Below are 144,179 nucleotides of genomic sequence, written 5' to 3'. Positions count from 1 at the left end.
TACATTATTACGTATTAGTATATAACGTTATACGTTATTATGTAATAGCATATAACGTTATACGTTATTACGTATTAGTATATAACGTTACACGTTAGTACGTATTAGTATATAATGTTTTACGTCATTACGTAATAGCATATAACGTTATACGTTATTACGTATTAGTATATAACGTTATCTGTTATTACGTATTAGTATATAACGTTATACGTCATTACGTAATAGTATATAACGTTATCTGTTATTACGTATTAGTATATAACGTTATACGTCATTACGTAATAGTATATATCGTTATACGTTAGTACGTATTAGTATATAAAGTTTTACGTCATTACGTAATAGCATATAACGTTATATGTTATTACGTATTAGTATATAACGTTATACGTCATTACGTAATAGTATATATCGTTATAAGTTAGTACGTATTAGTATATAAAGTTTTACGTCATTACGTAATAGCATATATCGTTATACGTTAGTACGTATTAGTATGTAACGTTATACGTCATTACGTAATAGTGTATAACGTTATACGACATTACGTAATAGTATATGTCGTTATACGTTAGTACGTATTAGTATATAAAGTTTAACGTCATTACGTAATAGCATATAACGTTATACGTCATTACGTAATAGTATATAACGTTATACGACATTACGTAATAGTATATATCGTTATACGTTAGTACGTATTAGTATATAAAGTTATACGTCATTACGTAATAGTATATATCGTTATACGTTAGTACGTATTAGTATATAAAGTTTTACGTCATTACGTAATAGCATATAACGTTATACGTTATTACGTATTAGTATATAACGTTATACGTTATTACGTATTAGTATATAACGTTATACGTCATTACGTGATAGTATATAACGTTATACGTTATTACGTAATAGTATATAACGTTACACGTTATTACGTAATAGCATATAACGTTATACGTCATTACGTAATAGTATATATCGTTATACATTAGTACGTAATAGTATATAACGTTATACGTCACTACGTAATAGCATATAACGTTATACGTTATTACGTATTAGTATATAACGTTATCTGTTATTACGTATTAGTATATAACGTTATACGTCATTACGTAATAGTATATATCGTTATACGTTAGTACGTATTAGTATATAAAGTTTTACGTCATTACGTAATAGCATATAACGTTATATGTTATTACGTATTAGTATATAACGTTATACGTCATTACGTAATAGTATATATCGTTATACGTTAGTACGTATTAGTATATAAAGTTTTACGTCATTACGTAATAGCATATATCGTTATACGTTAGTACGTATTAGTATGTAACGTTATACGTCATTACGTAATAGTGTATAACGTTATACGACATTACGTAATAGTATATGTCGTTATACGTTAGTACGTATTAGTATATAAAGTTTAACGTCATTACGTAATAGCATATAACGTTATACGTTAGTACGTATTAGTATATAAAGTTTTACGTCATTACGTAATAGCATATAACGTTATACGTTATTACGTATTAGTATATAACGTTATACGTTATTACGTATTAGTGTATAACGTTATACGTCATTACGTAATAGTATATAACGTTATACGTTATTACGTAATAGTATATAACGTTATACGTTATTACGTAATAGCATATAACGTTATACGTCATTACGTATTAGTATATAACGTTATCTGTTATTACGTATTAGTATATAACGTTATACGTCATTACGTAATAGCATATAACGTTATACATTATTACGTATTAGTATATAACGTTATACGTTATTATGTAATAGCATATAACGTTATACGTTATTACGTATTAGTATATAACGTTACACATTAGTACGTATTAGTATATAATGTTTTACGTCATTACGTAATAGCATATAACGTTATACGTTATTACGTATTAGTATATAACGTTATCTGTTATTACGTATTAGTATATAACGTTATACGTCATTACGTAATAGTATATAACGTTATCTGTTATTACGTATTAGTATATAACGTTATACGTCATTACGTAATAGTATATATCGTTATACGTTAGTACGTATTAGTATATAAAGTTTTACGTCATTACGTAATAGCATATAACGTTATATGTTATTACATATTAGTATATAACGTTATACGTCATTACGTAATAGTATATATCATTATACGTTAGTACGTATTAGTATATAAAGTTTTACGTTATTACGTATTAGTATATAACGTTATCTGTTATTACGTATTAGTATATAATGTTATACGTCATTACGTAATAGTATATATCGTTATACGTTAGTACGTATTAGTATATAAAGTTTTACGTCAGTACGTAATAGCATATAACGTTATACAGGGTGCGCCGTTAGAATTCGGACAGAATTCAATTTGTAGTTCCCACCATATTAGAATTCAGATGTTTGTGCTGATTGACTCTGAAGTTAGTTAAATATGTCAATAAGTCTTCTATAACCTCAAAATGACAGAACTCGTTAAGCAAAACCCGGAATACGATAGAAGAGCGGCGATTATAGAAAGTCTTCGCGCCGGGAGAACGCCGGTCGAAATTATAAAATTCGGAGGAACGACCGTTGGCTGGCCCACAATCTCGAAGATGTTCCTGTTGTGGGCAAAACCAAATTTCCAGCAAGTGTTCACGTTTTGAGCGTTGTCTCAAGTGAGGGCGACGTCATGCCTCCGCACTTCTTCCAAAAAGGCGAAAGAATCACAAAGGAGGTTTATTTGGAGGTCCTGAAGACAGTAATAAAGCCGTGGATGGAAATTACGGCTTCTGGAAGGCCGTATTTATTTCAACAAGATGGCGCACCTGCTCACACAAGTCATCTTGTTCAAAATTGGCTCTCTGACAATGTGGACATGTTTTGGTCGAAAGATTTCTGGCCTCCTAACAGTCCCGACCTAAACCCATTGGACTATTACGTGTGGGGCGTTATCGAGAGACAAACTAATAAATGCAGGCACCCCAACGTCAACTCCCTACGAGCTGCTATCGAGTCAGAATTCGCGACAATTAAACGCGACCAGTTGAAGTCAGCGTGCTCGCGCTTTAGAGCAAGAATAGAGCAGGTCATAGAGGCAGAGGGTGGTTACATAGAATAAAAGTTCTCAGCAAGGACCCTTTAAATGAGATATAACAACATTTTCATGTGTTTTTGTGTATTGACTTAAATAAACAACTTTCTGCACAAAACTTCTTTTGTCCGGATTCTAACGGCGCACCCTGTATGTTATTACGTATTAGTATATAACGTTATACGTCATTACGTAATAGTATATATCGTTATACGTTAGTACGTATTAGTATATAAAGTTTTACGTCATTACGTAATAGCATATATCGTTATACGTTAGTACGTATTAGTATGTAACGTTATACGTCATTACGTAATAGTGTATAACGTTATACGACATTACGTAATAGTATATGTCGTTATACGTTAGTACGTATTAGTATATAAAGTTTAACGTCATTACGTAATAGCATATAACGTTATACGTTAGTACGTATTAGTATATAAAGTTTTACGTCATTACGTAATAGCATATAACGTTATACGTTATTACGTATTAGTATAAAACGTTATACGTTATTACGTATTAGTGTATAACGTTATACGTCATTACGTAATAGTATATAACGTTATACGTTATTACGTAATAGTATATAACGTTACACGTTATTACGTAATAGCATATAACGTTATACGTCATTACGTATTAGTATATAACGTTATCTGTTATTACGTATTAGTATATAACGTTATACGTCATTACGTAATAGCATATAACGTTATACATTATTACGTATTAGTATATAACGTTATACGTTATTATGTAATAGCATATAACGTTATACGTTATTACGTATTAGTATATAACGTTACACGTTAGTACGTATTAGTATATAATGTTTTACGTCATTACGTAATAGCATATAACGTTATACGTTATTACGTATTAGTATATAACGTTATCTGTTATTACGTATTAGTATATAACGTTATACGTCATTACGTAATAGTATATATCGTTATACGTTAGTACGTATTAGTATATAAAGTTTCACGTCATTACCTAATAGCAAATAACGTTATACGTCATTACGTAATAGCATATAACGTTATACGTTATTACGTATTAGTATACAACGTTATATGTTATTACGTATTAGTATATAACTTTATACGTCATTACGTAATAGTATATATCGTTATACGTTAGTACGTATTAGTATATAAAGTTTTACGTCATTACGTAATAGCATATAACGTTATACGTTATTACGTATTAGTATATAACGTTATACGTTATTACGTATTAGTATATAACGTTATACGTCATTACGTAATAGTATATAACGTTATACGTTATTACGTAATAGTATATAACGTTACACGTTATTACGTAATAGCATATAACGTTATACGTCATTACGTAATAGTATATATCGTTATACGTTAGTACGTATTAGTATATAAAGTTTTACGTCATTACGTAATAGCATGTAACGTTATACGTTATTACGTATTAGTATATAACGTTATACGTTATTACGTATTAGTATATAACGTTATACGTCATTACGTAATAGTATATAACGTTATACGTTATTACGTAATAGTATATAACGTTACACGTTATTACGTAATAGCATATAACGTTATACGTCATTACGTAATAGTATATATCGTTATACATTAGTACGCATTAGTATATAAAGTTTTACGTCATTACGTAATAGCATATAACGTTATACGTTATTACGTATTAGTATATAACGGTATACGACTTTACGTAATAGTATATAACGTTATACGTCATTACGTACTAGTATATATCGTTATACGTTAGTACGTATTAGTATATAAAGTTTTACGTCATTACGTAATAGCATATAACGTTATACGTTATTACGTATTAGTATATAACGGTATACGACTTTACGTAATAGTATATATCGTTATACGTTAATACGTATTAGTATGTAACGTTATACGTCATTACGTAATAGTGTATAACGTTATACGACATTACGTAATAGTATATGTCGTTATACGTTAGTACGTATTAGTATATAAAGTTTAACGTCATTACGTAATAGCATATAACGTTATACGTTAGTACGTATTAGTATATAAAGTTTTACGTCATTACGTAATAGCATATAACGTTATACGTTATTACGTATTAGTATATAACGTTATACGTTATTACGTATTAGTGTATAACGTTATACGTCATTACGTAATAGTATATAACGTTATACGTTATTACGTAATAGTATATAACGTTACACGTTATTACGTAATAGCATATAACGTTATACGTCATTACGTAATAGTATATATCGTTATACGTTAGTACGTATTAGTATATAATGTTTTACGTCATTACGTAATAGCATATAACGTTATACGTCATTACGTAATAGTATATATCGTTATTCGTTAGTACGTATTAGTATATAATGTTTTACGTCATTACGTAATAGCATATAACGTTATACATTATTACGTATTAGTATATAACGTTATACGTTATTATGTAATAGCATATAACGTTATCTGTTATTACGTATTAGTATATAACGTTATACGTCATTACGTAGTAGTATATAACTTTATATGTCATTACGTAATAGCATATAACGTTATACGTCATTACGTACTAGTATATATCGTTATACGTTAGTACGTATTAGTATATAAAGTTTTACGTCATTACGTAATAGCATATAACGTTATACGTTATTACGTATTAGTATATAACGGTATACGACTTTACGTAATAGTATATATCGTTATACGTTAGTACGTATTAGTATGTAACGTTATACGTCATTACGTAATAGTATATAACGTTATACGACATTACGTAATAGTATATGTCGTTATACGTTAGTACGTATTAGCATATAAAGTTTTGCGTCATTACGTAATAGCATATAACGTTATACGTTATTACGTATTAGTGTATAACGTTATATGTTATTACGTGTTAGTATATATCGTTATACGTTAGTACGTATTAGTATATGAAGTTTTACGTCATTACGTATTAGTATATAACGTTATCTGTTATTACGTATTAGTATATAACGTTATACGTCATTACGTAATAGCATATAACGTTATACGTCATTACGTAATAGTATATAACGTTATACGACATTACGTAATAGTATATATCGTTATACGTTAGTACGTATTATTATATAAAGTTTTACGTCATTACGTAATAGCATATATCGTTATACGTTAGTACGTATTAGTATATAACGTTATACGTTATTACGTATTAGTATATAACGTTTTACGTCATTACGTATTAGTATATAACGTTATACGTCATTACGTAATAGTATATAACGTTATACGATATTACGTAATAGCATATAACGTTATACGTCATTACGTAATAGTATACATCGTTATTCGTTAGTACGTATTAGCATATAAAGTTTTGCGTCATTACGTAATAGCATATAACGTTATACGTTATTACGTATTAGTGTATAACGTTATATGTTATTACGTGTTAGTATATATCGTTATACGTTAGTACGTATTAGTATATAAAGTTTTACGTCATTACGTAATAGCATATAACGTTATACGTTATTACGTATTAGTATATAACGTTATACGTTATTACGTATTAGTATATAACGTTATACGTTATTACGTATTAGTATATAACGTTATACGTCATTACGTAATAGTATGTAACGTTAGACGTTATTACGTAATAGTATATAACGTTACACGTTATTATGTAATAGCATGTAACGTTATACGTCATTACGTAATAGTATATAACGTTATACGTTATTACGTATTAGTATATAACGTTTTACGTCATTACGTATTAGTATATAACGTTATACGTCATTACGTAATAGTATATAACGTTATACGATATTACGTAATAGCATATAACGTTATACGTCATTACGTAATAGTATACATCGTTATTCGTTAGTACGTATTAGTATATAATGTTTTACGTCATTACGTAATAGCATATAACGTTATACATTATTACGTATTAGTATATAACGTTATACGTTATTATGTAATAGCATATAACGTTATACGTTATTACGTATTAGTTTATAACGTTACACGTTAGTACGTATTAGTATATAATGTTTTACGTCATTACGTAATAGCATATAACGTTATACGTTATTACGTATTAGTATATAACGTTATCTGTTATTACGTATTAGTATATAACGTTATACGTCATTACGTAATAGTATATATCGTTATACGTTAGTACGTATTAGTATATAACGTTACACGTCATTACCTAATAGCATATAACGTTATACGTCATTACGTAATAGTATATAACGTTATACGTCATTACGTAATAGTATATATCGTTATACGTTAGTACGTATTAGTATATAAAGTTTTACGTCATTACGTAATAGCATATAACGTTATACGTTAGTACGTATTAGTATATAAAGTTTTACGTCATTACGTAATAGCATATAACGTTATACGTTATTACGTATTAGTATATAACGTTATACGTTATTACGTATTAGTATATAACGTTATACGTCATTACGTAATAGTATATAACGTTATACGTTATTACGTAATAGTATATAACGTTACACGTTATTACGTAATAGCATATAACGTTATACGTCATTACGTAATAGTATATATCGTTATACATTAGTACGTAATAGTATATAACGTTATACGTCACTACGTAATAGCATATAACGTTATACGTTATTACGTATTAGTATATAACGTTATCTGTTATTACGTATTAGTATATAACGTTATACGTCATTACGTAATAGTATATATCGTTATACGTTAGTACGTATTAGTATATAAAGTTTTACGTCATTACGTAATAGCATATAACGTTATATGTTATTACGTATTAGTATATAACGTTATACGTCATTACGTAATAGTATATATCGTTATACGTTAGTACGTATTATTATATAAAGTTTTACGTCATTACGTAATAGCATATATCGTTATACGTTATTACGTATTAGTATATAACGTTATCTGTTATTACGTATTAGTATATAACGTTATACGTCATTACGTAATAGTATATAACGTTATCTGTTATTACGTATTAGTATATAACGTTATACGTCATTACGTAATAGTATATATCGTTATACGTTAGTACGTATTAGTATATAAAGTTTTACGTCATTACGTAATAGCATATAACGTTATATGTTATTACATATTAGTATATAACGTTATACGTCATTACGTAATAGTATATATCATTATACGTTAGTACGTATTAGTATATAAAGTTTTACGTTATTACGTATTAGTATATAACGTTATCTGTTATTACGTATTAGTATATAACGTTATACGTCATTACGTAATAGTATATATCGTTATACGTTAGTACGTATTAGTATATAAAGTTTTACGTCATTACGTAATAGCATATAACGTTATACGTTATTACGTATTAGTATATAACGTTATACGTTATTACGTATTAGTATATAACGTTATACGTCATTACGTATTAGTATGTAACGTTATACGTCATTACGTAATAGTATATAACGTTATACGACATTACGTAATAGTATATATCGTTATACGTTAGTACGTATTAGTATATAACGTTATACGTCATTACGTAATAGTATATAACGTTATACGACATTACGTAATAGTATATATCGTTATACGTTAGTACGTATTAGTATATAACGTTATACGTCATTACGTAATAGTATATAACGTTATACGACATTACGTAATAGTATATATCGTTATACGTTAGTACGTATTAGTATATAAAGTTATACGTCATTACGTCATAGTATATATCGTTATACGTTAGTACGTATTAGTATATAAAGTTTTACGTCATTACGTAATAGCATATAACGTTATACGTTATTACGTATTAGTATATAACGTTATACGTTATTACGTATTAGTATATAACGTTATACGTCATTACGTAATAGTATATAACGTTATACGTTATTACGTAATAGTATATAACGTTACACGTTATTACGTAATAGCATATAACGTTATACGTCATTACGTAATAGTATATAACGTTATACGACATTACGTAATAGTATATATCGTTATACGTTAGTACGTATTAGTATATAAAGTTATACGTCATTACGTAATAGTATATATCGTTATACGTTAGTACGTATTAGTATATAAAGTTTTACGTCATTACGTAATAGCATATAACGTTATACGTTATTACGTATTAGTATATAACGTTATACGTTATTACGTATTAGTATATAACGTTATACGTCATTACGTGATAGTATATAACGTTATACGTTATTACGTAATAGTATATAACGTTACACGTTATTACGTAATAGCATATAACGTTATACGTCATTACGTAATAGTATATATCGTTATACATTAGTACGTAATAGTATATAACGTTATACGTCACTACGTAATAGCATATAACGTTATACGTTATTACGTATTAGTATATAACGTTATCTGTTATTACGTATTAGTATATAACGTTATACGTCATTACGTAATAGTATATATCGTTATACGTTAGTACGTATTAGTATGTAACGTTATACGTCATTACGTAATAGTGTATAACGTTATACGACATTACGTAATAGTATATGTCGTTATACGTTAGTACGTATTAGTATATAAAGTTTAACGTCATTACGTAATAGCATATAACGTTATACGTTAGTACGTATTAGTATATAAAGTTTTACGTCATTACGTAATAGCATATAACGTTATATGTTATTACGTATTAGTATATAACGTTATACGTCATTACGTAATAGTATATATCGTTATACGTTAGTACGTATTAGTATATGAAGTTTTACGTCATTACGTAATAGCATATATCGTTATACGTTAGTACGTATTAGTATGTAACGTTATACGTCATTACGTAATAGTGTATAACGTTATACGACATTACGTAATAGTATATGTCGTTATACGTTAGTACGTATTAGTATATAAAGTTTAACGTCATTACGTAATAGCATATAACGTTATACGTTAGTACGTATTAGTATATAAAGTTTTACGTCATTACGTAATAGCATATAACGTTATACGTTATTACGTATTAGTATATAACGTTATACGTTATTACGTATTAGTGTATAACGTTATACGTCATTACGTAATAGTATATAACGTTATACGTTATTACGTAATAGTATATAACGTTACACGTTATTACGTAATAGCATATAACGTTATACGTCATTACGTATTAGTATATAACGTTATCTGTTATTACGTATTAGTATATAACGTTATACGTCATTACGTAATAGCATATAACGTTATACGTCATTACGTAATAGTATATAACGTTATACGACATTACGTAATAGTATATATCGTTATACGTTAGTACGTATTATTATATAAAGTTTTACGTCATTACGTAATAGCATATATCGTTATACGTTAGTACGTATTAGTATGTAACGTTATACGTCATTACGTAATAGTGTATAACGTTATACGACATTACGTAATAGTATATGTCGTTATACGTTAGTACGTATTAGTATATAAAGTTTAACGTCATTACGTAATAGCATATAACGTTATACGTTAGTACGTATTAGTATATAAAGTTTTACGTCATTACGTAATAGCATATAACGTTATACGTTATTACGTATTAGTATATAACGTTATACGTTATTACGTATTAGTGTATAACGTTATACGTCATTACATAATAGTATATAACGTTATACGTTATTACGTAATAGTATATAACGTTACACGTTATTACGTAATAGCATATAACGTTATACGTCATTACGTAATAGTATATATCGTTATACATTAGTACGTAATAGTATATAACGTTATACGTCACTACGTAATAGCATATAACGTTATACGTTATTACGTATTAGTATATAACGTTATCTGTTATTACGTATTAGTATATAACGTTATACGTCATTACGTAATAGTATATATCGTTATACGTTAGTACGTATTAGTATATAAAGTTTTACGTCATTACGTAATAGCATATAACGTTATATGTTATTACGTATTAGTATATAACGTTATACGTCATTACGTAATAGTATATATCGTTATACGTTAGTACGTATTAGTATATAAAGTTTTACGTCATTACGTAATAGCATATATCGTTATACGTTAGTACGTATTAGTATGTAACGTTATACGTCATTACGTAATAGTGTATAACGTTATACGACATTACGTAATAGTATATGTCGTTATACGTTAGTACGTATTAGTATATAAAGTTTAACGTCATTACGTAATAGCATATAACGTTATACGTTAGTACTTATTAGTATATAAAGTTTTACGTCATTACGTAATAGCATATAACGTTATACGTTATTACGTATTAGTATATAACGTTATACGTTATTACGTATTAGTGTATAACGTTATACGTCATTACGTAATAGTATATAACGTTATACGTTATTACGTAATAGTATATAACGTTACACGTTATTACGTAATAGCATATAACGTTATACGTCATTACGTATTAGTATATAACGTTATCTGTTATTACGTATTAGTATATAACGTTATACGTCATTACGTAATAGCATATAACGTTATACATTATTACGTATTAGTATATAACGTTATACGTTATTATGTAATAGCATATAACGTTATACGTTATTACGTATTAGTATATAACGTTACACGTTAGTACGTATTAGTATATAATGTTTTACGTCATTACGTAATAGCATATAACGATATACGTTATTACGTATTAGTATATAACGTTATGCGTTATTACGTAATAGTATATAACGTTATACGTCATTACGTAATAGTATATAACGTTATACGACATTACGTAATAGTATATATCGTTATACGTTAGTACGTATTAGTATATAAAGTTATACGTCATTACGTAATAGTATATATCGTTATACGTTAGTACGTATTAGTATATAAAGTTTTACGTCATTACGTAATAGCATATAACGTTATACGTTATTACGTATTAGTATATAACGTTATACGTTATTACGTATTAGTATATAACGTTATACGTCATTACGTAATAGTATATAACGTTATACGTTATTACGTAATAGTATATAACGTTACACGTTATTACGTAATAGCATATAACGTTATACGTCATTACGTAATAGTATATATCGTTATACATTAGTACGTAATAGTATATAACGTTATACGTCACTACGTAATAGCATATAACGTTATACGTTATTACGTATTAGTATATAACGTTATCTGTTATTACGTATTAGTATATAACGTTATACGTCATTACGTAATAGTATATATCGTTATACGTTAGTACGTATTAGTATATAAAGTTTTACGTCATTACGTAATAGCATATAACGTTATACGTTATTACGTATTAGTATATAACGTTATACGTCACTACGTAATAGCATATAACGTTATACGTTATTACGTATTAGTATATAACGTTATCTGTTATTACGTATTAGTATATAACGTTATCTGTTATTACGTATTAGTATATAACGTTATACGTCATTACGTAATAGCATATAACGTTATACATTATTACGTATTAGTATATAACGTTATACGTTATTATGTAATAGCATATAACGTTATACGTTATTACGTATTAGTATATAACGTTACACGTTAGTACGTATTAGTATATAATGTTATACGTCATTACGTAATAGCATATAACGTTATACGTTATTACGTATTAGTATATAACGTTATCTGTTATTACGTATTAGTATATAACGTTATACGTCATTACGTAATAGTATATAACGTTATCTGTTATTACGTATTAGTATATAACGTTATACGTCATTACGTAATAGTATATATCGTTATACGTTAGTACGTATTAGTATATAAAGTTTTACGTCATTACGTAATAGCATATAACGTTATATGTTATTACGTATTAGTATATAACGTTATACGTCATTACGTAATAGTATATATCGTTATAAGTTAGTACGTATTAGTATATAAAGTTTTACGTCATTACGTAATAGCATATATCGTTATACGTTAGTACGTATTAGTATGTAACGTTATACGTCATTACGTAATAGTGTATAACGTTATACGACATTACGTAATAGTATATGTCGTTATACGTTAGTACGTATTAGTATATAAAGTTTAACGTCATTACGTAATAGCATATAACGTTATACGTCATTACGTAATAGTATATAACGTTATACGACATTACGTAATAGTATATATCGTTATACGTTAGTACGTATTAGTATATAAAGTTATACGTCATTACGTAATAGTATATATCGTTATACGTTAGTACGTATTAGTATATAAAGTTTTACGTCATTACGTAATAGCATATAACGTTATACGTTATTACGTATTAGTATATAACGTTATACGTTATTACGTATTAGTATATAACGTTATACGTCATTACGTGATAGTATATAACGTTATACGTTATTACGTAATAGTATATAACGTTACACGTTATTACGTAATAGCATATAACGTTATACGTCATTACGTAATAGTATATATCGTTATACATTAGTACGTAATAGTATATAACGTTATACGTCACTACGTAATAGCATATAACGTTATACGTTATTACGTATTAGTATATAACGTTATCTGTTATTACGTATTAGTATATAACGTTATACGTCATTACGTAATAGTATATATCGTTATACGTTAGTACGTATTAGTATATAAAGTTTTACGTCATTACGTAATAGCATATAACGTTATATGCTATTACGTATTAGTATATAACGTTATACGTCATTACGTAATAGTATATATCGTTATACGTTAGTACGTATTAGTATATAAAGTTTTACGTCATTACGTAATAGCATATATCGTTATACGTTAGTACGTATTAGTATGTAACGTTATACGTCATTACGTAATAGTGTATAACGTTATACGACATTACGTAATAGTATATGTCGTTATACGTTAGTACGTATTAGTATATAAAGTTTAACGTCATTACGTAATAGCATATAACGTTATACGTTAGTACGTATTAGTATATAAAGTTTTACGTCATTACGTAATAGCATATAACGTTATACGTTATTACGTATTAGTATATAACGTTATACGTTATTACGTATTAGTGTATAACGTTATACGTCATTACGTAATAGTATATAACGTTATACGTTATTACGTAATAGTATATAACGTTACACGTTATTACGTAATAGCATATAACGTTATACGTCATTACGTATTAGTATATAACGTTATCTGTTATTACGTATTAGTATATAACGTTATACGTCATTACGTAATAGCATATAACGTTATACATTATTACGTATTAGTATATAACGTTATACGTTATTATGTAATAGCATATAACGTTATACGTTATTACGTATTAGTATATAACGTTACACATTAGTACGTATTAGTATATAATGTTTTACGTCATTACGTAATAGCATATAACGTTATACGTTATTACGTATTAGTATATAACGTTATCTGTTATTACGTATTAGTATATAACGTTATACGTCATTACGTAATAGTATATAACGTTATCTGTTATTACGTATTAGTATATAACGTTATACGTCATTACGTAATAGTATATATCGTTATACGTTAGTACGTATTAGTATATAAAGTTTTACGTCATTACGTAATAGCATATAACGTTATATGTTATTACATATTAGTATATAACGTTATACGTCATTACGTAATAGTATATATCATTATACGTTAGTACGTATTAGTATATAAAGTTTTACGTTATTACGTATTAGTATATAACGTTATCTGTTATTACGTATTAGTATATAACGTTATACGTCATTACGTAATAGTATATATCGTTATACGTTAGTACGTATTAGTATATAAAGTTTTACGTCAGTACGTAATAGCATATAACGTTATATGTTATTACGTATTAGTATATAACGTTATACGTCATTACGTAATAGTATATATCGTTATACGTTAGTACGTATTAGTATATAAAGTTTTACGTCATTACGTAATAGCATATATCGTTATACGTTAGTACGTATTAGTATGTAACGTTATACGTCATTACGTAATAGTGTATAACGTTATACGACATTACGTAATAGTATATGTCGTTATACGTTAGTACGTATTAGTATATAAAGTTTAACGTCATTACGTAATAGCATATAACGTTATACGTTAGTACGTATTAGTATATAAAGTTTTACGTCATTACGTAATAGCATATAACGTTATACGTTATTACGTATTAGTATAAAACGTTATACGTTATTACGTATTAGTGTATAACGTTATACGTCATTACGTAATAGTATATAACGTTATACGTTATTACGTAATAGTATATAACGTTACACGTTATTACGTAATAGCATATAACGTTATACGTCATTACGTATTAGTATATAACGTTATCTGTTATTACGTATTAGTATATAACGTTATACGTCATTACGTAATAGCATATAACGTTATACATTATTACGTATTAGTATATAACGTTATACGTTATTATGTAATAGCATATAACGTTATACGTTATTACGTATTAGTATATAACGTTACACGTTAGTACGTATTAGTATATAATGTTTTACGTCATTACGTAATAGCATATAACGTTATACGTTATTACGTATTAGTATATAACGTTATCTGTTATTACGTATTAGTATATAACGTTATACGTCATTACGTAATAGTATATATCGTTATACGTTAGTACGTATTAGTATATAAAGTTTCACGTCATTACCTAATAGCAAATAACGTTATACGTCATTACGTAATAGCATATAACGTTATACGTTATTACGTATTAGTATACAACGTTATATGTTATTACGTATTAGTATATAACGTTATACGTCATTACGTAATAGTATATATCGTTATACGTTAGTACGTATTAGTATATAAAGTTTTACGTCATTACGTAATAGCATATAACGTTATACGTTATTACGTATTAGTATATAACGTTATACGTTATTACGTATTAGTATATAACGTTATACGTCATTACGTAATAGTATATAACGTTATACGTTATTACGTAATAGTATATAACGTTACACGTTATTACGTAATAGCATATAACGTTATACGTCATTACGTAATAGTATATATCGTTATACGTTAGTACGTATTAGTATATAAAGTTTTACGTCATTACGTAATAGCATGTAACGTTATACGTTATTACGTATTAGTATATAACGTTATACGTTATTACGTATTAGTATATAACGTTATACGTCATTACGTAATAGTATATAACGTTATACGTTATTACGTAATAGTATATAACGTTACACGTTATTACGTAATAGCATATAACGTTATACGTCATTACGTAATAGTATATATCGTTATACATTAGTACGCATTAGTATATAAAGTTTTACGTCATTACGTAATAGCATATAACGTTATACGTTATTACGTATTAGTATATAACGGTATACGACTTTACGTAATAGTATATAACGTTATACGTCATTACGTACTAGTATATATCGTTATACGTTAGTACGTATTAGTATATAAAGTTTTACGTCATTACGTAATAGCATATAACGTTATACGTTATTACGTATTAGTATATAACGGTATACGACTTTACGTAATAGTATATATCGTTATACGTTAATACGTATTAGTATGTAACGTTATACGTCATTACGTAATAGTGTATAACGTTATACGACATTACGTAATAGTATATGTCGTTATACGTTAGTACGTATTAGTATATAAAGTTTAACGTCATTACGTAATAGCATATAACGTTATACGTTAGTACGTATTAGTATATAAAGTTTTACGTCATTACGTAATAGCATATAACGTTATACGTTATTACGTATTAGTATATAACGTTATACGTTATTACGTATTAGTGTATAACGTTATACGTCATTACGTAATAGTATATAACGTTATACGTTATTACGTAATAGTATATAACGTTACACGTTATTACGTAATAGCATATAACGTTATACGTCATTACGTAATAGTATATATCGTTATACGTTAGTACGTATTAGTATATAATGTTTTACGTCATTACGTAATAGCATATAACGTTATACGTCATTACGTAATAGTATATATCGTTATTCGTTAGTACGTATTAGTATATAATGTTTTACGTCATTACGTAATAGCATATAACGTTATACATTATTACGTATTAGTATATAACGTTATACGTTATTATGTAATAGCATATAACGTTATCTGTTATTACGTATTAGTATATAACGTTATACGTCATTACGTAGTAGTATATAACTTTATATGTCATTACGTAATAGCATATAACGTTATACGTCATTACGTACTAGTATATATCGTTATACGTTAGTACGTATTAGTATATAAAGTTTTACGTCATTACGTAATAGCATATAACGTTATACGTTATTACGTATTAGTATATAACGGTATACGACTTTACGTAATAGTATATATCGTTATACGTTAGTACGTATTAGTATGTAACGTTATACGTCATTACGTAATAGTATATAACGTTATACGACATTACGTAATAGTATATGTCGTTATACGTTAGTACGTATTAGCATATAAAGTTTTGCGTCATTACGTAATAGCATATAACGTTATACGTTATTACGTATTAGTGTATAACGTTATATGTTATTACGTGTTAGTATATATCGTTATACGTTAGTACGTATTAGTATATGAAGTTTTACGTCATTACGTAATAGCATATAACGTTATACGTTATTACGTATTAGTATATAACGTTATACGTTATTACGTATTAGTATATAACGTTATACGTTATTACGTATTAGTATATAACGTTATACGTCATTACGTAATAGTATGTAACGTTAGACGTTATTACGTAATAGTATATAACGTTACACGTTATTATGTAATAGCATGTAACGTTATACGTCATTACGTAATAGTATATAACGTTATACGTTATTACGTATTAGTATATAACGTTTTACGTCATTACGTATTAGTATATAACGTTATACGTCATTACGTAATAGTATATAACGTTATACGATATTACGTAATAGCATATAACGTTATACGTCATTACGTAATAGTATACATCGTTATTCGTTAGTACGTATTAGCATATAAAGTTTTGCGTCATTACGTAATAGCATATAACGTTATACGTTATTACGTATTAGTGTATAACGTTATATGTTATTACGTGTTAGTATATATCGTTATACGTTAGTACGTATTAGTATATAAAGTTTTACGTCATTACGTAATAGCATATAACGTTATACGTTATTACGTATTAGTATATAACGTTATACGTTATTACGTATTAGTATATAACGTTATACGTTATTACGTATTAGTATATAACGTTATACGTCATTACGTAATAGTATGTAACGTTAGACGTTATTACGTAATAGTATATAACGTTACACGTTATTATGTAATAGCATGTAACGTTATACGTCATTACGTAATAGTATATAACGTTATACGTTATTACGTATTAGTATATAACGTTTTACGTCATTACGTATTAGTATATAACGTTATACGTCATTACGTAATAGTATATAACGTTATACGATATTACGTAATAGCATATAACGTTATACGTCATTACGTAATAGTATACATCGTTATTCGTTAGTACGTATTAGTATATAATGTTTTACGTCATTACGTAATAGCATATAACGTTATACATTATTACGTATTAGTATATAACGTTATACGTTATTATGTAATAGCATATAACGTTATACGTTATTACGTATTAGTTTATAACGTTACACGTTAGTACGTATTAGTATATAATGTTTTACGTCATTACGTAATAGCATATAACGTTATACGTTATTACGTATTAGTATATAACGTTATCTGTTATTACGTATTAGTATATAACGTTATACGTCATTACGTAATAGTATATATCGTTATACGTTAGTACGTATTAGTATATAAAGTTCCACGTCATTACCTAATAGCATATAACGTTATACGTCATTACGTAATAGTATATAACGTTATACGTCATTACGTAATAGTATATATCGTTATACGTTAGTACGTATTAGTATATAAAGTTTTACGTCATTACGTAATAGCATATAACGTTATACGTTAGTACGTATTAGTATATAAAGTTTTACGTCATTACGTAATAGCATATAACGTTATACGTTATTACGTATTAGTATATAACGTTATACGTTATTACGTATTAGTATATAACGTTATACGTCATTACGTAATAGTATATAACGTTATACGTTATTACGTAATAGTATATAACGTTACACGTTATTACGTAATAGCATATAACGTTATACGTCATTACGTAATAGTATATATCGTTATACATTAGTACGTAATAGTATATAACGTTATACGTCACTACGTAATAGCATATAACGTTATACGTTATTACGTATTAGTATATAACGTTATCTGTTATTACGTATTAGTATATAACGTTATACGTCATTACGTAATAGTATATATCGTTATACGTTAGTACGTATTAGTATATAAAGTTTTACGTCATTACGTAATAGCATATAACGTTATATGTTATTACGTATTAGTATATAACGTTATACGTCATTACGTAATAGTATATATCGTTATACGTTAGTACGTATTATTATATAAAGTTTTACGTCATTACGTAATAGCATATATCGTTATACGTTAGTACGTATTAGTATGTAACGTTATACGTCATTACGTAATAGTGTATAACGTTATACGACATTACGTAATAGTATATGTCGTTATACGTTAGTACGTATTAGTATATAAAGTTTAACGTCATTACGTAATAGCATATAACGTTATACGTTAGTACGTATTAGTATATAAAGTTTTACGTCATTACGTAATAGCATATAACGTTATACGTTATTACGTATTAGTATATAACGTTATACGTTATTACGTATTAGTGTATAACGTTATACGTCATTACATAATAGTATATAACGTTATACGTTATTACGTAATAGTATATAACGTTACACGTTATTACGTAATAGCATATAACGTTATACGTCATTACGTAATAGTATATATCGTTATACATTAGTACGTAATAGTATATAACGTTATACGTCACTACGTAATAGCATATAACGTTATACGTTATTACGTATTAGTATATAACGTTATCTGTTATTACGTATTAGTATATAACGTTATACGTCATTACGTAATAGTATATATCGTTATACGTTAGTACGTATTAGTATATAAAGTTTTACGTCATTACGTAATAGCATATAACGTTATATGTTATTACGTATTAGTATATAACGTTATACGTCATTACGTAATAGTATATATCGTTATACGTTAGTACGTATTAGTATATAAAGTTTTACGTCATTACGTAATAGCATATATCGTTATACGTTAGTACGTATTAGTATGTAACGTTATACGTCATTACGTAATAGTGTATAACGTTATACGACATTACGTAATAGTATATGTCGTTATACGTTAGTACGTATTAGTATATAAAGTTTAACGTCATTACGTAATAGCATATAACGTTATACGTTAGTACGTATTAGTATATAAAGTTTTACGTCATTACGTAATAGCATATAACGTTATACGTTATTAGGTATTAGTATATAACGTTATACGTTATTACGTATTAGTGTATAACGTTATACGTCATTACGTAATAGTATATAACGTTATACGTTATTACGTAATAGTATATAACGTTACACGTTATTACGTAATAGCATATAACGTTATACGTCATTACGTATTAGTATATAACGTTATCTGTTATTACGTATTAGTATATAACGTTATACGTCATTACGTAATAGCATATAACGTTATACATTATTACGTATTAGTATATAACGTTATACGTTATTATGTAATAGCATATAACGTTATACGTTATTACGTATTAGTATATAACGTTACACGTTAGTACGTATTAGTATATAATGTTTTACGTCATTACGTAATAGCATATAACGTTATACGTTATTACGTATTAGTATATATCGTTATACGTTAGTACGTATTAGTATATAACGTTATACGTCATTACGTAATAGTATATAACGTTATACGACATTACGTAATAGTATATATCGTTATACGTTAGTACGTATTAGTATATAAAGTTATACGTCATTACGTAATAGTATATATCGTTATACGTTAGTACGTATTAGTATATAAAGTTTTACGTCATTACGTAATAGCATATAACGTTATACGTTATTACGTATTAGTATATAACGTTATACGTTATTACGTATTAGTATATAACGTTATACGTCATTACGTAATAGTATATAACGTTATACGTTATTACGTAATAGTATATAACGTTACACGTTATTACGTAATAGCATATAATGTTATACGTCATTACGTAATAGTATATATCGTTATACATTAGTACGTAATAGTATATAACGTTATACGTCACTACGTAATAGCATATAACGTTATACGTTATTACGTATTAGTATATAACGTTATCTGTTATTACGTATTAGTATATAACGTTATACGTCATTACGTAATAGTATATATCGTTATACGTTAGTACGTATTAGTATATAAAGTTTTACGTCATTACGTAATAGCATATAACGTTATATGTTATTACGTATTAGTATATAACGTTATACGTCATTACGTAATAGTATATATCGTTATACGTTAGTACGTATTAGTATATAAAGTTTTACGTCATTACGTAATAGCATATATCGTTATACGTTAGTACGTATTAGTATGTAACGTTATACGTCATTACGTAATAGTGTATAACGTTATACGACATTACGTAATAGTATATGTCGTTATACGTTAGTACGTATTAGTATATAAAGTTTAACGTCATTACGTAATAGCATATAACGTTATACGTTAGTACGTATTAGTATATAAAGTTTTACGTCATTACGTAATAGCATATAACGTTATACGTTATTACGTATTAGTATATAACGTTATACGTTATTACGTATTAGTGTATAACGTTATGCGTCATTACGTAATAGTATATAACGTTATACGTTATTACGTAATAGTATATAACGTTACACGTTATTACGTAATAGCATATAACGTTATACGTCATTACGTATTAGTATATAACGTTATCTGTTATTACGTATTAGTATATAACGTTATACGTCATTACGTAATAGCATATAACGTTATACATTATTACGTATTAGTATATAACGTTATACGTTATTATGTAATAGCATATAACGTTATACGTTATTACGTATTAGTTTATAACGTTACACGTTAGTACGTATTAGTATATAATGTTTTACGTCATTACGTAATAGCATATATCGTTATACGTTAGTACGTATTAGTATGTAACGTTATACGTCATTACGTAATAGTGTATAACGTTATACGACATTACGTAATAGTATATATCGTTATACGTTAGTACGTATTATTATATAAAGTTTTACGTCATTACGTAATAGCATATATCGTTATACGTTAGTACGTATTAGTATGTAACGTTATACGTCATTACGTAATAGTGTATAACGTTATACGACATTACGTAATAGTATATGTCGTTATACGTTAGTACGTATTAGTATATAAAGTTTAACGTCATTACGTAATAGCATATAACGTTATACGTTAGTACGTATTAGTATATAAAGTTTTACGTCATTACGTAATAGCATATAACGTTATACGTTATTACGTATTAGTATATAACGTTATACGTTATTACGTATTAGTGTATAACGTTATACGTCATTACATAATAGTATATAACGTTATACGTTATTACGTAATAGTATATAACGTTACACGTTATTACGTAATAGCATATAACGTTATACGTCATTACGTAATAGTATATATCGTTATACATTAGTACGTAATAGTATATAACGTTATACGTCACTACGTAATAGCATATAACGTTATACGTTATTACGTATTAGTATATAACGTTATCTGTTATTACGTATTAGTATATAACGTTATACGTCATTACGTAATAGTATATATCGTTATACGTTAGTACGTATTAGTATATAAAGTTTTACGTCATTACGTAATAGCATATAACGTTATATGTTATTACGTATTAGTATATAACGTTATACGTCATTACGTAATAGTATATATCGTTATACGTTAGTACGTATTAGTATATAAAGTTTTACGTCATTACGTAATAGCATATATCGTTATACGTTAGTACGTATTAGTATGTAACGTTATACGTCATTACGTAATAGTGTATAACGTTATACGACATTACGTAATAGTATATGTCGTTATACGTTAGTACGTATTAGTATATAAAGTTTAACGTCATTACGTAATAGCATATAACGTTATACGTTAGTACGTATTAGTATATAAAGTTTTACGTCATTACGTAATAGCATATAACGTTATACGTTATTACGTATTAGTATATAACGTTATACGTTATTACGTATTAGTGTATAACGTTATACGTCATTACGTAATAGTATATAACGTTATACGTTATTACGTAATAGTATATAACGTTACACGTTATTACGTAATAGCATATAACCTTATACGTCATTACGTATTAGTATATAACGTTATCTGTTATTACGTATTAGTATATAACGTTATACGTCATTACGTAATAGCATATAACGTTATACATTATTACGTATTAGTATATAACGTTATACGTTATTATGTAATAGCATATAACGTTATACGTTATTACGTATTAGTATATAACGTTACACGTTAGTACGTATTAGTATATAATGTTTTACGTCATTACGTAATAGCATATAACGTTATACGTTATTACGTATTAGTATATATCGTTATACGTTAGTACGTATTAGTATATAACGTTATACGTCATTACGTAATAGTATATAACGTTATACGACATTACGTAATAGTATATATCGTTATACGTTAGTACGTATTAGTATATAAAGTTATACGTCATTACGTAATAGTATATATCGTTATACGTTAGTACGTATTAGTATATAAAGTTTTACGTCATTACGTAATAGCATATAACGTTATATGTTATTACGTATTAGTATATAACGTTATACGTTATTACGTATTAGTATATAACGTTATACGTCATTACGTAATAGTATATAACGTTATACGTTATTACGTAATAGTATATAACGTTACACGTTATTACGTAATAGCATATAACGTTATACGTCATTACGTAATAGTATATATCGTTATACATTAGTACGTAATAGTATATAACGTTATACGTCACTACGTAATAGCATATAACGTTATACGTTATTACGTATTAGTATATAACGTTATCTGTTATTACGTATTAGTATATAACGTTATACGTCATTACGTAATAGTATATATCGTTATACGTTAGTACGTATTAGTATATAAAGTTTTACGTCATTACGTAATAGCATATAACGTTATATGCTATTACGTATTAGTATATAACGTTATACGTCATTACGTAATAGTATATATCGTTATACGTTAGTACGTATTAGTATATAAAGTTTTACGTCATTACGTAATAGCATATATCGTTATACGTTAGTACGTATTAGTATGTAACGTTATACGTCATTACGTAATAGTGTATAACGTTATACGACATTACGTAATAGTATATGTCGTTATACGTTAGTACGTATTAGTATATAAAGTTTAACGTCATTACGTAATAGCATATAACGTTATACGTTAGTACGTATTAGTATATAAAGTTTTACGTCATTACGTAATAGCATATAACGTTATACGTTATTACGTATTAGTATATAACGTTATACGTTATTACGTAATAGTGTATAACGTTATACGTCATTACGTAATAGTATATAACGTTATACGTTATTACGTAATAGTATATAACGTTACACGTTATTACGTAATAGCATATAACGTTATACGTCATTACGTATTAGTATATAACGTTATCTGTTATTACGTATTAGTATATAACGTTATATGCTATTACGTAATAGCATATAACGTTATACATTATTACGTATTAGTATATAACGTTATACGTTATTATGTAATAGCATATAACGTTATACGTTATTACGTATTAGTATATAACGTTACACGTTAGTACGTATTAGTATATAATGTTTTACGTCATTACGTAATAGCATATAACGTTATACGTTATTACGTATTAGTATATAACGTTATCTGTTATTACGTATTAGTATATAACGTTATACGTCATTACGTAATAGTATATAACGTTATCTGTTATTACGTATTAGTATATAACGTTATACGTCATTACGTAATAGTATATATCGTTATACGTTAGTACGTATTAGTATATAAAGTTTTACGTCATTACGTAATAGCATATAACGTTATATGTTATTACATATTAGTATATAACGTTATACGTCATTACGTAATAGTATATATCATTATACGTTAGTACGTATTAGTATATAAAGTTTTACGTTATTACGTATTAGTATATAACGTTATCTGTTATTACGTATTAGTATATAACGTTATACGTCATTACGTAATAGTATATATCGTTATACGTTAGTACGTATTAGTATATAAAGTTTTACGTCAGTACGTAATAGCATATAACGTTATATGTTATTACGTATTAGTATATAACGTTATACGTCATTACGTAATAGTATATATCGTTATACGTTAGTACGTATTAGTATATAAAGTTTTACGTCATTACGTAATAGCATATATCGTTATACGTTAGTACGTATTAGTATGTAACGTTATACGTCATTACGTAATAGTGTATAACGTTATACGACATTACGTAATAGTATATGTCGTTATACGTTAGTACGTATTAGTATATAAAGTTTAACGTCATTACGTAATAGCATATAACGTTATACGTTAGTACGTATTAGTATATAAAGTTTTACGTCATTACGTAATAGCATATAACGTTATACGTTATTACGTATTAGTATAAAACGTTATACGTTATTACGTATTAGTGTATAACGTTATACGTCATTACGTAATAGTATATAACGTTATACGTTATTACGTAATAGTATATAACGTTACACGTTATTACGTAATAGCATATAACGTTATACGTCATTACGTATTAGTATATAACGTTATCTGTTATTACGTATTAGTATATAACGTTATACGTCATTACGTAATAGCATATAACGTTATACATTATTACGTATTAGTATATAACGTTATACGTTATTATGTAATAGCATATAACGTTATACGTTATTACGTATTAGGATATAACGTTACACGTTAGTACGTATTAGTATATAATGTTTTACGTCATTACGTAATAGCATATAACGTTATACGTTATTACGTATTAGTATATAACGTTATCTGTTATTACGTATTAGTATATAACGTTATACGTCATTACGTAATAGTATATATCGTTATACGTTAGTACGTATTAGTATATAAAGTTTCACGTCATTACCTAATAGCAAATAACGTTATACGTCATTACGTAATAGCATATAACGTTATACGTTATTACGTATTAGTATATAACGTTATATGTTATTACGTATTAGTATATAACGTTATACGTCATTACGTAATAGTATATATCGTTATACGTTAGTACGTATTAGTATATAAAGTTTTACGTCATTACGTAATAGCATATAACGTTATACGTTATTACGTATTAGTATATAACGTTATACGTTATTACGTATTAGTATATAACGTTATACGTCATTACGTAATAGTATATAACGTTATGCGTTATTACGTAATAGTATATAACGTTACACGTTATTACGTAATAGCATATAACGTTATACGTCATTACGTAATAGTATATATCGTTATACATTAGTACGTATTAGTATATAATGTTTTACGTCACTACGTAATAGCATATAACGTTATACGTTATTACGTATTAGTATATAACGTTATCTGTTATTACGTATTAGTATATAACGTTATACGTCATTACGTAATAGTATATATCGTTATACGTTAGTACGTATTAGTATATAAAGTTTTACGTCATTACGTAATAGCATATAACGTTATACGTTATGACGTATTAGTATATAACGGTATACGACTTTACGTAATAGTATATAACGTTATACGTCATTATGTAATAGTATATAACGTTTTACGTCATTACGTAATAGCATATAACGTTATACGTCATTACGTACTTGTATATATCGTTATACGTTAGTACGTATTAGTATATAAAGTTTTACGTCATTACGTAATAGCATATAACGTTATACGTTATTACGTATTAGTATATAACGGTATACGACTTTACGTAATAGTATATATCGTTATACGTTAATACGTATTAGTATGTAACGTTATACGTCATTACGTAATAGTGTATAACGTTATACGACATTACGTAATAGTATATGTCGTTATACGTTAGTACGTATTAGTATATAAAGTTTAACGTCATTACGTAATAGCATATAACGTTATACGTTAGTACGTATTAGTATATAAAGTTTTACGTCATTACGTAATAGCATATAACGTTATACGTTATTACGTATTAGTATATAACGTTATACGTTATTACGTATTAGTGTATAACGTTATACGTCATTACGTAATAGTATATAACGTTATACGTTATTACGTAATAGTATATAACGTTACACGTTATTACGTAATAGCATATAACGTTATACGTCATTACGTAATAGTATATATCGTTATACGTTAGTACGTATTAGTATATAATGTTTTACGTCATTACGTAATAGCATATAACGTTATACGTCATTACGTAATAGTATATATCGTTATTCGTTAGTACGTATTAGTATATAATGTTTTACGTCATTACGTAATAGCATATAACGTTATACATTATTACGTATTAGTATATAACGTTATACGTTATTATGTAATAGCATATAACGTTATCTGTTATTACGTATTAGTATATAACGTTATACGTCATTACGTAATAGTATATAACTTTATATGTCATTACGTAATAGCATATAACGTTATACGTCATTACGTACTAGTATATATCGTTATACGTTAGTACGTATTAGTATATAAAGTTTTACGTCATTACGTAATAGCATATAACGTTATACGTTATTACGTATTAGTATATAACGGTATACGACTTTACGTAATAGTATATATCGTTATACGTTAGTACGTATTAGTATGTAACGTTATACGTCATTACGTAATAGTATATAACGTTATACGACATTACGTAATAGTATATGTCGTTATACGTTAGTACGTATTAGCATATAAAGTTTTGCGTCATTACGTAATAGCATATAACGTTATACGTTATTACGTATTAGTGTATAACGTTATATGTTATTACGTGTTAGTATATATCGTTATACGTTAGTACGTATTAGTATATAAAGTTTTACGTCATTACGTAATAGCATATAACGTTATACGTTATTACGTATTAGTATATAACGTTATACGTTATTACGTATTAGTATATAACGTTATACGTTATTACGTATTAGTATATAACGTTATACGTCATTACGTAATAGTATGTAACGTTAGACGTTATTACGTAATAGTATATAACGTTACACGTTATTATGTAATAGCATGTAACGTTATACGTCATTACGTAATAGTATATAACGTTATACGTTATTACGTATTAGTATATAACGTTTTACGTCATTACGTATTAGTATATAACGTTATACGTCATTACGTAATAGTATATAACGTTATACGATATTACGTAATAGCATATAACGTTATACGTCATTACGTAATAGTATACATCGTTATTCGTTAGTACGTATTAGCATATAAAGTTTTGCGTCATTACGTAATAGCATATAACGTTATACGTTATTACGTATTAGTGTATAACGTTATATGTTATTACGTGTTAGTATATATCGTTATACGTTAGTACGTATTAGTATATAAAGTTTTACGTCATTACGTAATAGCATATAACGTTATACGTTATTACGTATTAGTATATAACGTTATACGTTATTACGTATTAGTATATAACGTTATACGTTATTACGTATTAGTATATAACGTTATACGTCATTACGTAATAGTATGTAACGTTAGACGTTATTACGTAATAGTATATAACGTTACACGTTATTATGTAATAGCATGTAACGTTATACGTCATTACGTAATAGTATATAACGTTATACGTTATTACGTATTAGTATATAACGTTTTACGTCATTACGTATTAGTATATAACGTTATACGTCATTACGTAATAGTATATAACGTTATACGATATTACGTAATAGCATATAACGTTATACGTCATTACGTAATAGTATACATCGTTATTCGTTAGTACGTATTAGTATATAATGTTTTACGTCATTACGTAATAGCATATAACGTTATACATTATTACGTATTAGTATATAACGTTATACGTTATTATGTAATAGCATATAACGTTATACGTTATTACGTATTAGTTTATAACGTTACACGTTAGTACGTATTAGTATATAATGTTTTACGTCATTACGTAATAGCATATAACGTTATACGTTATTACGTATTAGTATATAACGTTATCTGTTATTACGTATTAGTATATAACGTTATACGTCATTACGTAATAGTATATATCGTTATACGTTAGTACGTATTAGTATATAAAGTTCCACGTCATTACCTAATAGCATATAACGTTATACGTCATTACGTAATTGTATATAACGTTATACGTTATTACGTATTAGTATATAACGTTTTACGTCATTACGTATTAGTATATAACGTTATACGTCATTACGTAATAGTATATAACGTTATACGTTATTACGTAATAGCATATAACGTTATACGCCATTACGTAATAGTATATATCGTTATTCGTTAGTACGTATTAGTATGTAATGTTTTACGTCATTACGTAATAGCATATAACGTTATACGTTATTACGTATTAGTATATAACGTTATATGTTATTACGTATTAGTATATAACGTTATACGTCATTACGTAATAGTATATATCGTTATACGTTAGTACGTATTAGTATATAAAGTTTTACGTCATTACGTAATAGCATATAACGTTATACGTTATTACGTATTAGTATATAACGTTATACGTTATTACGTATTAGTATATAACGTTATACGTCATTACGTAATAGTATATATCGTTATACGTTAGTACGTATTAGTATATAAAGTTCCACGTCATTACCTAATAGCATATAACGTTATACGTCATTACGTAATAGTATATAACGTTATACGTTATTACGTATTAGTATATAACGTTTTACGTCATTACGTATTAGTATATAACGTTATACGTTATTACGTATTAGTATATAACGTTATACGTTATTACGTATTAGTATATAACGTTATACGTCATTACGTAATAGTATGTAACGTTAGACGTTATTACGTAATAGTATATAACGTTACACGTTATTATGTAATAGCATGTAACGTTATACGTCATTACGTCATAGTATATAACGTTATACGTTATTACGTATTAGTATATAACGTTTTACGTCATTACGTATTAGTATATAACGTTATACGTCATTACGTAATAGTATATAACGGTATACGATATTACGTAATAGCATATAACGTTATACGTCATTACGTAATAGTATATATCGTTATTCGTTAGTACGTATTAGTATATAATGTTTTACGTCATTACGTAATAGCATATAACGTTATACATTATTACGTATTAGTATATAACGTTATACGTTATTATGTAATAGCATATAACGTTATACGTTATTACGTATTAGTATATAACGTTACACGTTAGTACGTATTAGTATATAATGTTTTACGTCATTACGTAATAGCATATAACGTTATACGTTATTACGTATTAGTATATAACGTTATCTGTTATTACGTATTAGTATATAACGTTATACGTCATTACGTAATAGTATATATCGTTATACGTTAGTACGTATTAGTATATAAAGTTCCACGTCATTACCTAATAGCATATAACGTTATACGTCATTACGTAATAGTATATAACGTTATACGTTATTACGTATTAGTATATAACGTTTTACGTCATTACGTATTAGTATATAACGTTATACGTCATTACGTAATAGTATATAACGTTATACGTTATTACGTAATAGCATATAACGTTATACGTCATTACGTAATAGTATATATCGTTATTCGTTAGTACGTATTAGTATGTAATGTTTTACGTCATTACGTAATATAATATAACGTTATACGTTATTACGTATTAGTATATAACGTTATATGTTATTACGTATTAGTATATAACGTTATACGTCATTACGTAATAATATATATCGTTATACGTTAGTACGTATTAGTATATAAAGTTTTACGTCATTACGTAATAGCATATAACGTTATACGTTATTACGTATTAGTATATAACGTTATACGTTATTACGTATTAGTATATAACGTTATACGTCATTACGTCATAGTATATAACGTTGTAAGTTATTACGTAATAGTATATAACGTTACACGTTATTACGTAATAGCATATAACGTTATACGTCATTACGTAATAGTATATATCGTTATACGTTAGTACGTATTAGTATATAATGTTTTACGTCATTACGTAATAGCATATAACGTTATACGTTATTACGTATTAGTATATAAAGTTATCTGTTATTACGTATTAGTATATAACGTTATACGTCATTACGTAATAGTATATATCGTTATTCGTTAGTACGTATTAGTATATAATGTTTTACGTCATTACGTAATAGTATATAACGTTATACGTTATTACGTAATAGTATATAACGTTACACGTTATTACGTAATAGCATATAACGTTATACGTCATTACGTAATAGTATATATCGTTATACATTAGTACGTATTAGTATATAATGTTTTACGTCATTACGTAATAGCATATAACGTTATACGTCATTACGTAATAGAATATAACTTTATACGTTATTACGTAGTAGTATATAACGTTTTACGTCATTAAGTATTAGTATATAACGTTATACGTCATTACGTAATAGCATATAACGTTATACGTCATTACGTAATAGTATATATCGTTATACGTCATTACGTAATACTATAGAACGTTATACGTCATTACGTAATAGTATATAACGTTATACGTCATTATGTAATAGTATATAACGTTATACGTTATTACGTATTAGTATATAACGTTTTACGTCATTACGTATTAGTATATAACGTTATACGTTATTACGTATTAGTATATAACGTTATATGTTATTACGTATTAGTATATAACGTTATACGTCATTACGTAATAGTATATATCGTTATACGCTAGTACGTATTAGTATATAAAGTTTTACGTCATTACGTAATAGCATATAACGTTATACGTCATTACGTAATAGTATATATCGTTATACGTTATTACGTATTAGTATATAACGTTATACGTCATTACGTAATAGTATGTAACGTTAGACGTTATTACGTAATAGTATATAACGTTACACGTTATTATGTAATAGCATATAACGTTATACGTCATTACGTAATAGTATATAACGTTATACTTTATTATGTATTAGTATATAACGTTTTACGTCATTACGTATTAGTATATAACGTTATACGTCATTACGTAATAGTATATAACGTTATACGTTATTACGTAATAGCATATAACGTTATACGTCATTACGTAATAGTATATATCGTTATTCGTTAGTACGTATTAGTATATAATGTTTTACGTCATTACGTAATAGCATATAACGTTATACGTTATTACGTAATAGTATATATCGTTATACGTTAGTACGTATTAGTATATATCGTTATACGTTAGTACGTATTAGTATATAAAGTTTTACGTCATTACGTAATAGCATATAACGTTATACGTCATTCCGTATTAGTATATAACGTTATACGTTATTATGTAACAGCATATAACGTTATACGTCATTACGTAATAGTATATAACGTAATACGTTATTACGTATTAGTATATAACGTTATACGTCATTACGTAATAGTATATAACTTTATACGTTATTTCGTAGTAGTATATAACGTTTTACGTCATTACGTATTAGTATATAACGTTATACGTCAATACGTAATAGCATATAACGTTATACGTCATTACGTAATAGTATATATCGTTATACGTCATTACGTAATACTATAGAACGTTATACGTCTATACGTAATAGTATATAACGTTATACGTCATTATGTAATAGTATATAACGTTATACGTTATTACGTAATAGTATATATCGTTATACGTAGGTACGTATTAGTATATAAAGTTTTACGTCATTACGTAATAGCATATAACGATATACGTTATTACGTATTAGTATATAACGTTATACGTTATTACGTATTAGTATATAACGTTATACGTCATTACGTAATAGTATATAACGTTATACGTTATTACGTAATAGTATATAACGTTACACGTTATTACGTAATGGCATATAACGTTATACGTCATTACGTAATAGTATATAAAGTTATACGTTATTACGTATTAGTATATAACGTTTTACGTCATTACGTATTAGTATATAACGTTATACGTCATTACGTAATAGTATATAACGTTATACGTTATTACGTAATAGCATATAACGTTATACGTCATTACGTAATAGTATATATCGTTATACGTTAGTACGTATTAGTATATAAAGTTTTACGTCATTACGTAATAGCATATAACGTTATACGTTATTACGTATTAGTATATAACGTTATACGTTATTACGTATTAGTATATAACGTTATACGTCATTACGTATTAGTATGTAACGTTATACGTCATTACGTAATAGTATATAACGTTATACGACATTACGTAATAGTATATATCGTTATACGTTAGTACGTATTAGTATATAACGTTACACGTCATTACGTAATAGTATATAACGGTATACGACTTTACGTAATAGTATATATCGTTATACGTTAGTACGTATTAGTATGTAACGTTATACGTCATTACGTAATAGTATATAACGTTATACGACATTACGTAATAGTATATGTCGTTATACGTTAGTACGTATTAGTATATAAAGTTTTACGTCATTACGTAATAGCATATAACGTTATACGTTATTACGTATTAGTATATAACGTTATATGTTATTACGTATTAGTATGTAACGTTATACGTCATTACGTAATAGTATATAACGTTATACGTCATTACGTAATAGTATATAACGTAATACGTTATTACGTATTAGTATATAACGTTATACGTTATTACGTAATAGTATATAACGTTACACGTTATTACGTAATAGCACATAACGTTATACGTCATTACGTAATAGTATATATCGTTATACATTAGTACGTATTAGTATATAATGTTTTACGTCATTACGTAATAGCATATAACGTTATACGTCATTACGTAATAGTATATAACTTTATACGTTATTACGTAGTAGTATATAACGTTTTACGTCATTAAGTATTAGTATATAACGTTATACGTCATTACGTAATAGCATATAACGTTATACGTCATTACGTAATAGTATATATCGTTATACGCCATTACGTAATACTATAGAACGTTATACGTCATTACGTAATAGTATATAACGTTATACGTCATTATGTAATAGTATATAACGTTATACGTTATTACGTATTAGTATATAACGTTTTACGTCATTACGTATTAGTATATAACGTTATACGTTATTATGTATTAGTATATAACGTTATATGTTATTACGTATTAGTATATAACGTTATACGTCATTACGTAATAGTATATATCGTTATACGCTAGTACGTATTAGTATATAAAGTTTTACGTCATTACGTAATAGCATATAACGTTATACGTCATTACGTAATAGTATATATGGTTATACGTTATTACGTATTAGTATATAACGTTATACGTCATTACGTAATAGTATGTAACGTTAGACGTTATTACGTAATAGTATATAACGTTACACGTTATTATGTAATAGCATATAACGTTATACGTCATTACGTAATAGTATATAACGTTATACTTTATTATGTATTAGTATATAACGTTTTACGTCATTACGTATTAGTATATAACGTTATACGTCATTACGTAATAGTATATAACGTTATACGTTATTACGTAATAGCATATAACGTTATACGTCATTACGTAATAGTATATATCGTTATTCGTTAGTACGTATTAGTATATAATGTTTTACGTCATTACGTAATAGCATATAACGTTATACGTTATTACGTAATAGTATATAACTTTATACGTTATTACGTAGTAGTATATAACGTTTTACGTCATTAAGTATTAGTATATAACGTTATACGTCATTACGTAATAGCATATAACGTTATACGTCATTACGTAATAGTATATATCGTTATACGTCATTACGTAATACTATAGAACGTTATACGTCATTACGTAATAGTATATAACGTTATACGTCATTATGTAATAGTATATAACGTTATACGTTATTACGTATTAGTATATAACGTTTTACGTCATTACGTATTAGTATATAACGTTATACGTTATTACGTATTAGTATATAACGTTATACGTCATTACGTAATAGTATATAACTTTATACGTTATTTCGTAGTAGTATATAACGTTTTACGTCATTACGTATTAGTATATAACGTTATACGTCAATACGTAATAGCATATAACGTTATACGTCATTACGTAATAGTATATATCGTTATACGTCATTACGTAATACTATAGAACGTTATACGTCTATACGTAATAGTATATAACGTTATACGTCATTATGTAATAGTATATAACGTTATACGTTATTACGTAATAGTATATATCGTTATACGTAGGTACGTATTAGTATATAAAGTTTTACGTCATTACGTAATAGCATATAACGATATACGTTATTACGTATTAGTATATAACGTTATACGTTATTACGTATTAGTATATAACGTTATACGTCATTACGTAATAGTATATAACGTTATACGTTATTACGTAATAGTATATAACGTTACACGTTATTACGTAAGGGCATATAACGTTATACGTCATTACGTAATAGTATATAAAGTTATACGTTATTACGTATTAGTATATAACGTTTTACGTCATTACGTATTAGTATATAACGTTATACGTCATTACGTAATAGTATATAACGTTATACGTTATTACGTAATAGCATATAACGTTATACGTCATTACGTAATAGTATATATCGTTATACGTTAGTACGTATTAGTATATAAAGTTTTACGTCATTACGTAATAGCATATAACGATATACGTTATTACGTATTAGTATATAACGTTATACGTTATTACGTATTAGTATATAACGTTATACGTCATTACGTAATAGCATATAACGTTATACGTTATTACGTATTAGTATATAACGTTATACGTTATTACGTATTAGTATATAACGTTATACGTCATTACGTATTAGTATGTAACGTTATACGTCATTACGTAATAGTATATAACGTTATACGACATTACGTAATAGTATATATCGTTATACGTTAGTACGTATTAGTATATAACGTTACACGTCATTACGTAATAGTATATAACGGTATACGACTTTACGTAATAGTATATATCGTTATACGTTAGTACGTATTAGTATGTAACGTTATACGTCATTACGTAATAGTATATAACGTTATACGACATTACGTAATAGTATATGTCGTTATACGTTAGTACGTATTAGTATATAAAGTTTTACGTCATTACGTAATAGCATATAACGTTATACGTTATTACGTATTAGTATATAACGTTATATGTTATTACGTATTAGTATGTAACGTTATACGTCATTACGTAATAGTATATAACGTTATACGTCATTACGTAATAGTATATAACGTAATACGTTATTACGTATTAGTATATAACGTTATACGTTATTACGTAATAGTATATAACGTTACACGTTATTACGTAATAGCACATAACGTTATACGTCATTACGTAATAGTATATATCGTTATACATTAGTACGTATTAGTATATAATGTTTTACGTCATTACGTAATAGCATATAACGTTATACGTCATTACGTAATAGTATATAACTTTATACGTTATTACGTAGTAGTATATAACGTTTTACGTCATTAAGTATTAGTATATAACGTTATACGTCATTACGTAATAGCATATAACGTTATACGTCATTACGTAATAGTATATATCGTTATACGCCATTACGTAATACTATAGAACGTTATACGTCATTACGTAATAGTATATAACGTTATACGTCATTATGTAATAGTATATAACGTTATACGTTATTACGTATTAGTATATAACGTTTTACGTCATTACGTATTAGTATATAACGTTATACGTTATTATGTATTAGTATATAACGTTATATGTTATTACGTATTAGTATATAACGTTATACGTCATTACGTAATAGTATATATCGTTATACGCTAGTACGTATTAGTATATAAAGTTTTACGTCATTACGTAATAGCATATAACGTTATACGTCATTACGTAATAGTATATATGGTTATACGTTATTACGTATTAGTATATAACGTTATACGTCATTACGTAATAGTATGTAACGTTAGACGTTATTACGTAATAGTATATAACGTTACACGTTATTATGTAATAGCATATAACGTTATACGTCATTACGTAATAGTATATAACGTTATACTTTATTATGTATTAGTATATAACGTTTTACGTCATTACGTATTAGTATATAACGTTATACGTCATTACGTAATAGTATATAACGTTATACGTTATTACGTAATAGCATATAACGTTATACGTCATTACGTAATAGTATATATCGTTATTCGTTAGTACGTATTAGTATATAATGTTTTACGTCATTACGTAATAGCATATAACGTTATACGTTATTACGTAATAGTATATAACTTTATACGTTATTACGTAGTAGTATATAACGTTTTACGTCATTAAGTATTAGTATATAACGTTATACGTCATTACGTAATAGCATATAACGTTATACGTCATTACGTAATAGTATATATCGTTATACGTCATTACGTAATACTATAGAACGTTATACGTCATTACGTAATAGTATATAACGTTATACGTCATTATGTAATAGTATATAACGTTATACGTTATTACGTATTAGTATATAACGTTTTACGTCATTACGTATTAGTATATAACGTTATACGTTATTACGTATTAGTATATAACGTTATACGTCATTACGTAATAGTATATAACTTTATACGTTATTTCGTAGTAGTATATAACGTTTTACGTCATTACGTATTAGTATATAACGTTATACGTCAATACGTAATAGCATATAACGTTATACGTCATTACGTAATAGTATATATCGTTATACGTCATTACGTAATACTATAGAACGTTATACGTCTATACGTAATAGTATATAACGTTATACGTCATTATGTAATAGTATATAACGTTATACGTTATTACGTAATAGTATATATCGTTATACGTAGGTACGTATTAGTATATAAAGTTTTACGTCATTACGTAATAGCATATAACGATATACGTTATTACGTATTAGTATATAACGTTATACGTTATTACGTATTAGTATATAACGTTATACGTCATTACGTAATAGTATATAACGTTATACGTTATTACGTAATAGTATATAACGTTACACGTTATTACGTAAGGGCATATAACGTTATACGTCATTACGTAATAGTATATAAAGTTATACGTTATTACGTATTAGTATATAACGTTTTACGTCATTACGTATTAGTATATAACGTTATACGTCATTACGTAATAGTATATAACGTTATACGTTATTACGTAATAGCATATAACGTTATACGTCATTACGTAATAGTATATATCGTTATACGTTAGTACGTATTAGTATATAAAGTTTTACGTCATTACGTAATAGCATATAACGTTATACGTTATTACGTATTAGTATATAACGTTATACGTTATTACGTATTAGTATATAACGTTATACGTCATTACGTATTAGTATGTAACGTTATACGTCATTACGTAATAGTATATAACGTTATACGACATTACGTAATAGTATATGTCGTTATACGTTAGTACGTATTAGTATATAAAGTTTTACGTCATTACGTAATAGCATATAACGTTATACGTTATTACGTATTAGTATATAACGTTATATGTTATTACGTATTAGTATGTAACGTTATACGTCATTACGTAATAGTATATAACGTTATACGTCATTACGTAATAGTATATAACGTAATACGTTATTACGTATTAGTATATAACGTTATACGTTATTACGTAATAGTATATAACGTTACACGTTATTACGTAATAGCATATAACGTTATACGTCATTACGTAATAGTATATAACTTTATACGTTATTACGTAGTAGTATATAACGTTTTACGTCATTAAGTATTAGTATATAACGTTATACGTCATTACGTAATAGCATATAACGTTATACGTCATTACGTAATAGTATATATCGTTATACGTCATTACGTAATAATATAGAACGTTATACGTCATTACGTAATAGTATATAACGTTATACGTCATTATGTAATAGTATATAACGTTATACGTTATTACGTATTAGTATATAACGTTTTACGTCATTACGTATTAGTATATAACGTTATACGTTATTACGTATTAGTATATAACGTTATATGTTATTACGTATTAGTATATAACGTTATACGTCATTACGTAATAGTATATATCGTTATACGCTAGTACGTATTAGTATATAAAGTTTTACGTCATTACGTAATAGCATATAACGTTATACGTCATTACGTAATAGTATATATGGTTATACGTTATTACGTATTAGTATATAACGTTATACGTCATTACGTAATAGTATGTAACGTTAGACGTTATTACGTAATAGTATATAACGTTACACGTTATTATGTAATAGCATATAACGTTATACGTCATTACGTAATAGTATATAACGTTATACTTTATTATGTATTAGTATATAACGTTTTACGTCATTACGTATTAGTATATAACGTTATACGTCATTACGTAATAGTATATAACGTTATACGTTATTACGTAATAGCATATAACGTTATACGTCATTACGTAATAGTATATATCGTTATTCGTTAGTACGTATTAGTATATAATGTTTTACGTCATTACGTAATAGCATATAACGTTATACGTTATTACGTAATAGTATATATCGTTATACGTTAGTACGTATTAGTATATATCGTTATACGTTAGTACGTATTAGTATATAAAGTTTTACGTCATTACGTAATAGCATATAACGTTATACGTAATTCCGTATTAGTATATAACGTTATACGTTATTATGTAACAGCATATAACGTTATACGTCATTACGTAATAGTATATAACGTAATACGTTATTACGTATTAGTATATAACGTTATACGTCATTACGTAATAGTATATAACTTTATACGTTATTTCGTAGTAGTATATATCGTTATACGTCATTACGTAATACTATAGAACGTTATACGTCTATACGTAATAGTATATAACGTTATACGTCATTATGTAATAGTATATAACGTTATACGTTATTACGTAATAGTATATATCGTTATACGTAGGTACGTATTAGTATATAAAGTTTTACGTCATTACGTAATAGCATATAACGATATACGTTATTACGTATTAGTATATAACGTTATACGTTATTACGTATTAGTATATAACGTTATACGTCATTACGTAATAGTATATAACGTTATACGTTATTACGTAATAGTATATAACGTTACACGTTATTACGTAATGGCATATAACGTTATACGTCATTACGTAATAGTATATAAAGTTATACGTTATTACGTATTAGTATATAACGTTTTACGTCATTACGTATTAGTATATAACGTTATACGTCATTACGTAATAGTATATAACGTTATACGTTATTACGTAATAGCATATAACGTTATACGTCATTACGTAATAGTATATATCGTTATACGTTAGTACGTATTAGTATATAAAGTTTTACGTCATTACGTAATAGCATATAACGTTATACGTTATTACGTATTAGCATATAACGTTATACGTCATTACGTAATAGTATATAACGTTATACGTTATTACGTAATACCATATAACGTTATACGTCATTACGTAATAGTATATATCGTTATACGTTAGTACGTACTAGTATATAAAGTTTTACGTCATTACGTAATAGCATATAACGTTATACGTTACTACGTAATAGTTTATAACGTTATACGTTAGTACGTACTAGTATATAACGTCATACGTTATTACGTATTAGTATATAACGTTATCTGTTATTACGTATTAGTATATAACGTTATACGTCATTACGTAATAGTATATATCGTTATACGTCGTTACGTATTAATATATAACGTTATATGTTATTACGTATTAGTATATATCGTTATACGTTAGTACGTATTAGTATATAAACTTTTACGTCATTACGTAATAGCATATAACGTTATACGTTATTACGTATTAGTATATAACGTTATACGTTATTATGTAATAGCATATAACGTTATACGTCATTACGTATTAGTATGTAACGTTATACGTCATTACGTAATAGTATATAACGGTGTACGACTTTACGTAATATTATATATCGTTATACGTTAGTACGTATTAGTATGTAACGTTATACGTCATTACGTAATAGTATATAACGTTATACGACATTACGTAATAGTATATGTCGTTATACGTTAGTACGTATTAGTATATAAAGTTTTACGTCATTACGTAATAGCATATAACCTTATACGTTATTACGTATTAGTATATAACGTTATATGTTATTACGTATTAGTATGTAACGTTATACGTCATTACGTAATAGTATATAACGTTATACGTCATTACGTAATAGTATATATCGTTATACGTTTGTACGTATTAGTATATAAAGTTTTACGTCATTACGTAATAGCATATAACGTTATACGTTACTACGTAATAGTTTATAACGTTATACGTTAGTACGTACTAGTATATAACGTCATACGTTATAAAGTAATACTACATAACGTTATACGTCAATACGTATTAGTATATAACGTTTTACGTCATTACGTATTAGTATATAACGTAATACGTCATTACGTAATAGTATATAACGTTATCTGTTATTACGTATTAGTATATAACGTTATACGTCATTACGTAATAGTATATATCGTTATACGTCATTACGTACTAGTATATAAAGTTTTACGTCATTACGTAATAGCATATAACGTTATACGTTACTACGTAATAGTTTATAACGTTATACGTTAGTACGTACTAGTATATAACGTCATACGTTATTACGTATTAGTATATAACGGTGTACGACTTTACGTAATATTATATATCGTTATACGTTAGTACGTATTAGTATGTAACGTTATACGTCATTACGTAATAGTATATAACGTTATACGACATTACGTAATAGTATATGTCGTTATACGTTATTACGTATTAGTATATAACGTTATACGTTATTATGTAATAGCATATAACGTTATACGTTATTATGTAATAGCATATAACGTTATACGTCATTACGTAATAGTATATAACGTTATACGTTATTACGTATTAGTATATAACGTTATATGTTAGTACGTATTAGTATATATCGTTATACGTTAGTACGTAATAGCATATAACGTTATACGTCATTACGTAATACTATAGAACGTTATACGTCATTACGTAATAGTATATAACGTTATACGTCATTATGTAATAGTATATAACGTTATACGTTATTACGTATTAGTATATAACGTTTTACGTCATTACGTATTAGTATATAACGTTATACGTCATTACGTAATACTATATATCGTTATATGTTATTACGTATTAGCATATAACGTTATACGTCATTACGTAATAGTATATAACGTTATACGTTATTACGTAATACCATATAACGTTATACGTCATTACGTAATAGTATATAACGTTATACGTTATTACGTATTAGTATATAACGTTATATGTTATTACGTATTAGTATATATCGTTATACGTTAGTACGTATTAGTATCTAAAGTTTTACGTCATTACGTAATAGCATATAACGTTATACGTTATTACGTATTAGTATATAACGTTATACGTTATTATGTAATAGCATATAACGTTATACGTCATTACGTATTAGTATGTAACGTTATACGTCATTACGTAATAGTATATAACGGTATACGACTTTACGTAATGGTATATATCGTTATACGTTAGTACGTATTAGTATATATCGTTATACGTTAGTACGTATTAGTATATAACTTTTTACGTCATTACGTATTAGTATATAACGTTATACGTCATTACGTAATACTATATATCGTTATATGTTATTACGTATTAGCATATAACGTTATACGTCATTACGTAATAGTATATAACGTTATACGTTATTACGTAATACCATATAACGTTATACGTCATTACGTAATAGTATATATCGTTATACGTTAGTACGTACTAGTATATAAAGTTTTACGTCATTACGTAATAGCATATAACGTTATACGTTACTACGTAATAGTTTATAACGTTATACGTTAGTACGTACTAGTATATAACGTCATACGTTATTACGTATTAGTATATAACGGTGTACGACTTTACGTAATATTATATATCGTTATACGTTAGTACGTATTAGTATGTAACGTTATACGTCATTACGTAATAGTATATAACGTTATACGACATTACGTAATAGTATATGTCGTTATACGTTAGTACGTATTAGTATATAAAGTTTTACGTCATTACATAATAGCATATAACCTTATACGTTATTACGTATTAGTATATAACGTTATATGTTATTACGTATTAGTATGTAACGTTATACGTCATTACGTAATAGTATATAACGTTATACGTCATTACGTAATAGTATATATCGTTATACGTTAGTACGTATTAGTATATAAAGTTTTACGTCATTACGTAATAGCATATAACGTTATACGTTACTACGTAATAGTTTATAACGTTATACGTTAGTACGTACTAGTATATAACGTCATACGTTATAAAGTAATACTACATAACGTTATACGTCATTACGTATTAGTACATAACGTTTTACGTCATTACGTATTAGTATATAACGTAATACGTCATTACGTAATAGTATATAACGTTATACGTTAGTACGTATTAGTATATAATGTTTTACGTCATTACGTAATAGCATATAACGTTATACGTTATTACGTATTAGTATATAACGTTATCTGTTATTACGTATTAGTATATAACGTTATACGTCATTACGTAATAGTATATATCGTTATACGTCATTACGTAATAGTATATAACGTTATACGTTATTACGTATTAGTATATAACGTTATACGTTATTACGTATTAGTATATGACGTTATACGTCATTACGTAATAGTATATAACGTTATACGTTATTACGTAATAGTATATAACGTTACACGTTATTATGTAATAGCATATAACGTTATACGTCATTACGTAATTATATATAACTTTATACGTTATTACGTATTAGTATATAACGTTTTACGTCATTACGTATTAGTATATAACGTTATACGTCATTACGTAATAGCATATAACGTTATACGTAATTACGTAATAGCATATAACGTTATACGTCATTACGTATTAGTATATATCGTTATACGTTAGTACGTAATAGCATATAACGTTATACGTCATTACGTAATACTATAGTACGTTATACGTCATTACGTAATAGTATATAACGTTATACGTCATTATGTAATAGTATATAACGGTATACGACTTTACGTAATAGTATATATCGTTATACGTTAGTACGTATTAGTATATATCGTTATACGTTAGTACGTATTAGTATATAACGTTTTACGTCATTACGTATTAGTATATAACGTTATATGTCATTACGTATTAGTATATATCGTTATACGTTAGTACGTATTAGTATATAAAGTTTCACGTCATTACGTAATAGCATATAACGTTATACGTTATTACGTATTAGTATATAACGTTATACGTTATTATGTAATAGCATATAACGTTATACGTCATTACGTATTAGTATGTAACGTTATACGTCATTACGTAATAGTATATAACGGTATACGACTTTACGTAATAGTATATATCGTTATACGTTAGTACGTATTAGTATATATCGTTATACGTTAGTACGTATTAGTATATAACGTTATACGTCATTACGTAATAGTATATAACGTTATACGTTATTACGTAATACCATATAACGTTATACGTCATTACGTAATAGTATATAACGTTATACGTTATTACGTATTAGTATATAATGTTATATGTTATTACGTATTAGTATATATCGTTATACGTTAGTACGTATTAGTATATAAAGTTTTACGTCATTACGTAATAGCATATAACGTTATACGTTATTACGTATTAGTATATAACGTTATACGTCATTACGTATTAGTATGTAACGTTATACGTCATTACGTATTAGTATATAACGTTATACGTCATTACGTAATACTATATATCGTTATATGTTATTACGTATTAGCATATAACGTTATACGTCATTACGTAATAGTATATAACGTTATACGTTATTACGTAATACCATATAACGTTATACGTCATTACGTAATAGTATATAACGTTATACGTTATTACGTATTAGTATATAATGTTATATGTTATTACGTATTAGTATATATCGTTATACGTTAGTACGTATTAGTATATAAAGTTTTACGTCATTACGTAATAGCATATAACGTTATACGTTATTACGTATTAGTATATAACGTTATACGTCATTACGTATTAGTATGTAACGTTATACGTCATTACGTATTAGTATATAACGTTATACGTCATTACGTAATACTATATATCGTTATATGTTATTACGTATTAGCATATAACGTTATACGTCATTACGTAATAGTATATATCGTTATACGTTAGTACGTATTAGTATATATCGTTATACGTTAGTACGTATTAGTATATAACGTTATACGTCATTACGTAATAGTATATAACGTTATACGTCATTACGTATTAGTATATAACGTTATACGTCATTACGTAATACTATATATCGTTATATGTTATTACGTATTAGCATATAACGTTATACGTCATTACGTAATAGTATATATCGTTATACGTTAGTACGTACTAGTATATAAAGTTTTACGTCATTACGTAATAGCATATAACGTTATACGTTACTACGTAATAGTTTATAACGTTATACGTTAGTACGTACTAGTATATAACGTCATACGTTATTACGTATTAGTATATAACGGTGTACGACTTTACGTAATATTATATATCGTTATACGTTAGTACGTATTAGTATGTAACGTTATACGTCATTACGTAATAGTATATAACGTTATACGACATTACGTAATAGTATATGTCGTTATACGTTAGTACGTATTAGTATATAAAGTTTTACGTCATTACATAATAGCATATAACCTTATACGTTATTACGTATTAGTATATAACGTTATATGTTATTACGTATTAGTATGTAACGTTATACGTCATTACGTAATAGTATATAACGTTATACGTCATTACGTAATAGTATATATCGTTATACGTTAGTACGTATTAGTATATAAAGTTTTACGTCATTACGTAATAGCATATAACGTTATACGTTACTACGTAATAGTTTATAACGTTATACGTTAGTACGTACTAGTATATAACGTCATACGTTATAAAGTAATACTACATAACGTTATACGTCATTACGTATTAGTACATAACGTTTTACGTCATTACGTATTAGTATATAACGTAATACGTCATTACGTAATAGTATATAACGTTATACGTTAGTACGTATTAGTATATAATGTTTTACGTCATTACGTAATAGCATATAACGTTATACGTTATTACGTATTAGTATATAACGTTATCTGTTATTACGTATTAGTATATAACGTTATACGTCATTACGTAATAGTATATATCGTTATACGTCATTACGTAATAGTATATAACGTTATACGTTATTACGTATTAGTATATAACGTTATACGTTATTACGTATTAGTATATGACGTTATACGTCATTACGTAATAGTATATAACGTTATACGTTATTACGTAATAGTATATAACGTTACACGTTATTATGTAATAGCATATAACGTTATACGTCATTACGTAATTATATATAACTTTATACGTTATTACGTATTAGTATATAACGTTTTACGTCATTACGTATTAGTATATAACGTTATACGTCATTACGTAATAGCATATAACGTTATACGTAATTACGTAATAGCATATAACGTTATACGTCATTACGTAATTATATATAACTTTATACGTTATTACGTATTAGTATATAACGTTTTACGTCATTACGTATTAGTATATAACGTTATACGTCATTACGTAATAGCATATAACGTTATACGTAATTACGTAATAGCATATAACGTTATACGTCATTACGTATTAGTATATATCGTTATACGTTAGTACGTAATAGCATATAACGTTATACGTCATTACGTAATACTATAGTACGTTATACGTCATTACGTAATAGTATATAACGTTATACGTCATTATGTAATAGTATATAACGTTATACGTTATTACGTATTAGTATATAACGTTTTACGTCATTACGTATTAGTATATAACGTTATACGTCATTACGTAATACTATATATCGTTATATGTTATTACGTATTAGCATATAACGTTATACGTCATTACGTAATAGTATATAACGTTATACGTTATTACGTAATACCATATAACGTTATACGTCATTACGTAATAGTATATAACGTTATACGTTATTACGTATTAGTATATAACGTTATATGTCATTACGTATTAGTATATATCGTTATACGTTAGTACGTATTAGTATATAAAGTTTCACGTCATTACGTAATAGCATATAACGTTATACGTTATTACGTAATTATATATAACTTTATACGTTATTACGTATTAGTATATAACGTTTTACGTCATTACGTATTAGTATATAACGTTATACGTCATTACGTAATAGCATATAACGTTATACGTAATTACGTAATAGCATATAACGTTATACGTCATTACGTATTAGTATATATCGTTATACGTTAGTACGTAATAGCATATAACGTTATACGTCATTACGTAATACTATAGTACGTTATACGTCATTACGTAATAGTATATAACGTTATACGTCATTATGTAATAGTATATAACGTTATACGTTATTACGTATTAGTATATAACGTTTTACGTCATTACGTATTAGTATATAACGTTATACGTCATTACGTAATACTATATATCGTTATATGTTATTACGTATTAGCATATAACGTTATACGTCATTACGTAATAGTATATAACGTTATACGTTATTACGTAATACCATATAACGTTATACGTCATTACGTAATAGTATATAACGTTATACGTTATTACGTATTAGTATATAACGTTATATGTCATTACGTATTAGTATATATCGTTATACGTTAGTACGTATTAGTATATAAAGTTTCACGTCATTACGTAATAGCATATAACGTTATACGTTATTACGTATTAGTATATAACGTTATACGTTATTATGTAATAGCATATAACGTTATACGTCATTACGTATTAGTATGTAACGTTATACGTCATTACGTAATAGTATATAACGGTATACGACTTTACGTAATAGTATATATCGTTATACGTTAGTACGTATTAGTATATATCGTTATACGTTAGTACGTATTAGTATATAACGTTTTACGTCATTACGTATTAGTATATAACGTTATACGTCATTACGTAATACTATATATCGTTATATGTTATTACGTATTAGCATATAACGTTATACGTCATTACGTAATAGTATATAACGTTATACGTTATTACGTATTAGTATATAACGTTATATGTCATTACGTATTAGTATATATCGTTATACGTTAGTACGTATTAGTATATAAAGTTTCACGTCATTACGTAATAGCATATAACGTTATACGTTATTACGTATTAGTATATAACGTTATACGTTATTATGTAATAGCATATAACGTTATACGTCATTACGTATTAGTATGTAACGTTATACGTCATTACGTAATAGTATATAACGGTATACGACTTTACGTAATAGTATATATCGTTATACGTTAGTACGTATTAGTATATATCGTTATACGTTAGTACGTATTAGTATATAACGTTATACGTCATTACGTAATAGTATATAACGTTATACGTTATTACGTAATACCATATAACGTTATACGTCATTACGTAATAGTATATAACGTTATACGTTATTACGTATTAGTATATAATGTTATATGTTATTACGTATTAGTATATATCGTTATACGTTAGTACGTATTAGTATATAAAGTTTTACGTCATTACGTAATAGCATATAACGTTATACGTTATTACGTATTAGTATATAACGTTATACGTTATTATGTAATAGCATATAACGTTATACGTCATTACGTAATAGTATATAACGTTATACGTTATTACGTATTAGTATATAACGTTATATGTTAGTACGTATTAGTATATATCGTTATACGTTAGTACGTAATAGCATATAACGTTATACGTCATTACGTAATACTATAGAACGTTATACGTCATTACGTAATAGTATATAACGTTATACGTCATTATGTAATAGTATATAACGTTATACGTTATTACGTATTAGTATATAACGTTTTACGTCATTACGTATTAGTATATAACGTTATACGTCATTACGTAATACTATATATCGTTATATGTTATTACGTATTAGCATATAAGGTTATACGTCATTACGTAATAGTATATAACGTTATACGTTATTACGTAATACCATATAACGTTATACGTCATTACGTAATAGTATATAACGTTATACGTTATTACGTATTAGTATATAACGTTATATGTTATTACGTATTAGTATATATCGTTATACGTTAGTACGTATTAGTATCTAAAGTTTTACGTCATTACGTAATAGCATATAACGTTATACGTTATTACGTATTAGTATATAACGTTATACGTTATTATGTAATAGCATATAACGTTATACGTCATTACGTATTAGTATGTAACGTTATACGTCATTACGTAATAGTATATAACGGTATACGACTTTACGTAATGGTATATATCGTTATACGTTAGTACGTATTAGTATATATCGTTATACGTTAGTACGTATTAGTATATAACGTTTTACGTCATTACGTATTAGTATATAACGTTATACGTCATTACGTAATACTATATATCGTTATATGTTATTACGTATTAGCATATAACGTTATACGTCATTACGTAATAGTATATAACGTTATACGTTATTACGTAATACCATATAACGTTATACGTCATTACGTAATAGTATATATCGTTATACGTTAGTACGTACTAGTATATAAAGTTTTACGTCATTACGTAATAGCATATAACGTTATACGTTATTACGTATTAGTATATAACGTTATACGTCATTACGTATTAGTATATATCGTTATACGTTAGTACGTAATAGCATATAACGTTATACGTCATTACGTAATACTATAGTACGTTATACGTCATTACGTAATAGTATATAACGTTATACGTCATTATGTAATAGTATATAACGTTATACGTTATTACGTATTAGTATATAACGTTTTACGTCATTACGTATTAGTATATAACGTTATACGTCATTACGTAATACTATATATCGTTATATGTTATTACGTATTAGCATATAACGTTATACGTCATTACGTAATAGTATATAACGTTATACGTTATTACGTAATACCATATAACGTTATACGTCATTACGTAATAGTATATAACGTTATACGTTATTACGTATTAGTATATAACGTTATATGTCATTACGTATTAGTATATATCGTTATACGTTAGTACGTATTAGTATATAAAGTTTCACGTCATTACGTAATAGCATATAACGTTATACGTTATTACGTAATTATATATAACTTTATACGTTATTACGTATTAGTATATAACGTTTTACGTCATTACGTATTAGTATATAACGTTATACGTCATTACGTAATAGCATATAACGTTATACGTAATTACGTAATAGCATATAACGTTATACGTCATTACGTATTAGTATATATCGTTATACGTTAGTACGTAATAGCATATAACGTTATACGTCATTACGTAATACTATAGTACGTTATACGTCATTACGTAATAGTATATAACGTTATACGTCATTATGTAATAGTATATAACGTTATACGTTATTACGTATTAGTATATAACGTTTTACGTCATTACGTATTAGTATATAACGTTATACGTCATTACGTAATACTATATATCGTTATATGTTATTACGTATTAGCATATAACGTTATACGTCATTACGTAATAGTATATAACGTTATACGTTATTACGTAATACCATATAACGTTATACGTTATTACGTAATACCATATAACGTTATACGTCATTACGTAATAGTATATAACGTTATACGTTATTACGTATTAGTATATAATGTTATATGTTATTACGTATTAGTATATATCGTTATACGTTAGTACGTATTAGTATATAAAGTTTTACGTCATTACGTAATAGCATATAACGTTATACGTTATTACGTATTAGTATATAACGTTATACGTTATTATGTAATAGCATATAACGTTATACGTCATTACGTAATAGTATATAACGTTATACGTTATTACGTATTAGTATATAACGTTATATGTTAGTACGTATTAGTATATATCGTTATACGTTAGTACGTAATAGCATATAACGTTATACGTCATTACGTAATACTATAGAACGTTATACGTCATTACGTAATAGTATATAACGTTATACGTCATTATGTAATAGTATATAACGTTATACGTTATTACGTATTAGTATATAACGTTTTACGTCATTACGTATTAGTATATAACGTTATACGTCATTACGTAATACTATATATCGTTATATGTTATTACGTATTAGCATATAAGGTTATACGTCATTACGTAATAGTATATAACGTTATACGTTATTACGTAATACCATATAACGTTATACGTCATTACGTAATAGTATATAACGTTATACGTTATTACGTATTAGTATATAACGTTATATGTTATTACGTATTAGTATATATCGTTATACGTTAGTACGTATTAGTATCTAAAGTTTTACGTCATTACGTAATAGCATATAACGTTATACGTTATTACGTATTAGTATATAACGTTATACGTTATTATGTAATAGCATATAACGTTATACGTCATTACGTATTAGTATGTAACGTTATACGTTAGTACGTACTAGTATATAACGTCATACGTTATTACGTATTAGTATATAACGTTATCTGTTATTACGTATTAGTATATAACGTTATACGTCATTACGTAATAGTATATATCGTTATACGTCATTACGTAATAGTATATAACGTTATACGTTATTACGTATTAGTATATAACGTTATACGTTATTACGTATTAGTATATAACGTTATACGTCATTACGTAATAGTATATAACGTTATACGTTATTACGTAATAGTATATAACGTTACACGTTATTATGTAATAGCATATAACGTTATACGTCATTACGTAATAGTATATAACTTTATACGTTATTACGTATTAGTATATAACGTTTTACGTCATTACGTATTAGTATATAACGTTACACGTCATTACGTAATAGTATATAACGTTATACGTCATTACGTAATAGCATATAACGTTATACGTCATTACGTAATAGTATATATCGTTATACGTCATTACGTAATACTATAGAACGTTATACGTCATTACGTAATAGTATATAACGTTATACATCATTATGTAATAGTATATAACGTTATACGTTATTACGTATTAGTATATAACGTTTTACCTCATTACGTATTACTATATAACGTTATACGTCATTACGTAATAGCATATAACGTTATACGTAATTACGTAATAGCATATAACGTTATACGTCATTACGTAATAGTATATATCGTTATACGTTAGTACGTATTAGTATATAAAGTTTTAGGTCATTACGCAATAGCATATAACGTTATACGTTATTACGTATTAGTATATAACGTTATACGTTATTACGTATTAGTATATAACGTTATACGTCATTACGTAATAGTATATAACGTTATACGTCATTATGTATTAGTATATAACGTTATACGTTATTACGTATTAGTATATAACGTTTTACGTCATTACGTATTACTATATAACGTTATACGTCATTACGTAATAGCATATAACGTTATACGTAATTACGTAATAGCATATAACGTTTTACGTCATTACGTAATAGTATATATCGTTATACGTTAGTACGTATTAGTATATAAAGTTTTAGGTCATTACGTAATAGCATATAACGTTATACGTCATTACGTAATAGTATATAACGTTATACGTTATTACGTAATACCATATAACGTTATACGTCATTACGTAATAGTATATAACGTTATACGTTATTACGTATTAGTATATATCGTCATACGTTAGTACGTATTAGTATATAACGTTTTACGTCGTTACGTATTAGTATATAACGTTATACGTCATTACGTAATAGCATATAACGTTATACGTTATTACGTATTAGTATATAACGTTATCTGTTATTACGTATTAGTATATAACGTTATACGTCATTACGTAATAGTATATATCGTTATACGTCATTACGTAATAGTATATAACGTTATACGTTATTACGTATTAGTATATAACGTTATACGTTATTACGTATTAGTATATGACGTTATACGTCATTACGTAATAGTATATAACGTTATACGTTATTACGTAATAGTATATAACGTTACACGTTATTATGTAATAGCATATAACGTTATACGTCATTACGTAATTATATATAACTTTATACGTTATTACGTATTAGTATATAACGTTTTACGTCATTACGTATTAGTATATAACGTTATACGTCATTACGTAATAGCATATAACGTTATACGTAATTACGTAATAGCATATAACGTTATACGTCATTACGTATTAGTATATATCGTTATACGTTATTACGTATTAGTATATAACGTTATATGTCATTACGTATTAGTATATATCGTTATACGTTAGTACGTATTAGTATATAAAGTTTTACGTCATTACGTAATAGCATATAACGTTATACGTCATTACGTAATACTATAGTACGTTATACGTCATTACGTAATAGTATATAACGTTATACGTCATTATGTAATAGTATATAACGTTATACGTTATTACGTATTAGTATATAACGTTTTACGTCATTACGTATTAGTATATAACGTTATACGTCATTACGTAATACTATATATCGTTATATGTTATTACGTATTAGCATATAACGTTATACGTCATTACGTAATAGTATATAACGTTATACGTTATTACGTAATACCATATAACGTTATACGTCATTACGTAATAGTATATAACGTTATACGTTATTACGTATTAGTATATAACGTTATATGTCATTACGTATTAGTATATATCGTTATACGTTAGTACGTATTAGTATATAAAGTTTTACGTCATTACGTAATAGCATATAACGTTATACGTTATTACGTATTAGTATATAACGGTATACGTTATTATGTAATAGCATATAACGTTATACGTCATTACGTATTAGTATGTAACGTTATACGTCATTACGTAATAGTATATAACGGTATACGACTTTACGTAATAGTATATATCGTTATACGTTAGTACGTATTAGTATATATCCTTATACGTTAGTACGTATTAGTATATAACGTTTTACGTCATTACGTAATAGTATATAACGTTATACGTTATTACGTAATAGTATATAACGTTACACGTTATTATGTAATAGCATATAACGTTATACGTCATTACGTAATAGTATATAACTTTATACGTTATTACGTATTAGTATATAACGTTTTACGTCATTACGTATTAGTATATAACGTTACACGTCATTACGTAATAGTATATAACGTTATACGTCATTACGTAATAGCATATAACGTTATACGTCATTACGTAATAGTATATATCGTTATACGTCATTACGTAATACTATAGAACGTTATACGTCATTACGTAATAGTATATAACGTTATACATCATTATGTAATAGTATATAACGTTATACGTTATTACGTATTAGTATATAACGTTTTACCTCATTACGTATTACTATATAACGTTATACGTCATTACGTAATAGCATATAACGTTATACGTAATTACGTAATAGCATATAACGTTATACGTCATTACGTAATAGTATATATCGTTATACGTTAGTACGTATTAGTATATAAAGTTTTAGGTCATTACGCAATAGCATATAACGTTATACGTTATTACGTATTAGTATATAACGTTATACGTTATTACGTATTAGTATATAACGTTATACGTCATTACGTAATAGTATATAACGTTATACGTCATTATGTAATAGTATATAACGTTATACGTTATTACGTATTAGTATATAACGTTTTACGTCATTACGTATTACTATATAACGTTATACGTCATTACGTAATAGCATATAACGTTATACGTAATTACGTAATAGCATATAACGTTTTACGTCATTACGTAATAGTATATATCGTTATACGTTAGTACGTATTAGTATATAAAGTTTTAGGTCATTACGTAATAGCATATAACGTTATACGTCATTACGTAATAGTATATAACGTTATACGTTATTACGTAATACCATATAACGTTATACGTCATTACGTAATAGTATATAACGTTATACGTTATTACGTATTAGTATATATCGTCATACGTTAGTACGTATTAGTATATAACGTTTTACGTCATTACGTATTAGTATATAACGTTATACGTCATTACGTAATAGCATATAACGTTATACGTTATTACGTATTAGTATATAACGTTATCTGTTATTACGTATTAGTATATAACGTTATACGTCATTACGTAATAGTATATATCGTTATACGTCATTACGTAATAGTATATAACGTTATACGTTATTACGTATTAGTATATAACGTTATACGTTATTACGTATTAGTATATGACGTTATACGTCATTACGTAATAGTATATAACGTTATACGTTATTACGTAATAGTATATAACGTTACACGTTATTATGTAATAGCATATAACGTTATACGTCATTACGTAATTATATATAACTTTATACGTTATTACGTATTAGTATATAACGTTTTACGTCATTACGTATTAGTATATAACGTTATACGTCATTACGTAATAGCATATAACGTTATACGTAATTACGTAATAGCATATAACGTTATACGTCATTACGTATTAGTATATATCGTTATACGTTATTACGTATTAGTATATAACGTTATATGTCATTACGTATTAGTATATATCGTTATACGTTAGTACGTATTAGTATATAAAGTTTTACGTCATTACGTAATAGCATATAACGTTATACGTCATTACGTAATACTATAGTACGTTATACGTCATTACGTAATAGTATATAACGTTATACGTCATTATGTAATAGTATATAACGTTATACGTTATTACGTATTAGTATATAACGTTTTACGTCATTACGTATTAGTATATAACGTTATACGTCATTACGTAATACTATATATCGTTATATGTTATTACGTATTAGCATATAACGTTATACGTCATTACGTAATAGTATATAACGTTATACGTTATTACGTAATACCATATAACGTTATACGTCATTACGTAATAGTATATAACGTTATACGTTATTACGTATTAGTATATAACGTTATACGTTATTACGTATTAGTATATAACGTTATATGTTATTACGTATTAGTATATATCGTTATACGTTAGTACGTACTAGTATATAACGTCATACGTTATTACGTATTAGTATATAACGTTATACGTTATTATGTAATAGCATATAACGTTATACGTCATTACGTATTAGTATGTAACGTTATACGTCATTACGTAATAGTATATAACGGTATACGACTTTACGTAATAGTATATATCGTTATACGTTAGTACGTATTAGTATATATCCTTATACGTTAGTACGTATTAGTATATAACGTTTTACGTCATTACGTATTAGTATATAACGTTATACGTCATTACGTAATACTATATATCGTTATATGTTATTACGTATTAGCATATAACGTTATACGTCATTACGTAATAGTATATAACGTTATACGTTATTACGTAATACCATATAACGTTATACGTCATTACGTAATAGTATATATCGTTATACGTTAGTACGTACTAGTATATAAAGTTTTACGTCATTACGTAATAGCATATAACGTTATACGTTACTACGTAATAGTTTATAACGTTATACGTTAGTACGTATTAGTATATAAAGTTTTACGTCATTACGTAATAGCATATAACGTTATACGTTATTACGTATTAGTATATAACGTTATACGTTATTATGTAATAGCATATAACGTTATACGTCATTACGTAATAGTATATAACGTTATACGTTATTACGTATTAGTATATAACGTTATATGTTAGTACGTATTAGTATATATCGTTAGACGTTAGTACGTAATAGCATATAACGTTATACGTTATTACGTATTAGTATATAACGTTATACGTTATTATGTAATAGCATATAACGTTATACGTCATTACGTAATAGTATATAACGTTATACGTTATTACGTATTAGTATATAAAGTTTTACGTCATTACGTAATAGCATATAACGTTATACGTTACTACGTAATACTATATATCGTTATATGTTATTACGTATTAGCATATAACGTTATACGTCATTACGTAATAGTATATAACGTTATACGTTATTACGTAATACCATATAACGTTATACGTCATTACGTAATAGTATATAACGTTATACGTTATTACGTATTAGTATATAACGTTATATGTTATTACGTATTAGTATATATCGTTATACGTTAGTACGTATTAGTATATAAAGTTTTACGTCATTACGTAATAGCATATAACGTTATACGTTATTACGTATTAGTATATAACGTTATACGTTATTATGTAATAGCATATAACGTTATACGTCATTACGTAATAGTATATAACGTTATACGTTATTACGTATTAGTATATAACGTTATATGTTAGTACGTATTAGTATATATCGTTAGACGTTAGTACGTAATAGCATATAACGTTATACGTCATTACGTAATACTATAGAACGTTATACGTCATTACGTAATAGTATATAACGTTATACGTCATTATGTAATAGTATATAACGTTATACGTTATTACGTATTAGTATATAACGTTTTACGTCATTACGTATTAGTATATAACGTTATACGTCATTACGTAATACTATATATCGTTATATGTTATTACGTATTAGCATATAACGTTATACGTCATTACGTAATAGTATATAACGTTATACGTTATTACGTAATACCATATAACGTTATACGTCATTACGTAATAGTATATAACGTTATACGTTATTACGTATTAGTATATAACGTTATATGTTATTACGTATTAGTATATATCGTTATACGTTAGTACGTATTAGTATATAAGGTTTTACGTCATTACGTAATAGCATATAACGTTATACGTTATTACGTAATACTATATATCGTTATATGTTATTACGTATTAGCATATAACGTTATACGTCATTACTTAATAGTATATAACGTTATACGTTATTACGTAATACCATATAACGTTATACGTCATTACGTAATAGTATATATCGTTATACGTTAGTACGTACTAGTATATAAAGTTTTACGTCATTACGTAATAGCATATAACGTTATACGTTACTACGTAATAGTTTATAACGTTATACGTTAGTACGTACTAGTATATAACGTCATACGTTATTACGTATTAGTATATAACGTTATCTGTTATTACGTATTAGTATATAACGTTATACGTCATTACGTAATAGTATATATCGTTATACGTCATTACGTAATACTATAGAACGTTATACGTCATTACGTAATAGTATATAACGTTATACGTTATTACGTAATACCATATAACGTTATACGTCATTACGAAATAGTATATAACGTTATACGTTATTACGTATTAGTATATAACGTTATATGTTATTACGTATTAGTATATATCGTTATACGTTAGTACGTATTAGTATATAAAGTTTTACGTCATTACGTAATAGCATATAACGTTATACGTTATTACGTATTAGTATATAACGTTATACGTTATTATGTAATAGCATATAACGTTATACGTCATTACGTATTAGTATGTAACGTTATACGTCATTACGTAATAGTATATAACGGTATACGACTTTACGTAATGGTATATATCGTTATACGTTAGTACGTATTAGTATATATCGTTATACGTTAGTACGTATTAGTATATAACGTTTTACGTCATTACGTATTAGTATATAACGTTATACGTCATTACGTAATACTATATATCGTTATATGTTATTACGTATTAGCATATAACGTTATACGTCATTACGTAATAGTATATAACGTTATACGTTATTACGTAATACCATATAACGTTATACGTCATTACGTAATAGTATATATCGTTATACGTTAGTACGTACTAGTATATAAAGTTTTCCGTCATTACGTAATAGCATATAACGTTATACGTTACTACGTAATAGTTTATAACGTTATACGTTAGTACGTACTAGTATATAACGTCATACGTTATTACGTATTAGTATATAACGTTATCTGTTATTACGTATTAGTATATAACGTTATACGTCATTACGTAATAGTATATATCGTTATACGTCATTACGTAATAGTATATAACGTTATACGTTATTACGTATTAGTATATAACGTTATACGTTATTACGTATTAGTATATAACGTTATACGTCATTACGTAATAGTATATAACGTTATACGTTATTACGTAATAGTATATAACGTTACACGTTATTATGAAATAGCATATAACGTTATACGTCATTACGTAATAGTATATAACTTTATACGTTATTACGTATTAGTATATAACGTTTTACGTCTTTACGTATTAGTATATAACGTTATACGTCATTACGTAATAGTATATAACGTTATACGTCATTACGTAATAGCATATAACGTTATACGTCATTACGTAATAGTATATATCGTTATACGTCATTACGTAATACTATAGAACGTTATACGTCATTACGTAATAGTATATAACGTTATACATCATTATGTAATAGTATATAACGTTATACGTTATTACGTATTAGTATATAACGTTTTACGTCATTACGTATTACTATATAACGTTATACGTCATTACGTAATAGCATATAACATTATACGTAATTACGTAATAGCATATAACGTTATACGTCATTACGTAATAGTATATATCGTTATACGTTAGTACGTATTAGTATATAAAGTTTTAGGTCATTACGCAATAGCATATAACGTTATACGTTATTACGTATTAGTATATAACGTTATACGTCATTACGTAATAGTATATAACGTTATACGTCATTATGTAATGGTATATAACGTTATACGTTATTACGTATTAGTATATAACGTTTTACGTCATTACGTATTAGTATATAACGTTTTACGTCATTACGTATTACTATATAACGTTATACGTCATTACGTAATAGCATATAACGTTATACGTAATTACGTAATAGCATATAACGTTATACGTCATTACGTAATAGTATATATCGTTATACGTTAGTACGTATTAGTATATAAAGTTTTAGGTCATTACGTAATAGCATATAACGTTATACGTCATTACGTAATAGTATATAACGTTATACGTTATTACGTAATACCATATAACGTTATACGTCATTACGTAATAGTATATAACGTTATACGTTATTACGTATTAGTATATATCGTCATACGTTAGTACGTATTAGTATATAACGTTTTACGTCATTACGTATTAGTATATAACGTTATACGTCATTACGTAATACTATATATCGTTATATGTTATTACGTATTAGCATATAACGTTATACGTCATTACGTAATAGTATATAACGTTATACGTTATTACGTAATACCATATAACGTTATACGTCATTACGTAATAGTATATAACGTTATACGTTATTACGTATTAGTATATAACGTTATACGTCATTACGTAATACTATATATCGTTATATGTTATTACGTATTAGCATATAACGTTATACGTCATTACGTAATAGTATATAACGTTATACGTTATTACGTAATACCATATAACGTTATACGTCATTACGTAATAGTATATATCGTTATACGTTAGTACGTACTAGTATATAAAGTTTTACGTCATTACGTAATAGCATATAACGTTATACGTTACTACGTAATAGTTTATAACGTTATACGTTAGTACGTACTAGTATATAACGTCATACGTTATTACGTATTAGTATATAACGTTATCTGTTATTACGTATTAGTATATAACGTTATACGTCATTACGTAATAGTATATAACGTTATACGTCATTATGTAATAGTATATAACGTTATACGTTATTACGTATTAGTATATAACGTTTTACGTCATTACGTATTACTATATAACGTTATACGTCATTACGTAATAGCATATAACGTTATACGTAATTACGTAATAGCATATAACGTTATACGTCATTACGTAATAGTATATATCGTTATACGTTAGTACGTATTAGTATATAAAGTTTTAGGTCATTACGTAATAGCATATAACGTTATACGTCATTACGTAATAGTATATAACGTTATACGTTATTACGTAATACCATATAACGTTATACGTCATTACGTAATAGTATATAACGTTATACGTTATTACGTATTAGTATATATCGTCATACGTTAGTACGTATTAGTATATAACGTTTTACGTCATTACGTATTAGTATATAACGTTATACGTCATTACGTAATACTATATATCGTTATATGTTATTACGTATTAGCATATAACGTTATACGTCATTACGTAATAGTATATAACGTTATACGTTATTACGTAATACCATATAACGTTATACGTCATTACGTAATAGTATATAACGTTATACGTTATTACGTATTAGTATATAACGTTATACGTCATTACGTAATACTATATATCGTTATATGTTATTACGTATTAGCATATAACGTTATACGTCATTACGTAATAGTATATAACGTTATACGTTATTACGTAATACCATATAACGTTATACGTCATTACGTAATAGTATATATCGTTATACGTTAGTACGTACTAGTATATAAAGTTTTACGTCATTACGTAATAGCATATAACGTTATACGTTACTACGTAATAGTTTATAACGTTATACGTTAGTACGTACTAGTATATAAAGTTTTACGTCATTACGTAATAGCATATAACGTCATACGTTATTACGTATTAGTATATAACGTTATCTGTTATTACGTATTAGTATATAACGTTATACGTCATTACGTAATAGCATATAACGTTATACGTCATTACGTAATAGTATATATCGTTATACGTCATTACGTAATACTATAGAACGTTATACGTCATTACGTAATAGTATATAACGTTATACATCATTATGTAATAGTATATAACGTTATACGTTATTACGTATTAGTATATAACGTTTTACGTCATTACGTTTTACTATATAACGTTATACGTCATTACGTAATAGCATATAACGTTATACGTAATTACGTAATAGCATATAACGTTATACGTCATTACGTAATAGTATATATCGTTATACGTTAGTACGTATTAGTATATAAAGTTTTAGGTCATTACGTAATAGCATATGACGTTATACGTTATTACGTATTAGTATATAACGTTATACGTTATTACGTATTAGTATATAACGTTATACGTCATTACGTAATAGTATATAACGTTATACGTCATTATGTAATAGTATATAACGTTATACGTTATTACGTATTAGTATATAACGTTTTACGTCATTACGTATTACTATATAAAGTTATACGTCATTACGTAATAGCATATAACTTTATACGTAATTACGTAATAGCATATAACGTTATACGTCATTACGTAATAGTATATATCGTTATACGTTATTACGTATTAGTATATAACGTTATACGTCATTACGTAATAGTATGTAACGTTAGACGTTATTACGTAATAGTATATAACGTTATACGTCATTACGTAATAGCATATAACGTTATACGTAATTACGTAATAGCATATAACGTTATACGTAATTACGTAATAGCATATAACGTTATACGTCATTACGTAATAGTATATATCGTTATACGTTAGTACGTATTAGTATATAAAGTTTTAGGTCATTACGTAATAGCATATAACGTTATACGTTATTACGTATTAGTATATAACGTTATACGTTATTACGTATTAGTATATAACGTTATACGTCATTACGTAATAGTATATAACGTTATACGTTATTACGTAATAGTATATAACGTTACACGTTATTATGTAATAGCATATAACGTTATACGTCATTACGTAATAGTATATAACTTTATACGTTATTACGTATTAGTATATAACGTTTTACGTCATTACGTATTAGTATATAACGTAATACGTTATTACGTAATAGTATATATCGTTATACGTCATTACGTAATAGCATATAACGTTATACGTTATTACGTATTAGTATATAACGTTATACGTTATTATGTAATAGCATATAACGTTATACTTCATTACGTATTAGTATGTAACATTATACGTCATTACGTAATAGTATATAACGGTATACGACTTTACGTAATAGTATATATCGTTATACGTTAGTACGTATTAGTATGTAACGTTATACGTCATTACGTAATAGTATATAACATTATACGACATTACGTAATAGTATATATCGTTATACGTTAGTACGTATTAGTATATAACGTTATACGTCATTACGTATTAGTATATAACCTAATACGTCATTACGTAATAGTATATAACGTCATACGTCATTACGTAATAGTATATAACGTTATATGTTATTACGTATTAGCATATAACGTTATACGTCATTACGTATTAGTATATAACGTTATATGTTATTACGTATTAGTATGTAAAGTTATACGTCATTACGTAATAGTATATAACGTTATACGTCATTACGTAATAGTATATATCGTTATACGTTAGTACGTATTAGTATATAAAGTTTTACGTCATTACGTAATAGCATATAACGTTGTACGTTACTACGTAATAGTTTATAACGTTATACGTCATTACGTAATAGTATATATATTGTTATACGTTAGTACGTATTGGTATATAAAGTTTTACGTCATTACGTAATAGCATATAACGTTATACATCATTACGTAATAGTATATATCGTTATACGTTATTACGTATTAGTATATAACTTTATACGTCATTACGTAATAGTATGTAACGTTAGACGTTATTACGTAATAGTATATAACGTTACACGTTATTATGTAATAGCATATAACGTTATACGTCATTACGTAATAGTATATAACGTTATACGTTATTACGTATTAGTATATAACGTTATACGTTATTACGTATTAGTATATGACGTTATACGTCATTACGTAATAGTATATAACGTTATACGTTATTACGTAATAGTATATAACGTTACACGTTATTATGTAATAGCATATAACGTTATACGTCATTACGTAATTATATATAACTTTATACGTTATTACGTATTAGTATATAACGTTTTACGTCATTACGTAATAGTATATAACGTTATACGTCATTACGTAATAGTATATATCGTTATACGTTAGTACGTATTAGTATATAAAGTTTTACGTCATTACGTAATAGCATATAACGTTGTACGTTACTACGTAATAGTTTATAACGTTATACGTCATTACGTAATAGTATATATATTGTTATACGTTAGTACGTATTGGTATATAAAGTTTTACGTCATTACGTAATAGCATATAACGTTATACATCATTACGTAATAGTATATATCGTTATACGTTATTACGTAATACTATAGTACGTTATACGTCATTACGTAATAGTATATAACGTTATACGTCATTATGTAATAGTATATAACGTTATACGTTATTACGTATTAGTATATAACGTTTTACGTCATTACGTATTAGTATATAACGTTATACGTCATTACGTAATACTATATATCGTTATATGTTATTACGTATTAGCATATAACGTTATACGTCATTACGTAATAGTATATAACGTTATACGTTATTACGTAATACCATATAACGTTATACGTCATTACGTAATAGTATATAACGTTATACGTTATTACGTATTAGTATATAACGTTATATGTCATTACGTATTAGTATATATCGTTATACGTTAGTACGTATTAGTATATAAAGTTTTACGTCATTACGTAATAGCATATAACGTTATACGTTATTACGTATTAGTATATAACGTTATACGTTATTATGTAATAGCATATAACGTTATACGTCATTACGTATTAGTATGTAACGTTATACGTCATTACGTAATAGTATATAACGGTATACGACTTTACGTAATAGTATATATCGTTATACGTTAGTACGTATTAGTATATATCCTTATACGTTAGTACGTATTAGTATATAACGTTTTACGTCATTACGTATTAGTATATAACGTTATACGTCATTACGTAATACTATACAGGGTGCGCCGTTAGAATCCGGACAAAAGAAGTTTTGTGCAGAAAGTTGTTTATTTAAGTCAATACACAAAAACACATGAAAATGTTGTTATATCTCATTTAAAGGGTCCTTGCTGAGAACTTTTATTCTATGTAACCACCCTCTGCCTCTATGACCTGCTCTATTCTTGCTCTAAAGCGCGAGCACGCTGACTTCAACTGGTCGCGTTTAATTGTCGCGAATTCTGACTCGATAGCAGCTCGTAGGGAGTTGACGTTGGGGTGCCTGCATTTATTAGTTTGTCTCTCGATAACGCCCCACACGTAATAGTCCAATGGGTTTAGGTCGGGACTGTTAGGAGGCCAGAAATCTTTCGACCAAAACATGTCCACATTGTCAGAGAGCCAATTTTGAACAAGATGACTTGTGTGAGCAGGTGCGCCATCTTGTTGAAATAAATACGGCCTTCCAGAAGCCGTAATTTCCATCCACGGCTTTATTACTGTCTTCAGGACCTCCAAATAAACCTCCTTTGTGATTCTTTCGCCTTTTTGGAAGAAGTGCGGAGGCATGACGTCGCCCTCACTTGAGACAACCTGAACTTTTCTCGCCGGAGAAGGAGAACCCTTCTCGAACCACTCTGAGGCTGCGTATCTCTTAGCAATGTCGTATACCGTCGATCTTGGGTAGCTAAAGAATTTTATAATTTCGACCGGCGTTCTCCCGGCGCGAAGACTTTCTATAATCGCCGCTCTCCTATCGTATTCCGGGTTTTGCTTAACGAGTTCTGTCATTTTGAGGTTATAGAAGACTTATTGACATATTTAACTAACTTCAGAGTCAATCAGCACAAACATCTGAATTCTAATATGGTGGGAACTACAAATTGAATTCTGTCCGAATTCTAACGGCGCACCCTGTATATCGTTATATGTTATTACGTATTAGCATATAACGTTATACGTCATTACGTAATAGTATATAACGTTATACGTTATTACGTAATACCATATAACGTTATACGTCATTACGTAATAGTATATATCGTTATACGTTAGTACGTACTAGTATATAAAGTTTTACGTCATTACGTAATAGCATATAACGTTATACGTTACTACGTAATAGTTTATAACGTTATACGTTAGTACGTATTAGTATATAAAGTTTTACGTCATTACGTAATAGCATATAACGTTATACGTTATTACGTATTAGTATATAACGTTATACGTTATTATGTAATAGCATATAACGTTATACGTCATTACGTAATAGTATATAACGTTATACGTTATTACGTATTAGTATATAACGTTATATGTTAGTACGTATTAGTATATATCGTTAGACGTTAGTACGTAATAGCATATAACGTTATACGTTATTACGTATTAGTATATAACGTTATACGTTATTATGTAATAGCATATAACGTTATACGTCATTACGTAATAGTATATAACGTTATACGTTATTACGTATTAGTATATAAAGTTTTACGTCATTACGTAATAGCATATAACGTTATACGTTACTACGTAATACTATATATCGTTATATGTTATTACGTATTAGCATATAACGTTATACGTCATTACGTAATAGTATATAACGTTATACGTTATTACGTAATACCATATAACGTTATACGTCATTACGTAATAGTATATAACGTTATACGTTATTACGTATTAGTATATAACGTTATATGTTATTACGTATTAGTATATATCGTTATACGTTAGTACGTATTAGTATATAAAGTTTTACGTCATTACGTAATAGCATATAACGTTATACGTTATTACGTATTAGTATATAACGTTATACGTTATTATGTAATAGCATATAACGTTATACGTCATTACGTAATAGTATATAACGTTATACGTTATTACGTATTAGTATATAACGTTATATGTTAGTACGTATTAGTATATATCGTTAGACGTTAGTACGTAATAGCATATAACGTTATACGTCATTACGTAATACTATAGAACGTTATACGTCATTACGTATTAGTATATAACGTTTTACGTCATTACGTATTAGTATATAACGTTATACGTCATTACGTAATACTATATATCGTTATATGTTATTACGTATTAGCATATAACGTTATACGTCATTACGTAATAGTATATAACGTTATACGTTATTACGTAATACCATATAACGTTATACGTCATTACGTAATAGTATATAACGTTATACGTTATTACGTATTAGTATATAACGTTATATGTTATTACGTATTAGTATATATCGTTATACGTTAGTACGTATTAGTATATAAAGTTTTACGTCATTACGTAATAGCATATAACGTTATACGTTATTACGTAATACTATATATCGTTATATGTTATTACGTATTAGCATATAACGTTATACGTCATTACTTAATAGTATATAACGTTATACGTTATTACGTAATACCATATAACGTTATACGTCATTACGTAATAGTATATATCGTTATACGTTAGTACGTACTAGTATATAAAGTTTTACGTCATTACGTAATAGCATATAACGTTATACGTTACTACGTAATAGTTTATAACGTTATACGTTAGTACGTACTAGTATATAACGTCATACGTTATTACGTATTAGTATATAACGTTATCTGTTATTACGTATTAGTATATAACGTTATACGTCATTACGTAATAGTATATATCGTTATACGTCATTACGTAATACTATAGAACGTTATACGTCATTACGTAATAGTATATAACGTTATACGTTATTACGTAATACCATATAACGTTATACGTCATTACGTAATAGTATATAACGTTATACGTTATTACGTATTAGTATATAACGTTATATGTTATTACGTATTAGTATATATCGTTATACGTTAGTACGTATTAGTATATAAAGTTTTACGTCATTACGTAATAGCATATAACGTTATACGTTATTACGTATTAGTATATAACGTTATACGTTATTATGTAATAGCATATAACGTTATACGTCATTACGTATTAGTATGTAACGTTATACGTCATTACGTAATAGTATATAACGGTATACGACTTTACGTAATGGTATATATCGTTATACGTTAGTACGTATTAGTATATATCGTTATACGTTAGTACGTATTAGTATATAACGTTTTACGTCATTACGTATTAGTATATAACGTTATACGTCATTACGTAATACTATATATCGTTATATGTTATTACGTATTAGCATATAACGTTATACGTCATTACGTAATAGTATATAACGTTATACGTTATTACGTAATACCATATAACGTTATACGTCATTACGTAATAGTATATATCGTTATACGTTAGTACGTACTAGTATATAAAGTTTTACGTCATTACGTAATAGCATATAACGTTATACGTTACTACGTAATAGTTTATAACGTTATACGTTAGTACGTACTAGTATATAACGTCATACGTTATTACGTATTAGTATATAACGTTATCTGTTATTACGTATTAGTATATAACGTTATACGTCATTACGTAATAGTATATATCGTTATACGTCATTACGTAATAGTATATAACGTTATACGTTATTACGTATTAGTATATAACGTTATACGTTATTACGTATTAGTATATAACGTTATACGTCATTACGTAATAGTATATAACGTTATACGTTATTACGTAATAGTATATAACGTTACACGTTATTATGAAATAGCATATAACGTTATACGTCATTACGTAATAGTATATAACTTTATACGTTATTACGTATTAGTACATAACGTTTTACGTCTTTACGTATTAGTATATAACGTTATACGTCATTACGTAATAGTATATAACGTTATACGTCATTACGTAATAGCATATAACGTTATACGTTATTACGTAATAGTATATATCGTTATACGTCATTACGTAATACTATAGAACGTTATACGTCATTACGTAATAGTATATAACGTTATACATCATTATGTAATAGTATATAACGTTATACGTTATTACGTATTAGTATATAACGTTTTACGTCATTACGTATTACTATATAACGTTATACGTCATTACGTAATAGCATATAACGTTATACGTAATTACGTAATAGCATATAACGTTATACGTCATTACGTAATAGTATATATCGTTATACGTTAGTACGTATTAGTATATAAAGTTTTAGGTCATTACGCAATAGCATATAACGTTATACGTTATTACGTATTAGTATATAACGTTATACGTTATTACGTATTAGTATATAACGTTATACGTCATTACGTAATAGTATATAACGTTATACGTCATTATGTAATAGTATATAACGTTATACGTCATTACGTAATAGTATATAACGTTATACGTCATTACGTAATAGCATATAACGTTATACGTTATTACGTAATAGTATATATCGTTATACGTCATTACGTAATACTATAGAACGTTATACGTCATTACGTAATAGTATATAACGTTATACATCATTATGTAATAGTATATAACGTTATACGTTATTACGTATTAGTATATAACGTTTTACGTCATTACGTATTACTATATAACGTTATACGTCATTACGTAATAGCATATAACGTTATACGTAATTACGTAATAGCATATAACGTTATACGTCATTACGTAATAGTATATATCGTTATACGTTAGTACGTATTAGTATATAAAGTTTTAGGTCATTACGCAATAGCATATAACGTTATACGTTATTACGTATTAGTATATAACGTTATACGTTATTACGTATTAGTATATAACGTTATACGTCATTACGTAATAGTATATAACGTTATACGTCATTATGTAATAGTATATAACGTTATACGTTATTACGTATTAGTATATAACGTTTTACGTCATTACGTATTACTATATAACGTTATACGTCATTACGTAATAGCATATAACGTTATACGTAATTACGTAATAGCATATAACGTTATACGTCATTACGTAATAGTATATATCGTTATACGTTAGTACGTATTAGTATATAAAGTTTTAGGTCATTACGTAATAGCATATAACGTTATACGTCATTACGTAATAGTATATAACGTTATACGTTATTACGTAATACCATATAACGTTATACGTCATTACGTAATAGTATATAACGTTATACGTTATTACGTATTAGTATATATCGTCATACGTTAGTACGTATTAGTATATAACGTTTTACGTCATTACGTATTAGTATATAACGGTATACGTCATTACGTAATACTATATATCGTTATATGTTATTACGTATTAGCATATAACGTTATACGTCATTACGTAATAGTATATAACGTTATACGTTATTACGTAATACCATATAACGTTATACGTCATTACGTAATAGTATATAACGTTATACGTTATTACGTATTAGTATATAACGTTATACGTCATTACGTAATACTATATATCGTTATATGTTATTACGTATTAGCATATAACGTTATACGTCATTACGTAATAGTATATAACGTTATACGTTATTACGTAATACCATATAACGTTATACGTCATTACGTAATAGTATATATCGTTATACGTTAGTACGTACTAGTATATAAAGTTTTACGTCATTACGTAATAGCATATAACGTTATACGTTACTACGTAATAGTTTATAACGTTATACGTTAGTACGTACTAGTATATAACGTCATACGTTATTACGTATTAGTATATAACGTTATCTGTTATTACGTATTAGTATATAACGTCATACGTCATTACGTAATAGTATATATCGTTATACGTCATTACGTAATAGTATATAACGTTATACGTTATTACGTATTAGTATATAACGTTATACGTTATTACGTATTAGTATATAACGTTATACGTCATTACGTAATAGTATATAACGTTATACGTTATTACGTAATAGTATATAACGTTACACGTTATTATGTAATAGCATATAACGTTATACGTCATTACGTAATAGTATATAACTTTATACGTTATTACGTATTAGTATATAACGTTTTACGTCATTACGTATTAGTATATAACGTTATACGTCATTACGTAATAGTATATAACGTTATACGTCATTACGTAATAGCATATAACGTTATACGTCATTACGTAATAGTATATATCGTTATACGTCATTACGTAATACTATAGAACGTTATACGTCATTACGTAATAGTATATAACGTTATACATCATTATGTAATAGTATATAACGTTATACGTTATTACGTATTAGTATATAACGTTTTACGTCATTACGTTTTACTATATAACGTTATACGTCATTACGTAATAGCATATAACGTTATACGTAATTACGTAATAGCATATAACGTTATACGTCATTACGTAATAGTATATATCGTTATACGTTAGTACGTATTAGTATATAAAGTTTTAGGTCATTACGTAATAGCATATGACGTTATACGTTATTACGTATTAGTATATAACGTTATACGTTATTACGTATTAGTATATAACGTTATACGTCATTACGTAATAGTATATAACGTTATACGTCATTATGTAATAGTATATAACGTTATACGTTATTACGTATTAGTATATAACGTTTTACGTCATTACGTATTACTATATAAAGTTATACGTCATTACGTAATAGCATATAACTTTATACGTAATTACGTAATAGCATATAACGTTATACGTCATTACGTAATAGTATATATCGTTATACGTTATTACGTATTAGTATATAACGTTATACGTCATTACGTAATAGTATGTAACGTTAGACGTTATTACGTAATAGTATATAACGTTATACGTCATTACGTAATAGCATATAACGTTATACGTAATTACGTAATAGCATATAACGTTATACGTAATTACGTAATAGCATATAACGTTATACGTCATTACGTAATAGTTTATATCGTTATACGTTAGTACGTATTAGTATATAAAGTTTTAGGTCATTACGTAATAGCATATAACGTTATACGTTATTACGTATTAGTATATAACGTTATACGTTATTACGTATTAGTATATAACGTTATACGTCATTACGTAATAGTATATAACGTTATACGTTATTACGTAATAGTATATAACGTTACACGTTATTATGTAATAGCATATAACGTTATATGTTGTTACGTATTAGTATATATCGTTATACGTTAGTACGTATTAGTATATAAAGTTTTACGTCATTACGTAATAGCATATAACGTTATACGTCATTACGTAATAGTATATATCGTTAATCGTTAGTACGTATTAGTATATAATGTTTTACGTCATTACGTAATAGCATATAACGTTATACGTTATTACTTATTAGTATATAACGTTATATGTTATTACGTATTAGTATATAACGTTATACGTCATTACGTAATAGTATATATCGTTATACGTTAGTACGTATTGGTATATAAAGTTTTACGTCATTACGTAATAGCATATAACGTTATACATCATTAAGTAATAGTATATATCGTTATACGTTATTACGTATTAGTATATAACGTTATACGTCATTACGTAATAGTATGTAACGTTAGACGTTATTACGTAATAGTATATAACGTTACACGTTATTATGTAATAGCATATAACGTTATACGTCATTACGTAATAGTATATAACGTTATACGTTATTACGTAATAGTATATAACGTTATACGTTATTACGTAATAGTATATAACGTTATACGTCATTACGTATTAGTATATAACGTAATACTTCATTACGTAATAGTATATATCGTTATACGTCATTACGTAATAGTATATAACGTTACACGTTATTATGTAATAGCATATAACGTTATACGTCATTACGTAATAGTATATAACTTTATACGTTATTACGTATTAGTATATAACGTTTTACGTCATTACGTATTAGTATATAACGTAATACGTTATTACGTATTAGCATATAACGTTATACGTTATTACATATTAGTATATAACGTTATCTGTTATTACGTATTAGTATATAACGTTATACGTCATTACGTAATAGTATATATCGTTATACGTCATTACGTAATAGTATATAACGTTATACGTTATTACGTATTGTTATATAACGTTATACGTTATTACGTATTAGTATATAACGTTTTACGTCATTACGTATTAGTATATAACGTTATACGTCATTACGTAATAGTATATATCGTTATTCGTTAGTACGTATTGGTATATAATGTTTTACGTCATTACGTAATAGCATATAACGTTATACGTTATTACGTAATAGTATATACCGTTATACGTTAGTACGTATTAGTATATAACGTTATACGTCATTACGTATTAGTATATAACGTTATACGTCATTACGTATTAGTATATAACGTTATACGTCATTACGTATTAGTATATAACGTAATACGTTATTACGTATTAGTATATAACGTTATACGTCATTACGTATTAGTATATAACCTAATACGTCATTACGTAATAGTATATAACGTTATACGTCATTACGTAATAGTATATAACGTTATATGTTATTACGTATTAGCATATAACGTTATACGTCATTACGTAATAGTATACAACGTTATACGTTATTACGTAATAGCATATAACGTTATACGTCATTACGTAATAGTATATAACGTTATACGTCATTACGTAATAGTATATAACGTTATACGTCATTACGTAATAGTATATATCGTTATACGTTAGTACGTATTAGTATATAAAGTTTTACGTCACTACGTAATAGTATATAACGTTATACGTTATTATGTAATAGCATATAACGTTATACGTCATTACGTATTCGTATGTAACGTTATACGTCATTACGTAATAGTATATAACGGTATACGACTTTACGTAATAGTATATATCGTTATACGTTAGTACGTATTAGTATATAACGTTATACGTCATTACGTATTAGTATATAACCTAATACGTCATTACGTAATAGTATATAACGTCATACGTCATTACGTAATAGTATATAACGTTATATGTTATTACGTATTAGCATATAACGTTATACGTCATTACGTATTAGTATATAACGTTATATGTTATTACGTATTAGTATGTAAAGTTATACGTCATTACGTAATAGTATATAACGTTATACGTCATTACGTAATAGTATATATCGTTATACGTTAGTACGTATTAGTATATAAAGTTTTACGTCATTACGTAATAGCATATAACGTTGTACGTTACTACGTAATAGTTTATAACGTTATACGTCATTACGTAATAGTATATATCGTTATACGTTAGTACGTAATAGTATATATCGTTATACGTTATTACGTATTAGTATATAACTTTATACGTCATTACGTAATAGTATGTAACGTTAGACGTTATTACGTAATAGTATATAACGTTACACGTTATTATGTAATAGCATATAACGTTATACGTCATTACGTAATAGTATATAACGTTATACGTTATTACGTAATAGTATATAACGTTATACGTCATTACGTATTAGTATATAACGTAATACTTCATTACGTAATAGTATATATCGTTATACGTCATTACGTAATAGTATATAACGTTACACGTTATTATGTAATAGCATATAACGTTATACGTCATTACGTAATAGTATATAACTTTATACGTTATTACGTATTAGTATATAACGTTTTACGTCATTACGTATTAGTATATAACGTAATACGTTATTACGTATTAGCATATAACGTTATACGTTATTACATATTAGTATATAACGTTATCTGTTATTACGTATTAGTATATAACGTTATACGTCATTACGTAATAGTATATATCGTTATACGTCATTACGTAATAGTATATAACGTTATACGTTATTACGTATTGTTATATAACGTTATACGTTATTACGTATTAGTATATAACGTTTTACGTCATTACGTATTAGTATATAACGTTATACGTCATTACGTAATAGTATATATCGTTATTCGTTAGTACGTATTGGTATATAATGTTTTACGTCATTACGTAATAGCATATAACGTTATACGTTATTACGTAATAGTATATACCGTTATACGTTAGTACGTATTAGTATATAACGTTATACGTCATTACGTATTAGTATATAACGTTATACGTCATTACGTATTAGTATATAACGTTATACGTCATTACGTATTAGTATATAACGTAATACGTTATTACGTATTAGTATATAACGTTATACGTCATTACGTATTAGTATATAACCTAATACGTCATTACGTAATAGTATATAACGTTATACGTCATTACGTAATAGTATATAACGTTATATGTTATTACGTATTAGCATATAACGTTATACGTCATTACGTAATAGTATACAACGTTATACGTTATTACGTAATAGCATATAACGTTATACGTCATTACGTAATAGTATATAACGTTATACGTTATTACGTATTAGTATATAACGTTATATGTTATTACGTATTAGTATATATCGTTATACGTTAGTACGTATTAGTATATAAAGTTTTACGTCATTACGTAATAGCATATAACGTTATACGTTATTACGTATTAGTATATAACGTTATACGTTATTATGTAATAGCATATAACGTTATACTTCATTACGTATTAGTATGTAACATTATACGTCATTACGTAATAGTATATAACGGTATACGACTTTACGTAATAGTATATATCGTTATACGTTAGTACGTATTAGTATGTAACGTTATACGTCATTACGTAATAGTATATAACATTATACGACATTACGTAATAGTATATGTCGTTATACGTTAGTACGTATTAGTATATAAAGTTTTACATCATTACGTAATAGCATATAACGTTATACGTTATTACGTATTAGTATATAACGTTATATGTTATTACGTATTAGTATGTAACGTTATACGTCATTACGTAATAGTATATAACGTTATACGTCATTACGTAATAGTATATATCGTTATACGTTAGTACGTATTAGTATATAAAGTTTTACGTCACTACGTAATAGTATATAACGTTATACGTTATTATGTAATAGCATATAACGTTATACGTCATTACGTATTCGTATGTAACGTTATACGTCATTACGTAATAGTATATAACGGTATACGACTTTACGTAATAGTATATATCGTTATACGTTAGTACGTATTAGTATATAACGTTATACGTCATTACGTATTAGTATATAACCTAATACGTCATTACGTAATAGTATATAACGTCATACGTCATTACGTAATAGTATATAACGTTATATGTTATTACGTATTAGCATATAACGTTATACGTCATTACGTATTAGTATATAACGTTATATGTTATTACGTATTAGTATGTAAAGTTATACGTCATTACGTAATAGTATATAACGTTATACGTCATTACGTAATAGTATATATCGTTATACGTTAGTACGTATTAGTATATAAAGTTTTACGTCATTACGTAATAGCATATAACGTTGTACGTTACTACGTAATAGTTTATAACGTTATATGTTAGTTCGTACTAGTATATAACGTCATACGTTATAAAGTAATACTACATAACGTTATACGTCATTACGTATTAGTATATAACGTTTTACGTCATTACGTATTAGTATATAACGTAATACGTCATTACGTAATAATATATAACGTTATACGTTAGTACGTATTAGTATATAATGTTTTACGTCATTACGTAATAGCATATATCGTTATACGTTATTACGTATTAGTATATAACGTTATCTGTTATTACGTATCAGTATATAACGTTATACGTCATTACGTAATAGTATATATCGTTATACGTCATTACGTAATAGTATATAACGTTATACGTTATTACGTATTGTTATATAACGTTATACGTTATTACGTATTAGTATATGACGTTATACGTCATTACGTAATAGTATATAACGTTATACGTTATTACGTAATAGTATATAACGTTACACGTTATTATGTAATAGCATATAACGTTATACGTCATTACGTAATAGTATATAACTTTATACGTTATTACGTATTAGTATATAACGTTTTACGTCATTACGTATTAGTATATAACGTTATACGTCATTACGTAATAGTATATAACGTTATACGTCATTACGTAATAGCATATAACGTTATACGTCATTACGTAATAGTATATATCGTTATACGTCATTACGTAATACTATAGAACGTTATACGACATTACGTAATAGTATATAACGTTATACGTCATTATGTAATAGTATATAACGTTATACGTTATTACGTATTAGTATATAACGTTTTACGTCATTACGTATTAGTATATAACGTTATACGTCATTACGTAATAGCATATAACGTTATACGTAATTACGTAATAGCATATAACGTTATACGTCATTACGTATTAGTATATATCGTTATACGTTAGTACGTAATAGCATATAACGTTATACGTCATTAAGTAATACTATAGAACGTTATACGTCATTACGTAATAGTATATAACGTTATACGTCATTAAGTAATAGTATATAACGTTATACGTTATTACGTATTAGTATATAACGTTTTACGTCATTACGTATTAATATATAACGTTATACGTCATTACGTAATACTATATATCGTTATATGTTATTACGTATTAGCATATAACGTTATACGTCATTACGTATTAGTATGTAACATTATACTTCATTACGTAATAGTATATAACGGTATACGACTTTATGTAATAGTATATATCGTTATACGTTAGTACGTATTAGTATGTAACGTTATACGTCATTACGTAATAGTATATAACATTATACGACATTACGTAATAGTATATGTCGTTATACGTTAGTACGTATTAGTATATAAAGTTTTACATCATTACGTAATAGCGTATAACGTTATACGTTATTACGTATTAGTATATAACGTTATATGTTATTACGTATTAGTATGTAACGTTATACGTCATTACGTAATAGTATATAACGTTATACGTCATTACGTAATATTGTATAACGTTATACGTCATTACGTAATAGTATATATCGTTATACGTTAGTACGTATTAGTATATAAAGTTTTACGTCATTACGTAATAGCATATAACGTTATACGTTACTACGTAATAGTTTATAACGTTATACGTTAGTACGTACTAGTATATAACGTCATACGTTATAAAGTAATACTACATAACGTTATACGTCATTACGTATTAGTATATAACGTTTTACGTCATTACGTATTAGTATATAACGTAATACGTCATTACGTAATAGTATATAACGTTATACGTTAGTACGTATTAGTATATAATGTTTTACGTCATTACGTAATAGCATATAACGTTATACGTTATTACGTATTAGTATATAACGTTATCTGTTATTACGTATCAGTATATAACGTTATACGTCATTACGTAATAGTATATAACGTTATACGTTATTATGTAATAGCATATAACGTTATACGTCATTACGTAATAGTATATAACTTTATACGTTATTACGTATTAGTATATAACGTTTTACGTCATTACGTATTAGTATATAACGTTATACGTCATTACGTAATAGTAGATAACGTTATACGTCATTACGTAATAGTATATAACGTTATACGTCATTATGTAATAGTATGTAACGTTTTACGTCATTACGTATTGGTATATAACGTTATACGTCATTACGTAATAGCATATAACGTTATACGTAATTACGTAATAGCATATAACGTTATACGTCATTACGTAATAGTATATATCGTTATACGTTAGTACGTATTAGTATATAAAGTTTTACGTCATTACGTAATAGCATATAACGTTATACGTCATTACGTACTAGTATATATCGTTATACGTTAGTACGTATTAGTATATAAAGTTTTACGTCATTACGTAATAGCATATAACGTTATACGTTATTACGTATTAGTATATAACGTTATAGGTTATTACGTAATAGCATATAACGTTATACGTTATTACGCATTAGTATATAACGTTATACGTTATTACGTATTAGTATATACCGTTATACGTCATTACATAATAGTATATAACGTTATACGTTATTACGTAATAGTATATAACGTTACACGTTATTATGTAATAGCATATAACGTTATACGTCATTACGTAATAGTATATATCTTTATACGTTATTACGTATTAGTATATAACGTTTTACGTCATTACGTATTAGTATATAACGTTATACGTCATTACGTAATAGTATATAACGTTATACGTCATTACGTAATAGTATATAACGTTATACGTCATTATGTAATAGTATATAACGTTTTACGTCATTACGTATTGGTATATAACGTTATACGTCATTACGTAATAGCATATAACGTTATACGTAATTACGTAATAGCATATAACGTTATACGTCATTACGTAATAGTATATATCGTTATACGTTAGTACGTATTAGTATATAAAGTTTTACGTCATTACGTAATAGCATATAACGTTATACGTCATTACGTACTAGTATATATCGTTATACGTTAGTACGTATTAGTATGTAACGTTATACGTCATTACGTAATAGTATATAACGTTATACGTCATTACGTAATAGTATATATCGTTATACGTTAGTACGTATTAGTATATAAAGTTTTACGTCATTACGTAACAGCATATAACGTTATACGTTATTACGTATTAGTATATAACGTTATAGGTTATTACGTATTAGTATATATCGTTATACGTTAGTACGTATTAGTATATAAAGTTTTACGTCATTACGTAATAGCACATAACGTTATACGTTATTACGTATTAGTATATAACGTTATACGTTATTATGTAATACCATATAACGTTATACGTCATTACGTATTAGTATGTAACGTTATACGACATTACGTAATAGTATATATAGTTATACGTTAGCACGTATTAGTATGTAACGTTATACGTCATTACGTAATAGTATATAACGTTATACGACATTACGTAATAGTATATATCGTTATACGTTAGTACGTATTAGTATATAAAGTTTTACGTCATTACGTAATAGCATATAACGTTATACGTAATTACGTAATAGCATATAACGTTATACGTCATTACGTAATAGTATATATCGTTATACGTTAGTACGTATTAGTATATAAAGTTATAGGTCATTACGTAATAGCATATAACGTTATACGTTATTACGTATTAGTATATAACGTTATACGTTATTACGTATTAGTATATATCGTTATACGTTAGTACGTATTAGTATATAAAGTTTTACGTCATTACGTAATAGTATATAACGTTATACGTTAATACGTATTAGTATATAACGTTATATGTTATTACGTATTTAGTATATATCGTTATACGTTAGTACGTATTAGTATTTAAAGTTTTACGTCATTACGTAATAGCACATAACGTTATACGTTATTACGTATTAGTATATAACGTTATACGTTATTATGTAATAGCATATAACGTTATACGTCATTACGTATTAGTATGTAACGTTACTTGTTATTACGTAATAGTATATAACGGTATACGACTTTACGTAATATCATATAACGTTATACGTTATTACGTATTAGTATATAACGTTATACGTTATTACGTATTAGTATATATCGTTATACGTTAGTACGTATTAGTATATAAAGTTTTACGTCATTACGTAATAGTATATAACGTTATACGTTATTACGTATTAGTATATGACGTTATACGTCATTACGTAATAGTATATAACGTTATACGTTATTACGTAATAGTATATAACGTTACACGTTATTATGTAATAGCATATAACGTTATACGTCATTACGTAATAGTATATAACTTTATACGTTATTACGTATTAGTATATAACGTTTTACGTCATTACGTATTAGTATATAACGTTATACGTCATTACGTAATAGTAGATAACGTTATACGTCATTACGTAATAGTATATAACGTTATACGTCATTATGTAATAGTATATAACGTTTTACGTCATTACGTATTGGTATATAACGTTATACGTCATTACGTAATAGCATATAACGTTATACGTAATTACGTAATAGCATATAACGTTATACGTCATTACGTAATAGTATATATCGTTATACGTTAGTACGTATTAGTATATAAAGTTTTACGTCATTACGTAATAGCATATAACGTTATACGTCATTACGTACTAGTATATATCGTTATACGTTAGTACGTATTAGTATATAAAGTTTTACGTCATTACGTAATAGCATATAACGTTATACGTTATTACGTATTAGTATATAACGTTATAGGTTATTACGTAATAGCATATAACGTTATACGTTATTACGCATTAGTATATAACGTTATACGTTATTACGTATTAGTATATACCGTTATACGTCATTACATAATAGTATATAACGTTATACGTTATTACGTAATAGTATATAACGTTACACGTTATTATGTAATAGCATATAACGTTATACGTCATTACGTAATAGTATATAACTTTATACGTTATTACGTATTAGTATATAACGTTTTACGTCATTACGTATTAGTATATAACGTTATACGTCATTACGTAATAGTATATAACGTTATACGTCATTACGTAATAGTATATAACGTTATACGTCATTATGTAATAGTATATAACGTTTTACGTCATTACGTATTGGTATATAACGTTATACGTCATTACGTAATAGCATATAACGTTATACGTAATTACGTAATAGCATATAACGTTATACGTCATTACGTAATAGTATATATCGTTATACGTTAGTACGTATTAGTATATAAAGTTTTACGTCATTACGTAATAGCATATAACGTTATACGTCATTACGTACTAGTATATATCGTTATACGTTAGTACGTATTAGTATATAAAGTTTTACGTCATTACGTAATAGCACATAACGTTATACGTTATTACGTATTAGTATATAACGTTATACGTTATTATGTAATAGCATATAACGTTATACGTCATTACGTACTAGTATATATCGTTATACGTTAGTACGTATTAGTATATAAAGTTTTACGTCATTACGTAATAGCATATAACGTTATACGTTATTACGTATTAGTATATAACGTTATACGTTATTACGTATTAGTATATAACGTTATACGTCATTACGTATTAGTATGTAACGTTATACGTCATTACGTAATAGTATATAACTTTATACGACATTACGTAATAGTATATATAGTTATACGTTAGTACGTATTAGTATGTAACGTTATACGTCATTACGTAATAGTATATAACGTTATACGACATTACGTAATAGTATATATCGTTATACGTTAGTACGTATTAGTATATAAAGTTTTACGTCATTACGTAATAGCATATAACGTTATACGTAATTACGTAATAGCATATAACGTTATACGTCATTACGTAATAGTATATATCGTTATACGTTAGTACGTATTAGTATATAAAGTTATAGGTCATTACGTAATAGCATATAACGTTATACGTTATTACGTATTAGTATATAACGTTATACGTCATTACGTAATAGTATATATCGTTATACGTTAGTACGTATTAGTATATAAAGTTATAGGTCATTACGTAATAGCATATAACGTTATACGTTATTACGTATTAGTATATAACGTTGTACGTTATTACGTATTAGTATATATCGTTATACGTTAGTACGTATTAGTATATAAAGTTTTACGTCATTACGTAATAGCATATAACGTTATACGTAATTACGTAATAGCATATAACGTTATACGTCATTACGTAATAGTATATATCGTTATACGTTAGTACGTATTAGTATATAAAGTTTTACGTCATTACGTAATAGCATATAACGTTATACGTTATTACGTATTAGTATATAACGTTATCTGTTATTACGTATCAGTATATAACGTTATACGTCATTACGTAATAGTATATATCGTTATACGTCATTACGTAATAGTATATAACGTTATACGTTATTACGTATTGTTATATAACGTTATACGTTATTACGTATTAGTATATGACGTTATACGTCATTACGGAATAGTATATAACGTTATACGTTATTACGTAATAGTATATAACGTTACACGTTATTATGTAATAGCATATAACGTTATACGTCATTACGTAATAGTATATAACTTTATACGTTATTACGTATTAGTATATAACGTTTTACGTCATTACGTATTAGTATATAACGTTATACGTCATTACGTAATAGTATATATCGTTATACGTCATTACGTAATACTATAGAACGTTATACGGCATTACGTAATAGTATATAACGTTATACGTCATTATGTAATAGTATATAACGTTATACGTTATTACGTATTAGTATATAACGTTTTACGTCATTACGTATTAGTATATAACGTTATACGTCATTACGTAATAGCATATAACGTTATACGTAATTACGTAATAGCATATAACGTTATACGTCATTACGTATTAGTATATATCGTTATACGTTAGTACGTAATAGCATATAACGTTATACGTCATTAAGTAATACTATAGAACGTTATACGTCATTACGTAATAGTATATAACGTTATACGTCATTATGTAATAGTATATAACGTTATACGTTATTACGTATTAGTATATAACGTTTTACGTCATTACGTATTAATATATAACGTTATACGTCATTACGTAATACTATATATCGTTATATGTTATTACGTATTAGCATATAACGTTATACGTCATTACGTAATAGTATATAACGTTATACGTTATTACGTAATAGCATATAACATTATACTTCATTACGTAATAGTATATAACGTTATACGTTATTACGTATTAGTATATAACGTTATATGTTATTACGTATTTAGTATATATCGTTATACGTTAGTACGTATCAGTATATAAAGTTTTACGTCATTACGTAATAGCATATAACGTTATACGTTATTACGTATTAGTATATAACGTTATATGTTATTATGTAATAGCATATAACGTTATACGTCATTACGTATTAGTATGTAACGTTATACGTTATTACGTAATAGTATATAACGGTACACGACTTTACGTAATAGTATATATCGTTATACGTTAGTACGTATTAGTATGTAACATTATACGTCATTACGTAATAGCATATAACGTTATACGTAATTACGTAATAGTATATAACGTTATACGTCATTATGTAATAGTATATAACGTTATACGTTATTACGTATTAGTATATAACGTTACACGTTATTATGTAATAGCATATAACGTTATACGTCATTACGTAATAGTATATAACTTTATACGTTATTACGTATTAGTATATAACGTTATACGTCATTACGTAATACTATATATCGTTATATGTTATTACGTATTAGCATATAACGTTATACGTCATTACGTAATAGTATATAACGTTATACGTTATTACGTAATAGCATATAACGTTATAAGTCATTACGTAATAGTGTATAACGTTATACGTTAATACGTATTAGTATATAACGTTATATGTTATTACGTATTTAGTATATATCGTTATACGTTAGTACGTATTAGTATTTAAAGTTTTACGTCATTACGTAATAGCGCATAACGTTATACGTTATTACGTATTAGTATATAACGTTATACGTTATTATGTAATAGCATATAACGTTATACGTCATTACGTATTAGTATGTAACGTTACTTGTTATTACGTAATAGTATATAACGGTATACGACTTTACGTAGTAGTATATATCGTTATACGTTAGTACGTATTAGTATGTAACGTTATACGTCGTTACGTAATAGCATATAACGTTATACGTAATTACGTAATAGCATATAACGTTATACGTTATTACATATTAGTATATAACGTTATCTGTTATTACGTATTAGTATATAACGTTATACGTCATTACGTAATAGTATATATCGTTATACGTCATTACGTAATAGTATATAACGTTATACGTTATTACGTATTAGTATATAACGTTATACGTCATTACGTAATAGTATATAACGTTATACGTTATTACGTAATAGTATATAACGTTACACGTTATTATGTAAAGCATATAACGTTATACGTCATTTCGTTATAGTATATAACTTTATACGTTATTACGTATTAGTATACAACGTTTTACGTCATTACGTACTAGTATATAACGTTATACGTCATTACGTAATAGTATATAACGTTATACGTCATTACGTAATAGCATATAACGTTATACGTCATTACGTAATAGTATATATCGTTATACGTCATTACGTAATACTATAGAACGTTATACGTCATTACGTAATAGTATATAACGTTATACGTCATTATGTAATAGTATATAACGTTATACGTTATTACGTATTAGTATATAACGTTTTACGTCATTACGTATTAGTATATAACGTTATACGTCATTACGTAATAGCATATAACGTTATACGTAATTACGTAATAGCATATAACGTTATACGTCATTACGTAATAGTATATATCGTTATACGTTAGTACGTATTAGTATATAAAGTTTTAGGTCATTACGTAATAGCATATAACGTTATACGTTATTACGCATTAGTATATAACGTTATACGTTATTACGTATTAGTATATAACGTTATACGTCATTACATAATAGTATATAACGTTATACGTTATTACGTAATAGTATATAACGTTACACGTTATTATGTAATAGCATATAACGTTATACGTCATTACGTAATAGTATATAACTTTATACGTTATTACGTATTAGTATATAACGTTTTACGTCATTACGTATTAGTATATAACGTTATACGTCATTACGTAATAGTATATAACGTTATACGTCATTACGTAATAGTATATAACGTTATACGTCATTATGTAGTAGTATATAACGTTTTACGTCATTACGTATTGGTATATAACGTTATACGTCATTACGTAATAGCATATAACGTTATACGTAATTACGTAATAGCATATAACGTTATACGTCATTACGTAATAGTATATATCGTTATACGTTAGTACGTATTAGTATATAAAGTTTTACGTCATTACGTAATAGCATATAACGTTATACGTCATTACGTACTAGTATATATCGTTATACGTTAGTACGTATTAGTATATAAAGTTTTACGTCATTACGTAATAGCATATAACGTTATACGTCATTACGTACTAGTATATATCGTTATACGTTAGTACGTATTAGTATATAAAGTTTTACGTCATTACGTAATAGCATATAACGTTATACGTTATTACGTATTAGTATATAACGTTATAGGTTATTACGTATTAGTATATATCGTTATACGTTAGTACGTATTAGTATATATAGTTTTACGTCATTACGTAATAGCACATAACGTTATACGTTATTACGTATTAGTATATAACGTTATACGTTATTATGTAATAGCATATAACGTTATACGTCATTACGTACTAGTATATATCGTTATACGTTAGTACGTATTAGTATATAAAGTTTTACGTCATTACGTAATAGCATATAACGTTATACGTTATTACGTATTAGTATATAACGTTATACGTTATTACGTATTAGTATATAACGTTATACGTCATTACGTATTAGTATGTAACGTTATACGTCATTACGTAATAGTATATAACGTTATACGACATTACGTAATAGTATATATCTTTATACGTTAGTACGTATTAGTATATAAAGTTTTACGTCATTACGTAATAGCATATAACGTTATACGTAATTACGTAATAGCATATAACGTTATACGTCATTACGTAATAGTATATATCGTTATACGTTAGTACGTAATAGTATATAACTTTATACGTTATTACGCATTAGTATATAACGTTATACGTCATTACGTAATAGTATATAACGTTATACGTCATTACGTAATAGTATATAACGTTACACGTTATTATGTAATAGCATATAACGTTATACGTCATTACGTAACAGTATATAACTTTATACTTTATTACGTATTAGTATATAACGTTATACGTCATTACGTAATAGTATATAACGTTATACGTCATTATGTAATAGTATATAACGTTTTACGTCATTACGTATTAGTATGTAACGTTATACGTCATTACGTAATAGTATATAACGTTATACGTCATTACGTAATAGTATATATCGTTATACGTCATTACGTAATACTATAGAACGTTATACGTCATTACGTAATAGTATATAACGTTATACGTCATTATGTAATAGTATATAACGTTATACGTTATTACGTATTAGTATATAACGTTTTACGTCATTACGTATTAGTATATAACGTTATACGTCATTACGTAATAGCATATAACGTTATACGTAATTACGTAATAGCATATAACGTTATACGTCATTACGTAATAGTATATATCGTTATACGTTAGTACGTATTAGTATATAAAGTTTTAGGTCATTACGTAATAGCATATAACGTTATACGTTATTACGCATTAGTATATAACGTTATACGTTATTACGTATTAGTATATAACGTTATACGTCATTACATAATAGTATATAACGTTATACGTTATTACGTAATAGTATATAACGTTACACGTTATTATGTAATAGCATATAACGTTATACGTCATTACGTAATAGTATATAACTTTATACGTTATTACGTATTAGTATATAACGTTTTACGTCATTACGTATTAGTATATAACGTTATACGTCATTACGTAATAGTATATAACGTTATACGTCATTACGTAATAGTATATAACGTTATACGTCATTATGTAGTAGTATATAACGTTTTACGTCATTACGTATTGGTATATAACGTTATACGTCATTACGTAATAGCATATAACGTTATACGTAATTACGTAATAGCATATAACGTTATACGTCATTACGTAATAGTATATATCGTTATACGTTAGTACGTATTAGTATATAAAGTTTTACGTCATTACGTAATAGCATATAACGTTATACGTCATTACGTACTAGTATATATCGTTATACGTTAGTACGTATTAGTATATAAAGTTTTACGTCATTACGTAATAGCATATAACGTTATACGTCATTACGTACTAGTATATATCGTTATACGTTAGTACGTATTAGTATATAAAGTTTTACGTCATTACGTAATAGCATATAACGTTATACGTTATTACGTATTAGTATATAACGTTATAGGTTATTACGTATTAGTATATATCGTTATACGTTAGTACGTATTAGTATATATAGTTTTACGTCATTACGTAATAGCACATAACGTTATACGTTATTACGTATTAGTATATAACGTTATACGTTATTATGTAATAGCATATAACGTTATACGTCATTACGTACTAGTATATATCGTTATATGTTATTACGTATTAGTATATATCGTTATACGTTAGTACGTATTAGTATATAAAGTTTTACGTCATTACGTAATAGCATATAACGTTATACGTAATTACGTATTAGTATATAACGTTATACGTTATTAATGTAACAGCATATAACGTTATACGTCATTACGTAATAGTATATAACGTTATACGTTATTACGTATTGTTATATAACGTTATACGTTATTACGTATTAGTATATGACGTTATAAGTCATTACGTAATAGTATGTAACGTTATACGTCATTATGTAATAGTATATAACGTTATACGTTATTACGTAATAGTATATAACGTTTTACGTCATTACGTATTAGTATATAACGTTATACGTCATTACGTAATAGCATATAACGTTATACGTAATTACGTAATAGCATATAACGTTATACGTAATTACGTATTAGTATATATCGTTATACGTTAGTACGTAATAGCATATAACGTTATACGTCATTACGTAATACTATAGAACGTTATACGTCATTACGTAATAGTATATAACGTTATACGTCATTATGTAATAGTATATAACGTTATACTTTATTACGTATTAGTATATAACGTTTTACGTCATTACGTATTAATATATAACGTTATACGTCATTACGTAATACTATATATCGTTATATGTTGTTACGTATTAGCATATAACGTTATACGTCATTACGTAATAGTATATAACGTTATACGTTATTACGTAATAGCATATAACGTTATACGTCATTACGTAATAGTATATAACGTTATACGTTATTACGTATTAGTATATAACGTTATATGTTATTACGTATTTAGTATATATCGTTATACGTTAGTACGTATTAGTATATAAAGTTTTACGTCATTACGTAATAGCATATAACGTTATACGTTATTATGTATTAGTATATAACGTTATACGTTATTATGTAATAGCATATAACGTTATACGTCATTACGTATTAGTATGTAACGTTATACGTCATTACGTAATAGTATATAACGTTATACGACATTACGTAATAGTATATATCTTTATACGTTAGTACGTATTAGTATATAAAGTTTTACGTCATTACGTAATAGCATATAACGTTATACGTAATTACGTAATAGCATATAACGTTATACGTCATTACGTAATAGTATATATCGTTATACGTTAGTACGTATTAGTATATAAAGTTATAGGTCATTACGTAATAGCATATAACGTTATTCGTTATTACGTATTAGTATATAACGTTATACGTTATTACGTATTAGTATATAACGTTATACGTCATTACGTAATAGTATATAACATTATACGTTATTACGTAATAGTATATAACGTTACACGTTATTATGTAATAGCATATAACGTTATACGTCATTACGTAATAGTATATAACTTTATACGTTATTACGTATTAGTATATAACGTTATACGTCATTACGTAATAGTATATAACGTTATACGTCATTACGTAATAGTATATAACGTTACACGTTATTATGTAATAGCATATAACGTTATACGTCATTACGTAACAGTATATAACTTTATACTTTATTACGTATTAGTATATAACGTTATACGTCATTACGTAATAGTATATAACGTTATACGTCATTATGTAATAGTATATAACGTTTTACGTCATTACGTATTAGTATGTAACGTTATACGTCATTACGTAATAGTATATAACGTTATACGACATTACGTAATAGTATATGTCGTTATACGTTAGTACGTATTAGTATATAAAGTTTTACGTCATTACGTAATAGCATATAACGTTATACGTTATTACGTATTAGTATATAACGTTATATGTTATTACGTATTAGTATATATCGTTATACGTTAGTACGTATTAGTATATAAAGTTTTACGTCATTACGTAATAGCATATAACGTTATACGTAATTACGTATTAGTATATAACGTTATACGTTATTAATGTAACAGCATATAACGTTATACGTCATTACGTAATAGTATATAACGTTATACGTTATTACGTATTAGTATATAACGTTTTACGTCATTACGTATTAGTATATAACGTTATACGTCATTACGTAATAGTATATAACGTTATACGTTATTACGTATTAGTATATAACGTTATACGTCATTACGTATTAGTATATAACGTTATACGTCATTACGTATTAGTATATAACGTAATATGTTATTACGTATTAGTATATAACGTTATACGTCTTTACGTATTAGTATATAACGTAATACGTCATTACGTAATAGTATATAACGTTATACGTCATTACGTAATAGTATATAACGTTATATGTTATTACGTATTTTCATATAACGTTATACGTCATTACGTAATAGTATATAACGTTATACGTTATTACGTAATAGCATATAACGTTATACGTCATTACGTAATAGTATATAACGTTATACGTTATTACGTATTAGTATATAACGTTATATGTTATTACGTATTAGTATATAACGTTATACGTTAGTACGTATTAGTATATAAAGTTTTACGTCATTACGTAATAGCATATAACGTTATACGTTATTACGTATTAGTATATAACGTTATACGTTATTATGTAATAGCATATAACGTTATACGTCATTACGTATTAGTATGTAACGTTATACGTCATTACGTAATAGTATATAACGGTATACGACTTTACGTAATTATATATATCGTTATACGTTAGTACGTATTAGTATGTAACGTTAGACGTCATTACGTAATAGTATATAACGTTATACGACATTACGTAATAGTATGTGTCGTTATACGTTAGTACGTATTAGTATATAAAGTTTTACGTCATTACGTAATAGCATATAACGTTATACGTTATTACGTATTAGTATATAACGTTATATGTTATTACGTATTAGTATGTAACGTTATACGTCAATACGTAATAGTATATAACGTTATACGTCATTACGTAATAGTATATAACGTTATACGTTATTACGTATTGTTATATAACGTTATACGTTATTACGTATTAGTATATGACGTTATACGTCATTACGTAATAGTATGTAACGTTATACGTTATTACGTAATAGTATATAACGTTACACGTTATTATGTAATAGCATATAACGTTATACGTCATTACGTAATAGTATATATCTTTATACGTTATTACGTATTAGTATATAACGTTTTACGTCATTACGTATTAGTATATAACGTTATACGTCATTACGTAATAGTATATAACGTTATACGTCATTACGTAATAGCATATAACGTTATACGTCATTACGTAATAGTACATATTGTTATACGTCATTACGTAATACTATAGAACGTTATACGTCATTACGTAATAGTATATAACGTTATACGTCATTATGTAATAGTATATAACGTTATACGTTATTACGTAATAGTATATAACGTTTTACGTCATTACGTATTAGTATGTAACGTTATACGTCATTACGTAATAGCATATAACGTTATACGTAATTACGTAATAGCATATAACGTTATACGTAATTACGTATTAGTATATATCGTTATACGTTAGTACGTAATAGTATATAACGTTATACGTCATTACGTAATACTATAGAACGTTATACGTCATTACGTAATAGTATATAACGTTATACGTCATTATGTAATAGTATATAACGTTATACTTTATTACGTATTAGTATATAACGTTTTACGTCATTACGTATTAATATATAACGTTATACGTCATTACGTAATACTATATATCGTTATATGTTGTTACGTATTAGCATATAACGTTATACGTCATTACGTAATAGTATATAACGTTATACGTTATTACGTAATAGCATATAACGTTATACGTCATTACGTAATAGTATATAACGTTATACGTTATTACGTATTAGTATATAACGTTATATGTTATTACGTATTTAGTATATATCGTTATACGTTAGTACGTATTAGTATATAAAGTTTTACGTCATTACGTAATAGCATATAACGTTATACGTTATTATGTATTAGTATATAACGTTATATGTTATTATGTAATAGCATATAACGTTATACGTCATTACGTATTAGTATGTAACGTTATACGTCATTACGTAATAGTATATAACGTTATACGACATTACGTAATAGTATATGTCGTTATACGTTAGTACGTATTAGTATATAAAGTTTTACGTCATTACGTAATAGCATATAACGTTATACGTTACTACGTAATAGTTTATAACGTTATACGTTAGTACGTACTAGTATATAACGTCATACGTTATAAAGTAATACTACATAACGTTATACGTCATTACGTATTAGTATATAACGTTTTACGTCATTACGTAATAGTATATAACGTTATACGTTATTACGTAATAGCATATAACGTTATACGTCATTACGTAATAGTATATAACGTTATACGCCATTACGTAATAGTATATAACGTTATACGTCATTACGTAATAGTATATAACGTTATACGTCATTACGTAATAGTATATAACGTTATACGTTATTACGTAATAGTATACAACGTTATACGTCATTACGTAATAGTATATAACGTTATACGTCACTACGTACTAGTATATAACGTTATACGTCATTACGTAATAGTATATAACGTTATACGTTATTACGTAATAGTATATAACGTTACACGTTATTATGTAATAGCATATAACGTTATACGTCATTACGTAATAGTATATAACGTTATACGTTATTACGTATTAGTATATAACGTTTTACGTCATTACGTATTAGTATATAACGTTATACGTCATTACGTAATAGTATATAACGTTATACGTCATTACGTAATAGTATACAACGTTATACGTCATTACGTAATAGCATATAACGTTATACGTCATTACGTAATAGTATATATCGTTATACGTCATTACGTAATACTATAGAACGTTATACGTCATTACGTAATAGTATATATCGTTATACGTCATTATGTAATAGTATATAACGTTATACGTTATTACGTATTAGTATATAACGTTTTACGTCATTACGTATTAGTATATAACGTTATACGTCATTACGTAATAGCATATAACGTTATACGTAATTACGTAATAGCATATAACGTTATACGTCATTACGTAATAGTATATATCGTTATACGTTAGTACGTATTAGTATATAAAGTTTTAGGTCATTACGTAATAGCATATAACGTTATACGTTATTACGTATTAGTATATAACGTTATACGTTATTATGTAATAGCATATAACGTTATACGTCATTACGTAATAGTATATAACAGTATACGACTTTACGTAATAGTATATATCGTTATACGTTAGTACGTATTAGTATGTAACGTTATACGTCATTACGTAATAGTATATAACGTTATACGACATTACGTAATAGTATATGTCGTTATACGTTAGTACGTATTAGTATATAAAGTTTTACGTCATTACGTAATAGTATATAACGTTATACGTTATTACGTATTAGTATATAACGTTATACGTCATTACGTAATAGTATATAACAGTATACGACTTTACGTAATAGTATATATCGTTATACCTTAGTACGTATTAGTATGTAACGTTATACGTTAGTACGTATTAGTATATAAAGTTTTACGTCATTACGTAATAGCATATAACGTTATACGTCATTACGTATTAGTATGTAACGTTATACGTCATTACGTAATAGTATATAACGTTATACGACATTACGTAATAGTATATATCGTTATACGTTAGTACGTATTAGTATGTAACGTTATACGTCATTACGTAATAGTATATAACGTTATACGACATTACGTAATAGTATATATCGTTATACGTTAGTACGTATTAGTATGTAACGTTATACGTCATTACGTAATAGCATATAACGTTATACGTTATTACGTATTAGTATATAACGTTATACGTTATTACGTATTAGTATATAACGTTATACGTCATTACGTAATAGTATATAACGTTATACGTTATTACGTAATAGTATATAACGTTACACGTTATTATGTAATAGCATATAACGTTATACGTCATTACGTAATAGTATATAACGTTATACGTTATTACGTATTAGTATATAACGTTTTACGTCATTACGTATTAGTATATAACGTTATACGTCATTACGTAATAGTATATAACGTTATACGTCATTACGTAATAGTATATAACGTTATACGTCATTACGTAATAGCATATAACGTTATACGTCATTACGTAATAGTATATATCGTTATACGTCATTACGTAATACTATAGAACGTTATACGTCATTACGTAATAGTATATATCGTTATACGTCATTATGTAATAGTATATAACGTTATACGTTATTACGTATTAGTATATAACGTTTTACGTCATTACGTATTAGTATATAACGTTATACGTCATTACGTAATAGCATATAACGTTATACGTAATTACGTAATAGCATATAACGTTATACGTCATTACGTAATAGTATATATCGTTATACGTTAGTACGTATTAGTATATAAAGTTTCAGGTCATTACGTAATAGCATATAACGTTATACGTTATTACGTATTAGTATATAACGTTATACGTTATTATGTAATAGCATATAACGTTATACGTCATTACGTATTAGTATGTAACGTTATACGTCATTACGTAATAGTATATAACGTTATACGTTATTACGTATTAGTATATAACGTTATACGTCATTACGTATTAGTATATAACGTTATACGTCATTACGTATTAGTATATAACGTAATATGTTATTACGTATTAGTATATAACGTTATACGTCTTTACGTATTAGTATATAACGTAATACGTCATTACGTAATAGTATATAACGTTATACGTCATTACGTAATAGTATATAACGTTATATGTTATTACGTATTTTCATATAACGTTATACGTCATTACGTAATAGTATATAACGTTATACGTTATTACGTAATAGCATATAACGTTATACGTCATTACGTAATAGTATATGACGTTATACGTTATTACGTATTAGTATATAACGTTATATGTTATTACGTATTTAGTATATATCGTTATACGTTAGTACGTATTAGTATATAAAGTTTTACGTCATTACGTAATAGCATATAACGTTATACGTTATTACGTATTAGTATATAACGTTATACGTTATTATGTAATAGCATATAACGTTATACGTCATTACGTATTAGTATGTAACGTTATACGTCATTACGTAATAGTATATAACGTTATACGACATTACGTAATAGTATATGTCGTTATACGTTAGTACGTATTAGTATATAAAGTTTTACGTCATTACGTAATAGCATATAACGTTATACGTTACTACGTAATAGTTTATAACGTTATACGTTAGTACGTACTAGTATATAACGTCATACGTTATAAAGTAATACTACATAACGTTATACGTCATTACGTATTAGTATATAACGTTTTACGTCATTACGTAATAGTATATAACGTTATACGTTATTACGTAATAGCATATAACGTTATACGTCATTACGTAATAGTATATAACGTTATATGTTATTACGTATTTTCATATAACGTTATACGTCATTACGTATTAGTATATAACGTTATACGTCATTACGTAATAGTATATAACAGTATACGACTTTACGTAATAGTATATATCGTTATACCTTAGTACGTATTAGTATGTAACGTTATACGTTAGTACGTATTAGTATATAAAGTTTTACGTCATTACGTAATAGCATATAACGTTATACGTCATTACGTATTAGTATGTAACGTTATACGTCATTACGTAATAGTATATAACGTTATACGACATTACGTAATAGTATATATCGTTATACGTTAGTACGTATTAGTATGTAACGTTATACGTCATTACGTAATAGTATATAACGTTATACGACATTACGTAATAGTATATATCGTTATACGTTAGTACGTATTAGTATGTAACGTTATACGTCATTACGTAATAGCATATAACGTTATACGTTATTACGTATTAGTATATAACGTTATACGTTATTACGTATTAGTATATAACGTTATACGTCATTACGTAATAGTATATAACGTTATACGCTATTACGTAATAGTATATAACGTTACACGTTATTATGTAATAGCATATAACGTTATACGTCATTACGTAATAGTATATAACGTTATACGTTATTACGTATTAGTATATAACGTTTTACGTCATTACGTATTAGTATATAACGTTATACGTCATTACGTAGTAGTATATAACGTTATACGTCATTACGTAATAGTATATAACGTTATACGTCATTACGTAATAGCATATAACGTTATACGTCATTACGTAATAGTATATATCGTTATACGTCATTACGTAATACTATAGAACGTTTTACGTCATTACGTAATAGTATATATCGTTATACGTCATTATGTAATAGTATATAACGTTATACGTTATTACGTATTAGTATATAACGTTTTACGTCATTACGTATTAGTATATAACGTTATACGTCATTACGTAATAGCATATAACGTTATACGTAATTACGTAATAGCATATAACGTTATACGTCATTACGTAATAGTATATATCGTTATACGTTAGTACGTATTAGTATATAAAGTTTCAGGTCATTACGTAATAGCATATAACGTTATACGTTATTACGTATTAGTATATAACGTTATACGTTATTATGTAATAGCATATAACGTTATACGTCATTACGTATTAGTATGTAACGTTATACGTCATTACGTAATAGTATATAACGTTATACGTTATTACGTATTAGTATATAACGTTATACGTCATTACGTATTAGTATATAACGTTATACGTCATTACGTATTAGTATATAACGTAATATGTTATTACGTATTAGTATATAACGTTATACGTCTTTACGTATTAGTATATAACGTAATACGTCATTACGTAATAGTATATAACGTTATACGTCATTACGTAATAGTATATAACGTTATATGTTATTACGTATTTTCATATAACGTTATACGTCATTACGTAATAGTATATAACGTTATACGTTATTACGTAATAGCATATAACGTTATACGTCATTACGTAATAGTATATAACGTTATACGTTATTACGTATTAGTATATAACGTTATATGTTATTACGTATTTAGTATATATCGTTATACGTTAGTACGTATTAGTATATAAAGTTTTACGTCATTACGTAATAGCATATAACGTTATACGTTATTACGTATTAGTATATAACGTTATACGTTATTATGTAATAGCATATAACGTTATACGTCATTACGTATTAGTATGTAACGTTATACGTCATTACGTAATAGTATATAACGTTATACGACATTACGTAATAGTATATGTCGTTATACGTTAGTACGTATTAGTATATAAAGTTTTACGTCATTACGTAATAGCATATAACGTTATACGTTACTACGTAATAGTTTATAACGTTATACGTTAGTACGTACTAGTATATAACGTCATACGTTATAAAGTAATACTACATAACGTTATACGTCATTACGTATTAGTATATAACGTTTTACGTCATTACGTAATAGTATATAACGTTATACGTTATTACGTAATAGCATATAACGTTATACGTCATTACGTAATAGTATATAACGTTATACGCCATTACGTAATAGTATATAACGTTATACGTCATTACGTAATAGTATATAACGTTATACGTCATTACGTAATAGTATATAACGTTATACGTTATTACGTAATAGTATACAACGTTATACGTCATTACGTAATAGTATATAACGTTATACGTCACTACGTACTAGTATATAACGTTATACGTCATTACGTAATAGTATATAACGTTATACGTTATTACGTAATAGTATATAACGTTACACGTTATTATGTAATAGCATATAACGTTATACGTCATTACGTAATAGTATATATCGTTATACGTTATTACGTATTAGTATATAACGTTTTACGTCATTACGTATTAGTATATAACGTTATACGTCATTACGTAATAGTATATAACGTTATACGTCATTACGTAATAGTATATAACGTTATACGTCATTACGTAATAGCATATAACGTTATACGTCATTACGTAATAGTATATATCGTTATACGTCATTACGTAATACTATAGAACGTTATACGTCATTACGTAATAGTATATATCGTTATACGTCATTATGTAATAGTATATAACGTTATACGTTATTACGTATTAGTATATAACGTTTTACGTCATTACGTATTAGTATATAACGTTATACGTCATTACGTAATAGCATATAACGTTATACGTAATTACGTAATAGCATATAACGTTATACGTCATTACGTAATAGTATATATCGTTATACGTTAGTACGTATTAGTATATAAAGTTTTAGGTCATTACGTAATAGCATATAACGTTATACGTTATTACGTATTAGTATATAACGTTATACGTTATTATGTAATAGCATATAACGTTATACGTCATTACGTATTAGTATGTAACGTTATACGTCATTACGTAATAGTATATAACAGTATACGACTTTACGTAATAGTATATATCGTTATACGTTAGTACGTATTAGTATGTAACGTTATACGTCATTACGTAATAGTATATAACGTTATACGACATTACGTAATAGTATATGTCGTTATACGTTAGTACGTATTAGTATATAAAGTTTTACGTCATTACGTAATAGTATATAACGTTATACGTTATTACGTATTAGTATATAACGTTATACGTCATTACGTAATAGTATATAACAGTATACGACTTTACGTAATAGTATATATCGTTATACCTTAGTACGTATTAGTATGTAACGTTATACGTTAGTACGTATTAGTATATAAAGTTTTACGTCATTACGTAATAGCATATAACGTTATACGTCATTACGTATTAGTATGTAACGTTATACGTCATTACGTAATAGTATATAACGTTATACGACATTACGTAATAGTATATATCGTTATACGTTAGTACGTATTAGTATGTAACGTTATACGTCATTACGTAATAGTATATAACGTTATACGACATTACGTAATAGTATATATCGTTATACGTTAGTACGTATTAGTATGTAACGTTATACGTCATTACGTAATAGCATATAACGTTATACGTTATTACGTATTAGTATATAACGTTATACGTTATTACGTATTAGTATATAACGTTATACGTCATTACGTAATAGTATATAACGTTATACGTTATTACGTAATAGTATATAACGTTACACGTTATTATGTAATAGCATATAACGTTATACGTCATTACGTAATAGTATATAACGTTATACGTTATTACGTATTAGTATATAACGTTTTACGTCATTACGTATTAGTATATAACGTTATACGTCATTACGTAATAGTATATAACGTTATACGTCATTACGTAATAGTATATAACGTTATACGTCATTACGTAATAGCATATAACGTTATACGTCATTACGTAATAGTATATATCGTTATACGTCATTACGTAATACTATAGAACGTTATACGTCATTACGTAATAGTATATATCGTTATACGTCATTATGTAATAGTATATAACGTTATACGTTATTACGTATTAGTATATAACGTTTTACGTCATTACGTATTAGTATATAACGTTATACGTCATTACGTAATAGCATATAACGTTATACGTAATTACGTAATAGCATATAACGTTATACGTCATTACGTAATAGTATATATCGTTATACGTTAGTACGTATTAGTATATAAAGTTTCAGGTCATTACGTAATAGCATATAACGTTATACGTTATTACGTATTAGTATATAACGTTATACGTTATTATGTAATAGCATATAACGTTATACGTCATTACGTATTAGTATGTAACGTTATACGTCATTACGTAATAGTATATAACGTTATACGTTATTACGTATTAGTATATAACGTTATACGTCATTACGTATTAGTATATAACGTTATACGTCATTACGTATTAGTATATAACGTAATATGTTATTACGTATTAGTATATAACGTTATACGTCTTTACGTATTAGTATATAACGTAATACGTCATTACGTAATAGTATATAACGTTATACGTCATTACGTAATAGTATATAACGTTATATGTTATTACGTATTTTCATATAACGTTATACGTCATTAAGTAATAGTATATAACGTTATACGTTATTACGTAATAGCATATAACGTTATACGTCATTACGTAATAGTATATAACGTTATACGTTATTACGTATTAGTATATAACGTTATATGTTATTACGTATTAGTATATAACGTTATACGTTAGTACGTATTAGTATATAAAGTTTTACGTCATTACGTAATAGCATATAACGTTATACGTTATTACGTATTAGTATATAACGTTATACGTTATTATGTAATAGCATATAACGTTATACGTCATTACGTATTAGTATGTAACGTTATACGTCATTACGTAATAGTATATAACGGTATACGACTTTACGTAATTATATATATCGTTATACGTTAGTACGTATTAGTATGTAACGTTAGACGTCATTACGTAATAGTATATAACGTTATACGACATTACGTAATAGTATGTGTCGTTATACGTTAGTACGTATTAGTATATAAAGTTTTACGTCATTACGTAATAGCATATAACGTTATACGTTATTACGTATTAGTATATAACGTTATATGTTATTACGTATTAGTATGTAACGTTATACGTCAATACGTAATAGTATATAACGTTATACGTCATTACGTAATAGTATATAACGTTATACGTTATTACGTATTGTTATATAACGTTATACGTTATTACGTATTAGTATATGACGTTATACGTCATTACGTAATAGTATATAACGTTATACGTTATTACGTAATAGTATATAACGTTACACGTTATTATGTAATAGCATATAACGTTATACGTCATTACGTAATAGTATATATCTTTATACGTTATTACGTATTAGTATATAACGTTTTACGTCATTACGTATTAGTATATAACGTTATACGTCATTACGTAATAGTATATAACGTTATACGTCATTACGTAATAGCATATAACGTTATACGTCATTACGTAATAGTACATATTGTTATACGTCATTACGTAATACTATAGAACGTTATACGTCATTACGTAATAGTATATAACGTTATACGTCATTATGTAATAGTATATAACGTTATACGTTATTACGTAATAGTATATAACGTTTTACGTCATTACGTATTAGTATATAACGTTATACGTCATTACGTAATAGCATATAACGTTATACGTAATTACGTAATAGCATATAACGTTATACGTAATTACGTATTAGTATATATCGTTATACGTTAGTACGTAATAGCATATAACGTTATACGTCATTACGTAATACTATAGAACGTTATACGTCATTACGTAATAGTATATAACGTTATACGTCATTATGTAATAGTATATAACGTTATACTTTATTACGTATTAGTATATAACGTTTTACGTCATTACGTATTAATATATAACGTTATACGTCATTACGTAATACTATATATCGTTATATGTTGTTACGTATTAGCATATAACGTTATACGTCATTACGTAATAGTATATAACGTTATACGTTATTACGTAATAGCATATAACGTTATACGTCATTACGTAATAGTATATAACGTTATACGTTATTACGTATTAGTGTATAACGTTATATGTTATTACGTATTTAGTATATATCGTTATACGTTAGTACGTATTAGTATATAAAGTTTTACGTCATTACGTAATAGCATATAACGTTATACGTTATTACGTATTAGTATATAACGTTATACGTTATTATGTAATAGCATATAACGTTATACGTCATTACGTATTAGTATGTAACGTTATACGTCATTACGTAATAGTATATAACGTTATACGACATTACGTAATAGTATATGTCGTTATACGTTAGTACGTATTAGTATATAAAGTTTTACGTCATTACGTAATAGCATATAACGTTATACGTTACTACGTAATAGTTTATAACGTTATACGTTAGTACGTACTAGTATATAACGTCATACGTTATAAAGTAATACTACATAACGTTATACGTCATTACGTATTAGTATATAACGTTTTACGTCATTACGTAATAGTATATAACGTTATACGTTATTACGTAATAGCATATAACGTTATACGTCATTACGTAATAGTATATAACGTTATACGCCATTACGTAATAGTATATAACGTTATACGTCATTACGTAATAGTATATAACGTTATACGTCATTACGTAATAGTATATAACGTTATACGTTATTACGTAATAGTATACAACGTTATACGTCATTACGTAATAGTATATAACGTTATACGTCACTACGTACTAGTATATAACGTTATACGTCATTACGTAATAGTATATAACGTTATACGTTATTACGTAATAGTATATAACGTTACACGTTATTATGTAATAGCATATAACGTTATACGTCATTACGTAATAGTATATAACGTTATACGTTATTACGTATTAGTATATAACGTTTTACGTCATTACGTATTAGTATATAACGTTATACGTCATTACGTAATAGTATATAACGTTATACGTCATTACGTAATAGTATATAACGTTATACGTCATTACGTAATAGCATATAACGTTATACGTCATTACGTAATAGTATATATCGTTATACGTCATTACGTAATACTATAGAACGTTATACGTCATTACGTAATAGTATATATCGTTATACGTCATTATGTAATAGTATATAACGTTATACGTTATTACGTATTAGTATATAACGTTTTACGTCATTACGTATTAGTATATAACGTTATACGTCATTACGTAATAGCATATAACGTTATACGTAATTACGTAATAGCATATAACGTTATACGTCATTACGTAATAGTATATATCGTTATACGTTAGTACGTATTAGTATATAAAGTTTTAGGTCATTACGTAATAGCATATAACGTTATACGTTATTACGTATTAGTATATAACGTTATACGTTATTATGTAATAGCATATAACGTTATACGTCATTACGTATTAGTATGTAACGTTATACGTCATTACGTAATAGTATATAACAGTATACGACTTTACGTAATAGTATATATCGTTATACGTTAGTACGTATTAGTATGTAACGTTATACGTCATTACGTAATAGTATATAACGTTATACGACATTACGTAATAGTATATGTCGTTATACGTTAGTACGTATTAGTATATAAAGTTTTACGTCATTACGTAATAGTATATAACGTTATACGTTATTACGTATTAGTATATAACGTTATACGTCATTACGTAATAGTATATAACAGTATACGACTTTACGTAATAGTATATATCGTTATACCTTAGTACGTATTAGTATGTAACGTTATACGTTAGTACGTATTAGTATATAAAGTTTTACGTCATTACGTAATAGTATATAACGTTATACGTTATTACGTAATAGTATATAACGTTACACGTTATTATGTAATAGCATATAACGTTATACGTCATTACGTAATAGTATATAACGTTATACGTTATTACGTATTAGTATATAACGTTTTACGTCATTACGTATTAGTATATAACGTTATACGTCATTACGTAATAGTATATAACGTTATACGTCATTACGTAATAGTATATAACGTTATACGTCATTACGTAATAGCATATAACGTTATACGTCATTACGTAATAGTATATATCGTTATACGTCATTACGTAATACTATAGAACGTTATACATCATTACGTAATAGTATATATCGTTATACGTCATTATGTAATAGTATATAACGTTATACGTTATTACGTATTAGTATATAACGTTTTACGTCATTACGTATTAGTATATAACGTTATACGTCATTACGTAATAGCATATAACGTTATACGTAATTACGTAATAGCATATAACGTTATACGTCATTACGTAATAGTATATATCGTTATACGTTAGTACGTATTAGTATATAAAGTTTCAGGTCATTACGTAATAGCATATAACGTTATACGTTATTACGTATTAGTATATAACGTTATACGTTATTATGTAATAGCATATAACGTTATACGTCATTACGTATTAGTATGTAACGTTATACGTCATTACGTAATAGTATATAACAGTATACGACTTTACGTAATAGTATATATCGTTATACGTTAGTACGTATTAGTATGTAACGTTATACGTCATTACGTAATAGTATATAACGTTATACGACATTACGTAATAGTATATGTCGTTATACGTTAGTACGTATTAGTATATAAAGTTTTACGTCATTACGTAATAGCATATAACGTTATACGTTATTACGTATTAGTATATAACGTTATACGTCATTACGTAATAGTATATAACAGTATACGACTTTACGTAATAGTATATATCGTTATACGTTAGTACGTATTAGTATGTAACGTTATACGTTAGTACGTATTAGTATATAAAGTTTTACGTCATTACGTAATAGCATATAACGTTATACGTCATTACGTATTAGTATGTAACGTTATACGTCATTACGTAATAGTATATAACGTTATACGACATTACGTAATAGTTTATATCGTTATACGTTAGTACGTATTAGTATGTAACGTTATACGTCATTACGTAATAGTATATAACGTTATACGACATTACGTAATAGTATATATCGTTATACGTTAGTACGTATTAGTATATAAAGTTTTACGTCATTACGTAATAGTATATAACGTTATACGTTATTACGTATTAGTATATAAGGTTTTACGTCATTACGTAATAGCATATAACGTTATACGTTATTACGTATTAGTATATAACGTTATACGTTATTACGTATTAGTATATAACGTTATACGCCATTACGTAATAGTATATAACGTTATACGTCATTACGTATTAGTATGTAACGTTATACGTCATTACGTAATAGTATATAACGTTATACGACATTACGTAATAGTATATATCGTTATACGTTAGTACGTATTAGTATGTAACGTTATACGTCATTACGTAATAGCATATAACGTTATACGTTATTACGTATTAGTATATAACGTTATACGTTATTACGTATTAGTATATAACGTTATACGTCATTACGTAATAGTATATAACGTTATACGTTATTACGTAATAGTATATAACGTTACACGTTATTATGTAATAGCATATAACGTTATACGTCATTACGTAATAGTATATAACTTTATACGTTATTACGTATTAGTATATAACGTTATACGTTATTATGTAATAGCATATAACGTTATACGTCATTACGTATTAGTATGTAACGTTATACGTTATTACGTAATAGTATTTAACGGTATACGACTTTACGTAATAGTATATATCGTTATACGTTAGTACGTATTAGTATGTAACGTTATACGTCATTACGTAATAGTATATAACGTTATACGACATTACGTAATAGTATATGTCGTTATACGTTAGTACGTATTAGTATATAAAGTTTTACGTCATTACGTAATAGCATATAACGTTATACGTTACTACGTAATAGTTTATAACGTTATACGTTAGTACGTACTAGTATATAACGTCATACGTTATAAAGTAATACTACATAACGTTATACGTCATTACGTAATAGTATATATCGTTATACGTTAGTACGTATTAGTATATAAAGTTTTACGTCATTACGTAATAGCATATAACGTTATACGTTACTACGTAATAGTTTATAACGTTATACGTTAGTACGTACTAGTATATAACGTCATACGTTATAAAGTAATACTACATAACGTTATACGTCATTACGTATTAGTATATAACGTTTTACGTCATTACGTATTAGTATATAACGTAATACGTCATTACGTAATAGTATATAACGTTATACGTTAGTACGTATTAGTATATAATGTTTTACATCATTACGTAATAGCATATAACGTTATACGTTATTACGTAATAGTATATATCGTTATACGTTAGTACGTATTAGTATATAAAGTTTTAGGTCATTACGTAATAGCATATAACGTTATACGTTATTACGTATTAGTATATAACGTTATACGTTATTACGTATTAGTATATAACGTTATACGTCATTACGTAATAGTATATAACGTTATACGTTATTACGTAATAGTATATAACGTTACACGTTATTATGTAATAGCATATAACGTTATACGTCATTACGTAATAGTATATAACTTTATACGTTATTACGTATTAGTATATAACGTTTTACGTCATTACGTATCAGTGTATAACGTTATACGTCATTACGTAATAGTATATAACGTTATACGTCATTACGTAATAGTATATAACGTTATACGTCATTATGTAATAGTATATAACGTTTTACGTCATTACGTATTGGTATATAACGTTATACGTCATTACGTAATAGCATATAACGTTATACGTAATTACGTAATAGCATATAACGTTATACGTCATTACGTAATAGTATATATCGTTATACGTTAGTACGTATTAGTATATAAAGTTTTACGTCATTACGTAATAGCATATAACGTTATACGTCATTACGTATTAGTATATAACTTTATACGTCATTACGTAATAGTATATAACGTTATACGTTACTACGTAATAGTTTATAACGTTATACGTTAGTACGTACTAGTATATATCGTCATACGTTATAAAGTAATACTACATAACGTTATACGTCATTACGTATTAGTATATAACGTTTTACGTCATTACGTAATAGTATATAACGTTATACGTTATTACGTAATAGCATATAACGTTATACGTCATTACGTAATAGTATATAACGTTATACGCCATTACGTAATAGTATATAACGTTATACGTCATTACGTAATAGTATATAACGTTATACGTCATTACGTAATAGTATATAACGTTATACGTTATTACGTAATAGTATATAACGTTATACGTCATTACGTAATAGTATATAACGTTATACGTCACTACGTACTAGTATACAACGTTATACGTCATTACGTAATAGTATATAACGTTATACGTTATTACGTAATAGTATATAACGTTACACGTTATTATGTAATAGCATATAACGTTATACGTCATTACGTAATAGTATATAACGTTATACGTTATTACGTATTAGTATATAACGTTTTACGTCATTACGTATTAGTATATAACGTCATACGTCATTACGTAATAGTATATAACGTTATACGTCATTACGTAATAGTATATAACGTTATACGTCATTACGTAATAGCATATAACGTTATACGTCATTACGTAATAGTATATATCGTTATACGTCATTACGTAATACTATAGAACGTTATACGTCATTACGTAATAGTATATATCGTTATACGTCATTATGTAATAGTATATAACGTTATACGTTATTACGTATTAGTATATAACGTTTTACGTCATTACGTATTAGTATATAACGTTATACGTCATTACGTAATAGCATATAACGTTATACGTAATTACGTAATAGCATATAACGTTATACGTCATTACGTAATAGTATATATCGTTATACGTTAGTACGTATTAGTATATAAAGTTTTAGGTCATTACGTAATAGCATATAACGTTATACGTTATTACGTATTAGTATATAACGTTATACGTTATTATGTAATAACATATAACGTTATACGTCATTACGTATTAGTATGTAACGTTATACGTCATCACGTAATAGTATATAACAGTATACGACTTTACGTAATAGTATATATCGTTATGCGTTAGTACGTATTAGTATGTAACGTTATACGTCATTACGTAATAGTATATAACGTTATACGACATTACGTAATAGTATATGTCGTTATACGTTAGTACGTATTAGTATATAAAGTTTTACGTCATTACGTAATAGCATATAACGTTATACGTTATTACGTATTAGTATATAACGTTATACGTCATTACGTAATAGTATATAACAGTATACGACTTTACGTAATAGTATATATCGTTATACGTTAGTACGTATTAGTATGTAACGTTATACGTTAGTACGTATTAGTATATAAAGTTTTACGTCATTACGTAATAGCATTTAACGTTATACGTCATTACGTATTAGTATGTAACGTTATACGTCATTACGTAATAGTATATAACGTTATACTACATTACGTAATAGTATATAACGTTATACGTTAATACGTATTAGTATGTAACGTTATACGTCATTACGTAATAGTATATAACGTTATACGACATTACGTAATAGTATATATCGTTATACGTTAGTACGTATTAGTATATAACGTTTTACGTCATTACGTAATAGCATATAACGTTATACGTTATTACGTATTAGTATATAACGTTATACGTCATTACGTATTAGTATATAACGTTATACGTTATTACGTATTAGTATATAACGTTATACGTTATTACGTATTAGTATATAACGTTATACGTCATTACGTAATAGTATATAACGTTATACGTTATTACGTAATAGTATATAACGTTACACGTTATTACGTAATAGTATATATCGTTATACGTTATTACGTATTAGTATATAACGTTTTACGTCATTACGTATTGGTATATAACGTTATACGTCATTACGTAATAGCATATAACGTTATACGTCATTACGTATTGGTATATAACGTTATACGTCATTACGTAATAGCATATAACGTTATACGTTATTACGTAATAGTATATAACGTTATACGTCATTACGTAATAGTATATAACGTTATACGTTATTACGTAATAGTATATAACGTTATACGTCATTACGTAATAGTATATAACGTTATACGTCATTACGTAATAGTATATAAAGTTATATGTTATTACGTATTAGCATATAACGTTATACGTCATTACGTAATAGTATATAACGTCATACGTTATTACGTAATAGCATATAACGTTATACGTAATTACGTAATAGTATATAACGTTATACGTTATTAAGTAATAGTATATACCGTTATACGTCATTACGTAATAGTTTATAGCGTTATACGTTATTACGTAATAGCATATAACGTTATACGTCACTACGTAATAGTATATAACGTTACACGTTATTATGTAATAGCATATACCGTTATACGTCATTACGTAATAGTATATAACGTTACACGTTATTACGTATTAGTATATAACGTTTTACGTCATTACGTATTAGTATATAACGTTATACGTCATTACGTAATAGTATATAACGTTATACGTTATTACGTAATAGCATATAACGTTATACGTCATTACGTAATAGTATATATCGTTATTCGTTAGTACGTATTAGTATATAATGTTTTACCTCATTACGTAATAGCATATAACGTTATACGTTATTACGTATTAGTATATAACGTTATATGTTATTACGTATTAGTATATAACGTTTTACGTCATTACGTAATAGTATATAACGTTATACGTTATTACGTAATAGCATATAACGTTATACGTCATTACGTAATAGTATATAACGTTATACGCCATTACGTAATAGTATATAACGTTATACGTCATTACGTAATAGTATATAACGTTATACGTCATTACGTAATAGTATATAACGTTATACGTTATTACGTAATAGTATATAACGTTATACGTCATTACGTAATAGTATATAACGTTATACGTCACTACGTACTAGTATACAACGTTTTACGTCATTACGTATTAGTATATAACGTTATACGTCATTACGTAATAGTATATAACGTTATACGTCATTACGTAATAGTATATAACGTTATACGTCATTACGTAATAGCATATAACGTTATACGTCATTACGTAATAGTATATATCGTTATACGTCATTACGTAATACTATAGAAAGTTATACGTCATTACGTAATAGTATATATCGTTATACGTCATTATGTAATAGTATATAACGTTATACGTTATTACGTATTAGTATATAACGTTTTACGTCATTACGTATTAGTATATAACGTTATACGTCATTACGTAATAGCATATAACGTTATACGTAATTACGTAATAGCATATAACGTTATACGTCATTACGTAATAGTATATATCGTTATACGTTAGTACGTATTAGTATATAAAGTTTTAGGTCATTACGTAATAGCATATAACGTTATACGTTATTACGTATTAGTATATAACGTTATACGTTATTATGTAATAGCATATAACGTTATACGTCATTACGTATTAGTATGTAACGTTATACGTCATCACGTAATAGTATATAACAGTATACGACTTTACGTAATAGTATATATCGTTATGCGTTAGTACGTATTAGTATGTAACGTTATACGTCATTACGTAATAGTATATAACGTTATACGACATTACGTAATAGTATATGTCGTTATACGTTAGTACGTATTAGTATATAAAGTTTTACGTCATTACGTAATAGCATATAACGTTATACGTTATTACGTATTAGTATATAACGTTATACGTCATTACGTAATAGTATATAACAGTATACGACTTTACGTAATAGTATATATCGTTATACGTTAGTACGTATTAGTATGTAACGTTATACGTTAGTACGTATTAGTATATAAAGTTTTACGTCATTACGTAATAGCATATAACGTTATACGTCATTACGTATTAGTATGTAACGTTATACGTCATTACGTAATAGTATATAACGTTATACTACATTACGTAATAGTATATAACGTTATACGTTAATACGTATTAGTATGTAACGTTATACGTCATTACGTAATAGTATATAACGTTATGCGACATTACGTAATAGTATATATCGTTATACGTTAGTACGTATTAGTATATAACGTTTTACGTCATTACGTAATAGCATATAACGTTATACGTTATTACGTATTAGTATATAACGTTATACGTCATTACGTATTAGTATATAACGTTATACGTTATTACGTATTAGTATATAACGTTATACGTTATTACGTATTAGTATATAACGTTATACGTCATTACGTAATAGTATATAACGTTATACGTTATTACGTAATAGTATATAACGTTACACGTTATTACGTAATAGTATATATCGTTATACGTTATTACGTATTAGTATATAACGTTTTACGTCATTACGTATTGGTATATAACGTTATACGTCATTACGTAATAGCATATAACGTTATACGTCATTACGTATTGGTATATAACGTTATACGTCATTACGTAATAGCATATAACGTTATACGTCATTACGTAATAGTATATATCGTTATACGTCATTACGTAATACTATAGAACGTTATACGTCATTACGTAATAGTATATATCGTTATACGTCATTATGTAATAGTATATAACGTTATACGTTATTACGTATTAGTATATAACGTTTTACGTCATTACGTATTAGTATATAACGTTATACGTCATTACGTAATAGCATATAACGTTATACGTAATTACGTAATAGCATATAACGTTATACGTCATTACGTAATAGTATATATCGTTATACGTTAGTACGTATTAGTATATAAAGTTTTAGGTCATTACGTAATAGCATATAACGTTATACGTTATTACGTATTAGTATATAACGTTATACGTTATTATGTAATAGCATATAACGTTATACGTCATTACGTATTAGTATGTAACGTTATACGTCATCACGTAATAGTATATAACAGTATACGACTTTACGTAATAGTATATATCGTTATGCGTTAGTACGTATTAGTATGTAACGTTATACGTCATTACGTAATAGTATATAACGTTATACGACATTACGTAATAGTATATGTCGTTATACGTTAGTACGTATTAGTATATAAAGTTTTACGTCATTACGTAATAGCATATAACGTTATACGTTATTACGTATTAGTATATAACGTTATACGTCATTACGTAATAGTATATAACAGTATACGACTTTACGTAATAGTATATATCGTTATACGTTAGTACGTATTAGTATGTAACGTTATACGTTAGTACGTATTAGTATATAAAGTTTTACGTCATTACGTAATAGCATATAACGTTATACGTCATTACGTATTAGTATGTAACGTTATACGTCATTACGTAATAGTATATAACGTTATACTACATTACGTAATAGTATATAACGTTATACGTTAATACGTATTAGTATGTAACGTTATACGTCATTACGTAATAGTATATAACGTTATACGACATTACGTAATAGTATATATCGTTATACGTTAGTACGTATTAGTATATAACGTTTTACGTCATTACGTAATAGCATATAACGTTATACGTTATTACGTATTAGTATATAACGTTATACGTCATTACGTATTAGTATATAACGTTATACGTTATTACGTATTAGTATATAACGTTATACGTTATTACGTATTAGTATATAACGTTATACGTCATTACGTAATAGTATATAACGTTATACGTTATTACGTAATAGTATATAACGTTACACGTTATTACGTAATAGTATATATCGTTATACGTTATTACGTATTAGTATATAACGTTTTACGTCATTACGTATTGGTATATAACGTTATACGTCATTACGTAATAGCATATAACGTTATACGTCATTACGTATTGGTATATAACGTTATACGTCATTACGTAATAGCATATAACGTTATACGTTATTACGTAATAGTATATAACGTTATACGTCATTACGTAATAGTATATAACGTTATACGTTATTACGTAATAGTATATAACGTTATACGCCATTACGTAATAGTATATAAAGTTATATGTTATTACGTATTAGCATATAACGTTATACGTCATTACGTAATAGTATATAACGTCATACGTTATTACGTAATAGCATATAACGTTATACGTAATTACGTAATAGTATATAACGTTATACGTTATTAAGTAATAGTATATACCGTTATACGTCATTACGTAATAGTTTATAGCGTTATACGTTATTACGTAATAGCATATAACGTTATACGTCACTACGTAATAGTATATAACGTTACACGTTATTATGTAATAGCATATACCGTTATACGTCATTACGTAATAGTATATAACGTTATACGTTATTACGTATTAGTATATAACGTTTTACGTCATTACGTATTAGTATATAACGTTATACGTCATTACGTAATAGTATATAACGTTATACGTTATTACGTAATAGCATATAACGTTATACGTCATTACGTAATAGTATATATCGTTATTCGTTAGTACGTATTAGTATATAATGTTTTACCTCATTACGTAATAGCATATAACGTTATACGTTATTACGTATTAGTATATAACGTTATATGTTATTACGTATTAGTATATAACGTTATACGTCATTACGTAATAGTATATATCGTTATACGTTAGTACGTATTAGTATATAAAGTTTTACGTCATTACGTAATACCATATAACGTTATACGTTATTACGTATTAGTATATAACGTTATACGTTATTACGTATTAATGTATAACGTTATACGTCATTACGTAATAGTATATAACGTTATACGTTATTACGTAATATTATATAACGTTACACGTTATTACGTAATAGTATATATCGTTATACGTTAGTACGTATTAGTATATAAAGTTTTACGTCATTACGTAATAGCATATAACGTTATACGTCATTACGTATTAGTATGTAACGTTATACGTCATTACGTAATAGTATATAACGTTATACGACATTACGTAATAGTATATATCGTTATACGTTAGTACGTATTAGTATGTAACGTTATACGTCATTACGTAATAGTATATAACGTTATACTACATTACGTAATAGTATATATCGTTATACGTTAGTACGTATTAGTATATAACGTTTTACGTCATTACGTATTGGTATATAACGTTATACGTCATTACGTAATAGCATATAACGTTATACGTCATTACGTAATAGTATATAACGTTATACGTCATTACGTAATAGTATATAATGTTATACGACATTACGTAATAGTATATATCGTTATACGTTAGTACCTACTAGTATATAAAGTTTTACGTCATTACGTAATAGTATATAACGTTATACGTCATTACGTAATAGCATATAATGTTATACGTCATTACGTAATAGTATATATCGTTATACGTTAGTACGTATTAGTATGTAACGTTATACGTCATTACGTAATAGTATATAACGTTATACGACATTACGTAATAGTATATATCATTATACGTTAGTACCTATTAGTATATAAAGTTTTACGTCATTACGTAATAGTATATAACGTTATAAGTCATTACGTATTAGTATATAATGTTATACGTCATTACATATTAGTATATAAAGTTTTACGTCATTACGTAATAGCATATAACGTTATACGTCATTACGTAATAGTATATAACGTTATACGTCATTACGTAATAGTATATAACGTTATACGTCATTACGTAATAGTATATAACGTTATACGTTAGTACGTATCAGTATATAACGTTTTACGTCATTACGTAATAGTATATAACGTTATACGTTTGTACGTATCAGTATATAACGTTTTACGTCATTACGTAATAGTATATAACGTTATACGTTATTACGTGATAGTATATAACGTTATACGTTTTTACGTAATAGTTTATAACGTTATACGACATTACGTGTTAGTATATAACGTAATACATTATTACGTAATAGTATATAACGTTATACGTTATTATGTAATAGTATATATCGTTATCCGTTATTACGTAATAGTTTACAACGTTATACGTTAATACGTACTAGTATATAACGTTATACGCTATAAGGTAATACTACATAACGTTTTACGTCATTACGTAATAGTATATAACGTTATACGTTATTACGTAATAGCATATAACGTTATACGTCATCACATAATAGTATATAACGTTTTACGTCATTACGTAATAGCATATAACGTTATACGTCATTACGTATTAGTATGTAACGTTATACGTCATTACGTAATAGTATATAACGTTATACGACATTACGTAATAGTATATATCGTTATACGTTAATACGTATTAGTATGTAACGTTATACGTCATTACGTAATAGTATATAACGTTATACGACATTACGTAATAGTATATATCGTTATACGTTAGTACGTATTAGTATATAAAGTTTTACGTCATTACGTAATAGTATATAACGTTATACGTTATTACGTATTAGTATATAACGTTTTACGTCATTACGTAATAGCATATAACGTTATACGTTATTACGTATTAGTATATAACGTTATACGTTATTACGTATTAGTATATAACGTTATACGTCATTACGTAATAGTATATAACGTTATACGTTATTACGTAATAGTATATAACGTTACACGTTATTACGTAATAGTATATATCGTTATACGTTAGTACGTATTAGTATATAAAGTTTTACGTCATTACGTAATAGCATATAACGTTATACGTTATTACGTATTAGTATATAACGTTTTACGTCATTACGTATTGGTATATAACGTTATACGTCATTACGTAATAGCATATAACGTTATACGTCATTACGTAATAGTATATAACGTTATACGTCATTACGTAATAGTATATAACGTTATACGTTAGTACGTAATAGTATATAACGTTATACGTCATTACGTAATAGTATATAACGTTATACGTCATTACGTAATAGTATATAACGTTATATACTATTACGTATTAGCATATAACGTTATACGTCATTACGTAATAGTATATAACGTCATACGTTATTACGTAATAGCATATAACGTTATACGTAATTACGTAATAGTATATAACGTTATACGTTATTAAGTAATAGTATATACCGTTATACGTCATTACGTAATAGTTTATAGCGTTATACGTTATTACGTAATAGCATATAACGTTATACGTCACTACGTAATAGTATATAACGTTACACGTTATTATGTAATAGCATATACCGTTATACGTCATTACGTAATAGTATATAACGTTATACGTTATTACGTATTAGTATATAACGTTTTACGTCATTACGTATTAGTATATAACGTTATACGTCATTACGTAATAGTATATAACGTTATACGTTATTACGTAATAGCATATAACGTTATACGTCATTACGTAATAGTATATATCGTTATTCGTTAGTACGTATTAGTATATAATGTTTTACCTCATTACGTAATAGCATATAACGTTATACGTTATTACGTATTAGTATATAACGTTATATGTTATTACGTATTAGTATATAACATTATACGTCATTACGTATTAGTATATAACGTTATACGTCATTACGTAATAGTATATAACGTTATACGTTATTACGTAATAGTATATAACGTTACACGTTATTACGTAATAGTATATATCGTTATACGTTAGTACGTATTAGTATATAAAGTTTTACGTCATTACGTAATAGCATATAACGTTATACGTTATTACGTATTAGTATATAACGTTTTACGTCATTACGTATTGGTATATAACGTTATACGTCATTACGTAATAGCATATAACGTTATACGTCATTACGTAATAGTATATAACGTTATACGTCATTACGTAATAGTATATAACGTTATACGTTAGTACGTAATAGTATATAACGTTATACGTCATTACGTAATAGTATATAACGTTATACGTCATTACGTAATAGTATATAACGTTATATACTATTACGTACTAACGTATAACGTTATACGTCATTACGTAATAGTATATAACGTCATACGTTATTACGTAATAGCATATAACGTTATACGTAATTACGTAATAGTATATAACGTTATACGTTATTAAGTAATAGTATATACCGTTATACGTCATTACGTAATAGTTTATAGCGTTATACGTTATTACGTAATAGCATATAACGTTATACGTCACTACGTAATAGTATATAACGTTACACGTTATTATGTAATAGCATATACCGTTATACGTCATTACGTAATAGTATATAACGTTATACGTTATTACGTATTAGTATATAACGTTTTACGTCATTACGTATTAGTATATAACGTTATACGTCATTACGTAATAGTATATAACGTTATACGTTATTACGTAATAGCATATAACGTTATACGTCATTACGTAATAGTATATATCGTTATTCGTTAGTACGTATTAGTATATAATGTTTTACCTCATTACGTAATAGCATATAACGTTATACGTTATTACGTATTAGTATATAACGTTATATGTTATTACGTATTAGTATATAACGTTATACGTTATTACGTAATAGCATATAACGTTATACGTCATTACGTAATAGTATATATCGTTATTCGTTAGTACGTATTAGTATATAATGTTTTACCTCATTACGTAATAGCATATAACGTTATACGTTATTACGTATTAGTATATAACGTTATATGTTATTACGTATTAGTATATAACGTTATACGTCATTACGTAATAGTATATACCGTTATACGTCATTACGTAATAGTTTATAGCGTTATACGTTATTACGTAATAGCATATAACGTTATACGTCACTACGTAATAGTATATAACGTTACACGTTATTATGTAATAGCATATACCGTTATACGTCATTACGTAATAGTATATAACGTTATACGTTATTACGTATTAGTATATAACGTTTTACGTCATTACGTATTAGTATATAACGTTATACGTCATTACGTAATAGTATATAACGTTATACGTTATTACGTAATAGCATATAACGTTATACGTCATTACGTAATAGTATATATCGTTATTCGTTAGTACGTATTAGTATATAATGTTTTACCTCATTACGTAATAGCATATAACGTTATACGTTATTACGTATTAGTATATAACGTTATATGTTATTACGTATTAGTATATAACATTATACGTCATTACGTATTAGTATATAACGTTATACGTCATTACGTAATAGTATATAACGTTATACGTTATTACGTAATAGTATATAACGTTACACGTTATTACGTAATAGTATATATCGTTATACGTTAGTACGTATTAGTATATAAAGTTTTACGTCATTACGTAATAGCATATAACGTTATACGTTATTACGTATTAGTATATAACGTTTTACGTCATTACGTATTGGTATATAACGTTATACGTCATTACGTAATAGCATATAACGTTATACGTCATTACGTAATAGTATATAACGTTATACGTCATTACGTAATAGTATATAACGTTATACGTTAGTACGTAATAGTATATAACGTTATACGTCATTACGTAATAGTATATAACGTTATACGTCATTACGTAATAGTATATAACGTTATATACTATTACGTACTAACGTATAACGTTATACGTCATTACGTAATAGTATATAACGTCATACGTTATTACGTAATAGCATATAACGTTATACGTAATTACGTAATAGTATATAACGTTATACGTTATTAAGTAATAGTATATACCGTTATACGTCATTACGTAATAGTTTATAGCGTTATACGTTATTACGTAATAGCATATAACGTTATACGTCACTACGTAATAGTATATAACGTTACACGTTATTATGTAATAGCATATACCGTTATACGTCATTACGTAATAGTATATAACGTTATACGTTATTACGTATTAGTATATAACGTTTTACGTCATTACGTATTAGTATATAACGTTATACGTCATTACGTAATAGTATATAACGTTATACGTTATTACGTAATAGCATATAACGTTATACGTCATTACGTAATAGTATATATCGTTATTCGTTAGTACGTATTAGTATATAATGTTTTACCTCATTACGTAATAGCATATAACGTTATACGTTATTACGTATTAGTATATAACGTTATATGTTATTACGTATTAGTATATAACGTTATACGTCATTACGTAATAGTATATATCGTTATACGTTAGTACGTATTAGTATATAAAGTTTTACGTCATTACGTAATACCATATAACGTTATACGTTATTACGTATTAGTATATAACGTTATACGTTATTACGTATTAATGTATAACGTTATACGTCATTACGTAATAGTATATAACGTTATACGTTATTACGTAATATTATATAACGTTACACGTTATTACGTAATAGTATATATCGTTATACGTTAGTACGTATTAGTATATAAAGTTTTACGTCATTACGTAATAGCATATAACGTGATACGTCATTACGTATTAGTATGTAACGTTATACGTCATTACGTAATAGTATATAACGTTATACGACATTACGTAATAGTATATATCGTTATACGTTAGTACGTATTAGTATGTAACGTTATACGTCATTACGTAATAGTATATAACGCTATACTACATTACGTAATAGTATATATCGTTATACGTTAGTACGTATTAGTATATAACGTTTTACGTCATTACGTATTGGTATATAACGTTATACGTCATTACGTAATAGCATATAACGTTATACGTCATTACGTAATAGTATATAACGTTATACGTCATTACGTAATAGTATATAACGTTATACGACATTACGTAATAGTATATATCGTTATACGTTAGTACCTATTAGTATATAAAGTTTTACGTCATTACGTAATAGTATATAACGTTATACGTCATTACGTAATAGCATATAATGTTATACGTCATTACGTAATAGTATATATCGTTATACGTTAGTACGTATTAGTATGTAACGTTATACGTCATTATGTAATAGTATATAACGTTATACGACATTACGTAATAGTATATATCATTATACGTTAGTACCTATTAGTATATAAAGTTTTACGTCATTACGTAATAGTATATAACGTTATACGTCATTACGTATTAGTATATAATGTTATACGTCATTACATATTAGTATATAAAGTTTTACGTCATTACGTAATAGCATATAACGTTATACGTCATTACGTAATAGTATATAACGTTATACGTCATTACGTAATAGTATATAACGTTATACGTCATTACGTAATAGTATATAACGTTATACGTTAGTACGTATCAGTATATAACGTTTTACGTCATTACGTAATAGTATATAACGTTATACGTTTGTACGTATCAGTATATAACGTTTTACGTCATTACGTAATAGTATATAACGTTATACGTTATTACGTGATAGTATATAACGTTATACGTTTTTACGTAATAGTTTATAACGTTATACGACATTACGTGTTAGTATATAACGTAATACATTATTACGTAATAGTATATTACGTTATACGTAATTACGTAATAGTTTCTAACGTTATACGTTTGTACGTATCAGTATATAACGTTTTACGTCATTACGTAATAGTATATAACGTTATACGTTATTACGTAATAGCATATAACGTTATACGTCATCACATAATAGTATACAACGTTATACGTTATTACGTAATAGCATATAACGTTATACGTCATTACGTAATAGTATATAACGTTATATGTTAGTACGTATCAGTATATAACGTTTTACGTCATTACGTAATAGTATATAACGTTATACGTTTGTACGTATCAATATATAACGTTTTACGTCACTACGTAATAGTATATAACGTTATACGTTATTACGTAATAGCATATAACGTTATACGTCATTACGTAATAGTATATAACGTTATACGTTAGTACGTATCAGTATATAACGTTTTACGTTATTACGCAATAGTATATAACGTTATACGTCATTACGTAATAGTATATAACGTTATACGTTATTACGTAATAGTTTATGACGTTATACGTTAGTTCGTAATAGTATATAACGTTATACGTTATTATGTAATAGTATATATCGTTATCCGTTATTACGTAATAGTTTACAACGTTATACGTTAATACGTACTAGTATATAACGTTATACGTTATAACGTAATAACATATAACGTTATACGACACTACGTAATAGTATATAACGTTATACGACATTACGTAATAGTATATATCATTATACGTTAGTACCTATTAGTATATAAAGTTTTACGTCATTACGTAATAGTATATAACGTTATACGTCATTACGTATTAGTATATAATGTTATACGTCATTACATATTAGTATATAAAGTTTTACGTCATTACGTAATAGCATATAACGTTATACGTCATTACGTAATAGTATATAACGTTATACGTCATTACGTAATAGTATATAACGTTATACGTCATTACGTAATAGTATATAACGTTATACGTTAGTACGTATCAGTATATAACGTTTTACGTCATTACGTAATAGTATATAACGTTATACGTTTGTACGTATCAGTATATAACGTTATACGTTATTATGTAATAGTATATATCGTTATCCGTTATTACGTAATAGTTTACAACGTTATACGTCATTACGTAATATTATATATCGTTATACGTTAGTACGTATTAGTATGTAACGTTATACGTCATTACGTAATAGTATATAACGTTATACGACATTACGTAATAGTATATATCATTATACGTTAGTACCTATTAGTATATAAAGTTTTACGTCATTACGTAATAGTATATAACGTTATACGTCATTACGTATTAGTATATAATGTTATACGTCATTACATATTAGTATATAAAGTTTTACGTCATTACGTAATAGCATATAACGTTATACGTCATTACGTAATAGTATATAACGTTATACGTCATTACGTAATAGTATATAACGTTATACGTCATTACGTAATAGTATATAACGTTATACGTTAGTACGTATCAGTATATAACGTTTTACGTCATTACGTAATAGTATATAACGTTATACGTTTGTACGTATCAGTATATAACGTTTTACGTCATTACGTAATAGTATATAACGTTATACGTTATTACGTGATAGTATATAACGTTATACGTTTTTACGTAATAGTTTATAACGTTATACGACATTACGTGTTAGTATATAACGTAATACATTATTACGTAATAGTATATTACGTTATACGTAATTACGTAATAGTTTATAACGTTATACGTTTGTACGTATCAGTATATAACGTTTTACGTCACTACGTAATAGTATATAACGTTATACGTTATTACGTAATAGCATATAACGTTATACGTCATCACATAATAGTATATAACGTTATACGTTATTACGTAATAGCATATAACGTTATACGTCATTACGTAATAGTATATAACGTTATACGTTAGTACGTATCAGTATATAACGTTTTACGTCATTACGTAATAGTATATAACGTTATACGTTTGTACGTATCAATATATAACATTTTACGTCACTACGTAATAGTATATAACGTTATACGTTATTACGTAATAGCATATAACGTTATACGTCATTACGTAATAGTATATAACGTTATACGTTAGTACGTATCAGTATATAACGTTTTACGTTATTACGCAATAGTATATAACGTTATACGTCATTACGTAATAGTATATAACGTTATACGTTATTACGTAATAGTTTATGACGTTATACGTTAGTCCGTAATAGTATATAACGTTATACGTTATTATGTAATAGTATATATCGTTATCCGTTATTACGTAATAGTTTACAACGTTATACGTTAATACGTACTAGTATATAACGTTATATGTTATAACGTAATAACATATAACGTTATACGACACTACGTAATAGTATATAACGTTATACGTTATTTCGCAATAGTATATAACGTTATACGTCATTACGTAATAGTATATAACGTTATACGTTTGTACGTATCAGTATATAACGTTTTACGTCATTACGTAATAGTATATAACGTTATACGTTATTACGTGATAGTATATAACGTTATACGTTTTTACGTAATAGTTTATAACGTTATACGACATTACGTGTTAGTATATAACGTAATACATTATTACGTAATAGTATATTACGTTATACGTAATTACGTAATAGTTTATAACGTTATACGTTTGTACGTATCAGTATATAACGTTTTACGTCACTACGTAATAGTATATAACGTTATACGTTATTACGTAATAGCATATAACGTTATACGTCATCACATAATAGTATATAACGTTATACGTTATTACGTAATAGCATATAACGTTATACGTCATTACGTAATAGTATATAACGTTATACGTTAGTACGTATCAGTATATAACGTTTTACGTCATTACGTAATAGTATATAACGTTATACGTTTGTACGTATCAGTATATAACGTTTTACGTCACTACGTAATAGTATATAACGTTATACGTTATTACGTAATAGCATATAACGTTATACGTCATTACGTAATAGTATATAACGTTATACGTTAGTACGTATCAGTATATAACGTTTTACGTTATTACGCAATAGTATATAACGTTATACGTCATTACGTAATAGTATATAACGTTATACGTTATTACGTAATAGTTTATAACGTTATACGTTAGTTCGTAATAGTATATAACGTTATACGTTATTATGTAATAGTATATATCGTTATCCGTTATTACGTAATAGTTTACAACGTTATACGTTAATACGTACTAGTATATAACGTTATACGTTATAACGTAATAACATATAACGTTATACGACACTACGTAATAGTATATAACGTTATACGTTATTTCGCAATAGTATATAACGTTATACGTCATTACGTAATAGTATATAACGTTATACGTTTGTACGTATCAGTATATAACGTTTTACGTCATTACGTAATAGTATATAACGTTATACGTTATTACGTGATAGTATATAACGTTATACGTTTTTACGTAATAGTTTATAACGTTATACGACATTACGTGTTAGTATATAACGTAATACATTATTACGTAATAGTATATTACGTTATACGTAATTACGTAATAGTTTATAACGTTATACGTTTGTACGTATCAGTATATAACGTTTTACGTCACTACGTAATAGTATATAACGTTATACGTTATTACGTAATAGCATATAACGTTATACGTCATCACATAATAGTATACAACGTTATACGTTATTACGTAATAGCATATAACGTTATACGTCATTACGTAATAGTATATAACGTTATACGTTAGTACGTATCAGTATATAACGTTTTACGTCATTACGTAATAGTATATAACGTTATACGTTTGTACGTATCAATATATAACGTTTTACGTCACTACGTAATAGTATATAACGTTATACGTTATTACGTAATAGCATATAACGTTATACGTCATTACGTAATAGTATATAACGTTATACGTTAGTACGTATCAGTATATAACGTTTTACGTTATTACGCAATAGTATATAACGTTATACGTTATTACGTAATAGTTTATAACGTTATACGTTAGTTCGTAATAGTATATAACGTTATACGTTATTATGTAATAGTATATATCGTTATCCGTTATTACGTAATAGTATACAACGTTATACGTTAATACGTACTAGTATATAACGTTATACGTTAGTTCGTAATAGTACATAACGTTATACGTTATAAGGTAATACTACATAACGTTATATGTCATTACGTAATACTATATAACGTTATACGTTATTACGTAATAGCATATAACGTTATACGTCATTACGTAATAGTATATAACGTTATACGTTAGTACGTATCAGTATATAACGTTTTACGTCATTAAGTAATAGTATATAACGTTATACGTTATAACGTAATAACATATAACGTTATACGGCACTACGTAATAGTATATAACGTTATACGTTATTTCGCAATAGTATATAACGTTATACGTCATTACGTAATAGTATATAACGTTATACGTTTGTACGTATCAATATATAACGTTATACGTTATTACGTAATAGTATATAACGTTATACGTTATTACGTATTAGTATATAACGTTATACGTTATTACGTAATAGTTTATAACGTTATACGTTTGTACGTATCAGTATATAACGTTTTACGTCATTACGTAATAGTATATAACGTTATACGTTATAACGTAATAGCATATAACGTTATACGTCATTACGTAATAGTATATAACGTTATACGTTATTACGTAATAGTATATAACGTTATACGTCATTACGTAATAGTATATAACTTTATACGTTATTACGTAATAGTTTATAACGTTATACGTTAGTTCGTAATAGTACATAACGTTATACGTTATAAGGTAATACTACATAACGTTATATGTCATTACGTAATACTATATAACGTTATACGTTATTACGTAATAGCATATAACGTTATACGTCATTACGTAATAGTATATAACGTTATACGTTAGTACGTATCAGTATATAACGTTTTACGTCATTACGTAATAGTATATAACGTTATACGTTATAACGTAATAACATATAACGTTATACGACACTACGTAATAGTATATAACGTTATACGTTATTTCGCAATAGTATATAACGTTATACGTCATTACGTAATAGTATATAACGTTATACGTTATTACGTAATAGTTTATAACGTTATACGTTAGTTCGTAATAGTATATAACGTTATACGTTATTATGTAATAGTATATATCGTTATCCGTTATTACGTAATAGTTTACAACGTTATACGTTAATACGTACTAGTATATAACGTTATACGCTATAAGGTAATACTACATAACGTTATACGTCATAAGGTAATACTATATAGCGATATACGCTAGTACGTAATAATATATAACGTTTTACGTCATTACGTAATAGTATATAACGTTATACGTTATAACGTAATAACATATAACGTTATACGACGCTACGTAATATTATATAACGTTATACGTTATTACGCAATAGTATATAACGTTATACGTCATTACGTAATAGTATATAACGTTATACGTTATTACGTAATAGCATATAACGTTATACGTCATTACGTAATAGTATATAACGTTATACGTTATTACGTAATAGTATATAACGTTATACGTCATTACGTAATAGTATATAACTTTATACGTTATTACGTAATAGTTTATAACGTTATACGTTAGTTCGTAATAGTACATAACGTTATACGTTATAAGGTAATACTACATAACGTTATATGTCATTACGTAATACTATATAACGTTATACGTTATTACGTAATAGCATATAACGTTATACGTCATTACGTAATAGTATATAACGTTATACGTTAGTACGTATCAGTATATAACGTTTTACGTCATTACGTAATAGTATATAACGTTATACGTTATAACGTAATAACATATAACGTTATACGACGCTACGTAATATTATATAACGTTATACGCTATTACGCAATAGTATATAACGTTATACGTCATTACGTAATAGTAGATAACGTTATACGTTATTACGTAATAGTTTATAACGTTATACGTTAGTTCGTAATAGTATATAACGTTATACGTTATTATGTAATAGTATATAACGTTATACGTTATTACGTGATAGTATATAACGTTATACGTTTTTACGTAATAGTTTATAACGTTATACGACATTACGTGTTAATATATAACGTTATACGTTATAACGTAATTGCATATAACGTTATACGTCATTACGTAATAGTATATAACGTTATACGTTATTACGTAATAGTATATAACGTTATACGTTATTACGTATTAGTATATAACGTTATACGTTATTACGTAATAGTTTATAACGTTATACGTTTGTACGTATCAGTATATAACGTTTTACGTCATTACGTAATAGTATATAACGTTATACGTTATAACGTAATAGCATATAACGTTATACGTCATTACGTAATAGTATATAACGTTATACGTTATTACGTAATAGTATATAACGTTATACGTCATTACGTAATAGTATATAACTTTATACGTTATTACGTAATAGTTTATAACGTTATACGTTAGTTCGTAATAGTGCATAACGTTATACGTTATAAGGTAATACTACATAACGTTATATGTCATTACGTAATACTATATAACGTTATACGTTATTACGTAATAGCATATAACGTTATACGTCATTACGTAATAGTATATAACGTTATACGTTAGTACGTATCAGTATATAACGTTTTACGTCATTACGTAATAGTATATAACGTTATACGTTATAACGTAATAACATATAACGTTATACGACACTACGTAATAGTATATAACGTTATACGTTATTTCGCAATAGTATATAACGTTATACGTCATTACGTAATAGTATATAACGTTATACGTTATTACGTAATAGTTTATAACGTTATACGTTAGTTCGTAATAGTATATAACGCTATACGTTATTATGTAATAGTATATATCGTTATCCGTTATTACGTAATAGTTTACAACGTTATACGTTAATACGTACTAGTATATAACGTTATACGCTATAAGGTAATACTACATAACGTTATACGTCATAAGGTAATACTATATAGCGATATACGCTAGTACGTAATAATATATAACGTTTTACGTCATTACGTAATAGTATATAACGTTATACGTTATTACGTAATAGCATATAACGTTATACGTCGTTACGTAATAGTATATAACGTTATACGTTATAAGGTAATACTACATAACGTTATACGTCATTACGTAATAGTATATAACGTTATACGTTTGTACGTATCAGTATATAACGTTTTACGTCACTACGTAATAGTATATAACGTTATACGTTATAACGTAATTGCATATAACGTTATACGTCATTACGTAACAGTATATAATTTTATACGTTATTACGTAATAGTATATAACGTTATACGTTATTACGTAACAGTATATAACGTTATACGTTATTACGTAATAGTTTATAACGTTATACGTTAGTTCGTAATAGTATATGACCTAATACGATATAAGGTAATACTACATAACGTTATTGTCATTACGTAATACTATATAACGATATACGTTAGTACGTATTAGTATATAACGTTTTACGTCATTACGTAATAGTATATAACGTTATACGTTTGTACGTATCAGTATATAACGTTTTACGTCATTACGTAATAGTTTATAACGTTATACATTAGTACGTATTAGTATATAACGTTATACGTTATAAGGTAATACTACATAACGTTATATGTCATAAGGTAATACTATATAACGATATACGTTAGTACGTAATAGTATATAACGTTATACGTTATTACGTAATAGCATATAACGTTATACGTCATTACGTAATAGTATATAACGTTATACGTTATTACGTAATAGTTTCTAACGTTATACGTTAGTTCGTATTAGTATATAACGTTATACGTTATAAGGTAATACTACATAACGTTATACGTCATTACATAATACTATATAACGATATACGTTAGTACGTATTAGTATCTAACGTTTTACGTCATTACGTAATAGTATATAATGTTATACGTTATTACGTAATAGTATATAACGTTTTACGTCATTACGTAATAGTTTATAACGTTATACATTAGTACGTATTAGTATATAACGTTATACGTTATAGGGTATTACTACATAACGTATAACGTTATTACGTATTAGCATATAACGTTATACGTCATTACGTATTACTACATAACGTTATACGTCATTACGTATTAGTATATAACGTTATACGTCATTACGTAATAGTATATAACGTTATACGTTAGTACGTATCAGTATATAACGTTTTACGTCATTACGTAATAGTATATAACGTTAGACGTTATAACGTAATAGCATATAACGTTATACGACACTACGTAATAGTATATAACGTTATACGTTATTACGTAATAGTATATAACGTTATACGTTATTACGTAATAGTATATAACGTTATACGTTATTACGTAATAGTTTTTTTTTTTTTTTTTTTTATAACGTTTATTGTCCAAGAAGATGAGTATTATATGTGTATGTTATTCACAATAAACAATGAATTTCGGTTGTAGGGTGGATTATGCAAAAGTACCGATACGCGTCGGTACGACGTAGCCATGGTCTAATATGTGTCGTGGTTTTTCGGTTTTTGCGTTTATTTTTTTGTTTTTTTGGGTTTAAGTCGCATTGGTGCGTGATTTTTGTGTATTCTTGTGTGTGTTGTATTTTGTCCTGAAACTTGGCCGCAAAACAGGACTCCTCGGTGTATTACTTTTATGCGTTGTGGGATTTTGGGTGGGGGGGGGGATGAGAGGGAAGGGGAGGGGGGTGTTAAATTATATTATTTACAATGATTATAGTATTTACATATTTACAGTACTTACATCTAGGTTACACGGTGGTAGGAATGGTTTTTTTGTCGAATTGGTAGTTTTCACTTATATTTTCTTATGGGTTTGGAATCCACCAATATTTTTTTGTGTTTCTTCTGTGTTTGTCTTTAGTGTCTTTTTGGGGGAGGGCCATGTTGTACCTCCACCTGGTGTCTGCAGTCAGTCCGTTTAAGTTTTCTTCGTAGAGTATTGTTTTTATCCCTATTTTTCTTTTTATGTGGAAAATTATCGGGATATTGTTTTGGTCTTGGAGGTAATTTTTTTCGTCTAGGTATAGGAACGCTTCTGGGGGGATGTAGCCTGTTGTCATTGTGTTTTTGTAATATAGTACGTTTGGGTATAAGCCGCTGAAGATTAGGCTGTTTTCTTTTATTTTTGACGCTTGTGCGAAATGATTTCTTGCTAGTTTTAGTATGTGACAGTCAATGCGGTGAATGTTGGCTAGGTCGTAGATTTTTTTGTTTTTTATATATTTTTTGTTTCCGCTCTGTTCGGATCTGTACGCATTTTGGCAAGCTCTAATGCATTTTCTTTCGAAAACGCGGATTCTCTCCATTAGCGATGCTGGTATGTTGTACCAGATTGGGCAACCGTATGTTATAATTGGTCTAATTAGAGCTTGGTAGCATAATGTTTTTACATTATTCTTGAGATGTTTCGAGTAAAATAGTCTCTTTGCTCTCCAGAATGCTTTATTGGCCTTGGCGAGTTGGGTTTCTATGTGTTGTTTGTAATTTAGTTTGTCATCTATGTTTATGCCTAGGTACTTTACACAGTTTTTGTGTGGTATGATTGTCTCTTCGGATGACTTTTCTTTTAATTGGAAATTTTTGCAGTGTTTTCTTTCTGCTGGGCCGATTTCGCTGGTTTTGGGTTTGAACAGTATGCTTTCGCATTTGTTTGCGTTGATTCTTAGTTTCCATGTGTGGTAGTAATCATTGATTTTGTCGAATAGTTCTTGGAGGTCTGTGTTTATTGTTTTAGTTTTGCGGCCTGTTACGTAAATGATTAGGTCGTCTGCAAAGGCTATGGAGCGTTTGTGGGTAGATTTGTTCATGTCGAACAGGTTTAATATGTCACTGTTGTATATGTTGAAGAGTAGCGGGGAGTTTACAGTTCCTTGTTGGAGTCCGCTTTTTATGGTGAATTCTTTGTTCGATGTATGGGAACCCTCGGTCATTAGGAATGTTCTGTTTGTAATCATGTCCCATATTATTTTGATTAAGTATCTCGGGAAGTTTTTTTTTATTAATTTATAAATGAGGCCTGTGATCCAGACTGTGTCGAAGGCTTTTTCGAGATCTATTAAGCAGGCGGCTACTCGTTGTTTTGCGTTTAGTGCCCAGCAGATGTCTGACGTGAGTTTGTTTGTCGCGTGTAGTGTGGAGTGTTTGTGTCGGAAGCCAAATTGGTTTTCTGGTATAATGTTTTTTTTTTTGCAGAATGTAGTTAGGGGGTTATTGATGACTACTTCAAATACTTTGCTTATGTTGGGGAGGAGACTTATTGGTCGTAGGTTTGTGAGTGATGAGCCGTCTTTATTTTTTTTTGTGATTGCTATTATTTTGGCTTTTTTCCACTTTTTCGGGAAGTATGCGTTGTTTAGCGCATTGTTGAATATTACTGTGTAGTACCATTTTATTTTGTTTGGTAGGTGCTTAAGTGAGATGTTCGGGATGCCGTCGAAGCCGGAGGATTTTTTATTATTTAGCTTGGCGAAGATTTTGTTTAGTTGGTTATAATTTGTAAAGTAATTTATTTCTGTTTCTGGTTGTTTGGGATTGTCTGAGGTGTTTTCGTTTGAGAACGTGCAGACTGTTTTGTTTAACGTTATGTCTTGTTCTATTTCGTTTTTGAGTTTGTTCGTTTCTGCGATGATGATTCTGTTTAATTCTTCTTGGCCCATGTGTTCGTTTTGGGTGTGTGTTTTGGAGAAGTGGGTGCCTATGATGTCTAGTTTTTCTGTTGTTTTAGTTATTATGAAGTTATTCTCGGTGTCTTTGCTGGTGTTGTGTATCTCTATACCTGCTTCTTGGATGAGGGGAGCTTTCTCTGGAGGCAATTTGAGCGGAGTGCTGGGGTTTTGTTCTTTCGGTCTGAAGATTTGATTTATTTGTGGGAACATGTTGGCTGAGTCGTTTTTGGAGATATTTTTTATTTTGTTTGTCCAGTAGAGGTTTATAGAGTTTGCGAATTCTTGTTTCTGTTGTAATTTTATTTTGTGTAGTAGGTATTTTAGGTATTCTAATTCCTCTCTTTTGTCGTAAGAGTAGTTGTGTTTTATATTGTTTATTTTGGAGAGTATGTAGCTTTTGTCTCGTTGTAGTTCTTTTATTTTGTTGTTGATATATGGATCGCAAGAGTTTTTTTGTTTGAAGGTTGGGACGGATTTTTGGAGTGCGCTTTGTATGTGTTTTTCGATTTCGTCTATGTATGTGTCGATTTGTCTGTTTGTTAGGTTGACGTTGTTGTAGATATTTAGGTCGCATTTCTGTTCGAGTAGTTTTTGGAATTTTTTCCAGTTTGTCTTTTTGTAGTTGTACTTGGGGGTTTCGGTTTGTGTTTCAAGTGTTAGGTAGTCGGATGTGTTTTTGTTTATCTGTAAGAGTATGGCTTTATGGTCGCTGTTGTAGTCTAGGGTTTTGAGCGTGTTATTTGGTCGTAAGTTTTGGATTTTTAGTCGTGCATCTGTTAGGCATATGTCGAGGTATGAGCCTCCTTTTGGGTAGGAGGGTAGCTCGGAGCTGTAAAGGTTTGTTTTGTAGTGTATGCTTTTATTGTCTAGCCAGTTTCTGATGAAGTTTCCTCTCGTATTGTTTAGTGGGTTTTTCCAGCTTGTGTGTTTTGCGTTAAGGTCGCCGGCTATTATGTGGAAGTTTTCTTGTTTGTCGAGCTGTAAAAGTTCGAAGAGGTTATTGAATTCGTCGTTAAATTCTTTTTCGTTTCCGTAGGTTGCGTAGGCTGCGGTGATGAGTAAGTTTTCCTTTTTGTTTATTTTTATTTTTATGGTTGTCGTCTCCAGGGTTTTAAAATTTGTTATTTTGTCGTTTTGGATTTCTTTGAATTTCAGGGGGTTTTTTATGAGGATTGCCGTTCCTCCTCCTTGGATAGCGTTTGGTCTGTCGTGTCTTATTATGGAGTAGTTTTTGAAGGATACTTTGTGTCTTTTGTTCAGTTTTGTTTCTGAGATGAGTACGATGTCGGGGGTTTCTTTGTTTATTAGGGTTAGCATACTGTATCTTTTTTGGTTTGAGATTAGAGAGTTTGCATTTATTGCAATTATTTTCAGGTGTTTTAAATCTAATTTGGATGTTTTATGTTGTGTTTGTTGGTTTGGTGTGTTTTGGCTAATTGTCGACTGCGATATCTAAGGAGTTGAAGATGGTGTTGAACCTGTCTTCGTGCGATGATATTGCATTTTTTAATTCGTTGAGTTGTATTTGTTGTTGATTTAGTGCTTGGATGATACATTTTTTAAAATCTTCGAAAGCGTTTAATATTATTTGTTGAGGGATGATCTCGGTTGTAATTGGGATTTGGTTTGCCCGCGAATCTAGTTTTGGGTTTATTGTGTGAGGGGGGTTTTCGATTTCCTGCTTTGGTCTAGCTTGTTGTTTCACTGCGTCCGAGAACTTCAGTTCTGGGGTGTATTTTCGGCTTATCTGTTCTAGTCGTTTGATTTTTGTTTCTTTGTCTTTTTTAATTTTTTCTGAAAGTTTTTGGCGCAGCTCTATGATTTTGGGGCACCCTTTGTATGACGCGGGGTGTCCGTAGCTTTTGCAGTTGACGCAGAATATTTTATCCTTTGTGATTGTATCGTCTTTTTTTATTTTGCACTCGCCTGGACCATGGGGCTCGGTGCATTTTACACAGCGGTAGATTAGGTTGCAGTTTTGTGCTGTGTGGCCTAATCGTTGGCATTTGTGGCATTGGGTAATGTCATTTTTTCTTATTTTTTCTCACGTTATTTTATAGTAGCTTAGTCTATTTATTTTTTGTAATTTCACGACGTTGCTATTGGGGGATACCTGTACTATGTATATTGGGAGCAGTCTGTTACTTTCCCTTGACTTTCTTGTCGAGAAGCGCGATACTTTCGTAAACTGTATGTCGTCTATTTTTAATGCTTGTAAGTCTTCTAGTATTTCTGTCTCTGTGAGGTTAATGTCTAGTCCTTTTAATAGGAACGTGTGTTGTTTTTGTGCTTTTGGTGTGTATGTGTAGAACGTTGTGTTTGTTGTTATCAGTAATTCTTTTGCTTTAATGTAGTCGCTTAGATTATGTAGGTATAGAGCGTGTTTGTTCGCGTGTATTCTGTTGATGTGAAAGTTTTTGATTTTGAGAGCGTCTTGTAAGAGAGCAATGGTGTCTTTTGGGTCTTGATGAGTTATGTTGATTGGCGGGGGCCTGTTACCTTTTGTGGGTGAGGGGGCGTCCTGTTGTTCCTCTGTGGGGTGGTTGGTGGGCTGTTCCTGTTGTGCTTGTTCCATCGGTGTCTTTGTCGGTGGGGGTTGCTCTTTTGGTTTGATCAGATGAGTGTGTTGATTTTGTGGTGTCGGCGGCCTCCTAGGTGGGGCGAGGGGGCTGTTTGTTCGTGTGTCGTTTGATTTTTCTTGGGTGTGTGGTGTTCCCAATGTGGACGTAGTCCTCCTGTTTGCTTTGATTCGCATTTCATTGTTCTTCTTTCTTATGGCTTCCACGATCGCATTTTGTATTGTTGATTCTTCTGTTGACGTTGCTTGAGTGTGATTCTGTTGTTGTGGTATGGTGGTTTCCTGTGTTTGTAACACTTCAAATCTGTTTTTTGTTGGTATCACTGGTGAGGGAGGGCTTCTTGTAGTTTTCATGGTTTTGCTTTCTTTGACGGTCGGATCTTGTGTATTGTTTTCTTCATGGATTAGAACGAGATCTTCTTCTGTGTTTTCCGGGTTGTCTGGTAGTCTTTTGGACCTTCCCACTAGTTTTGGTTGTGGGTTGAGTTTCCGCGTTTTTTGCGCGGAAAGTCTTATGCTAATGTTGTTTTCTTTGTCCGTTTTTGGCGAGATTGCTTTTCTTTTACTCGTTTTTTTTTTGTTGGGATTACGGAGGGTTCCGTTTTTTTGCTTTCTGCTTCATTATCGATGTTGCCTATTTTTTTATTTATTTTGTTGTTATTATTTTTTTTTCCTATTTATAGCGATGGTGTCACTAATCAATTTTCCACATTCTGTCACTTTTTTCTTTTTTTTTCACTTATACTTTCTCTACGCGAAGATTGTCTAGTTGGCGCGCGCACTGTTCGGGTCTGGGTCAGCTGTCCCTTTTTTTTTTTAGGGCTGAGAGATCCGTTTGGCTCGGAGGTTCGCAGTCGACCTATTACGTAATAGTATATAACGTTAGGCGTTATTACGTGATAGTTTATAACGTTATACGTTATAAGGTATTACTACATAACGTTATACGTCATTACGTATTAGTATATAACGTTATACGTCATTACGTAATAGTATATAACGTTATACGTTATTACGTAATAGTATATAACGTTATACGTTATCACGTAATAGCATATAACGTTATACGTCATTACGTAATAATATATAACGTTATACAAGATATTAAGTAATAGTTTATAACGTTATACGTTATTACGTAATAGTATATAACGTTATACGTTATTACGTAATAGTATATAACGTTATACGTTATTACGTAATAGCTTATAACGTTATACGTTAGTTCGTAATAGTATATAACGTTATACGTTTGTACGTATCAGTATATAACGTTTTACGTCATTACGTAATAGTTCATAACGTTATACGTTATAACGTAATAGCATATAACGTTATACGTCATTACGTAATAGTATATAATTTTATACGTTATTACGTAATAGTATATAACGTTATACGTTATTACGTAATAGTATATAACGTTATACGTTATTACGTAATAGTTTATAACGTTATACGTTAGTTCGTAATAGTATATAACGTTATACGTTATAAGGTAATACTACATAACGTTATACGTCATTACGTAATACTATATAACGATATACGTTAGTACGTAATAGTATATAACGTTATACGTTATTACGTAATAGTATATAACGTTATACGTTATTACGTAATAGTTTATAACGTTATACGTTAGTTCGTAATAGTATATAACGTTATACGTTGTAAGGTAATACTACATAACGTTATACGTCATTACGTAATACTATATAACGATATACGTTAGTACGTATTAGTATCTAACGTTTTACGTCATTACGTAATAGTATATAATGTTATACGTTATTACGTAATAGTATATAACGTTTTACGTCATTACGTAATAGTTTATAACGTTATACATTAGTACGTATTAGTATATAACGTTATACGTTATAAGGTAATACTACATAACGTTATACGTCATTACGTATTAGTATATAACGTTATACGTCATTACGTAATAGTATATAACGTTATACGTTAGTACGTATCAGTATATAACGTTTTACGTCATTACGTAATAGTATATAACGTTATACGTTATAACGTAATAGCATATAACGTTGTACGACAATACGTAATAGTATATAACGTTATACGTTATTACGTAATAGTTTATAACGTTATACGTTAGTTCGTAATAGTATATAACGTTATACGTTGTAAGGTAATACTACATAACGTTATACGTCATTACGTAATACTATATAACGATATACGTTAGTACGTATTAGTATCTAACGTTTTACGTCATTACGTAATAGTATATAATGTTATACGTTATTACGTAATAGTATATAACGTTATACGTTATTACGTAATAGTTTATAACGTTATACGTTAGTTCGTAATAGTATATAACTTTATACGTTGTAAGGTAATACTACATAACGTTATACGTCATTACGTAATACTATATAACGATATACGTTAGTACGTATTAGTATCTAACGTTTTACGTCATTACGTAATAGTATATAATGTTATACGTCATTACGTAATAGTATATAACGTTATACGTTATAACGTAATAGCATATAACGTTGTACGACAATACGTAATAGTATATAACGTTATACGTTATTACGCAATATTATATAACGTTATACGTTATTACGTAATAGTATATAACGTTATACGTTATTACGTAATAGTATATAACGTTAGGCGTTATTACGTGATAGTTTATAACGTTATACGTTATAAGGTATTACTACATAACGTTATACGTCATTACGTATTAGTATATAACGTTATACGTCATTACGTAATAGTATATAACGTTATACGTTATTACGTAATAGTATATAACGTTATACGTTATCACGTAATAGCATATAACGTTATACGTCATTACGTAATAATATATAACGTTATACAAGATATTAAGTAATAGTTTATAACGTTATACGTTATTACGTAATAGTATATAACGTTATACGTTATTACGTAATAGTATATAACGTTATACGTTATTACGTAATAGCTTATAACGTTATACGTTAGTTCGTAATAGTATATAACGTTATACGTTTGTACGTATCAGTATATAACGTTTTACGTCATTACGTAATAGTTCATAACGTTATACGTTATAACGTAATAGCATATAACGTTATACGTCATTACGTAATAGTATATAATTTTATACGTTATTACGTAATAGTATATAACGTTATACGTTATTACGTAATAGTATATAACGTTATACGTTATTACGTAATAGTTTATAACGTTATACGTTAGTTCGTAATAGTATATAACGTTATACGTTATAAGGTAATACTACATAACGTTATACGTCATTACGTAATACTATATAACGATATACGTTAGTACGTAATAGTATATAACGTTATACGTTATTACGTAATAGTATATAACGTTATACGTTATTACGTAATAGTTTATAACGTTATACGTTAGTTCGTAATAGTATATAACGTTATACGTTGTAAGGTAATACTACATAACGTTATACGTCATTACGTAATACTATATAACGATATACGTTAGTACGTATTAGTATCTAACGTTTTACGTCATTACGTAATAGTATATAATGTTATACGTTATTACGTAATAGTATATAACGTTTTACGTCATTACGTAATAGTTTATAACGTTATACATTAGTACGTATTAGTATATAACGTTATACGTTATAAGGTATTACTACATAACGTTATACGTCATTACGTATTAGTATATAACGTTATACGTTATAAGGTATTACTACATAACGTTATACGTTATTACGTAACAGTTTATAACGTTATACGTTATTACGTAATAGTTTATAACGTTATACGTTATTACGTATTAGCATAGAACGTTATACGTCATTACGTATTACTACATAACGTTATACGTCATTACGTATTAGTATATAACGTTCTACGTCATTACGTAATAGTATATAACGTTATACGTTAGTACGTATCAGTATATAACGTTTTACGTCATTACGTAATAGTATATAACGTTATACGTCATTACGTAATAGTATATAACGATATACGTTAGTACGTATTAGTATATAACGTTATACGTTACAACGTAATAGCATATAACGTTATACGTCATTACGTAATAGTATATAACGTTATACGTTATTACGTAATAGTATATAACGTTATACGTTATTACGTAATAGTTTATAACGTTATACGTTAGTTCGTAATAGTATATAACGTTATACGTTATAAGGTAATACTACATAACGTTATACGTCATTACGTAATACTATATAACGATATACGTTAGTACGTATTAGTATCTAACGTTTTACGTCATTACGTAATAGTATATAATGTTATACATTATTACGTAATAGTATATAACGTTTTACGTCATTACGTAATAGTTTATAACGTTATACATTAGTACGTATTAGTATATAACGTTATACGTTATAAGGTAATACTACATAACGTTATACGTCATACGGTAATACTATATAACGATATACGTTAGTATGTAATAGTATATAACGTTATATGTTATTACGTAATAGCATATAACGTTATACGTCATTACGTAATAGTATATAACGTTATACGTTATTACGTAATAGTTTCTAACGTTATACGTTAGTTCGTATTGGTATATAACGTTATACGTTATAAGGTAATACTACATAACGTTATACGTCATTACATAATACTATATAACGATATACGTTAGTACGTATTAGTATCTAACGTTTTACGTCATTACGTAATAGTATATAATGTTATACGTTATTACGTAATAGTATATAACGTTTTACGTCATTGCGTAATAGTTTCTAACGTTATACATTAGTACGTATTAGTATATAACGTTATACGTTATAAGGTAATACTACATAACGTTATACGTCATTACATAATACTATATAACGATATACGTTAGTACGTATTAGTATATAACGTTATACGTTATTACGTAATAGTTTATAACGTTATACGTTAGTTCGTAATAGTATATAACGTAATACGATATCAGGTAATACTACATAACGTTATACGTCATTACGTAATAGTTTATAACGTTATACGTTAGTTCGTAATAGTATATAACGTTATACGTTATTACGTAATAGTTTATAACGTTATACGTTATTACGTATCAGCATATAACGTTATACGTCATTACGTATTACTACATAACGTTATACGTCATTACGTAGTAGTATATAACGTTATACGTTAGTACGTATCAGTATATAACGTTTTACGTCATTACGTAATAGTATATAACGTTATACGTTAGTACGTATTAGTATATAACGTTATACGTTATAAGGTAATACTACATAACGTTATGCGTCATTATGTATTACTATATAACGATATAAGTTAGTACGTATTAGTATATAACGTTTTACGTCATTACGTAATAGTATATAACGTTATTCATTTGTACGTATCAGTATATAACGTTATACGTTATTACGTAATAGTTTATAACGTTATACGTCATTACGTAGTAGTATATAACGTTATACGTTATTACGTAATAGTATATAACGTTATACGTTATCACGTAATAGTATATAACGTTATACGTCATTACGTAATAGTATATAACGTTATATGAGATATTAAGTAATAGTTTATAACGTTATACGTTATTACGTAATAGCATATAACGTTATACGTCATTACGTAATAGTATATAACGTTATACGTTTGTACGTATCAGTATATAACGTTTTACGTCATTACGTAATAGTTTATAACGTTATACGTTATAACGTAATAGCATATAACGTTATACGTCATTACGTAATAGTATATAATTTTATACGTTATTACGTAATAGTATATAACGTTATACGTTATTACGTAATAGTATATAACGTTATACGTTATTACGTAATAGTTTATAACGTTATACGTTAGTTCGTAATAGTATATAACGTTATACGTTATAAGGTAATACTACATAACGTTATACGTCATTACGTAATACTATATAACGATATACGATAGTACGTATTAGTATATAACGTTATACGTTATAACGTAATAGCATATAACGTTATACGTCATTACGTAATAGTATATAACGTTATACGTTATTACGTAATAGTATATAACGTTATACGTTATCACGTAATAGCATATTAAGTTATAAGTCATTACGTAATAGTATATAACGTTATACGAGATATTAAGTAATAGTTTATAACGTTATACGTTATTACGTAATAGCATATAACGTTATACGTCATTACGTAATAGTATATAACGTTATACGTTTGTACGTATCAGTATATAACGTTTTACGTCATTACGTAATAGTATATAACGTTATACGTTATTACGTAAAAGTATATAACGTTTTACGTCATTACGTAATAGTTTATAACGTTATACGTTAGTTCGTAATAGTATATAACGTTATGCGTTATAAGGTAATACTACATAACGTTATACGTCATTACGTAATACTATATAACGATATACGTTAGTACGTATTAGTATCTAACGTTTTACGTCATTACGTAATAGTATATAATGTTATACGTTATTACGTAATAGTATATAACGTTTTACGTCATTACGTAATAGTTTATAACGTTACACATTAGTACGTATTAGTATATAACGTTATACGTTATAAGGTATTACTACATAACGTTATACGTCATTACGTATTAGTATATAACGTTATACGTCATTACGTAATAGTATATAACGTTATACGTTAGTACGTATCAGTATATAACGTTTTACGTCATTACGTAATAGTATATAACGTTATACGTTATAACGTAATAGCATATAACGTTGTACGACAATACGTAATAGTATATAACGTTATACGTTATTACGCAATATTATATAACGTTATACGTTATTACGTAATAGTATATAACGTTATACGTTATTACGTAATAGTATATAACGTTAGGCGTTATTACGTGATAGTTTATAACGTTATACGTTATAAGGTATTACTACATAACGTTATACGTCATTACGTATTAGTATATAACGTTATACGTCATTACGTAATAGTATATAACGTTATACGTTATTACGTAATAGTATATAACGTTATACGTTATCACGTAATAGCATATAACGTTATACGTCATTACGTAATAATATATAACGTTATACAAGATATTAAGTAATAGTTTATAACGTTATACGTTATTACGTAATAGTATATAACGTTATACGTTATTACGTAATAGTATATAACGTTATACGTTATTACGTAATAGCTTATAACGTTATACGTTAGTTCGTAATAGTATATAACGTTATACGTTTGTACGTATCAGTATATAACGTTTTACGTCATTACGTAATAGTTCATAACGTTATACGTTATAACGTAATAGCATATAACGTTATACGTCATTACGTAATACTATATAATTTTATACGTTATTACGTAATAGTATATAACGTTATACGTTATTACGTAATAGTATATAACGTTATACGTTATTACGTAATAGTTTATAACGTTATACGTTAGTTCGTAATAGTATATAACGTTATACGTTATAAGGTAATACTACATAACGTTATACGTCATTACGTAATACTATATAACGATATACGTTAGTACGTAATAGTATATAACGTTATACGTTATTACGTAATAGTATATAACGTTATACGTTATTACGTAATAGTTTATAACGTTATACGTTAGTTCGTAATAGTATATAACGTTATACGTTGTAAGGTAATACTACATAACGTTATACGTCATTACGTAATACTATATAACGATATACGTTAGTACGTATTAGTATCTAACGTTTTACGTCATTACGTAATAGTATATAATGTTATACGTTATTACGTAATAGTATATAACGTTTTACGTCATTACGTAATAGTTTATAACGTTATACATTAGTACGTATTAGTATATAACGTTATACGTTATAAGGTATTACTACATAACGTTATACGTCATTACGTATTAGTATATAACGTTATACGTTATAAGGTATTACTACATAACGTTATACGTTATTACGTAACAGTTTATAACGTTATACGTTATTACGTAATAGTTTATAACGTTATACGTTATTACGTATTAGCATAGAACGTTATACGTCATTACGTATTACTACATAACGTTATACGTCATTACGTATTAGTATATAACGTTCTACGTCATTACGTAATAGTATATAACGTTATACGTTAGTACGTATCAGTATATAACGTTTTACGTCATTACGTAATAGTATATAACGTTATACGTCATTACGTAATAGTATATAACGATATACGTTAGTACGTATTAGTATATAACGTTATACGTTACAACGTAATAGCATATAACGTTATACGTCATTACGTAATAGTATATAACGTTATACGTTATTACGTAATAGTATATAACGTTATACGTTATTACGTAATAGTTTATAACGTTATACGTTAGTTCGTAATAGTATATAACGTTATACGTTATAAGGTAATACTACATAACGTTATACGTCATTACGTAATACTATATAACGATATACGTTAGTACGTATTAGTATCTAACGTTTTACGTCATTACGTAATAGTATATAACGTTATACGTTTGTACGTATCAGTATATAACGTTTTACGTCATTACGTAATAGTATATAACGTTATACGTCATTTCGTATTAGTATATAACGTTATACGTTATAAGGTATTACTACATAACGTTATACGTTATTACGTAATAGTTTATAACGTTATACGTTATTACGTAATAGTTTATAACGTTATACGTTATTACGTATTAGCATATAACGTTATACGTCATTACGTATTACTACATAACGTTATACGTCATTACGTAATAGTATATAATGTTATACGTTATTACGTAATAGTATATAACGTTTTACGTCATTACGTAATAGTTTATAACGTTATACATTAGTACGTATTAGTATATAACGTTATACGTTATTACGTAATAGTATATAACGTTATACTTTATTACGCAATAGTATATAACGTTATACGTTATTACGTCAGAGTATATAACGTCATACGTTATTACGTAATATTTTATAACGTTATACGTTCGTTCGTAATAGTAGATAACGTTATACGTTATAAGGTAATACTACATAACGTTATACGTCATTACGTAATACTATATAACGATATACGTTAGTACGTATTAGTATCTAACGTTTTACGTCATTACGTAATAGTATATAATGTTATACGTTATTACGTAATAGT

The sequence above is a fragment of the Bombus pascuorum genome, chromosome 8, assembly GCF_905332965.1.
Source record: "Bombus pascuorum chromosome 8, iyBomPasc1.1, whole genome shotgun sequence".
NCBI classification, from domain to species: domain Eukaryota; kingdom Metazoa; phylum Arthropoda; class Insecta; order Hymenoptera; family Apidae; genus Bombus; species Bombus pascuorum.
The sequence above is the reverse complement of the archived record's forward strand: the minus strand, read 5'-3'. Positions refer to the sequence as shown.